The sequence below is a fragment of the Melanerpes formicivorus genome, unplaced genomic scaffold (assembly GCF_026170545.1).
Source record: "Melanerpes formicivorus ecotype bairdi unplaced genomic scaffold, bMelFor1.0.p_v2 SCAF_31, whole genome shotgun sequence".
In the NCBI taxonomy this organism is placed as follows: domain Eukaryota; kingdom Metazoa; phylum Chordata; class Aves; order Piciformes; family Picidae; genus Melanerpes; species Melanerpes formicivorus.
The window spans coordinates 7,811,338-7,955,516 of NW_027142383.1; the positions used below are offsets into that span (position 1 = coordinate 7,811,338).

At 47.5% G+C, this 144,179-nt stretch overlaps 2 protein-coding genes across 2 annotated transcripts; one reads left to right on the forward strand and one right to left on the reverse strand.

Moving 5' to 3' along the window:
- Positions 1 to 6,948: 6,948 nt before the first annotated feature.
- On the forward strand, positions 6,949 to 82,607 carry VCP (valosin containing protein). Its single transcript, XM_068155309.1, has 17 exons — positions 6,949 to 7,133; positions 16,801 to 16,912; positions 25,292 to 25,464; positions 28,560 to 28,702; positions 29,706 to 29,836; positions 42,050 to 42,181; positions 42,540 to 42,642; positions 48,728 to 48,861; positions 49,097 to 49,232; positions 67,735 to 67,847; positions 68,955 to 69,119; positions 69,230 to 69,352; positions 71,477 to 71,689; positions 76,038 to 76,346; positions 81,122 to 81,277; positions 81,582 to 81,736; positions 82,155 to 82,607. The coding sequence occupies exons 1-17, from the start codon at positions 7,117 to 7,119 to the stop codon at positions 82,258 to 82,260; spliced, it is 2,421 nt and encodes an 806-aa protein (XP_068011410.1). The 5' UTR covers positions 6,949 to 7,116; the 3' UTR covers positions 82,261 to 82,607.
- Positions 82,608 to 89,649: 7,042 nt separating this feature from the next.
- Positions 89,650 to 93,443, reverse strand: LOC137449643 (dnaJ homolog subfamily B member 5-like). The gene is given in 3 exon segments (XM_068155360.1): positions 89,650 to 89,721; positions 91,155 to 91,660; positions 93,233 to 93,443. Coding segments are annotated over 3 exon segments (789 nt in total).
- Positions 93,444 to 144,179: the final 50,736 nt, after the last annotated feature.

The following is a 144,179-nucleotide window of genomic DNA, read 5'->3' on the forward strand; positions in this document are numbered from 1 at the left end:
TACAATAATACCTAAGAACCTTAAAACTTACTACTATAATTAACAAACATATTTACATTAAGTCTGGGTATCCCTATCAGACACGTCTGAAAAAGTTTAATCAATTCATTATTACCTGTTATGTTGCACCTTTATTTTCTCTAGGATGGTCAAAAATCATAATTTGTTTAATGGTAGCAAGATTTCTTTAATCTGTAAAGGTAGATCTGGCCAGGCTCTAGCTTCACAGACAGAAAACTTGCAGGCAATCAGCAAGAGCAAAAGAGCTTTATTGCCTTGCCCAATATAAAAATTACCCACAATAATGTGTTTTTGCTCATCCTAGTAATACTGATCTCTTATTGGTACCATTTGTTGATGTTTTCAATCGAAAATGAAAATGCATGTTGTGTTGTTATGAATTTTGATTTTCCCTCTAGGTGTGTAAAATTATAGCGAACTGGTGAGATAACATATAAATCCCTTCTCCCTACATTCAGTGTGGTAAGGGTCAAAGCATCCACTTTCACACATGCTCAATTGTGCAGGCTTCTTATCTGAAGAAAACAAATTCCCAGTTCTGAATGTTTATCTTTAAGACAGCTCCTTCTCAGCCGAGATGTCTCCAATTAACCAGACAGTGTCCTTGCAAGTCTGCAAGATAGGTTTCTTTCTCTTTACCCTCTAAACAGGCCTCACAAGATCCTGACCCTTAATCCCAGTGCACTCTAAGTCTTACAATTTTAACACAAATCACCAGTATATTCATCACAATTCCCCCCTTTTTTTTTGTCACCATTGATTTGTGTTAAAATTTCCAGATATTTCAGAACCTTCTTAATTGGATCATAATTAGGTTCATCTGTTCTGATCACATTCTGATCATAATTCTCTACTTGTAACTCGTTGACATGAGCAATCTTACTTAAAGGTCTTAGTATTTTGTAACAACAATTGCAGAGTATTATGCATAGCAATATTACAATTATTCCAACAAGCATTGGAAACAAATGTTTAAGCCAATTTAGATTTGGTAACCAGAAAGTTAATTTATCCCATATTTCATTAAATCCACAAAAAGTATCATCTAAAGAAATCTGATGTAATATCTGATTGTGGTTTACAATCGCCTGTAAATCTGTTTTCACTCGTTTATCTAGATTAACATAACTATAACAACTTACATTTATGACTACACATACACCCCCTTCCTTAAGATATAAAAAATCCAAAGCTAATCTATTCTGAGTAGATATTTTCGAGAGACTATTGATTTCAATTTGCTGCGCTTTTATTGCATCTATGCTTGCATTCATCATGATTTCAACTGTAGCAGAAAAATTTACCATTGCTTTTTCAAGTTCAAGTCTTTTCTCTCCAGTCTGATCAAGATTCCACACATGGGAACGTGGTTTTTGATTTCGATTGGACTACTTATGTACAAATAGGGTTAGGATCAAAATTAGGCTCCACCAGTATATGTTAACTCTGCCTCCTCGGCCTGCTGGGGTGCAACCAGCAGCCGGGCGTATTTTCTTCTCGGCAGCAGTTACATTCTTCAGGAGCCCTACAGATTTTTTAACTCCTTAACCCACTTCAAAATTCCATTTGGAGTCTCTTCTCTACTTCCTTGGTTAGTTTGTTTACCATTTCCCATTGTGCTTTTGTTATTTCAATTCCTCTTCCTTCAAAATCTTATGTCTCTTACTTTTCCTTTTACTAATCCTTTTAATTATTCCTGATATCTCCCAACTACAATTTCTCTAGTCTTTATTTCCCACTTATGCCAATCCCTTTCAATAATTTTCCATGGGGATTTAAATCCTTTTTCTCACCACAAAATAGGTTTTCTGTATTTACCAGCCCAAACTGCCTATTTTCAAATTCATCATTCAGGACAAAATATTTTTTTGATTGATGCTTTTGACCCCAGATTATCATAACAGTTATTGTGATCGATGTTCAACTTCATGGGAAATGCTGTTTCCTCTCAGTCTTGGTTCTTCTGCACATTAGTGAAGGAATAGTTGTTAAAATTAATACCTATTTACTATTTGTAGTGGGTGGAAGGGTAAGGCCAAGAAGCCTCCTCCCTTCCCCCTTGCTAGGTAAAAGGGAAAAAAAAATTGAAGGGAAAGGAAAAAAAAAACCTCACAAGCTGAATTAGCAAAGCAGTAGAGCTATATTTACAAAGCAATGTAGGATTTGCAGGGGGAATATTTACAAATATACAGTATCTACAATATATACAAAGATATACAACAGAGCAACACAGAAATGAGAGTAAGCCCCCTCGTCAGAGGGGTCCCCCACCTCCGCTCTCCCCTCTCTTCCCCCCCTTTCCCCAGAATGGGATAGAAAGAGAAAGAAAAGAGAGAAAAAAAAAAGTTAGAAGCCGTTTGTGTTAATTGGAAAGGAGTTAATACCGGCTGTTATCTGGTCTTCAAGGCCGAGGCCTTGGCAGAAAGCCCAGCACAGAAAGCTGCTGCACGGAGAAGAGGCGGAAGCAAGACTGAAGATAAGGTGCTGGAAAAACCCAGTATAGTCCCAGCTCAGAAGGTGCTTCCTCCCACTCGTCCAATGAAATTAGTTTAGACTATTCCTTCCGTTTACCAACTTCCGTCCACCATATTCCCTTTCTTAAGGGGGCAACGTCAACCGGCCACAAAACCTTAACTTATGCTAATACCAAAAAATCCTTAAAACCTTAAAAAACTATGTTAAAATTAATCCATCAAATCAGTGTCTAAAAAGAAATAAAATTGTTACATTAACTAAAAAACACTTTCCAAAATAAAACCTGTTTATACATTCCTTAACTATATTACATGGAGCTCCTTTGAAGTGCCTAGGCAGACAACTAAGAAGGTTCGAACCAAAAGAAAATCTTACAATTTGAACTCTTAACTAAGTGCATACACCTTACTGCAATTACTATGTACTAAGTACTTACAAATACCAAATGCTTACTTATTCATTATGCTTATTAGAAAAACTTAACAAAACTCTAAATAACAAATCTCTGAAAGACGTTACAATCAGAAATGACAAAATGAGTACTGTTGCTTTAAATCAAAACAGAGTAGTGTGGCTAAAGCCGCTGCGGGGGAAAGGGGTGGGGGCTGCTGCCGTGGCAGCTGCTCCGCTGCTACTGTCGGTGCTGTCGGTGTCGGTGGTGCGTCAGCCGGTACCGCCTTGGTCGGAGCCGTCGGTATCCGCGGGGGCCGGCAGGGCTCGCGGGAGGAGTGCGGTGGCAGGAACGCTGTAACCGCGAGCCTCCAAGCGCTCCATTTTTTCTAAGAGGGGCCGTAAAGCAAAGTCGGCGCTGTTTGAATTCCTCGCTGCCGGCGTTGTCTTCTGAATCCGAGCCGTCGCTGGCGATGTCAGAGGAAGGTGTTGATAAAAAGGGGTCGAACACACTGAACTGCCTTTTTCCGGCTTTTTCCCCGCTGTGTGCAAACGGCAGTGGTGACGGCTGGTAAACGCGGTGTGGTCGCCGCAAGATGTATCGGGGGCGGCCCCGGTCGATCGGTCGACAGTTCTCAGACACATCTTTCAGCTGCAACTCAGATACACCTGGCGCTGCATCTCGTCCTGACAAAGTTGCTCTAACTGCAGCAGCCATTCGCTGTTTCAGTTCGTAGGTTTTAACACAGTTCATGCATTCTCGCCACGACTTTTGCAGCTTTATAGCAGTTTTATCACCATCTATAACCAAGTCCCACAACTTGTTCCTGTATTCTCCCCAACAAGCTTCATCAAAATAACTATCTCCGCTAGGGAAATGCCCTAAAGCGGATCTATGGGCCAAAAGTCCAGGCATTACTTTAGACGATATCTCCGCCTTACGCTTTTCGATGACACTGTATTTCACCTGATGACTGCTTATAGGGTCGGCCTTGCCCTTTCGAGTTTGTGCGCAAAGGTACTAAGGCTGCCATAACCTGTTGACTATGCTCAAGCTGTTTTGTCATTGTCATTGACAACACCTCAGCCTGTTTTTGTAATCCCTTATCAATCACCTCCGTCAACATGGCCATCGGATTGCTTGGCAAGTCCTGAGCCCTCTGCAACAATTCGGCTACTGTCCATCTAGGATCTGCTGATGTAATAAGCTGCTGCGTCTGCTGGTTCCCATTCTGCATTAAACACTGCCTTAAAATTGCCTCTCGGATACCTTCTCCTACGCTTGCTGCTCTAAGTGCGGCAAGCAACTTATCTACAAATTCACCAAGAGGTTCCTGTCTACCTTGCTTAATTCCCATATAGTGAGGATTTGCATTTCCATCCTTCTGCTTTTCAAAAGCCCTCCTCACTATCTGGGCTGATGCTTGCAAAACAGGCGGCTGTAAAAGCGCCTGTAACTCTGGTCTCTCATACTGTCCCGTTCCACACAACTGATCTACTGTTACATCAAATAATGGATCGTTTTGCTGTCTTTGTACTCCAGCTGATTGTCTAGCTAGGTGTTCCCACTCATTCAAAAATGTCATAAATTGAGATGCTGTTAGGATCAGCTTCATAACATTATAAGAATCTCTAGGCAACATATTATAGTTCATGTAAATAAAATCAATCATCTGTCTAGCTGGTTCAGATTGAACCCCAAACTGACTCGCAGTCTGTCTTAATTGAGATAACAATTTCCATGGCAATTGGGTTACATCAGCCTGAACAACATTTTGCTCCCCAGGGACCTGTGTATACATCACTGGAAAAGCTTGATGTGAAGCAGCCAGTCGGCTAAGCCCTTCCTGATCTCCTTCGGCGTTTAAGTGCTCTGCAACCTTTTGCCAATACTCTGCGTGCTTTCTTGCATGATCTTTAACACCACCTCCAGGATCTACCGCCCTGTTTGTCTCCTCTCCCTCACCTACTTTCTTCTCCTGTACAATTTGCTCAGCTAAAAGAGACGGGGAAGGCTCCTCAGCAGAGTCCTGTGTTACAGATTGTAATTCGACTCTGCCACCTAACCCTTTTACACACGCAGCCTTCTCCTTTCTTAAATAATCCTGAACCTCTTCTGACAAAGGCAACCCAGCATGTGTAACACTTGCTCCATTTGGGTCTGTATAATCTAAACGTACCCTGGCTTGATAAGCTGCCACTTGCTCAGCACGATGCTGATCCAATGCTGTCATAACCATCTTCCACCATTTTCCACACTCCTTTGCTCGTTTTTCATCATCTAACCCATGCAGCCACAAGTCTTGTCCAGACTTTTTCCACTGCAATCTTTCAAACACCTCATTTGGATCCTTAAAATATCCTAACTCTCCTGCATAGCTTAACAGCAGCACCAACTCCTTTGTAAAATTTAACTTACACTGTCGCTTTTCTAAAAAGCATATAAATAAATCATATGCTGCCTGCCTATCCATATCCGTATTTAAACGTTAATACCTGTGCGCACAGTCCTCGTTTAAGCAGTTCCCGGCTCTACAGCGTCTTCGGCTTCAAGGCTGTCTTCCCTTTTCTTGCAGCCTCCGGTACTGCTATCCCGGGCCGGCCGCCTTCTTGCCTCCCGGCTTACTGCGAATCTCCCACGTCCCGAAGAACTTCTTAAACCCTAACGTTTGTCTTCATTAGGGTCCCGTGTTCGAGCGCCACTTACTGCAAGAAGGGGGCCGCTTATTCGACCAATTTGATCAGCGGATTCCCACTTTATTGAGCATCAGACACATCTTATATACAGTTTGCTATAATTATGCCCACTTGGCAACATACTATTGGTTGCTCTCTAAAAGGTTACATCATTGTTTTCACAACTCTGTGGAATTCTTCTATCCGGCCTAATTGCTCTCTTTCCCAGATCTCGCCTCCTCCTTATCTTGCTTGCCTCCCATCTCAGGGGCAGCTGGACTTCAGCATACCAAGCAATCAGCACTTTCTCACATCTCCTACTCCGCCACTATATTATCAACAGAGAATTCTTCAAGGCCTGAATTGCACAGGTGTTCCTGGGACCCATGTCCCCTCTTGCTCAAAACAAACCCCAACAACACTCATAAGCATCTAGGAGAAAACAAGGGAGCATCTGCCACTTCTGGATGGTTGAGAACAGACATTGGAGACATCTGCTTCCCCCTGATATGAGCATGACTGGCTCCAGCAATGTTTCTGGCCCTAAGCAAATGCTACCCAGGTGGAGATGTAGGGATGTGAGTGCCCAAACGGACTGGGAAGTGGTGGTTGGAGGGCAGCCAGTCATGTTAGTGGAAGACCTGCAAGAAGACTGTTTGAGGTGATTCAAGGGGAGCTAGAGTTTCAAATCCCTGATGGGACAGGGTCTGTGATGGAACAAGTGACTAGGAGCATGAATCCTGCAGTAGGGCAGTCCAGCTCTGTCAAAAATAGAATGAGGGAAAGGGAAACCTGGGGCCAAATCCCATGCACACTTTCACCCGGGGGGAAATGAAACCTCTGGAGCGCGTCACCCCAAAGCCTCTCCGAGATTATTCCAGGACTCCCCCCGACAGGTCAAATCCGTCTTGCTGTCTGCACCCACGCACAAGGACCTACTAGCTCAGCCCGGCCACGTTTAGTGCACTGCGGCTAGCCCCGAGCACCTGCTTCCCGTCCCTCCTGATTGGCTGCTACCCTCCTCTCGCGTTTTCCTTTCCTCGAACGCTAGCCAATCGTCAGACGAGGCTAGCCCACATGACCGTCGTGGTGGGATTTTCCGCTTGGATTTTCCATTGGTGGATTTTTACTATTGGCTGCCCGACCCGGATTGATCTGTAGAACAGCCACGGCAGGAGCGGCGCTACGATTGACTGACGGGTGTTGAGCTTGGCTTGTGAAGACTGGGAAGCGAAAAGAGTGAGGCGGAGCGGAGGAGGTAGAGCACCCGTTCTTTTTTTTTCCCCCTCGTCCCCTCGCTTCCGCCTCCTCGATTGGTCGTGACGCCGGCCGGGAGGAGTTTCCGATTGGTCAGCGCACGCTGCTGTTGCTAGGCAGGTTAGAGAGCACGGGGCGGAGTTTCTCCTTCCGATGAGTCGGCTTTGAGGTTCAGCGTGAGGCGTCTCGACCTGTCGCTGCTACCCTGAGCGTGCTTGAAATTCGCCGTCGCTCGCTTTGAGGAGTCGTTGCTGGCCGCTTCCCATCGTACTTTCTACTCCAACTCCACCCGGCACCATGGCGTCAGGATCCGAGTAAGTGTGGGCCGCCCGCCAGTAGGCCGCGGCCTAGGCCCCCACCACGGTGGTGCTGGGCCCGACTCAGCCTACTTCTCCTTACCTTGCCCCCGCGCGGCGCTGCCCGGGCCAGGACGGGCGGCGGGACCGATCCGGCCATCGATCCAAATCCGGCCCCTGATTCCGCTGTGTCATACGGGCTCTGAGGAGATGGGGATGGGCCGCTCCTTGTGCACGCCTAGCCAGCCGCGCGCCCACAAGGGGACTCACGCACTGCTTCCCTTCTCCCCCTCCCCGTCCGGGCCTCCTGGGCCGATCCTCCCCGGGAAGCATTGAGTCATGGTGGGGGGGAGGCCTGGCTATGCCTCCGCCCGAGGCCGTTCCACCTGGGACAGGCTTTAGCCAGGTTGGGCTTTGTTTTCCAATCGTCGGCACGCCAGGGAAAGCGGCGGAGCGGCTGTTGGGGCAGCGAGGGGGGAGGGGCATATCCCTGTTTCCTCACCGTAGGCCCGCAGTGGCCCTCGAGTCGGGGCTAAAAGTGACTTGCATTAGAAGAAGGAAATATGTTGTGCCGTGGTGGCCCCTGTGGCAGTTGAGGTAATCGAATATATTTTTGTTTCCGGTATCTTGCCTCACTTTGTTTTCAGTTCCAAGCTAAAGGTAATCTTCTAAGCTCATAAAAAATGAGTTGAGTAATACTGGTCTCTCAGCTCCCAGTCCATGTGCACATGTCTCTTCAGTGTCTGGTTTATCTTCTTTTCTTTTGCAACTCATGCAATTTAGATCTAATTGGTCCTAAGTCAGTTCCAGCAAGGTATGCCAGTAACTTCGTGTCCATGATGGAGCTTGTGATGGAAATGATGATCTCAAATGCATATTTTGAGTCTGAGCAAGGCGAACAGTGTCTTTATAAAGAAATGTCTACTTTTGCAAAGTTTTTCCCATTACATAGGAATCAACAAAAGTTACTTTGCAACTGAAAGCCAATTAATTTTTAGTTGCAATTTTTGGGTTAGTGCTGTTGGCAGCCATCTTACTGGATTGAGCTTTAGCACAGGGAGTAGCATTGCAAGAGTGTGTTTTTTGAAGAAATTTTCATTTTTGAGTGCATACCTGTTTGAAACAGTATTTGGGAACTTGGCATCTTGAGTGTGGGTGTGAACTCACTGCTTGGTTGTCATGTGCTGTTTTAGTAAGTGGCTGCAATCATTGGATATTTCATTCATTTGCTTCAATGGATACAATCCTTTATGGGTGGTTATTTTTAATACTTACCTGGGGAAAGTAGTTCAATTTGTAACATGGATGGTCAGGTTCAGGGCAGTAAGAAAGCACTGACAGGTTTTATTTAAGAAGCAAGTTCATGAGGGTATGGATTAAAAGGCACACAAGCATACAGAAGGCATAACTGTTTTCACTTTAATTACTGAAACTGGAATAATTTTGTGTCAGTGAGTTTTCATTGTATATTTAGCACAGACTTGCAGGAACAACTTAATTCCCTACTTTATGTGGAGCTTTGGAGTTTGAATAGAATAGAATAAACCAGGTTGGAAGAGGCCTTCAAGATCATCGCGTCCAACCTATCATCCAACACCACCTAATCAACTAACCCATGCAACCAAGCACCCTGTCAAGTCTCCTTCTGAACACCTCCAGTGATGGCGATTCCACCGCCTCGCCGGGCAGCCCATTCCAATGGGCAATCGCTCTTTCTCTGTAAAACTTCCTCCTGACCTCCAGCCTGAACTTCCCCTGGCGCATTTTCAGAAGAATCAGTAATTACTGATTCAGTGATTACTGATTCAGAAGAATCAGTAATTTGGCCAAGGGATCAGGCTCAGCCAGCATGGATTTAGGAAGGGCAGGTCCTGCCTGACCAACCTGATCTCCTTCTACGAGCAGGTGACCCACCTGGTGGATGTGGGGAGGCCTGTGGATGTGGTCTACCTGGACTTCAGCAAGGCCTTTGACACCGTCCCCCATAGCAAACTGCTGGCCAAGCTGTCAGCCCATGGCTTGGACGGGAGCACTCTGTGCTGGGTTAGGAACTGGCTGGATGGCCGAGTCCAGAGAGTGGTGGTGAATGGTGTCACATCCAGCTGGCGGCCAGTCAGTAGTGGAGGCCCCCAGGGATCAGTGTTGGGCCCCATCCTCTTTAACATGTTTATTGATGATCTGGATGAGGGCATTGAGTCGATCATCAGTAAATTTGCTGATGACACCAAGCTGGGGACAGGAGTTGATCTGCTGGAGGGTAGAGAGGCTCTGCAGAGAGACCTCGACAGGCTGGACAGATGGGCAGAGTCCAACGGCATGAGATTTAACACATCCAAGTGCCGGGTTCTGCACATCGGCCACAACAACCCCTTGCAGAGCTACAGTCTGGGGTCAGAGTGGCTGGAGAGCAGCCAGGCAGAGAGGGACCTGGGGGTGCTGGTTGATGGTAGGCTGAACATGAGCCTGCAGTGTGCCCAGGCGGCCAGGAGGACCAATGGCATCCTGGCCTGCATTAAGAACAGTGTGGCCAGCAGGAGCAGGGGGGTCCTTCTGCCCCTGTACACTGCATTGGTTAGGCCACACCTCGTGTACTGTGTCCAGTTCTGGGCCCCTCAGTTTAGGAAGGATGTTGACTTGCTGGAACGAGTCCAGAGAAGGGCAACGAAGTTGGTGAGGGGCTTGGAACACAAGCCCTATGAGGAGAGGCTGAGGGATCTGGGGCTGGTTAGCCTGGAGAAGAGGAGACTCAGGGGTGACCTTATTGCTCTCTACAATTACCTGAAGGGGGGTTGTAAACAGGCAGAGGTTGGTCTCTTCTCCCAGGCAACCAGCACCAGAACAAGAGGACACAGTCTCAGGCTGCGCCAGGGGAAGTTCAGGCTGGAGGTCAGGAGGAAGTTTTACACAGAGAGAGTGATTGCCCATTGGAATGGACTGCCTGGGGAGGTGGTGGAATCGCCATCACTGGAGGTGTTCAGGAGGAGACTTGACAGGGTGCTTGGTTGCATGGGTTAGTTGATTAGGTTGTGTTGGATGATAGGTTGGACGCAATGATCTTGAAGGTCTCTTCCAACCTGGTCTGGTCTATTCTATTCTGTTCTATTCTATTCTACTTTCTGCTCTTATTCTTTGTATGATCCACCACAATTCTTAGCCTCTAGGCATTATCAGATGCTGAACAAGGGGAACTCTTAACAGAGAAAAATAGTGAAGTGCTGCAAGTTTTAAAATGTCCTTCCTTCCCTCTTCCCTGTGTCTAATGGGGCTATTGGACTGCTTTACTGTGAGAGAAAAGGGGGCTAAGGATGGAGACTGGGAACTGCAAATTAAAACAGCCCTAAAGATACATTTTGTGTTCAGTTTATATCATTGAGTCAGTGGAAAAAAAGGAGCAGGAGGGAAAGTGTGTGAAGAAGCTAACAAAGGGGTGAGTAAGGGAGATGATATTGAGGATTTGCAGCAGGCTCTCTCACACATCAAAGAGCTTTAAAAATTATCTAGATTAGCTGTCTGTCCTACCCTTTACTGAATTTTACCAGCATACATAGGAAGGTTTGCAGGTGAGAACCTCAACCCATGCCTTAAACTTTCCTGCTTAGTGTTTTCAGTTCACGCACTCCTTTCCTGATACATAGATGTCAGGGAAGTCAATTATTTCATGGTCACTGGACTGCAGACAGCCTCCAACCACCACATCTCCCACCAGCCCTTCTCTATTGGTAAAAAGAATGTCGAGCAAAGCCTTACCCCTGTGTGTGTGAGCCTACACACAGCAGCTTCGATAAGAAGCTGTCCTCCATACACTCTAAGAACCTTCTAGATGCCTCCTCTCTGCTGTGTTAAGTTCCCAGCAGATATCAGGCAGGTTAAAATCACCCATAAGAACAAGGTCTGGCAATCTTGAGACAGCCTCTAGCTGCCTACAGAATAATTCATCAACCTCTTCATCCTGGTTGGGTGGTCTATAACAGACTCCAACCAGGATGTCTGCCTTGTTGGCCTTCCCTCTAATTCTCACCCACAGGGACTCAACCCGATCATCCTTGATCTCTAGTTCCATGGCGTCTAGAGCCTCCTTGATGTACAGGGCCACCCCTCCACCCCTTCTCCATTACCTGTCTCTCCTGAAGAGCCTGTAGCCATCAATTACAGTGGTCCAGTCATGTGAGTCATCCCACCACATCTCTCTGATGGCAACTACATCATAACTTTCCTGCTGTAATAAGGCTTCCAGCTCCTCTTGTTTGTTACCCATGCTGTGTGCATTAGTGTACATGCACGTCAGCTAGGCTGCTGATTTCACCCCTGACTCCAGCTTACCACCCCCAGACTCCTGCCTGGGGGGACTGGTTTCAGCCCCTTCCCCCTTCAAATCTAGTTTAAAGCCCTGTCAAGGAGACCTGCCAACTCCCTCCCTAGAACCTTTTGAGTGTGGTTGAGGTACACAGGCATATTTTGCTCCATCATCTCATTTAAAGCATGAGGAACCCCCAGGAGAGATGCAATGGGGTCAGATGGTGATAATATTCTAAATTGCAACTGGAAGATGGGTAGTGCTTGTTTATCCAAGGAGTTATGACATCACTCTCCTATGTAGCTGTCATGTAACTTCTTAACACCTTTGTTTGTCTGCAGAACTGTCACATCACATAACTGAAGCTGACCCCGTACACTTGGATGTCTGTATGCTGTTTCTTGGAGATTTTTATTCCATTTTTAATGCCTCCAAGCTTAAAAGGTGCAGGAGCAGCTTGTGCCAATGTGTCATAAAATAAACTGGTGGGGAAGATGACTGGCCTGGCTGAAGAGGGAGCTTTTGTTGAGACTCAGGGGGGAAAAAAAGCAGTGTTTACCAATTTTGGAAGAAGGAGCAGGCAACTCGAGACAAGTACAAGGATCTTGTTAGGTCATGCATAGAGAAAATTAGAAAGGCAAAAGCCCAGCTAGAACTCAAATCTGGCCACTGTCATAAGAGATAACAAAAAATGGTTTTACAAATGTCTAAAAACCAAAAAAAGAGTCAAGGAAAAACCTTCATCCTTTATTTGGTGCAGGGGGGAACATTGCCACCGAGTATGAGGAAAAAGCTGAGGTACTTGATGCTACCTTTCTCTCAGTCTTTAATAGGCAGACCAAATATCCTTAGGGTATTCAGCCCCCTGAGCTGGAAGACAGGGATGGAGAACAGAATAAACCCCCATAATCAAGGAGGAAGCAGTTAAGAACCTGCTACAGCACCTGGACACTCACAAGTCTATGGGACCAGTTGAGATCCACCCAAGAATAGTGAAGGAGCTGGCAGAGTAGCTAGCCAAGACACCCTTCATCATTTATCAGGAGTCCTGGTTAACAGGGAAGGTCCCAGATGACTGGAGGCTTGCCAGTGTGACAGCTGTCTACAGGAAGGGACAGAAGGAAGATCCAGGGAACTACAGACTTATCAGTCTGACCTTGGTGCAAGGGAAGGTTATGGAGCAATTCATCTTGAGTGTACTCGCATGGCATGTGCAGGACAACCAGGGGATCAGGCCCAGTCAGCACGGGTTCATGAAAGACAAGTCCTGCTTGACCAACCTGATCTCCTTCTATGACCAGGTGACCCACCTATTGGATAAGGGGAAGGCTATGTGTTCCTCAGGGTTCAATTTTGGGGCCAGTCTTGTTTAATGTCATTATCAATGGTCTGGATGAGGAGATTGAGTGCTCCCTTGGGAAGTTTGCAGATGACACCAAATTGGGTGGGAGTGTTGATCTGCTCAAAGGTAGGAAGACTGTGAAAGGATCTGGACAGGCTGGATTGATGGGCCACAGCCAGTTCTATCAGATTCAAAGAGACTAAGTGCTGAGTCCTGCACCTGAGTGACAACAACCCCATGCAATGCTACAGGCTTGGGGAAAAGTGGCTGGAAAGCTGCCTGGCAGAAAAGGAGCTCGGAGTGCTGGTTGACAGCTGTCTGAACATGAACCAGCAGTGTGCCCAGGTGGCCAAGAAGGCCAACAGCATCCTGGCCTGTATCAGGAATAGTGTGTCCATCGGGAGTAGGGAGGTGATCATTCCCCTGTACTTGGCACTAGTGAGGCCGCACCTCAAATACCGTGTTGAGTTTTGGGCCCCTCACTACAAGGACATTGAGTTGCTGGAGCTGGTAAAGGGCCTGGAGAACAAGTCTTATGAGGAGCAGCTGGGGTTGTTTAGTCTGGAGAAAAGGAGGCTGAAGGGAGACATTATTGCTCTCTACAACTACCTGAATGGAGGTTGTAGTGAGGTGGGTGTTGGTCTCTTCTCCCAAGTATCAAGTGATAGAATGAGAGGAAGTGGCCTCATGTTGCACCAGGGGAAGTTTAAATTGGATATTACTAAAAAATTCTTTACTGAAAGAGTTGGCTGCCCAGGAAGGTGGTAGAGTCACCGTCCCTGGAGGTGTTAAAAAAATGAGTAGATGTGGTAGTTCAAGACATGGTCTAGTGGGCATGATAGTGTTGGGTTGACTGCTGGACTTAATCTTAGATGTCTTTTCCAGACAAAACAATTTTATGATTCAATTGCATTATGTGTAGTAATGTACTGACAACATTGATCCAGTTTCTTGGGAAGCTGCAGATTCAGTTCTATAGTATTAAAACTTTTTTTCTCACATTCTGCAGAACTATGTAGACTTAGAATCATAGAATCAACAAGGTTGGAAAAGACCTCAAAGATCATCAAGTCCAACCTCTCACTCAACACCGCATGACTAGAGACCGTGGCACCAAGTGCCACATCCAATCCCCTCTTGAACACCTCCAGGGACGGCAACTCCACCACCTCCCTGGGCAGCCCATTCCAACGGCTAACAACTCTCTCAGTGAAGAACTTTCTCCTCACCTCGAGCCTAAACTTCCCCTGGTGCAGCTTGAGACTGTTCTCTTGTTCTGGTGCTGGTTGCCTGGGAGAAGAGACCAACCTCTGCCTGTCTACAACCCCCCTTCAGGCAGTTGTAGAGAGCAAGAAGGTCACCCCTGAGTCTCCTCTTCTCCAGGCTAAGCAGCCCCAGATCCCTCAGCCTCTCCTCATAGGGCTTGTGTTCCAGGCCCCTCACCAACTTTGTTGCCCTTCTCTGGACACGTGCAAGTGTCTCAATGTTCTTCTTAAATTGAGGGGCCCAGAGCTGGACACAGTACTCGAGGTGTGGCGTAACCAGTGCCAAGTACAGGGGCACAATGTGACTTCCCTGCTCCTGCTGGCCACAGTATTCTTGATGCAGGCCAGGATACCATTGGCCTTCTTGGCCACCTGGGCACACTGCTGGCTCATGTTCTGCCAGCGCTCAATCAGCACCCCCAGGTCCCTTTCTGTTTGGCAGCTCTCCAGCCATTCCGACCCCAGCCTGTAGCGCTGCATGGGGTTGCTGTGGCCAATGTGCAGACCCCGGCACTTGGACTTGCTGAATGTCATCCCGTTGGACTCCGCCCATCTGTCCAGTCGGTCGAGGTCCCTCTGCAGAGCCCTTCTACCCTCTAACTGACCAACATCTGCTCCCAACTTGGTGTCACCTGCAAATTTGCTGATGACTGTCTCAATCCCCTCATCCAGATCATCAATGAAGATGTTAAAGAGGATGGGGCCCAGCACTGATCCCTGGGGGACGCCACTGGTGATTGGCCGCCAGCTGGATGTGGTACCATTCACCACCACTCTCTGGGCCCGGCCATCCAGCCAGTTCCTAACCCAGCACAGAGTGCTCCTGGCCAAGCCACAGGCTGACAGCTTGGCCAGGAGTTTGCTATGGGGGACGGTGTCAAAGGCCTTGCTGATGTCCAGGTAGACTACATCCACAGCCTTCCCCACATCCACCAGGCGGGTCACCTGATCATAGAAGGAGATCAGGTTGGAGAGGCAGGACCTGCCCTTCCTAAATCCATGTTGGCTGGACCTGCTCCTTTGGCCATCCTTCAGGTACGCAGCGATTGCCCTCAAGATGATCTACTCCATAATTTCCCCTGGCACTGAGGTCAGGCTGAAAGGCCTGTAGTTTCCAGGTTCCTCCATCCGACCCTTCTTGTGGATGGGCATCACATTGGCCAGTTTCCAGTCATCTGTGACCTCTCCGGTGAGCCAGGACTGGTTGATGGAGAGCGGCTTGGCCAGCTCATCTGGCAGCTCTCTCAGCACCCTAGGATGGATCCCATCTGGTCCCATGGACTTGTGAGTGCCCAAGTGGCTCATCAAGTCCCAAACTAATTTCTCGTGGATTTCCAGGGCAATACACTGCTCCCTGACCCCATCACCCAGCTCAGGAGGCCACTTGTCCTGAACTCCTCCTGCCTTACTGTTGAAGATGGAGGCAAAGAAGGTATTTAGAACCTCATCCTTTTCCTCATCAGACCTCCTGCTGTGCTGTTCAGCACTGCTGTGTGTTGAAAGGTATCTGAACTGTTTTCCCAGATTTATACAGGGTTTTTTGTTTATTGAAAGTTTTGGTCCAAAAGTTTCCAGTTGCCCAGTTCTCTTCCATTTATTTTTATCTTGTGTCCCAAACCATGTTTTAGTCTGCACAGCAGTCTCTGCATCCCGAGGGACATCTACTCGATTTCAGTGACAGCTTATGTAGCCAAAGTCTGGATGTAATTTCTTATCAAACGGCCTTATCAAAACCCCACATTTCATGTGCAGAGGGGTATGATTTACATTCATAGAATTATAGACTGGTCTGGGTTGGAAGGGACCTCTGAAGTTTATCGAGTCCAACCTCCTCTGCAGTAAGCAGGGTCATCCTCAACTAGATCAGGTTGCTCAGAGCCCTGTTGATCCTCACTTTGAATATCTCCAGGGATGGCTTGCAGCCCAGAAGGCTGTTCGCCTCACTGGCACACTACTTTGAGAGGAGTCAGATGCCCACCAAGGGAAGTTACAACAGTCTTCTGCTGTTGTGGCTGGCTAATGCACAGCTTCCAATAACTCCTCAGGAATCAATTGGTCCAAGTTCATATTTCTTTCATGAAGTGAATTATTTTCTCTATTAGATTTTGAAGCAAATCACTTAATCTGCTTTTCTTCCTTTTCCTTGCTGCTTCATGTGCCCCATTTTGTCAAGGCAGATTCATTATTTCTCATATTTCTTGTGGCATAGTGGGCTAAAGCTGCAGTGACTCCTGTATTATGGAAAGGTACTTATGTCCTAAAAAGAAAACCATTTTTAATGAGCACTAGCTCATTATTTCTACTGGTTTGCTGGGTTTAACTAATAGGCCTTGACAGGCTAAACTCTTGCAACTCTTCCTGTCAGGGAAGCTGCGGCATTGTTCTTTAATTCTCCTGTTTATTTGGGATTTGACACTGAATAGACGTGAACTTTTGTTTCAGTCGCAGGGGTTGGATGTGATTTCAGATGAGTCTGACTAATTCTTTTAAGTAAAACATCTTGCAATCAGCAACATTTCACTGATCGCTTCTTTTCATAGATAGCCTCATAGCTATTTCCATTTGAGGCTAGTAAAGTAGTTCTATTTAGTGACAAAAAACATTCTGCTTTGAACTGAAACTGGTGCCTAGGAATAACATTCTCCTTTGTCTTATAAACAAATGTAGTTTCTAAAAGACAAGGCAACAAAGAAACCTGTAGAAAATGGAGAACAAAATAGAGGGGTGGCTGGAAAGGAGGAAGCAATATCACATGGAGTCACTAATTTCTGTTTCCTTTGCCAGTTCCAAAGTGGATGACTTGTCAACTGCTATTCTGAAGCAGAAGAACAGACCCAATCGGTTAATTGTTGATGAAGCCATCAATGAAGATAACAGTGTTGTGTCATTGTCCCAGGTGTGTCATCTATAAAAGCAAAGCATTTAATCTGGTAATACGCAAGCTATTACTGTGTATTAAACTGAAATGTAGCTTTGCAACATGAATCGAAGTATTTGTGTCAGAAGCTGCAGCAGTTACAAGTGGGGGGCATGGATTATTTTGTTTTCTAACAGTCATCCATGATAAAATATATTTTGATTCTCAATTTCTACTGGTGACAGTTGGAGTTCATCTGTCCCATAAGGGGAAAAGAATCCTTGCACATGAGTTGGCTGGGTTTATTGACAAGGCTTTAAACTAGTTTCAAAAGGAGATGGGGATGTAGCTGGCCTTGCCACCAAGAACCCTGGATGTAATAGCCCAACACTTGTGGAGCAATGTGTTGCCATCTTAGATAATGAGAAGGTTTACCCCCCCCTCAAGTTGGAAAACTATGTACTCAGCTCCCTCCCTGAAATGTTTATACACCAATGCATGCAGCATGGGCTATAAACAGGAGGAGCTGGAGGTCATTGTGCTACAGAGAAACTATGATGTAGCAGCCATCATGGAAACCTGGTAGGATGACTCCCACAACTGGAGTGCTGCAATTGATGGGTACCAACTTTTCAGAAGGAATAGGATAGGAAAAAGAGGTGGTGGAGTGGCCCTCTGTATTAGGGAAACATATGAAACCATGCAAATTAATGAAGGTGATGATAGGGTTGAGTCCTTATGGGTAAGAATCAGAAGTAAGGCCAGCAAGAGTGATATCATGGTGGGAATCTGTAATAAACCACCCAACCAGGACGAAGAGTTAGATGAATTTTTTTATAAGCAGTTGAGAGAGGTTGCACAATTGCTACCTCTGGTGGTACAACTGGTGAGGGAGCCAACCAGGGAAGGTGCCCTTCTGGACCTGCTTCTTGTGAACAGGGAAGAACTTGTGGGAGAAGTAAAGGTTGGAGAGTGTCTAGGGCTCAGTGATCATGAGATGATTGAGTTCTCTATCCTTGGGGAAACAAGGAGAGGGGGTAGCAAAACTGCCACCTTGAACTTCCAGAGAGCAAACTTTGGCCTGTTCAGGAGACTGACTGACAAAGTCCCTTGAGAGGCCACCCTGAAGGATATAGGAGTCCAGGAAGGCTGGACATACTTCAAGAGGGAAGTCTTAAAGGCACACGAGCAGGCTGCCCCTGTGCTGAAAAACGAGTTGGCGGGGAAGGCGTCCGGCCTGGCTGAATAGGGACCTTTGGCTGGACCTCAAGAACAAAAGGAGAGTCTATGGCCTTTGGAAGGGGGAACAGGTCTCTCATGAGGACTATAAAGATGTAGTGAAGCTATGCAGGGAGAAAATTAGGAGAACCAAAGCACAGCTAGAGCTCAACCTAGCTACAGCCGTTAAGGATAATAAAAAATGTTTCTATAAATTCCTTTTTATTCCTTTTTCTCTTTGTGGGGGGGAGAAGGCTGGGCCTTCCTCTCAAACCCATGACATTCATTAACGACAAAAGGAGGACTGGGGAAAATCTCCATCCTTTAATAGATGCAGAGGGAAACATAGTGACTAAGGATGAGGAGAAGGCTGAGGTGCTCAACGCCTACTTTGCCTCGGTCTTTAGCGCTGGAACCAGCAGTTCCCTGGACGCCCAGCCTCATGAACCAGGAGTCAGGAAGGGGAATCAGAATTAGGCCATCACATTAAATGAAGAAGTGGTCAGTGATCTGCTATGCCACTTAGACACACACAAGTCTATGGGACTGGATGGGCTACACCCAAGGGTGCTGAAGGAGTTGGCAGATGTGCTCACCAAGCCACTTTCCATTATTTACCTGAAGTCCTGGCTAACTGGTGAGGTCCCAATGGACTGGAGAGTAGCAAATGCAACACCTTTCTACAAGAAAGGAAGAAGACCTGTCAGTCTGACCTTGGTACCAGGGAAGGTTACGGAACAGATCATCTCAAGCACCATTACACGACATATAGAGAACAACCAGGGGATCAGGCCCAGTCAGCATGGGTTTATGAAGGGCAGGTCCTGCCTGACCAACCTGTTCTCCTTCTATGACAAGATGACCCGACTGTTGGATGAGGGAAAGGCTGTGGATATTGTCTACCTAGACTTTTGAAAAGCCTTTGACACTGTTTCCCACAGGATTCTTGTGGACAAACTGGCTGCTCATGGCTTGGATGAGCACATAACTCTGCTGGATAAATAAATCGCTGTCTGGCTGAACAGGCCCAAAGAGTGGTGGCCAATGGAGTTAAATCCAGCTGGTGGCCGGTCACAAGTGGTGTTCCTCAGGTCTCAATGTTGGGACCACGTTTGTTTAACATCTTTATTGATGACCTTGAGGAAGACAGAGTGTGTCATCAATAAGTCCACAGATGACACCAAGTTAGGTGGGAGTGTTGATCTTCATGAGGGTAGGGAAGCTCTACAGGGGGACTTGGATAGATTGGATCAGTGAGCCAATGTTAATGGGATGAGCTTCAACAAGGTTAAATGCCAGGTCCTGCACTTGTCACAACAACCCCAAGCAATGCTACAGGCTTGGGGAAGTGTGGGTGGAAAGATGCCTGGAAGAAAGGGACCTGGGGGTTCTAATTGACAAGTAACTGAATATGAGCAAGCAGTGTGTCCAGGCGGCCAAGAAAACCTTCATTTAGAATAAACCAAACCAGGTTGGAAGAGACCTTCAAGATCATCGCGTCCAACCCATCAACCAATCCAACCCACCCAAACAGCTAACCCATGGCACCAAGTACCCCATCAAGTCTCCTCCTGAACACCTCCAATGACGGCGACTCCACCACCTCCACGGGCAGCCCATTCCAATGGGCAATCACTATCTCTGTATAGAACTTCTTCCTAATATCCAACCTGAACCTCCCCTGGCGCAGCCTGAGACTGTGTCCTCTTGTTCTGGTACTGGGTGCCTGGGAGAAGAGACCATCATCCGCCTGTCTACAACCTCCCTTCAGGTAGTTGTAGAGAGTGATAAGGTCACCCCTGAGTCTCCTCTTCTCTGGTTGAGCAACCCCAGCTCCCTCAGTCTTTCCTCATAGGGCTTGTGTTCCAAACCCCTCACCAACTTTGTTGCTCTTCTCTGGACTCGTTCCAGCAAGTCAACATCCTTCCTAAACTGAGGGGCCCAGAACTGGACACAGTACTCGAGGTGTGCCCTAACCAGTGCAGTGTACAGGGGCAGAATGACCTCCCTGCTCCTGCTGGCCACACCGTTCCTGATGCAGGCCAGGATGCCATTGGCAATCTTGGCTGCCTGGGCACACTGCAGGCTCATGTTCAGCCTGCCATCGCCCAGTACCCCCAGGTCCCTCTCTGCCTGGCTGCTCTCCAGCCACTCTGACCCCAGCCTGTAGCTCTGCATGGGGTTGTTGTGGCCAATGTGCAGACCCCGGCACTTGGATGTGTTCAATCTCATGCCCTTGGATTCTGCCCACCTGTCCAGCCTGTCGAGGTCCCTCTGCAGAGCCTCTCTACCCTCCAGCAGATCAACTCCTGCCCCCAGCTTGGTGTCGTCCGCAAATTTACTGATGATGGACTCAATGCCCTCATCCAGATCATCAATAAAGATGTTAAAGAGCACAGGGCCCAGCACTGATCCTTGGGGCACACCACTAGTGACTGGCTGCCAGCTGGATGTGGCACCATTCACCACCACTCTCTGGGCTCGGCCATCCAGCCAGTTCCTAACCCATCGCAGTGTGCTCCCGTCCAAGCCATGGGCTGACAGCTTGGCCAGCAGTTTGCTATGGGGGACGGTGTCAAAGGCCTTGCTGAGGTCCAGGTAGACTACATCCACAGGCCTCCCCACATCCACCAGGCGGGTCACCTGATCATAGAAGGAGATCAGGTTGGTCAGGCAGGACCTGCCCTTCGTAAATCCATGCTGGCTAGGCCTGATCCCTTGGCCATCCTGTAAGTGCTGTGTGATTGCACTCAGGATGACCTGTTCCATGATCTTGCCTGGCACTGAGGTCAGGCTGACAGGCCTGTAATTCCCTGGCTCATCCAACCGGCCCTTCTTATGGATGGGCACCACGTTGGCCAGCTTCCAGTCCTCTGGGACCTCTCCAGTGAGCCAGGACTGCTGGAAAATGATAGAGAGTGGCTTGGCCAGCTCATCTGCCAGCTCTCTCAGCACCCTAGGATGAATCCCATCTGGTCCCATGCACTTGTGGGGATCCAAGCTGCTAAGGAGAGTTCCAACCACCTCCTCATGGAACATAGGGAAACTGTGCAGCTCCCTGGCTCCTTCTGCCAGCTCTGCAGGCCAGCTGTCAGGAAGACGTTCTGTCCCTCTAGTAAAAATTGAGGAAAAGGAGGTGTTAAGTATCTCTGCCTTTTCCTCATCCCTTGATACAACATTTCCCTCCATGTCAATCAAGGAGTGGAGGTTGTCTTTTCCCTTCCTCTTGCTATGAATGTATTTATAGAAGGACTTTTTGTTGTCCTTCACAGTAGAGGCCAGTTTAAGCTCCAAGTGTGCTTTTGCCTCCCTAATTTTCTTCCTACAAGACCTAGCAACATCCTTAAACATTCCGTGGGTTGCCTCCCCTCTCTTCCAAAGGTGATACACCCTCTTTTTTTCCCTTAGTTCCATTAAAATTTCATTAACCATCCAGGCTGGCCGTCTTCCCCGGCGGCTCATCTTCCGGTACATTGGCGCAGCCTGTTCCTGAGCCTTCAACAATTCTTCCAATAGCATCTTGTCTTGTATTAGAAATGCTGTGTCCAGCAGGAGTAGGGAGGTGATTGTCTCCTTGTACTCAGCTCTGGTGAGGCCACATCTCCCATATTGTGTGCAGTTTTGGGCACCTCAATACAGGAGAGATGTTGAGGTGCTGGAGCGAGTGCAGAGGAGGGCAACAAAGCTGGGGAAGGGCTTGGAGAATAAATCTTATGAAGAATGACTGAAGGACCTGGGGCTGTTTAGTTTGAAAAAGAGGAGGCTGAGGGGAGACCTCATCACTCTCTACAACTACCTGAAAGGTCTGTGGAAAAGCTGGTGCTGGTCTCTTCTCACAGGTAATTAGTGATAGAACAAGAGGCAACAGCCTCAAGCTGCAACTGGGTAGGTTTAGACTGGAAATTAGGAAAAAGTTTTTCACGGTACGAGTGGTCAGGCATTGGAATGGGCTGCCCGGGCAGGTGGTTGAGTCACCAACCCTGGATGTATTTAAAGGTCATTTAGATGTGGTGCTTGGGGATATGGTTTAGAGGTGAACTTTGTAGAGTAGGGTTATCAGTTGGACTTGGTGATCCTGAGGGTCTTTTCGAACCTGAATGTTTCTGTGATTCTGTGAGAAGATCCTCTTGTTATTAAAACTACCAGTTTCTCAGATCTCAACATGCCTGTGCAAAAAGCAGCTTGCATAAAAGCGACGTTTGAGAGGACTCATTTAAGGTCTCTGAAGTCAACTCTTATTGACCCTGCATGGTTAACTCCCTTTATCTGTGGCCAACCAAACATCAGCCTTAAAATATATGTAGCTAACCCACAGGACAGCAGACAAACTGCCCATGCTATGAATGCTGCTGTGGCTCAAGCGCAGCCTCTACAGCAGTCAGTATACATATGTATTGGGTTTGGCTGAGATGTAGTTAATTCTCCTCAGCGCATCATTCTAGTGCTGCATCTGGGTGATAACACACCAGTGTTTTGGCTACTGCTGAACGAGCACCCAGGCTGTGCTTTTCCAACATTTCCCCACCCCAAGAGTATGTTAAGGGGTGGGCAAGATCTTGGGAGAGGACACAGCTGGGCCAGCTGACCCAAACTGGTCAAAGGGGTATTCCATGCCATATGATGTCAGCTCAGATACAAGAATTAAGTCAAAGAAGGAAGTGGGGGATATTTGTCCATGGCATCTGTCCTCCAGAGAAACCACTGCCCTGCTTCCCAGGAGTGACCGACCACCATCTGCCGATGGGAAGTAGAGAATAACATCTCTTGTTGCTTTTGCTTCTGCTTAGCATTATTAAAATTCTTCTACCTTGTAACCGTCCTTTTGTTATATTTTCCCCTCTCCCCTGTCCATCTAAGAAGGGGAGTAATAGAGCAGCTTTGGTGAGTATTTGGACCCCAGCCAGGGCTAAACCACCACAGTCCTTTTTGGTGTGTTGGCCGGGAAATATAACATAACTGCAGCTTTGCTTTAAGCCTGCTTTAGTTAAGATACAAGTTCCTGTGCTGGTCAAGGAGCTTGCTAACAGCATTAATTTGTTTTGGAATATTTCCGTTGTTTGGGAACATGCCTAGACAGATAAAGGCTGTGTGTTTTTTGCTAGTGTTGGAAGCCCTGTTGTTCTGAGGGAGCTATGTTGTGGGGTTACTACCTCTTTCTCCCCACTTGAGATGGATACAGAGTTTTATTATAAACACCCCTAAGGTTCTGGTTCATCCATGTGTGAGCTCTTCAATACTCTAATCAGTAGCACCAGCATTTTATGGGCTTTGTGGAACTTGGTGCCATCATGGCATGAAAGGAGACAGCTTTTGAGTGAAGAAATACTGAAATGTGCCCTGAGGCAGCTGGTCCCTGGGTGGCAGGGTGTGTGGAAGGATTTGGGCAGATTCCTAGGATGGTTATCTGATAGACTGAATTTAGGGAGTAGAACCTCAAGCAATGCTCAGCTGACAGAAGGAAATGTTTTAGCTCTTGTGGGCCATAAACCCTGGGAACAAACTGCAGCTGTGTAGAGAGAAAAAAGCATTTAGCTGATTACCAACGACCATTGTGACTCAGGGAAGCCACACAACGAGCTGAGAATAAGAGCTGATAAACATTGCAATAGAGTCTTTTGTCTTCTGTCTGAACTTAGATAAGAGATGTGTGATCATTTGTCTAACACCTGTCTGAGCCTTGCAAGGGCTGTGTGTTCCCTGGCATTTTCTCGGGAGCCAATCATGAATCTGTAATTGTTGCACGGACATATCTAATAACCAATCAGGAGTTGCTTTTGATTATGTTAGCCTATATAAAGAAAAGACTTTGTACAATAAAGTAGATACTTTGCTTGCATCAAGCTTTGTCCCATCTCTCAATCGCGGTAGTTATCACCTCCTATAGCCTAGGACTTTACCCCAAAAGAGGCAAGTAATCCTGGTAAATTAACTCACCACCTGATAGAAGGGTGCCTTGCCTACCCCAATGAAAACCAGCAACTTCTATCATGGTATTGGGGCCTGGCCTGTGCTTACCGAGCCACAGTTCAGTACTCTAAGAGAACTGTGGCTGAGGCAAACACCCAACTGTCACCTGAGGATACCATGGTTGAGATGGGGACCCAAACAGAAACCAGACTTATTGCCCCAGTAGTGAAGAAGGGGGGGAAAAAAAAAAAAAAAAAGTGGACAAGAAGGTCAACGGGTCCCTACCATCTATTACTAAGGGATCAAGGAGCTGGGGCTGTACAGTCTGCAGAAGAGAAGGCTCCGAGGTGACCTAATTGTCGCCTTCCAGTATCTGAAGGGGGCCTACAGGAAGGCTGGGGAAGGACTTCTCAGGATATCAGGTAGTGATAGGACTAGGGGGAATGGAATGAAGCTGGAGGTGGGGAGATTCAGGCTGGATGTGAGGAGGAGGTTCTTCACCATGAGAGTGGTGAAACCCTGGAATGGGTTGTCCAGGGAGGTGGTCGAGGCCCCGTCCCTGGGGGTGTTTAAGAGCAGGCTGGATGAGGCTCTGTCCAGCCTGATCTAGTGTGGGGTGTCCCTGCCCATGGCAGGGGGGTTGGAACTAGATGATCCTTGTGGTCCCTTCCAACCCTGAATGAAACTATGAAACTATGAAACTATGGTACATCAACTGGGAGATCAGAGGGAAGGAGTAAAATCAGGCAGGAAGTAGAGACTACCCAGTTCCTGACCTCAGCAGATCTTGCAGATTTTAGAGATGCAGAAGGATTACAGCCTCCAGCCAGGAGAGCGGATTGCTGCTTGGCTGCTCCACTGCTGGGATATGGGGGTTGCTAGAAAGGAAAGAGGCCCAACAACTGGGACCCATTGCCAGAAACTGAGGGATTGAGAAAGGAATTGGAAAAGAAACAGGTATTTGCAACCTCTGGAGAAGTCTCCTGTGAAGTGTGAGGGCAAGGTACACATGCAAGGAAGACCTTGTGAATTTTCCAGGGAAGTGGGGTTACTACCTCTTTGGTGATCCTGAGGCTCTTTTTCAACCTGAATAGTTCTCTGATTCTAAGATTTAGTTGAGCTTGTGCCTTCACCCTGGCTTCTGGATGTAGCTCCTGAACATTATTGTGGGAGTCTCTGTAGATCTGTTGTGTCACTTTCAAGATGTAATTATTGAAAGTCAAGTAACTGTCCTTCAAATGCTTGAATTCTTGTTTTTTCATGAGCTTGTTCTTATGCTGTTACTGTTTATAGGCAAAAATGGATGAATTGCAGTTGTTCAGAGGAGACACTGTTCTGCTAAAAGGAAAGAAGAGGAGAGAAGCAGTCTGCATTGTTCTGTCAGATGATACCTGCGCAGATGAGAAGATTCGCATGAATAGGGTTGTTCGCAACAATCTGAGAGTGCGCCTGGGTGATGTGATCAGGTGAGGACTAGTTTGCTAACGATTGTATATCTCTGCATTGCCTAATTTTTTGCGCTGGCTCGAGTTGTCTGGACTCGATTCAGTCTGTAGCAGACACAGCGCCTACAGGAAGTATTCTTATGTCTTCTAGATGAGATTACAGAAATGTTTTCAACTGTCTCTCTTACATCAGGGATCTCAGTTTACTTTTCATGTGTGTTTCTGACTCTGTATATTCAGATTAATAATAAAAAAATTATGCTAAGGACTCTTCAAGTCTCTTCAAGACCTTCACAAGCCCAGATACTGTCATTAAATGAAGTTGTTCAATTGCTCCACCGTTGTCTCAATCGTCTTTCCAATTTTACGTTGTCAAATGAATTCACAAGTTTTTCCAGTCTAAATTTTTAATGTTTACAAAGTTAACTTTGAAAAGCAGTAAGCAACTTTGTAACCAATCTCTTAGTATGGTTAGCTCAAGCACTGTGATGCCCTATGACAAAGAGACATTAAAGTTTCCTAGAAATGAATGCCAAAAACATGAAGCAGTCAAATAGCAAGATTAAAAATCCTTGGAGGTTGTTTATATTACGGTTTTCATTATAAAATATTTTTTAAAATAGGAATGCTTTAATAGTGTTACAGAAATTTTGTGCGGTATTTGCAGAAGCTGTCAGGAAAGCATTGAAGTATACATCTTGGCTTACAGGAGGCAGGTTCCATTCTATGATGAGAGTGAGGGGAGAAAATGTGTTTCTTAAACATAAAAATGCTAATTTTCAGGCTTAAATATGTGAGGGCTGACAGCTCTTCCTCCTGAATATCTTCTTAAACTGGAATATCGTGTATATGTTCTGGGAAAATTGGAGCCTGGTTTCTGACACTGGAGTTCCTGGGGTGATACCTGGAATAATGTTTAAATGCAAAACGTGTTTCATATGGACTCTGTAGAGGAGAGGAAAGAGTCTGTTCCACCCATCTCTCTACCAGTAGAAAATGCAAATTTTAAACACAACTGTAGTTGGAACAGAGCAGTGCTTTGGGTCAGTCTGTGGATTTAAAATAAAGATGAATCCTTATTTTAACCTGATGTTGGATTACTGTTGGAGTAATTTCTAGAGTGATAGTTCAGCCTACGCTCTTCCTTTCTCTGCTGGGATTGTGTATGTAGTGGTTCTCAGCCTTCTAGATGTGTTACTGATTGCTTTGTTGCAAGGGTCAGAGTCCTTCATAGAATTCTTAAATGCTTTGGATTGGAAGGGGACTTGAAAGGTCATCTAGTCCAACCCTAATTTTCACACCTCTTGTCCTCAAAGTTTTTCTTCTTGACACAACTGGGAGGAGTGGATGATACACCTGAAGGCTGTGCTGCCATTCAGGAAGAACTAGACAGGTTTGAGAGTTGGGCAGGGAGAAATTTAAGGAAATGCAACTAGGACAAGTGTAGAGTCTTGCATATAGGAAAGAACAACCCTGTGTACCAGTATAGGTTGGGGACTGACCTGTTGGAGAGCAGCATAGGGGAAAGGGACCTGGGGGTCCTGGTGGACAGAAAGATTACCATGAGCCACCAATGTGCCCTTGTGGCCAAGAAGGCCAGTGGCATCCTGGGGTGTATTAGAAAGGGTGTGGCTAGTAGGTCAAGAGGGGTTCTCCTCCCCGTCTACTCTGCCCTGGTGAGGCTGCATCTGGAATATTGTGTCCAGTTCTGGGCCCCTCAGTTCAAGAAGGACAGAGAATTGCTTGAAAGAGTCTAGCACAGAGTCACAAAGATGGTGGAGGGAGTGGAATGTCTCCCTTATAAGGAAAGGCTGAAGGAGATGGGTCTCTTTAGCTTGGAGAAGAGGAGACTGAGGGGTGACCTCATTAGCATTTATAAATATGGGAAGAGCAAGTGTTGGGAGGACAGAGCTAAGCTCTTATCAGTGATGTCCAATGATAGGACAAGGGGCAACAGGTGCAAGCTGGAGCATAAGAGGTTCCACATAAACATAAGGAAAAACTTTTTCACTGTGAGAGTGACAGAGCACTGGAACAGGCAGCCCAGAGATGTTGTGGAGTCTCCTCTGGAGACATTCAAAACCTGCCTGGATGCATTCCTGTGTGACCTATTCTAGGTGATCCTGTGATCCTGCTCTGCCAGGGGGTTTGGACTAGATGATCTTTCAAGTTCCCTTCCAACTCCTAACATTCTGTGATTCTCATTGTGTTACTTCTTGTGACCTGGTTTCTGCCAGAATCCAGATTCGTGTGCTAATTATTTCCTCCTTGTAGTCTATCAACTGTTTTTCCTTCTGGGGTAGTCTGTCTTTTCCTTTACCCTTCTGCTACATCCTCTCTGTAAAGCATGTGGTAAAAGAATCTATTAAGAGTCTCAAATGAAGTAGCACATGAAAAGTTGCATGCTAAGCTGCAGTCTTAGCTGAGAAAGCCAGTTTGAGTTTTCTGCCTCTGACACAGCTTGATACTCCAAGGTGTTGCTACATTAGGCTGTTTGCCTACACTGTAAAATAATAGCTGAAATGATTATTTAAAAAGGAGGAAAGGGTTTTTAGACTTTAACCTAAGTGTAAGTCTCCACAAAGGTGAATTGACAGACACTTGGCTACCTTTGCTTGGCACTGTGAGAGCCTTTGCTCAGAATCAGGGCAACAGGAACTCTATTCTCTGTAGTAAGTTATGAGAGAGAGGAAAGAACAGTTTTTCCCAGCCTACTTTCCTTTACAGTTGATTCAGCAGTAGCTTCTTATTGAAAAAAAATTTAGCTCATGATTCTTGAAGGTCTTTAGGCTGCATCAGTAATTTGTGAATATGCCTTTGGGATGGCAAGAGGGCGCTACAGAAGAGCAAAGGGTAGGAAGAAAGTATGGATCTCCCTAGCAGTTTTAGACAGGTCTGAGAAGAGCAAAGGAAAGTGTGTGTTGTAAAGACTTGCTCTCCAATGGCATATGTTTTTTTGCCTTGTCAGCATTCTCACACAGTTCAGAAGTCCCACCAAGGTTTTGGAGGGTCCTTTCTGGCATTTGTACTGGCCTGGGAAGGAACATCACTGCCTCCTCCAGACTAGAGAGTAAGTCTAGGATGATATGGCTAACCAAAGTTTTCTTGTGTTGTAGCATCCAGCCTTGCCCAGATGTGAAATATGGCAAACGTATCCATGTGCTGCCGATTGACGACACAGTAGAAGGGATCACAGGGAATCTGTTTGAGGTCTATCTCAAGCCATACTTCCTGGAAGCATACAGACCCATCAGAAAAGGTAAAAGCACCTGTTATTGAAGTCCTGATAGTAGTGAGCATGAGCTGAGCTAGTCCTGAAACTGAATAAAGTGAATTTCTAGAAGCTTGCAGAGATCTCTACAAAGCATTAGACTGACATCTGTAGAGTAAGACACTGCTAGTGCTGATTTAATTTTTTCATAATCTTCAGGAGAAAGGGTGATACCTGCTTGCTGACTGGCAGAGCAGCTTGATAGTTCTCCTGTGGTTCGTTTTGTTGGTTTTTTTGTGTTTTTTGGTTTTGCTATGTGGGATGGGAGAACATCAGAAAAGGCTTAGGTAGAACTTGGTTTCATGAAATTTTCTTCTGAGTTGCTACCATTTGATGAGATTGGGGAGTTGCCCACATATAAATCAATTGGTTGGATATACTAGCTGGCACTCTGACTCAATTCACTTTTTCAAAGTAATTTAATTAATAACTGGGAGAGTGCATAGAACTCAAATATACTTTTAGACTTGTGTTAGTAGCACTTCTGTTGGAACAAATAGGTCCTAATACAGTGTAAACAAATTGAAGTTATCCAGCTTCTGTAGCCCAATTTAGGCAGGAATCATAGTGCAGTATTATGTATTCTGCTTCTGAAGACAACCAATTCTACTTAGTAATAGCTAGTAATAATAACTTCAAAATGAATTTTTATTAAGTTTAGGCTTTTTGCCTGTTTTAGAAATGTTAAATTGAAACTGAATGGAAATGAAATACAAGTCATTGCCTTTGTGCTTTGTGTTTAGGCAATATTCTATTCTGTTGTTTGCTGGTTTTGTTTGCTGTTTTTCTGGATGAAATTTGAGAACTTCAGCTGCTGCTCGTCTAAATGGTGCTCTGGTAGTCACAATACATGCAGCTCTTGAGTTTAAAATGCTAGCAGTGTATGCCTATGTAACCTACTTCCTTGTCCTCTGGGCTGCTGGTATTGTACAAGAGTTGACATTTTGCAGATATCTGTTGCAGCAAGCTACTGAAATGTGGAGTTTTATAGGTGACATCTTCTTGGTTCGTGGAGGGATGCGTGCAGTGGAGTTCAAAGTAGTGGAGACAGATCCAAGTCCTTACTGCATAGTGGCTCCAGACACAGTGATCCATTGTGAAGGAGAGCCCATCAAACGAGAGGTGAGCAGAATTTTGCCATGCAGCTCTACTGAGTCCCCTCTGCCTGAAATCTGTTTTGTTGACAGTCCTTGAGAGCAGCAGTGTTTGCAGTTCCTGGTTTTGCATTTTATGTATTAAATGTCATTATTAAAACCTCTGGTTTCAGGAGATGAGCCGCTGCTGAAGGTAGTCAGATAAATGTGTTTCCAATATCCTTCCAGATGCTGAGATGGCACCAATGCTTAGATTTGCTGACAAGATGCCATACTTCAGCAGCAGCCATTTTTGCATTTGCTTCCAGATATCTCATGCTGGACCTAAATACATCTTTTAATTCCAAAATTCCTTTGATCTATAGCAGGGTGGACTTACAATATTACTAAATTTCATGCCATGTGAAAAGAAAATAATTAGTACTTTTCCAATGAGAAATTTGAAATCTCTGTTTTGTTTTATTTATTTACATTTTTTTCCCTAGTCCCTTAAGGTATCTAGTCTAGCATGGCATGTCCCAAGCTTGAGGCAGCCTGAGTGGGTTGTCTGTCAGGTCTTGGCCACCTTACTGTTACAGAGTAGGAAACCTCAGAGAGGTAAGCTAAGGTGGTTGTATACTTCATAAAGTAAATGCTTTTTTACTATTTGCAAATCAGTGAGTGTTTGTTCTGGTTTAGAACGGGGCAGATTCTCTCTTGCCCCAAGAGGGGCAGAAGAATGACGCTCATGCAAATGGATTGGATAGCGATGGAAAGTTTAAATGGAAAAGTAATTGATATTTTGATATTTTACAGAAACCACAAAGCATAGTGGTAGAGATATCCCAAAGCATACAGAGTTCCCTTGCACCACACCCCAAAAGCCTCCAACACTTCCCTTCTCCCCACCTCAGGGTACACCCAAAACCCCCAGGGCTTGCTCTTCTCACCCCCCCCCCCCCCCCACTGCTAGGCTAATTCCAGGATGGCCAGGCCTGAGACTGCCCCCCCCCCACTTATCCTGGCATTCGGCCTAAATAGGCCTAAGAGGCCTGAGATACTCTCCCACCGTTTACCCAATAGGGAAGCATCTCCCATGGGAGCAGAAAGGGAAGAAAGCGTGTGACTTTGCAGACAGATTTATAGGGTGCAGGGGTGGGGACACTGCACACCAAAGGTGTAACTTATGTGGCAGCCCAGGAAGCACCCAGCCTAAACTGCCCTAGTGTTGGTTTGTAGTTAGCTGCCTTCTGAAAAATTCACCTCTATTTGACACTTGTGGGACTATGTCTGGGCACTGGATGAGTCCAGTTTGGGCTCTTCAGGACATAACAGAGGCAGATTGAAGCAAGTCTAGCCAAGGCCATCAAAATTATGAGATTCTGAGGGCAAAATGAATGAGGAGCAGCTGGGAGAATGGGTTGATGGAGAAGGGAAGGCAAAGAGGCAAGTTTACTGGCAACTGCCTGATGGGAAGGGGTGGATTACCAGGCTCTTCCAAGAGAGGACTAGAGGAAATGGCACAAGCTGGATCAAGGGAAATTCCCAATAGATATTGAGAAAAAGGTTTCCCTAATTCTGGAGCAAGGCCTGGAGAGGGTAGGAATCTCCATACCTCAAGACCTTCAGTGCTTGATAAGGTCAGACCCTGAGCAACCTGCTTGAAGTAGTAGATCCTGTTTGTGGGGCTTGGACTGAGTGTTACATTTCAGGAAGGATACATTTGCTAAGAAATGAATCCCCTTGCATTCTAGACAGTCCTCAGAGATTAGAGGGGCTAGGGGCAGCTGGACTTATCTCTTAATAGATATGCCAATTGTAGGTACTATAAGCCTGACACCAGACACCCAAACAGCCTGTCTGCTGTAGGTCTGGCTGCATTCAAAAGAAGCAATTGGGTGCACAAATAATACAGTTTATTGACATGCAACATACACAGATTACTTTAGATTGCTGGTGATAAACACACTAAACTACAGAATCGCTGTATAGCTCCAAACTATGATTGCAATCACAAACGTGATCTCCTGGGGATGCACTCAGCATAGCTGAGGTCACAAATCTTACCCGAAGGCATCCCTTTGGGGATGGGGGGAGGCTAGGGGGGAGGCTGGGGGGGAAGGGGGACAAACCCATTGATCTGTCCCAGCCCTTTGGTGTCTAACTCCTGATCCCCTCCAAATGAGATATGAAATTTGGGCAATATTTATACCTCATTGTTTATAATTGTGCAGAGTGCAGGGATGGGATTGCTGTTAGTCATCACTCCTGGTGGTCAGCCAGTTGTTTCTTTATCAGTTGCATAAGACATTTCTTGTTTTCTTTTTGGTGTGACTCCTCTGGTCAGCATTGCTGCAGGTGGTAAGTGGAAAAATGGAATGATGGGCTTCCACCTTGCCCCCTCCATTCTGCCCAGCGCCATGGCAACACAGACCACCCAGTCTCCACCCAACCCTTGCGCTTGCTTTGGTCATCATGTGTTGTTTATCAGCAACATAGGGCTCAGTATTTTTTCCATTGTTTTATGCTTCCAACACTGAGCCCCTCTGAGATTCCAGACTGTGTTTTAATGTGGCCTAATGTGACAAATAACTAAGGTCAGTAGGGTTTTGGACAGCCAAGTGAATGGGTGTGGTAGAGCTATACTGAGTTGGTCACAGTTAGTCTTGCCTGCACCTCTGTAATGTTCTCTGTTAGTTCAAGTGAATCCTGTGAGAAACGAACTCACTGCTGAAAATTTATAACCAGTTTATTATAAAATAAAGGCAACACAGCGCTGGGCACATAGCGAGTTTGCTAGAGGCGCACCCTAACAACACGAGGTGAACTTATATAGACAGCAAACATACATATTAATATATTAAAATGTACATATTCATATATTCCCCAACACACTCCCACCTCTCTCCATCAAGACTGAGACAAAACCAGACTGAGACAAAACCTGCACTTTTGACCTGGCCAGTCTTCAGACATGTTGGCACCTCACCTTTCTTCCCCAATACCCCACACAATAACCAACCAGTCAGCCCAACGATCCAGCCCCACAGTCCCCAGTAATTCCCCTTGCAAAAGCCAAATATTATAACCAGTTTCTCACAATCCCTCCCCTTCTTTCTACTACATTTGGCTTGAGCCATAATAACCTAACTTGGCAACAATTCTACAGCAAGCAAAATAATTCCAATTTAAAGGGAATGGAATAACAACTGATGTTCCGTGCCTGAAAATATTTCCTCTTTTACTTTAATAGGCACCATACACAGGGAGTGGCTATGGTATAATCCTGGGAATTGGGAGTCCGGTTTGACTTGTAACTCCACTCACATGGCCTATGGGGTTGCTGCCCACAGCCATGGTTCTAGATCTTCTTCGTGGCAATTACAGAGGTCCACCTGGTCTTGCCTCCTTCAATCCCACCAATACTCTGCTTGGATTATATCCCCATGTCCAGGGAGGTTTTATGTTTTCAGGCAAGGACCATTACCACTCCTGCTCTGATACTGGAACTCGTCTGATGACCATCCTTAGGTCCTCCATTTGGGGTACCACAGTCCATTCGGTGGGTGGACACACAGGTCCTTTAACTCTAGTTGCGTGTGTCCATCCTCTCTCTGCTGTCCGCACTGCAGTCTCTGTAGTAAGTAAGGCCTGAAAGGGTCCTTCCCACTGAGGTGTAAGTGTTTGTTCTTTCCACATTTTTATCATAACCCAATCTCCTGGTTTAAATTCGTGGATTTGGAAATCCAAAGGAACTGACTGAGATAACATCCCTTGAGCCCATAAATGTTGTAATGTTCTCCCAATTACCATCACATAATTTCTAATGTTTTTGTCCCCCAATTCATAATTAGCCATTTCCCTCCCACCTTGTAAATAAGGTAGCCCAAACATCATTTCATAAGGTGATACACCAACATCAGATCTCGGCTGTGTCCTGATCCGGAGCAGGGCCAAGGGTAGGCACTTAACCCATGTCATCTGGGTCTCAATCATTAATTTGGTAAGGGTTTGTTTCAGTGTTTGGTTCATTCTTTCTACTCTTCCCGAGCTCTGTGGGTGCCAGGGGGTATGAAGTTCCCAATGTATGCCCAAACTATCCATTAATTGTTGGACCACCTTTGATGTAAAATGAGTGCCTCGATCAGAATCTATCCGGTGTACCAACCCATACCTGGGGATTATGTCTTCCAATATCACTTTAGTTACTACATTGGCAGTTGCTCTGGAGACCGGCACAGCTTCTACCCAATGTGTCAAATGATCCACTAGAACTAGGAGGTATTTCCATCTGTTTATCTGAGGTAGTTCAGTAAAATCTACTTGAATAGCTTGGAAGGGGCGTAAGGATATGGTACGTCCCCCAGATGGAACCTGCCTCATGACTTTCTTGTTTACTTTTTGACATACTAGGCATTTGGTGGTTACCTGCCTAGCTATCTCATAAACTCCAATACAGCCATAATCCCGTAGGAAATGATCACACAGAGCTCTTGTTCCCCAATGGGTGTTAAGGTGTAATCGCTCGAGGATTTTTCGGGCTAAGGCTTTTGAAATCAGTTGTCTCCCATCCTCTAATTTCCAGATCCTTTTTTATTCTTTCCTTCCCCCTATCTTTTCAAGTGCTTGTTCCTCTGTAGGAGTGAATACTGGTGATTCCTCCTGTTCATCTGATGCTGTTACTTGTATATGGAGGACACGCTCCTCTCCTTCTTCTGCTACTTGCTTAGCTTCATTGTCAGCTAAGTTGTCCCCTCTAATGATTAACGAAGTTCCCTTCTGATGTCCTTTTACATGAACCACTGATATTTCTTCTGGTAGTTTCAATGCCTCTAAGACTTCCCTGATTAGGGCTTCATGAATCAAATTTTTCCCTTTTGAATTTAACATCCCCCTTTCTTCCCAAATTTTTCCAAATGTATGAACTATTCCAAAAGCATACTTAGAGTCTGTATAAATGGTTCCCACTTTATTCATTAAAAGGTGCAAAGCCCGATTCAGTGCATATAACTCACAGGTCTGAGCTGACCAATGGGAGGGTAATTTCCCTTTTTCAATCGTTTCCAATCTTAGCCCATCAACCACTGCATATCCTGACAAGTGTTTCCCATTTACACACCGAGAGGACCCATCCACAAAATATTTCTCCCCTTCTGGTAATTCCTGTTCAAATAAATCTTCCCTTATTTTAGTCTGGTATTGAATAACCTCCAGACAGTCATGTACTAAAGCTTCAGCAGGCTCCCCGTATAAAAATTGAGCTGGATTTAGGCTTTGGCTAGTGGAGATTGTTAGATCTGGACCATCAATCAAGATTGCTTCATATTTTAAAATCCTAGAATCAGTTAGCCATTTTTCTGCTTTTTGGTTCAGTATATTTCTCACTGAATGGGGAGTATATACTTCCAATTTTCCTCCTAGTGTTAATTTTATACTTTCTTCTACCATGAGTGCTGTGGCTGCCACTGCTTGAATGCATGCCGGCCAACCTCGTCTTACAGGAGCTAATAACTTTGATAAGTATGCTACTGGTTTACGTGACCCTCCCCATTCTTGAGTCAGAACTCCATAGGCCACCCCTCCTTCCACATTAACAAAGAGTTGGAATGGCATATCCAGGGAAGGGAGGCTCAAAACTGGAGCAGTAGTCAAAGCCTTTTTAATTGTTTCAAATTTCTCCTCATCTTCCCCTGTCCAAACAAAGCTATCATGACTAACTGGCTATATCTCTCAATCCATAATCTACAATATCCTAGTAACCCTAATAATCTTCTGACTCGTTTCTTTGTTTTAGGGGAATGGAGAGATATAATCCCTTCTACTCTTTCAGGATCTATCTTCCTGGCTCCATTACTTAACCATAGTCCTAAATATTTAACTTCAGGTTCCACAAATTGTAATTTGCTTTTAGATACCCTTAATCCTGAATTTCCCAGGAAATTCAAGAGGTTTATGGTGGTCCTTCTAACTTCAACTGCCCCTTCTCCTGAAATTAATAAATCATCTACATATTGTGTGATTAAAACATCCTTTTCCTGTGGAAATGACAATAACAATTTTTCCAGGTTTTGACCAAATAGATTGGGAGATTCTGTAAAACCTTGGGGCAATCTGGTCCACCTCAATTGTTGCTTTCTCCTGGTGACTGGATCTTCCCATTCAAAGGCAAAGATATCTCTACTGTTTTCAGCTAATGGGCAGGCCCAGAAGGCATCTTTAAGATCTATTACACTATACCATTTATGATTTGGAGGTATGTGACTCAACAATGTGTAAGGATTAGAAACTACAGGAAACCGAGTCACAGTTCTCTTATTGACCTCCCGCAGGTCTTGCACCAACCTGTAAGTTCCATCCTCTTACACTCCTGATGTTATGGAAGTCAAAGCCAGGGACGGGGAGGAAGAACTGCCCATTGCCCACTTGACCTGCTTCCCTCATGCTGGCTACCATAATTTTGGCCTTAGCTTTTGCTTTTTCCTCATCTCTACGCACATACACCTTCTGTGCTTCCCTCAATAATTCTTGAAGTCCTCTATCTAGTTGTCTAGAAGACAACTTCCTCCTCCAGATGGTAGAGGAACCAACAAGAAATGGTGCTATGCTGGACCTTGTTCTCACCAACAGGGAAGGGCTGGTAAGCAATGTGAGGCTCAGAGACGGCCTTGGCTGCAGTGACCATGAAGCAGTTGAATTTAATATCCTCAGGGCAATCAGGAGGAAGTATTCCAAGCTCACGACCCTAGACTTTAGGCATGCAGATTTTGATCGCTTCAGGGATCTGCTAGCCAAAGTGTCGTGGGACAAAGCCCTGGAGGGAAGAGGGACCCAGGACAGCTGGTCAATATTCAAGGACCACCTCCTCTGTGTCCAGGAGCTCTGTATACCGACAAAGAGAAAAGCAGGTAAGAATGCTAGGAGGCCTGCCTGGATGAGCAAGGAGTTACTGGACACACTATTACTTAAAAGGAAACTCTACAGGAAGTGGAGAGAAGGACAGGTAGAACAGGGGGTTGTAGTAGGTTGGGGCAAACCCCCTCCCCACCACACGCAGAAATAACGACTCAGACAAATGGATTGCAAAAGTGATGAAAAGTTTAAATGGAACAGTGAGTGCGTGCAGAGAACTAGAAATACAGTGACAAGAGAGAGACCCAAAACAGACCCACAGAGATCCCATTCCCACCTGAGGGTGCACCCAAACCCCCAGGGCTCCTCCTTCCCCCCCCCCCACTGCTAGGCTAGTCTCAGCTGGCCAGATCTGAGACTGCCCCTCCCCCTGTGGCCTTGGGCCTAACCAGGCCCATGGCCGGGAGATCTCTTCCCCAGTTACCACGTGGCGAGGAGGAAGGAAAGAGGAAGTGCCAGACCCCGCCATGAGACTTATAGTGGTGCAAGGGATCATGGTAGGAAATAACCTAATTTCCTGTGTCCACCCACTGGGCTGGACTTCTGGACACAGGAAACACCCCTGTAGCAGAGGACACCCAGCCCAAACTACGACAGGGGTATATAAGGAAGCTGCCCGAGCAGCAAGAGTCCTGGTTAGGAAAGCCAAAGCAGAGTTTGAATTGAATCTAGCCAGGGAGATTAAAGGGAACACTAAGAACTTCTACAGGTATATTAATGGGAAGAAGAAGACTAGGGAAGGTGTGGGCCCCCTCAGAAAGGAAAATGGTGACATGGTCACAAGTGATGAGGAAAAGGCTGAGGTACTTAATAACTTTTTTACCTCAGTCTTCACTGCAAGGGCCTCTAGCCACACTCCTGATGTTATGGAAGACAATGCCAGGGATGGGGAGGAAGAACTGCCCATTGTAAGTGCAGATCAGGTTCGTGATCACCTGAAGAACCTGAAAGTGTTCAAGTCCATGGGACCCGACCGGATACGCCCACGGGTACTGAGAGAACTGGCAGATGAGGTTGCTAAGCCCCTCTCTATTATATTTCAAAAGTCATGGCAGTCTGGGGAAATCCCCACAGACTGGAAAAGGGGAAACATCGCCCCCATTTTCAAAAAGGGTAAGAAGGGGGAAGCAGGGAACTACAGGCCAGTCAGTCTCACCTCTGTGCCTGGAAAGATCATGGAGCAGATCCTCCTGGAGGCACTACTCGCTCAGAAGAATAGTGAAGAGGTGATTGGGAACAGTCAGCATGGCTTTGCCAAGGGCAAATCCTGCCTGACCAACCTGGTGGCCTTCTATGAGCAGGTGACGAAATTAATAGATGAGGGGCGAGCAACTGATGTCGTTTACCTGGACCTGAGCAAAGCCTTCGACACTGTCCCACACCACATCCTGGTCTCCAAACTGGTGACACATGGGTTTGATGGGTGGACCACTAGATGGATAAGGAACTGGCTTGATGGCCGCACCCAAAGAGTGGCTGTCAATGGCTCCATGTCCCAGTGGAGGCCAGTGACAAGCGGAGTCCCTCAGGGATCAGTCCTGGGACCTGTCTTGTTCAACATCTTTGTGGGTGACATGGACAGTGGCATTGAGTGCACCCTCAGCAAGTTTGCTGATGACACCAAGCTGTGTGGTGCAGCAGACACGCTGGAGGGAAGGGAGGCCATCCAGAGGGACCTTGACAGGCTGGAGAGGTGGGCACAAGCCAACCTCATGAAGTTCAATAAGAGCAAGTGCAGGGTCCTGCATCTGGGTCGAGGCAATCCCAGGCACAAATACAGGCTGGGCAGTAACTGGCTGGAAAGCAGCCCTGAGGAGAGAGACTTGGGGGTGCTGGTGGACAAGAAGCTCAACATGAGCTCTCAATGTGCACTTGCAGCCTGCAAAGCCAATCAGATCCTGGGCTGCATCAGGAGAAGTGTGGCTAGCAGGTCGAGGGAGGTGATCCTCCCCCTCTACTCAGCCCTGGTGAGACCCCACCTGGAGTACTGTGTCCAGTTCTGGAGCCCCTATTACAAGAGGGATGGGGAGGTGCGGGAACGTGTCCAGAGAAGGGCCACAAGGATGATCAGAGGGCTGGAGCACCTCTCCTATGAGGACAGACTGAAGGAGTTGGGGCTGTTCAGTCTGGAGAAGAGAAGGCTCCGAGGTGACCTAATTGTGGCCTTCCAGTATCTGAAGGGGGCCTACAGGAAGGCTGGGGAAGGACTTCTCAGGATCTCAGGTAGTGATAGGACTAGGGGGAATGGAATGAAGCTGGAGGTGGGGAGATTCAGGCTAGATGTGAGGAGGAGGTTCTTCACCATGAGAGTGGTGAAGCTCTGGAATGGGTTGTCCAGGGAGGTGATTGAGGCCCTGTCCCTGGAGGTGTTTAAGAGCAGGCTGGATGAGGCTCTGTCCAGCCTGATCTAGTGTGGGGTGTCCCTGCCCATGGCAGGGGGGTTGGAACTAGATGATCCTTGTGGTCCCTTCCAACCCTGAATGATACTATGATACTATGATCTTGCCAATCTTCTATTTTTTCCAATTTTTTTCATATATCTGTCCAGGAATGAATGACAAAATTTACCTTTAACAATATCTGGCCATCCGGACTGCTGGGATCTATTCTTGAATATTGCTGTGTATTTTTCCGTAACCTCTCAAGCCAATCAGTAGGGGTTTCCTCCCTTCCCTGTTGACTGTCAAATGCTTTTTTTGTATTTTGCTGCCTGGGTTTTGCTTCCTTTATGCCTCTAATAACCAAGGTTCGATATTCATTCATGTTTTGTCTGCCCCTATCATCATTATGGTTCCAATTAGGAGAAGCTAGGGGCATCTTTTGATCACCTGGAGGTCCCTGCTGATTTTCCCAAATTCCCTTTCCCAACTTCTCATTCCAGCTGTTCCAACCATCTGTGTTTCCTCTGAAGTAAAAAGGATTCCCATGATTGATCGCATTTCTTCCCATGTGTAAATATTTGGCCCCAAAAATTGATCAAATTGTTCTGCTACTCCAATTGGGTCTTCCAGGAGACCTTTTGATTCCTTCTTAAAGTTTCTCACCTCAGTGGAAGTGAGAGGGGCATTTACATATCCAATTCCCCCATTCACTCCCCCCAGGGGCACCTCTCTCAAAGGATATAATGGCACTCCTTCATGTGGATTGTCTGAGTCAGTAGACTCTTCCTCTAAAACCATGACATTTGCCTGTCTTCTAGTTTGCCTACCTCCTCTCCTTTGGCGGATGGATTTAGACGGGGGAGGACTAGGGGTTAGGATAGTGTGTCCCACTGCAGGGGGGGCGGGGGCTGTTGCTGCCGAGGGGAGGTTGGCTGCCGTGGGGAGGGGGGCTGCCGAGGGGACGGGGGCTGTAGGGAGGATGGGGGCTGCTGGTACTGCAGGGTTATAAGGTGGGGGTAAGTGATTCAGTGGTTCCCACTTTTCAGGTTCTGGCTCTTCCTCTTCCTCCACCTTAAAAACCGTTACTGCCGCTGCTGACCAGACGCTGCCTTTCCAGCAAGCGGCATATTCACTCTCCTCCTGATTAAAAGGCTCCTTACTGTTAACATAAAGGTTGAGAGCCTGACAGATCCATCCTTCCAAGGACCCATATTGGGGCCAAAATAAATTGTCTGATCTGATCTTCTCTCTAGCCCATTTCTCCATACAATAATATATCATTGTTCCCTGATCTTTATCCCGCGTATTAGGATTCTCTTCCCAATATGCTAATTGTAACCCCAGAGGGCTGTCCGGGGGTATATCCCTGGGTACCCTTTCGCTCCCATTTTTCCCGGGGCTGGTCTGTTTACCTGACCCCTGCCCCATTTCCCGAGGTCCACGCTTTCTGTCCCCAACCGCTTTGTCCCTTCACTGGCCAAGTCCCTCGCGGGAGCTTGGAAACGCAGTTATAAGGACTCCGCACTCACTTCATGGATCTGGACTGTCCAGCCCACGTCTCACGCACACACACACTCTCACTGACCTCAATACCCGCCCAAACGGACAATACTTACAGCCCTTTTCTTGCCCGGGTTTTTGTGCACTAGAATTATAGGCAGTTGCAAGAATTGGGAGCTCCTTCCCTTGCTTTTATCTTATAACTTTTGGCTGAATCTGCCCGTGTTCCAAGAGGCTTCCAGGATCCTTCTTCCGGGCCGCCGAAATATGCAGGGGTGCCCCCCCCTTCCAAAGGGTCCGTGAAGTCGTCTCAGGCAGGGTAATCACGTACGGGTCATCAAATTGTGAGAAACGAACTCACTGCTGAAAATTTATAACCAGTTTATTATAAAATAAAGGCAACACAACGCTGGGCGCATAGCGAGTTTGCTAGAGGTGCACCCTAACAACACGAGGTGAACTTATATAGACAGCAAACATACATATTAATATATTAAAATGTACATATTCATATATTCCCCAACACACTCCCACCTCTCTCTATCAAGACTGAGGTAAAACCAGACTGAGACAAAACCTGCACTTTTGACCTGGCCAGTCTTCAGACATGTTGGCACCTCACCTTTCTTCCACAATACCCCACACAATAACCAACCAATCAGCCCAACAATCCAGCCCCACAGTCCCCAGTAATTCCCCTTGCAAAAGCCAAATATTATAACCAGTTTCTCACAATTCCAAAAGAAAACACTGTGTCAGAGAACTGTATGGTAGCTAGTATATGTCACATAGTTAGAAATATCACAATTTATGGAATAAGTATATTTTAGACTGGGCTTCATTGTCTATTCTTTATTAGCCACATCAGAGGATCATAGAACTTGGTGTATACTAGAGTCTTTAGGGGTCTTGGCAGCAGAGGCCATCATTCATAAGGGTGGACTTCAGTGAGGTCTAGTTATGTGCAGGCATTTCCCTTTGTATGTCTGAGACGAGAGAACTGAGAAATAATTGTAGAAGACACCATGAAGACTTAAAATCTCAATTGCAAGACAGCAAAGAAATGACAATGAGTTTTGAGGGCACTCACTACAAGAAAGACATTGAGGTGCTTGGGCAGTCCCAGAGAAGAGCATCAAAGCTGGTGAAGGGTCTGGAGAACAGATCTGGAGAGGAGCAGGTGAGGGAACTGGAGTTGTTTAGTCTGGAAAAAAGGAGACTGAGGGAAGACTATCTCTCTCTACAACTAACTGAAAGAGGGTTGTAGCAGGTTGGGTGTTGATCTTTTCTCCTTAGTAACAAGTGATAGGATGAGAGGAAATGGCTTCAAATTGTGACAGGGGAGGAATCAAACACTGGAATAGGCTCCATTTAATTTTCTATGAAAATCCTGGATTTCCAGGTTCTGTAGACTAGGAGGAATTATTGAACTATTGTTTTCACTCATGTTTAATGTGTTTCCTACTGGGTAGGATGAAGAAGAGTCACTGAATGAAGTGGGCTATGATGACATTGGTGGCTGCCGGAAGCAGCTGGCTCAAATCAAAGAGATGGTGGAGCTTCCCCTCCGACACCCTGCGCTTTTCAAGGCCATAGGGGTGAAGGTAAGTACCCATGTGCACCAGGTGGATGAGTGAGTTTGTCCTTGTGGATGATGTCTGAGATAGTGGGAGAGGAATAAGTAATTTGGATGTTTTTTTTTAATGCTGGTGTTACGAAAGTATTTCCTTGTATGTTTTGGAGACATTAAAATACTGGCAACTTGCAAAGCAGAGGAATGCTTTAAATCAGCACTGTCAGTTACTGGCAAGGATTTTGTTTGTAAGGGTGTTGATAGCAATGTTTCATGAGTTTGCATCACAATTTCAGACTGGCTTTATCAAATGCTTACGGCTTCACTGTGAAAATACTTAGGCATTCAGATACTAGCTCAGCACCTAAGTCCCTTGCCTTTGCCCCTAGCCTCCACGTGGGATCCTGCTGTATGGTCCTCCTGGCACTGGTAAAACACTGATTGCCCGAGCGGTGGCCAATGAAACAGGGGCTTTCTTCTTTCTAATCAATGGTAAGTTTTATGGCTGCTTTGACCCCAGATATACTGTGTGTTCATTCATCCATCTCATGATAATAGATGGTATTAATAAAGCTTATAGAGCCATGTTGTCCCCATGAGATCCTTCCTTAGCTTTTTGAAGTGTGACTCTGGGGACACGTGTGGAAGCATCTGTAGTGGCATTTCCCTTAAGCTTGATTGTTTTGTAGCAGGCTGGAGAGTAGCTCCACAGAGAAGGACCTTGGAGTCCTGGTTGATAAAAAGTTATCCATGGGACAGCAATGTGCACTGGTGGCCAAGAAGGCAAATAGCATACTCAGGCGCATTAAGAAGAGTATGTCCATCAGGTCAAGGGAGGTTCTCCTCCTCCCTCTATTCAGCCCTGGTTAGACCACATATGGAATATTGTGTACAGTTCTGGGCTCTCCAGTGCAAGAGGGACAGGGAAGTACTGGAGAGAGTTCAGCAGAGGGCTGCAAGGATGAGTAAGGGACTGGAGCATCTATCTTATGAAGAAAGGCTGAGAGACCTGGGGCTATTTAGCCTGGAAAAGAGAAGGCTGAGAGGGGACCTTATCAAGGTCTACAAATACCTGAAGGGTGGCTGTCAGAAATATGAAGCCAGTCTCTTTTCAGTGATACCCAGTGATAGGATGAGGGACAGTGAACGTAAACTCAATCACAGGAAACTCCACCTAAACATGAGAAAAAACTTTTGTACTGAGTGTGTGATGGAGCACACACAGCTGCCTAGAGATGTGGTGTTGCCTTCTCTAGAGATCTTCTGGACGTGTTCCTGTGTGACCTGCCCTAAGTGGCCCTGCTTTGCAGGGGGGTTGGACTCAATGATCCCTGGAGGTCCCTTCCAAACCCTAGCATTCTATGATTCTATGAAAGACAGCTTTGTAATGCAGGGATTGTCTTTCCGAGTGTTCATTTAGAATAGAATAGAATTAACCAGGTTGGAAAAGACCTTTGAGATAGTCCAACCTATCATCCAACACCATCTAATCAACTAAACCATGGCACCAAGCAGCCCATCCAGTCTCTTCCTAAACATCTCCAGTGATGGTGACTCCACCACCTCCCTGGGCAGCCCATTCCAATGGCCAATCACTCTTTCTGTGAAGAACTTCTTCCTAACATCCAGCCTAAACCTCCCCTGGCACAGCCTGAGACTGTGTCCTCTTGTTCTGTCATAGGTTGCCTGGGAGAATAGACCAGCCCCCACCTGGCTACAATCTCCCTTCAGGTAGTTGTAGAGACCAATAAGGTCTCCCCTGAGCCTCCTCTTCTCCAGGCTAGGCAACCTCAGCTCCCTCAGCCTCTCCTCATAGGGCTTGTGCTCCAAACCCCTCACCAACTTTGTTGCCCTTCTCTGGACACATTCCAGCAAGTCAACATCTTTCCTAAACTGAGAAGCCCAGAACTGGACACAGTACTCAAGGTGTGGTCTAACCAGTGCTGAGTACAGGGGCAGAATGACTTCCCTGCTCCTGCTGGCCACACTATTCCTGATACAGGCCAAGATGCCCTTGGCCTTCTTAGCCACCTGGGCACACTGCTGGCTCATGTTCAGCCTACTACAGATCAGTACCCCCAGGTCCCTTTCTGCCTGGCCACTCTCCAGCCACTCTGACCCCAGCCTGGAGCACTACATGGGTTGTTGTGGCCAATGTGTAGAACCTAGCATTGGATGTGTTAAATCTCATGCCATTGGACTCCGCCCATCTGTCCAGCCTGACAAGGTCCCTCTGCAGAGTTCTTCTACTGTGGTGGGTTGAGAGAAGGCCTAGCTCTCCCTCCCCCACAAAGAGGAAAAAAAAAACAACACAGCTAACTCAGTCGGAGAAGCAAAAGGAATGCTATATTTACAAGCAAAAATGAAATTTAGGTTTTATATATATATATATAATATACAGTATTTACAATATATATACAGAAATATACAGCAAAGAAAAATACAGGAACAAAACTCCCTCCTCTGGACAGAGGAGGGTTCCCCTTCTGTACCCCCCTCTCTCCTCCTACCTCCCTTTTTTCCCAAAAGGGGCTAGAGAGAAAGAAAAGGTAATTAATAAGGATGAAATTTTGTTAGGCCTCAAAAAGCGCATGCAGTATTAGTGCTTATCTGGTATCCAAGGTCAGAACTCCGGCTGCTCAGAAGCAGACAGGCTGGAAAAGCAGGACAGAGAGAAACTGAGAAAAATTCCAACTGAACTCAAAGTTGCATTCTACCAATATACCAATGAAATTTATTTAGAATATCTGATTGTTTTCATTATTATTCCAAAACATTCAGCCAGAGTGTCCCAGCACTGTCCCTTTCTTAAAGGCACAGCCTCAAATGGTCACACCTACCCTGTAACAGATCAACACCTGCTCCCAGCTTGGTGTCATCTGCAAATTTGCTGATGATGAACTAAGTCCCCTCATGCAGATCATCAATAAAGATATTGAACAGGATGGGGCCCAGCACCACTAGTGACTGGCTGCCAGCTGGATGTGGCACCATTCACCACCACTCTCTGGGCTCAGCCCTCTAGCCAGTTCCTTACCCAGCGCGGAGTGATGCTGTCCAAGCCACAGCTTGACAGCTTGGTCAGGAGTTTGCTAAGGGGGACGGTATCAAAGGCCTTGCTGAAGTCCAGGTAGACTACATCCACAGCCTTCCCCATATCCACCAGGTGGGTCACCTGATCTTAGAAGGAGATCAGGTTGGTCTGCTGATGAGGGCAGAACTGGGAGTAAAGTGATAAGATAATTGTGTGTATATGGATGCAGGACACTTGTTTCTGTTGCTGCTGGCTTGTTCCATTCAGAGAAAAAGCTGATCTGATGTGGATTTCTATTTTCCCCTCAAGTAAAGCACAAGACCTGTTCTGTTTCACATAACATTAATCGTAGGAACTTCCCTGAAAGCTATAATGATGAGTACCTTGGGACTTAGCTATAAGTGACAGAACGTCCTATTGCTACTCCTGTAGCAGTTGAGATGGATACTGGCTTATGTCCAATAAGGGCCAGATTCTGAGTTTTCCTCAATGTTTTTCTGTCTCATTTTACAGTCAGAGCTGGAATAACTGAACGTTTGTACTTAAGGAGTGCTGGTTTGCTTTTCAGATTTCAATCACTTAGATCCATGAAGGTGAAAGGAAAGGAGTGTATAGCACAGCATAGCAGTGAGCAGTAGAGTAGGGAAGTGACTTGCTTTGTATTTCAAGATATCAGATGTAAATGGACTGGTTTTAACCGTATGTCACTCTTGTCATATACTTCCTCAGTGTATGGAAGGTGTCACTGTATGCTAATGAGCCAGATGTTTCTTTAGATACTTGTACATCTATTGAATAATAAAAAGGAGCCGCGGGGTCCTGCACCCGCGCTGGCGCCTGCGGCCCCGCTCGCGGGCCCCCAAAGATGGAGGAGGACTGGCGAGGAGGTGAGGCAGCGGTGGCGTGGCTGGGCACGGGACCGTTCCCAGTGCCTCGCTTGAGCTTTCCACCCTTCTCCTGGGGCTGAGTGGGAGGGCACAGGAAGGCCTGCCGTTCGCGCGTGGCGGTCCTTTCACGATCAGCTCCGCTCAGAGTATTGCCCCTGTGCCCTATTCCAGGTGTCAGCCACCCGGCCGTAGCGGGGTGGGGAGAGTTGGGGACCCTGCCCGCTACCTTGGAGGGGGCCTTGCCTGCTGCCCGGGGAAGGAGGGTGTTTTTTTTTTCACTCTCTACAACTACCTGAAGGGAGGTTGTAGACAGACTGATGATGGTCTCTTCTCCCAGGCACCCAGTACCAGAACAAGAGGGCACAGTCTCAGGCTGCACCAGGGGAGGTTCAGGTTGGATGTTAGGAAGAAGTTCTATACAGAAAGAGTGATTGCGCTATGGAATGGGTTGCCCGGGGAGGTGGTGGAGTCGCCGTCATTGAAGGTGTTCAGAAGGAGACTTGATGGGGTGCTTGGTGCCATGGGTTAGCTGTTTGGGTGGGTTGGATTGGTTGATGGGTTGGACACGATGATCTTGAAGGTCTCTTCCAACCTGGTTTGGTTTATTCTATTCTAATAAATTAGTGATGTGTTCTCTGTCTGATAGTCTCAAGCATGGAGCTGGTATGAATTGGTGAGTTACTTATAATGAAACATTCTTAGTACTTGTCTGCACCAATGGCTCTGCAGCTGGCACACTTCAGTTAGCAAGCAGCTTTGCACTCCTGACGGTCAGGTTTCTTTTTCTTGGATCTCTTAGAAGCATACTTTTCTCTTCATTATCACTCCCATCAGCATGATGGAAAAATCTTTAAAACCAGAATAAATCCATGAGCCTGCACTAGTATTCAGCAATTGTAGGAGATCTCGGGGTAATGTTGTCCTTCCTTCTGGGATTGATGTACTTACACTTTTTTTAAAATTATTATTTTTTTGGTTATTCTTTGAGAGGAAATGGGTTTGAGATTTCTTTAATTTTGGAATGTTGGTTTTTTGCTGGTGTTTTGTTGTGTTGGATTTTTTAAATTATTTTTTTAAAACTCATTTATAGGATCTTACAGAACTAAATGTATATCAACAGATGTCATCTCTCTGGACTATTGTAAAGCCTTTGACACAGTCCCCCCCAACATCTTTTTCTCTAAGCTGGAGAGATAGGGATTTGATGGGTGGACTGTCCAGTGGATAAGGAACTGGTTGGATGATCTCATACAAAGGTTAGCAGTCAATGGCTTGATCTCCAGGTGGAGATGGGTGACAAGTGCTGGTCATTACCTTCATCAATGATATAGACAGCGAGATTGAGTGCACATGCAGCAAGTTTGCAGATTATACCAAGCTGAGTGATATGGTTGATAAGACTGAAGGACAGGATGCCTGTGCTTCAGCCATGAGGAGCAGGTGCTCTCCTCTTTGGGGGAGAGAATCTGGGAGCTACACACCACAGCATACACTGTAGTTTTACTTGTGTGACCATGGGGAGGACATGAGGAAGTGGGATGGAAAACCCACTTCAGTCCTAGCTATACAAGTATGTGAATTACAAGGAAATTCTTCCTTGAAGGATGTTGCCTCAGTTTCCAGTGGAAAATCACCCAAAAAGAGCAGACAAGTTGATACTGCTTCTGATCCTCCTGAAGGGAGTCCCAAAGCATCTTCACAAGTTGGAAGTGATTCTAGTCAAAAATAGAGGGGTCCTGCCTCCAACCAGATGGAGGAGAGGGACAACTGTCTTTATTGGACTGTACAGAACCAATGGCTTGGCAAGTTGAACCCATAAGAGTATAAAACTTTAGTAGATACAGTTGCCTAGTGTAATCTGATGCCATCAAAGTATGAGGGGTGGAACCCATCTGTAATATCTCATTTATATAAAACTCTTTTTATCTGAACTCTTTATCTCAATCTGGAGTTGGTTTTGGTTGGGTTTTTTGGTGTGTTACTCTCCCTTACTTCTGTGTTGTAGGGAAGAAGGTTGTTTAACCCCATTACAGGAGGGGACCTACAGGAAGGCTGGGAAAGGATTGTTTAAAAGGGCTTGTAGCAATAGGTCAAGGGGCAATGGTTTTAAAATGGAGCAGGGTAGATTTAGGTTGTACATAAGGAAGAATGATCTAGTTGGAAGTGTCCCTGCTCACTGCAGGAAGGTTAGACAAAATGCCCTTTGAGGGTCCCTTCCAACTCAATGCAATCTGTGAATCTGTAATGCAAGCAAAAGACAGCTTACAGCTTCCCCCCCCCCCGGTGCAGTGATAGTTAATTGCCATATGATTTGATTGCTTCTCTTGCAAGCTAGGACTGGCATTAACTGTGTGTGGTGGCATATAACAGAAAAGCTTATCAAGTGTGAAATAGGCTAAGGAAAGAGGCAGCTAAAGATAGCTCACTGACTAGTGCTGCGTTATTAAAGTAAACTGAAAACACCAGAATAATGATAAAATGTAATTCTGCGTGTTCTTGCCAGTTCAGTTGCAAATTTAGTGAAGTTGCTTGGTAGTATTTGCTTTGGCTTGAAATCTAAACTACTTCCATGTGAATATTGTACTAAAAAAATCAGCTGCATGCCTTGGGCCTAGCTGCCTCTCTTCTGGGTGCCACAGTGCCATTATTTTTTCAGGTCCTGAAATTATGAGCAAGCTGGCTGGTGAGTCTGAGAGCAACCTGAGGAAAGCCTTTGAAGAAGCAGAGAAGAACGCTCCTGCTATCATCTTCATTGATGAACTGGATGCCATTGCTCCTAAGAGAGAGAAGGTAAAGAAAGCTTTTAGAAGACAAAGGAGTACATAATTTTTGGCAGCAGCTGGTGTGAATCTCTGCATTTGGCTACAGAGTAAAGCAGTATTTAACTTAATGCTTGAATTCAGTTGGATATTCACAATATTTCTTAACAGCTTGTGTCTGTTGTATCTGTCTGCTCTGGTGCAGTACTACCTCCTGTGCTATGTTTTGGAGCTTTTGGTCTGATCATTATTTTTTCTCTCCATAGACACATGGAGAGGTGGAACGTCGCATAGTTTCTCAGCTTTTGACTCTTATGGATGGACTGAAACAGAGAGCACACGTAATCGTTATGGCAGCCACCAACCGACCTAACAGCATTGACCCAGCACTCAGGCGATTTGGTAACCATAATTGCTATCTTTTTTGTGTGTATCACATACTTTGTTATGAGCAATGCTTCAGGGGCCTTGGAGCAGAAATGATTATTAAATGTATCTTGTGTGTTACATAATCTATTGACTTATCTCTAGCTACTTGTTTGAAATGAATTTCTAGATTTTCAGCCTTGGTATCATGTTAGGCTGGAACTTGTAGAAATAAAATACTTATAGGGTAGCATACTTTTTTACTTCATCAATTAGATGAGGCTATTTCAAGATGAAATGCTTAAAGGGTTGCCATGTTAAGGTTAAGATCCTGATGTTTGCCTGTCTCAGAGTCCAGGACTCTTGCTGGAATTATTTGACAAAATTAATGTTTGCCTCTCTTTTTCCAGTGCCCCAGTAAGGACATGCACTGACGCAGGTTCAGAAAATTTAAGCAATTAAATATTATAGTTGTTCAAAGCAGCAGATAGAACAGATTTGGGATTGCTGGTGATAAATGCACTGACTGTAAGATGATCTCAGGTTAACATATCCTGAGTATCACCTAACAAAGTCGGAGGCCTTTTCAATAGCTTTAATACAGAAGAGAAATGCAGCAAAGTTAAGCTGTACATCGAAGGTGCAATTCTTACCAAGAAAGGTTTCGGGTAGAGGAAAAGGAGCACAGCCTGTCAACCATCCTTGTCTTTTCCCCCCTTGCAGCTGCTGCAGCTGGTGGTGGTGCTGGTCCATGCTGTGCCCCCATTGTTGGCCCCTGGGTACTGGTGCCAATGGTGACGTGTGCTGGTGTTGGAGATGGCCCCCAGAGGTGTCTCTTTCATGGGTTTTATACCCCAACCCAACTTGTCCTTGCCTTATAGATGACATTTAGCATGATTTGGGAGGAAAGTTGAAGGGTGTCAACTTTAAAATTGCAGCTAATTAAGCAAAGGTCTTTGCTCAGGCACCCTGGCCGTCAGAATCTGCTTTGAAGTTGAGTGTTTGTTATTTGAGCCCTGCTTCATCAGTTTTAGTCAAAACCAGGGCCATTTTCTTTTCATAAGACTTCCTCTTGGTAGGCCAGTTTCATGGATCTTCATTTAACACAAACACCTGCTGATTGCAAATGACCTTGGTCTCAAAGCATGCTAAATCAACTTGGCTTCCTATTCCACAGTGAGCTAGGTTGTTTTACCACATCATCCATCCTGTGACTATGGTCACTCAACGTGGAATCCCAAATCATGGTCATATAACATCAATTTTGGGAGTATCCCTTATACTGTATTTCCTTTCCTTCTTATCCATATGTCTCCAATTCTGTCAAATTGGATGCTATATGCACCTGACAGATCAATATTTGGCTTAGCCTAGGCTTACTATAAGACAATGAAGCATAAAACATAAGTCACAATGACAATTATCAATACAGATTGCAACAAACTTTGTAATCAACACAGTAATGAAAAAATTGAACTAATTCAAAATCTAATCCAACCACCCCACTTCCATATTTTCCCTTAGATCTCTGCTGCCTTGGCAACATATTTCATATGATGTAGTTGTTAAGAACTCAGGTTACATCAGTTATGTGAACACAACAAGTATTGTTAGACTCAAATGTCCACATATTTCATTCATATGCAATAGTAATAGATATAAAATCACTTGGGTTTATAGTGTCACCTTCAATGTTTCTTGTAGTTGCTTATTTAATTCTTCAAACATAAGACCAAAAATTACTGTAGTCAGTAGTCCAAATGTATGCTGATGTCAATTTTCTGTGGAGGAGCTTTGGGTGTTCTGACATCTCTCTCCTATTCAGTGTATCATGTTGTCATATCCTGGGTTTTCCCAATTTACTAGAGTCTCAGCAGAGTCATGGAGGGATTAAGTATGTAGACATTTTATATTTGTGCAAAGATTAGATTAGTTGTAATATAAGATATCATTAACAAAATTAGCATTTTTCACACTATAACTAATTGTAGCAATATTGTAATCAAAAACATTAGCAGTCCTTGCAGATACTCTAGCTCCACATATGGCGATTCTTGCTCCCAGGTGTAATTCAAAGACATTGGGGCATCTGTAAAAGAAAAGAAAGGAAAACTGCTCAGTTTTATCTTAACCAGCATAATTTGGTTAAAGGTGGGTACTGTTGTTAGTACCATTTCCATTGTCCCAACCTGAGGCATTGTAACCAATACCAGCTGGCTCAAATACTTTAGTTGTCTGGGCAATGCCTGCAGGTAATACTGTACCCCTGTGAACTATATCTTATTCCCAGGAACTGAATTTCCTGTGCAGGTCCTTTGACTTTGTTTTTCTTTATGGCAAATCCGGCCTTCAGAAGAACCTGATTTCCATACACACACACACACCCCTTTTCAAACACTTATGCCTTGTCACCTCACACAGTGATGTCATTGATGTACTGTAGATCACAGTATCCCAGTATAACTAAGGTTGGAAGAGACCTCGAGGATCGAGTCCAACCTATAAACACAGACCCCATGACTAGACCATGGCACCAAGTGCCACATCCAATCTCCTCTTGAACGCCTCCAGGGAGGGTGACTCCGCCACCTCCCTGGGCAGCACATTCTAATGATGAACGACTCGCTCAGTGAAGAACTTTCTCCTCACCTTGAGTCTAAACCTCCCCTGGTGCAGCTTGAGACTGTGTCCTCTTGTTCTGGTGCTGGTTGCCTGGGAGAAGAGACCAACCCCCTCCCAGCTACAACCACCTTTCAGGTAGTTGTAGAGGGCAATGAGGTCACCCCTGAGCCTCCTCTTCTCCAGGCTAAACAATCCCAGCTCCCTCAGCCTCTCCTCATAGGGCTTGTGTTCAAGGCCTCTCACCAGCCTTGTTGCCCTTCTCTGGACACGTTCAAGTGTCTCGATGTCCTTCTTAAACTGAGGGGCCCAGAACTGGACACAGTTCAGGGACATCACCCTTTTCCAGTGCCATCTGGATTAGTCTGTGACAAATGGTGGAGCTATGCTTCCACCCTTGGGACTGTCGATTCCAGGTATATTGCACACCCCCCCATCCCTGGAGGTGTTTAAGACTGGATGAGGCACCTAGTGCCATGGTCTAGTTGATTAGATAGGGCTGGGTGATCAGTTGGACTTTCTGATCTTGGAGGTCTCTTCCAACCTGGTTGACTCTGTGAATGCAAACTGTGGCCTGCACTTTGCTGCCAAAGGAATTGAGAAGAACACATTTGTGATGTCAACTGTAGTGTACCACTTGGCTGCCTTAGACTCCAGCTCATACTGGAGCTCCAGTATGTTTGGGACAGCACCATTCAGTGGCGACGTCACTTCATTCATGCCACAATAGTCCACTGTTAATCTCCACCCTCCGTCAGGTTTCTGCACTGGCCAGATGGGACTATTAAAAGGCGAGTGTGTCTAGCTGGTCACTCCCTGGATCTCCAGCTGGTGAATCAGCTCATGGATAGGAGCCAGGGAGTCTTGGTTTGTGCAATATTGTCACTGATGCACCCTCCTGGTAGCAATTGGCACTTGTTGTTCCTCAACCTGCAGCAATCCCACAACAAAGGGATCTTCTGAAAGGCTGGGCAAGGTAGACAGCTGTCTGATCTTCTCTGTATTCACCATGGCCACACCAAAAGCTCATTGATAGCCCTTTGGGTCCTTGAAGTACCCTCTCTTGAGGTAATCTATGCCAAGAATACAAGGGGCCTCTGGGCCAGTCACAATGGGGTGGTTTTCCCACTTGTTCTCTGTTAGGCTCATGTCAGCTTCTAGTGCAGACAATTCTTGGAAGCCCCATGTCACTCCAGAAATCCAGATGGATCCAGCACCTTTATGCCCTGATGGTATCAATGTACATTGTGCACACGTGTCTATCAATGCCTTATACTTCTGTGGCTTTGATATGCCAGGCCATCGAATCCACACAGTCCCTGTTATCCCTTTCCTCCTCCTGGCTGAAGGCAGGGACCCTCTACTCCTGGTTTTCATCAGAGTATTCACTGTCTGATCTGGGTAGTGCCAGAGCAGAGGTCCCTTCATCAGGATCAAGGGATGTAACCTCAGTTCTTCTCTGCCTGGAAGAGCATTGATTACCTTCTTGACTCTCTACAGCAGCTACCATGACTGCCTTTTAGGTGATCCCTTCCTAACTACCACCTTCCCTCTCAGTTCATGTATGTGAGCTTCCAGTTTGGAAGTATGTTCACCATCCCACTTCCTCATGTCCTCCCCCTGGTCGCGCAGGAAAAAAGAGTGCTCCATTTGGCATGTGTGTGGGGTTCCCCTTCCCTCTGACTGGAGCAGGAGAGGACTGGTTTCTTGGGGTACTCCTGATAGATGAGGCACTGGTTCATGGGGATGAGGTGGTACAGAGATTATCCTCAAAACTCTGAAGCCAAGCTGACACTACCTCCACAGACTGTGTGGCCAGATCCAAATAATACATCATTGCTAACTTGTTACAGTATGACACTGCAGTACCCTGAATCACCTCTCTCCACATGGCCCATGTGCATGGGGCAACCTCTGGATCTGTGGGGACACTGATTGTCTAGGTCACTGTAGATAACTTCCAACACCGCTAGTTCTCTCAAGCACTGCATGCCTTCATCTGCAGTGTTCCACCTTCTTTGCCTCAATTTTTACTAGAGGGACAGAACGTCTTCCTGACAGCTGGCCTGCAGAGCTGGCAGAAGGAGCCAGGGAGCTGCACAGTTTCCCTATGTTCCATGAGGAGGTGGTTGGAACTCTCCTTAGCAGCTTGGATCCCCACAAGTGCATGGGACCAGATGGGATTCATCCTAGGGTGCTGAGAGAGCTGGCAGATGAGCTGGCCAAGCCACTCTCTATCATTTTCCAGCAGTCCTGGCTCACTGGAGAGGTCCCAGAGGACTGGAAGCTGGCCAACGTGGTGCCCATCCATAAGAAGGGCCGGTTGGATGAGCCAGGGAATTATAGGCCTGTCAGCCTGACCTCAGTGCCAGGCAAGATTATGGAACAGGTCATCCTGAGTGCAATCACACAGCACTTACAGGATGGCCAAGGGATCAGGCCTAGCCAGCATGGATTTAGGAAGGGCAGGTCCTGCCTGACCAACCTGATCTCCTTCTATGATCAGGTGACCCGCCTGGTGGATGTGGGGAGGCCTGTGGATGTAGTCTACCTGGACCTCAGCAAGGCCTTTGACACCGTCCCCCATAGCAAACTGCTGGCCAAGCTGTCAGCCCATGGCTTGGACGGGAGCACACTGCGATGGGTTAGGAACTGGCTGGATGGCCGAGCCCAGAGAGTGGTGGTGAATGGTGCCACATCCAGCTGGCAGCCAGTCACTAGTGGTGTGCCCCAAGGATCAGTGCTGGGCCCTGTGCTCTTTAACATCTTTATTGATGATCTGGATGAGGGCATTGAGTCCATCATCAGTAAATTTGCGGACGACACCAAGCTGGGGGCAGGAGTTGATCTGCTGGAGGGTAGAGAGGCTCTGCAGAGGGACCTCGACAGGCTGGACAGGTGGGCAGAATCCAAGGGCATGAGATTGAACACATCCAAGTGCCGGGGTCTGCACATTGGCCACAACAACCCCATGCAGAGCTACAGGCTGGGGTCAGAGTGGCTGGAGAGCAGCCAGGCAGAGAGGGACCTGGGGGTACTGGGCGATGGCAGGCTGAACATGAGCCTGCAGTGTGCCCAGGCAGCCAAGATTGCCAATGGCATCCTGGCCTGCATCAGGAACGGTGTGGCCAGCAGGAGCAGGGAGGTCATTCTGCCCCTGCACACTGCACTGGTTAGGGCACACCTCGAGTACTGTGTCCAGTTCTGGGCCCCTCAGTTTAGGAAGGATGTTGACTTGCTGGAACGAGTCCAGAGAAGAGCAACAAAGTTGGTGAGGGGTTTGGAACACAAGCCCTATGAGGAAAGACTGAGGGAGCTGGGGTTGCTCAACCAGAGAAGAGGAGACTCAGGGGTGACCTTATCACTCTCTACAACTACCTGAAGGGAGGTTGTAGACAGGCGGATGATGGTCTCTTCTCCCAGGCACCCAGTACCAGAACAAGAGGACACAGTCTCAGGCTGCGCCAGGGGAGGTTCAGGTTGGATATTAGGAAGAAGTTCTATACAGAGATAGTGATTGCCCATTGGAATGGGCTGCCCGTGGAGGTGGTGGAGTCGCCGTCATTGGAGGTGTTCAGGAGGAGACTTGATGGGGTACTTGGTGCCATGGGTTAGCTGTTTGGGTGGGTTGGATTGGTTGATGGGTTGGACGCGATGATCTTGAAGGTCTCTTCCAACCTGGTTTGGTTTATTCTAAATGAAGGTTTTCTTGGCCGCCTGGACACACTGCTTGCTCATATTCAGTTACTTGTCAATTAGAACCCCCAGGTCCCTTTCTTCCAGGCATCTTTCCACCCACACTTCCCCAAGCCTGTAGCATTGCTTGGGGTTGTTGTGACAAGTGCAGGACCTGGCATTTAACCTTGTTGAAGCTCATCCCATTAACATTGGCTCACTGATCCAATCTATCCAAGTCCCCCTGTAGAGCTTCCCTACCCTCATGAAGATCAACACTCCCACCTAACTTGGTGTCATCTGTGGACTTATTGATGACACACTCTGTCTTCCTCAAGGTCATCAATAAAGATGTTAAACAAACGTGGTCCCAACATTGAGACCTGAGGAACACCACTTGTGACCGGCCACCAGCTGGATTTAACTCCATTGGCCACCACTCTTTGGGCCTGTTCAGCCAGACAGCGATTTATTTATCCAGCAGAGTTATGTGCTCATCCAAGCCATGAGCAGCCAGTTTGTCCACAAGAATCCTGTGGGAAACAGTGTCAAAGGCTTTTCAAAAGTCTAGGTAGACAATATCCACAGCCTTTCCCTCATCCAACAGTCGGGTCATCTTGTCATAGAAGGAGAACAGGTTGGTCAGGCAGGACCTGCCCTTCATAAACCCATGCTGACTGGGCCTGATCCCCTGGTTGTTCTCTATATGTCGTGTAATGGTGCTTGAGATGATCTGTTCCGTAACCTTCCCTGGTACCAAGGTCAGACTGACAGGTCTTCTTCCTTTCTTGTAGAAAGGTGTTGCATTTGCTACTCTCCAGTCCATTGGGACCTCACCAGTTAGCCAGGACTTCAGGTAAATAATGGAAAGTGGCTTGGTGAGCACATCTGCCAACTCCTTCAGCACCCTTGGGTGTAGCCCATCCAGTCCCATAGACTTGTGTGTGTCTAAGTGGCATAGCAGATCACTGACCACTTCTTCATTTAATGTGATGGCCTAATTCTGATTCCCCTTCCTGACTCCTGGTTCATGAGGCTGGGCGTCCAGGGAACTGCTGGTTCCAGCGCTAAAGACCGAGGCAAAGTAGGCGTTGAGCACCTCAGCCTTCTCCTCATCCTTAGTCACTATGTTTCCCTCTGCATCTATTAAAGGATGGAGATTTTCCCCAGTCCTCCTTTTGTCGTTAATGAATGTCATGGGTTTGAGAGGAAGGCCCAGCCTTCTCCCCCCCACAAAGAGAAAAAGGAATAAAAAGGAATTTATAGAAACATTTTTTATTATCCTTAACGGCTGTAGCTAGGTTGAGCTCTAGCTGTGCTTTGGTTCTCCTAATTTTCTCCCTGCATAGCTTCACTACATCTTTATAGTCCTCATGAGAGACCTGTTCCCCCTTCCAAAGGCCATAGACTCTCCTTTTGTTCTTGAGGTCCAGCCAAAGGTCCCTATTCAGCCAGGCCGGACGCCTTCCCCGCCAACTCGTTTTTCAGCACAGGGGCAGCCTGCTCGTGTGCCTTTAAGACTTCCCTCTTGAAGTATGTCCAGCCTTCCTGGACTCCTATATCCTTCAGGGTGGCCTCTCAAGGGACTTTGTCAGTCAGTCTCCTGAACAGGCCAAAGTTTGCTCTCTGGAAGTTCAAGGTGGCAGTTTTGCTACCCCCTCTCCTTGTTTCCCCAAGGATAGAGAACTCAATCATCTCATGATCACTGAGCCCTAGACACTCTCCAACCTTTACTTCTCCCACAAGTTCTTCCCTGTTCACAAGAAGCAGGTCCAGAAGGGCACCTTCCCTGGTTGGCTCCCTCACCAGTTGTACCACCAGAGGTAGCAATTGTGCAACCTCTCTCAACTGCTTATAAAAAAATTCATCTAACTCTTCGTCCTGGTTGGGTGGTTTATTACAGATTCCCACCATGATATCACTCTTGCTGGCCTTACTTCTGATTCTTACCCATAAGGACTCAACCCTATCATCACCTTCATTAATTTGCATGGTTTCATATGTTTCCCTAATACAGAGGGCCACTCCACCACCTCTTTTTCCTATCCTATTCCTTCTGAAAAGTTGGTACCCATCAATTGCAGCACTCCAGTTGTGGGAGTCATCCCACCAGGTTTCCATGATGGCTGCTACATCATAGTTTCTCTGTAGCACAATGACCTCCAGCTCCTCCTGTTTATAGCCCATGCTGCATGCATTGGTGTATAAACATTTCAGGGAGGGAGCTGAGTACATAGTTTTCCAACTTGAGGGGGGGGTAAACCTTCTCATTATCTAAGATGGCAACACATTGCTCCACAAGTGTTGGGCTATTACATCCAGGGTTCTTGGTGGCAAGGCCAGCTACATCCCCATCTCCTTTTGAAACTAGTTTAAAGCCTTGTCAATAAACCCAGCCAACTCATGTGCAAGGATTCTTTTCCCCTTATGGGACAGATGAACTCCAACTGTCACCAGTAGAAATTGAGAATCAAAATATATTTTATCATGGATGACTGTTAGAAAACAAAATAATCCATGCCCCCCACTTGTAACTGCTGCAGCTTCTGACACAAATACTTCGATTCATGTTGCAAAGCTACATTTCAGTTTAATACACAGTAATAGCTTGCGTATTACCAGATTAAATGCTTTGCTTTTATAGATGACACACCTGGGACAATGACACAACACTGTTATCTTCATTGATGGCTTCATCAACAATTAACCGATTGGGTCTGTTCTTCTGCTTCAGAATAGCAGTTGACAAGTCATCCACTTTGGAACTGGCAAAGGAAACAGAAATTAGTGACTCCATGTGATATTGCTTCCTCCTTTCCAGCCACCCCTCTATTTTGTTCTCCATTTTCTACAGGTTTCTTTGTTGCCTTGTCTTTTAGAAACTACATTTGTTTATAAGACAAAGGAGAATGTTATTCCTAGGCACCAGTTTCAGTTCAAAGCAGAATGTTTTTTGTCACTAAATAGAACTACTTTACTAGCCTCAAATGGAAATAGCTATGAGGCTATCTATGAAAAGAAGCGATCAGTGAAATGTTGCTGATTGCAAGATGTTTTACTTAAAAGAATTAGTCAGACTCATCTGAAATCACATCCAACCCCTGCGACTGAAACAAAAGTTCACGTCTATTCAGTGTCAAATCCCAAATAAACAGGAGAATTAAAGAACAATGCCGCAGCTTCCCTGACAGGAAGAGTTGCAAGAGTTTAGCCTGTCAAGGCCTATTAGTTAAACCCAGCAAACCAGTAGAAATAATGAGCTAGTGCTCATTAAAAATGGTTTTCTTTTTAGGACATAAGTACCTTTCCATAATACAGGAGTCACTGCAGCTTTAGCCCACTATGCCACAAGAAATATGAGAAATAATGAATCTGCCTTGACAAAATGGGGCACATGAAGCAGCAAGGAAAAGGAAGAAAAGCAGATTAAGTGATTTGCTTCAAAATCTAATAGAGAAAATAATTCACTTCATGAAAGAAATATGAACTTGGACCAATTGATTCCTGAGGAGTTATTGGAAGCTGTGCATTAGCCAGCCACAACAGCAGAAGACTGTTGTAACTTCCCTTGGTGGGCATCTGACTCCTCTCAAAGTAGTGTGCCAGTGAGGCGAACAGCCTTCTGGGCTGCAAGCCATCCCTGGAGATATTCAAAGTGAGGATCAACAGGGCTCTGAGCAACCTGATCTAGTTGAGGATGACCCTGCTTACTGCAGAGGAGGTTGGACTCGATAAACTTCAGAGGTCCCTTCCAACCCAGACCAGTCTATAATTCTATGAATGTAAATCATACCCCTCTGCACATGAAATGTGGGGTTTTGATAAGGCCGTTTGATAAGAAATTACATCCAGACTTTGGCTACATAAGCTGTCACTGAAATCGAGTAGATGTCCCTCGGGATGCAGAGACTGCTGTGCAGACTAAAACATGGTTTGGGACACAAGATAAAAATAAATGGAAGAGAACTGGGCAACTGGAAACTTTTGGACCAAAACTTTCAATAAACAAAAAACCCTGTATAAATCTGGGAAAACAGTTCAGATACCTTTCAACACACAGCAGTGCTGAACAGCACAGCAGGAGGTCTGATGAGGAAAAGGATGAGGTTCTAAATACCTTCTTTGCCTCCATCTTCAACAGTAAGGCAGGAGGAGTTCAGGACAAGTGGCCTCCTGAGCTGGGTGATGGGGTCAGGGAGCAGTGTATTGCCCTGGAAATCCACGAGAAATTAGTTTGGGACTTGATGAGCCACTTGGGCACTCACAAGTCCATGGGACCAGATGGGATCCATCCTAGGGTGCTGAGAGAGCTGCCAGATGAGCTGGCCAAGCCGCTCTCCATCAACCAGTCCTGGCTCACCGGAGAGGTCACAGATGACTGGAAACTGGCCAATGTGATGCCCATCCACAAGAAGGGTCGGATGGAGGAACCTGGAAACTACAGGCCTTTCAGCCTGACCTCAGTGCCAGGGGAAATTATGGAGTAGATCATCTTGAGGGCAATCGCTGCGTACCTGAAGGATGGCCAAAGGAGCAGGTCCAGCCAACATGGATTTAGGAAGGGCAGGTCCTGCCTCTCCAACCTGATCTCCTTCTATGATCAGGTGACCCGCCTGGTGGATGTGGGGAAGGCTGTGGATGTAGTCTACCTGGACATCAGCAAGGCCTTTGACACCGTCCCCCATAGCAAACTCCTGGCCAAGCTGTCAGCCTGTGGCTTGGCCAGGAGCACTCTGTGCTGGGTTAGGAACTGGCTGGATGGCCGGGCCCAGAGAGTGGTGGTGAATGGTACCACATCCAGCTGGCGGCCAATCACCAGTGGCGTCCCCCAGGGATCAGTGCTGGGCCCCATCCTCTTTAACATCTTCATTGATGATCTGGATGAGGGGATTGAGACAGTCATCAGCAAATTTGCAGGTGACACCAAGTTGGGAGCAGATGTTGGTCAGTTAGAGGGTAGAAGGGCTCTGCAGAGGGACCTCGACCGACTGGACAGATGGGCGGAGTCCAACGGGATGACATTCAGCAAGTCCAAGTGCCGGGGTCTGCACATTGGCCACAGCAACCCCATGCAGCGCTACAGGCTGGGGTCGGAATGGCTGGAGAGCTGCCAAACAGAAAGGGACCTGGGGGTGCTGATTGAGCGCTGGCAGAACATGAGCCAGCAGTGTGCCCAGGTGGCCAAGAAGGCCAATGGTATCCTGGCCTGCATCAAGAATACTGTGGCCAGCAGGAGCAGGGAAGTCACATTGTGCCCCTGTACTTGGCACTGGTTACGCCACACCTCGAGTACTGTGTCCAGCTCTGGGCCCCTCAATTTAAGAAGAACATTGAGACACTTGCACGTGTCCAGAGAAGGGCAACAAAGTTGGTGAGGGGCCTGGAACACAAGCCCTATGAGGAGAGGCTGAGGGATCTGGGGCTGCTTAGCCTGGAGAAGAGGAGACTCAGGGGTGACCTTCTTGCTCTCTACAACTGCCTGAAGGGGGGTTGTAGACAGGCAGAGGTTGGTCTCTTCTCCCAGGCAACCAGCACCAGAACAAGAGAACAGTCTCAAGCTGCACCAGGGGAAGTTTAGGCTCGAGGTGAGGAGAAAGTTCTTCACTGAGAGAGTTGTTAGCCGTTGGAATGGGCTGCCCAGGGAGGTGGTGGAGTTGCCGTCCCTGGAGGTGTTCAAGAGGGGATTGGATGTGGCACTTGGTGCCACGGTCTCTAGTCATGCGGTGTTGAGTGAGAGGTTGGACTTGATGATCTTTGAGGTCTTTTCCAACCTTGTTGATTCTATGATTCTAAGTCTACATAGTTCTGCAGAATGTGAGAAAAAAAGTTTTAATACTATAGAACTGAATCTGCAGCTTCCCAAGAAACTGGATCAATGTTGTCAGTACATTACTACACATAATGCAATTGAATCATAAAATTGTTTTGTCTGGAAAAGACATCTAAGATTAAGTCCAGCAGTCAACCCAACACTATCATGCCCACTAGACCATGTCTTGAACTACCACATCTACTCATTTTTTTAACACCTCCAGGGACGGTGACTCTACCACCTTCCTGGGCAGCCAACTCTTTCAGTAAAGAATTTTTTAGTAATATCCAATTTAAACTTCCCCTGGTGCAACATGAGGCCACTTCCTCTCATTCTATCACTTGATACTTGGGAGAAGAGACCAACACCCACCTCACTACAACCTCCATTCAGGTAGTTGTAGAGAGCAATAATGTCTCCCTTCAGCCTCCTTTTCTCCAGACTAAACAACCCCAGCTGCTCCTCATAAGACTTGTTCTCCAGGCCCTTTACCAGCTCCAGCAACTCAATGTCCTTGTAGTGAGGGGCCCAAAACTCAACACGGTATTTGAGGTGCGGCCTCACTAGTGCCAAGTACAGGGGAATGATCACCTCCCTACTCCCGATGGACACACTATTCCTGATACAGGCCAGGATGCTGTTGGCCTTCTTGGCCACCTGGGCACACTGCTGGTTCATGTTCAGACAGCTGTCAACCAGCACTCCGAGCTCCTTTTCTGCCAGGCAGCTTTCCAGCCACTTTTCCCCAAGCCTGTAGCATTGCATGGGGTTGTTGTCACTCAGGTGCAGGACTCAGCACTTAGTCTCTTTGAATCTGATAGAACTGGCTGTGGCCCATCAATCCAGCCTGTCCAGATCCTTTCACAGTCTTCCTACCTTTGAGCAGATCAACACTCCCACCCAATTTGGTGTCATCTGCAAACTTCCCAAGGGAGCACTCAATCTCCTCATCCAGACCATTGATAATGACATTAAACAAGACTGGCCCCAAAATTGAACCCTGAGGAACACATAGCCTTCCCCTTATCCAATAGGTGGGTCACCTGGTCATAGAAGGAGATCAGGTTGGTCAAGCAGGACTTGTCTTTCATGAACCCGTGCTGACTGGGCCTGATCCCCTGGTTGTCCTGCACATGCCATGCGAGTACACTCAAGATGAATTGCTCCATAACCTTCCCTTGCACCAAGGTCAGACTGATAAGTCTGTAGTTCCCTGGATCTTCCTTCTGTCCCTTCCTGTAGACAGCTGTCACACTGGCAAGCCTCCAGTCATCTGGGACCTTCCCTGTTAACCAGGACTCCTGATAAATGATGAAGGGTGTCTTGGCTAGCTACTCTGCCAGCTCCTTCACTATTCTTGGGTGGATCTCAACTGGTCCCATAGACTTGTGAGTGTCCAGGTGCTGTAGCAGGTTCTTAACTGCTTCCTCCTTGATTATGGGGGTTTATTCTGTTCTCCATCCCTGTCTTCCAGCTCAGGGGGCTGAATACCCTAAGGATATTTGGTCTGCCTATTAAAGACTGAGAGAAAGGTAGCATCAAGTACCTCAGCTTTTTCCTCATACTCGGTGGCAATGTTCCCCCCTGCACCAAATAAAGGATGAAGGTTTTTCCTTGACTCTTTTTTTGGTTTTTAGACATTTGTAAAACCATTTTTTGTTATCTCTTATGACAGTGGCCAGATTTGAGTTCTAGCTGGGCTTTTGCCTTTCTAATTTTCTCTATGCATGACCTAACAAGATCCTTGTACTTGTCTCGAGTTGCCTGCTCCTTCTTCCAAAATTGGTAAACACTGCTTTTTTTCCCCCCTGAGTCTCAACAAAAGCTCCCTCTTCAGCCAGGCCAGTCATCTTCCCCACCAGTTTATTTTATGACACATTGGCACAAGCTGCTCCTGCACCTTTTAAGCTTGGAGGCATTAAAAATGGAATAAAAATCTCCAAGAAACAGCATACAGACATCCAAGTGTACGGGGTCAGCTTCAGTTATGTGATGCGACAGTTCTGCAGACAAACAAAGGTGTTAAGAAGTTACATGACAGCTACATAGGAGAGTGATGTCATAACTCCTTGGATAAACAAGCACTACCCATCTTCCAGTTGCAATTTAGAATATTATCACCATCTGACCCCATTGCATCTCTCCTGGGGGTTCCTCATGCTTTAAATGAGATGATGGAGCAAAATATGCCTGTGTACCTCAACCACACTCAAAAGGTTCTAGGGAGGGAGTTGGCAGGTCTCCTTGACAGGGCTTTAAACTAGATTTGAAGGGGGAAGGGGCTGAAACCAGTCCCCCCAGGCAGGAGTCTGGGGGTGGTAAGCTGGAGTCAGGGGTGAAATCAGCAGCCTAGCTGACGTGCATGTACACTAATGCACACAGCATGGGTAACAAACAAGAGGAGCTGGAAGCCTTATTACAGCAGGAAAGTTATGATGTAGTTGCCATCAGAGAGATGTGGTGGGATGACTCACATGACTGGACCACTGTAATTGATGGCTACAGGCTCTTCAGGAGAGACAGGTAATGGAGAAGGGGTGGAGGGGTGGCCCTGTACATCAAGGAGGCTCTAGACGCCATGGAACTAGAGATCAAGGATGATCGGGTTGAGTCCCTGTGGGTGAGAATTAGAGGGAAGGCCAACAAGGCAGACATCCTGGTTGGAGTCTGTTATAGACCACCCAACCAGGATGAAGAGGTTGATGAATTATTCTGTAGGCAGCTAGAGGCTGTCTCAAGATTGCCAGACCTTGTTCTTATGGGTGATTTTAACCTGCCTGATATCTGCTGGGAACTTAACACAGCAGAGAGGAGGCATCTAGAAGGTTCTTAGAGTGTATGGAGGACAGCTTCTTATCGAAGCTGCTGTGTGTAGGCTCACACACACAGGGGTAAGGCTTTGCTCGACATTCTTTTTACCAATAGAGAAGGGCTGGTGGGAGATGTGGTGGTTGGAGGCTGTCTGCGGTCCAGTGACCATGAAATAATTGAGTTTTCAATAGACAGTTTTGATGGGTTAACATCCATCCTGAAAACAGGGGATGGAGGGCTTGAGTGCTCTGCCCTCCCTGCAGGGCGTTTTCCTCCTGGGGCACTGAGTCTGTTCCACTCCCCCCTCCTTGCCCAAGTAGGGTATAAAAGGGAGGACACTACTGCCCACTGCAAGCTTGAACCCACGAGCTTGCCATTAAGAGTCTCATGCTCTACCAACTGAGCCACATGGTCCCCCCCCCAGTTTATACCCCAGCTAGGCAGGGAGGGGGGAGTGGAACAGACTCAGTTTCCCCAGGGGGGAAACGCCCTGCAGGGAGGGCAAAGCACTCACAAGCCCTCCCCGCCCTGTGTTCAGGATGGGAGTTAACCCATCTCAACAGTCAAGCTAAGAGGGGCAGCAAGAAAACCTCCACTCTGGACTTCTGGAGGGCAGACTTCAGGTTATTCAAGGAAGTAACTCAGGAGATACCTTTGAAAACAGCCCTTAAAAACAAAAAGGTCCAGGAGGGCTGGACCTACTTGAAGAAAGAATTCTTGAAGGCACAGGAACAGGCTGTGCCAATGTGCCGGAAGAGGAGCCGCCAGGGCAGATGGCCAGCTTGTTTGGGCAATGAACTTCTGGGCGAATTAAGGGAAAAAAAAGAGGGTGTATCCTCATTGGAAGGAAGATGAAATGAAATGTTTAAGGATGTTGCTAGGTCATGCAGCGAAAAAAATTAGGGAGGCAAAAGCCCATTTAGAGCTTAGACTGCCCTCTGCTGTGAAGAACAACAAAAAATCCTTCTACAAATATATTAATGGCAAGAGGAGGGGCAAGGACAACCTCTACTCCTTAGTGGACATGGAGGGGAACATAGTAACTAAAGATGAGAAAAAGGCAGAGGTAGTTAACACCTTCTTTGCCTCAAATTTTAATAGCTGGACAGAATGTGTTCCTGACAACTGGCCTCCTGAGCTGGCAGATGGAGTCAGGGAGCAGTATAGTTCCCCTGTGATCCAGAAGGAAGTAGTTAATAACCTGCTTAATCCGCTTGGATCCCCACAAGTCCATGGGACCGGATGGGATCCATCCTAGGGTGCTGAGAGAGCTGGCAGATGAGCTGGCCAAGCCACTCTCTATCATTTTTCAACAGTGCTGGCTCACTGGAGAGGTCCCTGATGACTGGAAGCTGGCCATCGTGATCCCCATCCACAAGAAGGGCTGGAAGGAGGGAACCAGGGAATTACAGGCCTGTCAGACTGACCTCAGTGCCAGGCAAGATTATGGAACAGATCATCTTGAGTGCAATCACACAGCACTTACAGGACGGCAGGGTTAGGAACTGGCTGGAGGGCCTAGCCCAGAGAGTGGTGGTGAATGGTGCCACATCCAGCTGGCAGCCAGTCACTAGTGGTGTCCCCCTGGGATCAGTGCTGGGCCCCATTCTGTTCAGTATCTTTATTGATGATCTGGATAAGGGTATTGAGTCCATCATCAGTAAGTTTGCAAATGACACCAAGCTGGGGGCAGGTGTTGATCTGTTACAGGGTAGGAGAGCTCTGCAGAGGGACCTTGACAGGCTGGACAGATGGGCGGAGTCCAATGGCATGAGATTTAACACGTCTAAGTGCCAGGTTCTACACATTGGCCACAACAACCCCATGAAGTGCTCCAGGCTGGGGTCAGAGTGGCTGGAGAGTGGCCAGGCAGAAAGGGACCTGGTGGTACTGATCTGTAGTAGGCTGAACATGAGCCAGCAGTGTGCCCAGGTGGCTAAGAAGGCCAAGGGCATCTTGGCCTGTATCAGGAATAGTGTGGCCAGCAGGAGCAGGGAAGTCATTCTGCCCCTGTACTCAGCACTGGTTAGACCACACCTTGAGTACTGTGTCCAGTTCTGGGCTTCTCAGTTTAGGAAAGATGTTGACTTGCTGGAATGTGTCCAGAGAAGGGCAACAAAGTTGGTGAGGGGTTTGGAGCACAAGCCCTATGAGGAGAGGCTGAGGGAGCTGGGGTTGCCTAGCCTGGAGAAGAGGAGACTCAGGGGTGACCTTATTGCTCTCTACAACTACCTGAAGGAAGATTGTAGCCAGGTGGGGGCTGGTCTCTTCTCCCAGGCAGCCAGTACCAGAACAAGAGGACACAGTCTCAAGCTGTGCCAGGGGAGGTTTAGGCTGGATGTTAGGAAGAAGTTCTTCACAGAAAGAGTGATTGGCCATTGGAATGGGCTGCCCAGGCAGGTGGTAGAGTCACCATCACTGGAGGTGTTTAGGAAGTGACTGGATGGGCTGCTTGGTGCCATGGTTTAGTTGATTAGATGGTGTTGGATGATAGGTTGGACTTGATGATCTCAAAGTTCTCTTCCAACCTGGTTAATTCTATCCTATTCTGTCCTGTCTTCTCCTGTCCTGTCCTGTAAAAGATCTGTGATTTTCTTTCTGGCTTTTCAGCTGAGTCCAGTAGTGTTTTAAGTTCCCTGTTCTCCCTATTTAAGGCATGGGTTTCATCAATGAGGATATCTACTCTAGCTTCCATTTTCCCTCTTTCAGAAACCAGCACTGTTATTAACTTTTTCTAGCTCGCTCTTTCAAAAGCCAGTAACTCACCTAATTTGTACTTCTCAGATGCCAGTGATGCTTCTAATTTCTCCTGACTCTCCCTCTCAAAAGCCACTGATGCCTCTAACTTCTCCTGACTCTGTCTTTCAGATGCAAATCATTCTTCCAATTTCTCCTTTTCAGAAATCAATGCAGTTACTAGTTGTCAGTGTTCATGCCTCAGGTTGCAGAAGGCTCTGAATTGTCCCATTTCTCTTTTATTGATGAGAAGTCTGATGGTTTCTGTGATTTAGGTTCTTGAAACTTTGCAGTGTGAATCAATGTCTGATGTATGACCAGTTGACAAGGCCAAGTTTGCAGGAAAAAAATGGACTCTTAAACGTGTAGCTATGGCTAGAGGAAAATCATAGGTGTATGTACCTTAGTTAATATCGCAGTAATGCATAAATTTCTTGCCTCCCCAGATATTGGGGCAATTCATGTTTTTCACCACTTGGGTACTGCTATGAAAGTTCCAAAAAATTAATTACCAGTATTTGTGGACTCCTGTGCTGAGGTAACAAAGGTAGCAATAAGCAAAAATGTCTTATGTGTTGGTTAGGGGAAACATCTTTTCCTATAAATGAGGCTTGGAAAAAAACAGGAATTCCCTGTGTTTATATAATCTTGAACTCCTGTTAATACAATAGTCTCATGTTGCCTAAACGGCTAAACCCTTTACTCCTCTGATCTGATTCTGCTACTCTGCTGATAGATGCTGCAGAGAAACTCAAAGTTCTGGTGTTTTCTGAAATTGTTTGTGTTTGCAGCTCCTCATCGCGTTCCTCTGTTGGAGGAAGGCAGCAACTGCATCTCCTTCAGTTCACAGAATCAGCAGCTCAACATATGTTTTATATTCCCCAGGTCGTTTTGACAGAGAGGTAGATATTGGTATCCCAGATGCCACTGGGCGCCTGGAGATCCTGCAGATCCACACAAAAAATATGAAACTAGCTGATGATGTGGATCTGGAACAGGTGAGTAACATGCTATTATGAAAGCTTGTCTATGATCACTTAGGATAACATGAAACTGAGCAAATGTGTGACCTCTGGGATTCCTACAAACTAGTTTACCAGTGACCAAAAATCCTCACTAGTGAAGAATGGCATGGCTAAGTGAAATGAACTTCTATCAGTTCAGTCTGGAAGTGCCCTGCCACTGTCCTCCTAGGTTTGTCTGCTGTGGTATTGTCTTTAAAAATAAAGTGAGCTTGAAACAGTGTTCAAAGAGCTGGATTAACATTCTGATTATACTGGATGGTTACTGTAATCTCTGTCCTGAATGAAGAACTGCAGTCCTCAGGGTTATCCTTCTGCACACCTGTCGCCATTTGAGTTTCCAAGGCTCAAACCCACAGACAGAAAGTAGGTTACCCCCCTCTTCCCCCTCCCACTGCCCCTGTAGGGAAAAGGTAGGCAGGGGAAGTAGAAGGGGTGAACAAAAGACTTTAACAGAAATTGTATGTTAAAAAAGTATTTTTTACAAAAAATGAAAGGTATTCAGAGAAAAGCAATGTACAGGGATATAGGGGAAAGGGATAAATACTGATATATACAGAACCAAATCACAGATGGCAATGGATTCTCTGGATGTAGGCCCCGACAAGTGGAGGTAGGCCAGGACCATGTGGCAGGCTTGACCACATGGTCAGCAGCTCGCAGGCAGGAAGGTAAAGGGCCAGAGAGAGCTAGCTGGAAGTTCCTGCCCCTTAAATAGAGGCAGGAAAATGGGAGGGAATAACCTGATCCGGTGACACCCCCAGGATTATGGTGACTCCCCCCAGAGTCAGATTCCACCTAGGGGTCAGATTTCTACCCACCTAGGGGGTTTGGGTTTCCACCTGCCCACCTGGTAGCTCTTAAACCACACCACCACCATCTGAATTTCAGTTGCAGCTTTGATCTCAAGTAGGAGATGGAGCAGCAGCGTCTTTGCCTGTTAAATATGTGATAGCACTTGTTTTGAATTTGCATCAGAACACTGTCTTCCAGAGTTTTGTTGCACCTCTGAGTGAGTGACCAGAGCCCTTGTAGAGCGCTTGCTTGTATCCTTATGAGTCACTATCAATGCTCTGCTTTCAGGTGGCAAATGAGACCCATGGCCATGTTGGTGCTGACTTGGCTGCTCTTTGCTCAGAAGCTGCTCTTCAGGCTATCAGAAAGAAGATGGATCTCATAGACCTAGAAGATGAAACCATTGATGCTGAAGTCATGAACTCACTGGCTGTGACCATGGATGACTTCAGGGTAATGCAAGAGTGCCCCTCTTTCTTTTGGGTGCAATGTCCAATTGCTCATCTGGAGCATGTGAACATAACATGTTGGAACTCACATAATGCTGTTTCTTCTAATAATAGTGGGCTCTGAGCCAGAGCAACCCTTCTGCTCTCCGTGAGACTGTGGTGGAGGTGCCACAAGTCACCTGGGAAGATATTGGTGGTCTAGAAGATGTAAAGAGAGAACTTCAGGAACTTGTACAGGTAAGGGTCTCCAACAGTGTTTTGCCTAGTCAGTTTGAAAAATAATTATAATAATAAAATCTAGAACCTCTTCACATTCTTATGCAGAATTTTAATGATATTTTCTTGTAATGGACTGAAAATACCATGCTAATCCATCTTAGTGTGAAGACAGGGGGAGGAAGGTGCTCAGAAGCAGCATCAGGCTTTCTTTACCTGAGTCTACAGTGACAGCTTTGGTGGGTGTTTTGCTACATGCAGAAACAGCAGCAGTCCTGCTTCTCTTTTAAGTGGAGACCAGCAGTGTGACCACTGCTAAAAATCTTGTTATGTGGTAGCTTTATATGACAGAAAGTGGATGAAGATTTTCATATAGAGAGCCTCTGAAGGGCTTTCCATTAGCCATAGGAACAGGTGAGAAGTAGTTGTGAAGCTTGCTATGAAAGGAGAGGCTGGAACAAAGTCATGAATGGTCTGTGGAAACTTCTGGTGCCTGCCTGTGTTGGGGTGATTTGGATTTGATATGTCCCTGCTTTCAGTTAGTACTGTAGAAACAGCCTGTGTATGAATAAAAGAATGTACTTTTCCGTATAATTTTCTGGCATTAAAATCATTGCCTATCTCTGAACTTCTTGTGGAGGATAAATGCTCACATCAGATATTTTGCCTGTCTGTGGAGGACATAGCAAATAGGTTAGATAATGAGTTGTTCTCTTTTTGCTTCTGCAGGGCAGAGTGAAGCTGGGGTTAAGTGTGCTGGAAAGCTACCTGAACTGGTAGTTGGTTCATGAGTGGAAATAGACTGTTTAAGGCAGCTTTACAATTTAGCTGTGGTGCTTTTTCAAACCAGTGCCATTTTTAAAACTCCAGTGACACCAAGCAGGCAAAATCTTGTGTTCAACCCACCAGAAATCTCATATAGTATTTCTGGTAGCGTCTCTGGTCGAGCCCAGAGAGTGGTGGTGAATGGTGCCACATCCAGCTGGTGGCTGGTCACTAGTGGTGTGCCTCAAGGATCAGTGTTGGGCCCCATGCTCTTTAATATCTTTGTTGATGATCTGGATGAGGGCATTATCACTAAATTTGCAGACGACACCAAGCTGGGGGCAGGTGTTGATCTGCTGGAGGGTAGAGGTGCTTTGCAGAGGGACCTTGACAGGCTGGACAGATGGGCAGAATCCAATGGTATGAGATTTAACACATCCAAGTGCCAGGTTCTGCACATTGGCCACAGCAACCCCATGCAGTGCTACAGGCTGCGGTCAGAGTGGCTGGAGAGCGGCCAGGCAGAGTGGGACCAGAGGGACCTGGGGGTACTGGTCGATGGTAGGCTGAACACGAGCCTGCAGTGTGCCCAGGTGGCCAAGAGGGCCAATGGCATCCTGGCCTCCATCAGGAACAGTGTGGCCAGCAGGAGCAGGGAGATCATTCTGCCCCTGTACACTGCGCTGGTTAGGCCACACCTTGAGTACTGTGTCCAGTTCTGGGCCCCTCAGGTTAGGAAATATGTTGACTTGCTGGAACATGTCCAGAGAAGGGCATCAAAGCTTGTGAGGGGTTTGGAGCACAAGCCCTATGAGGAGAGGCTGAGGGAGCTGGGGTTGCCTAGCCTGGAGAAGAGGAGGCTCAGGGGAGACCTTATTGGTCTCTACAACTACCTGAAGGGAGATTGTAGCCAGGTGGGAGCTGGTCTCCCAGCAACCAGCACCAGAACAAGAGGACACAGTCTCAAGCTGCACCAGGGGAGGTTTAGGTTGGATGTTAGGAAGAAATTCTACACAGAGAGGGTGATTGCCCATTGGAATGGGCTGCCTGGGGAGGTGGTGGAGTCACGATCATTGGAGGTGTTTAGAAGGAGACTTGATAGGGTGTTTGTTTGAATGGTTTACTTGATTAGGTGGTGTTGGATGATGGGTTGGACGCCATGATCTTGAAGGTCTCTTCCAACCTGTTTTACTCTATTCTATTCCATTGGTAGGAACAGAAACAAAACTGATCTAGTGAAAGATGTCCTTGCCCATGGCAGGGAAGGTTAGAACTAGATGATCTTTGAAGGTCTCTTGCAACCCAAACCATTTTGTTATTCTGAAGTGCAGACCTGTTCTGGCTCATCAAAAGAGGGTTTTGGGTTTTTTTGTTTTCCAGTATCCTGTGGAGCATCCAGACAAGTTCCTCAAATTTGGCATGACCCCATCGAAAGGGGTTCTGTTCTATGGGCCACCTGGTTGTGGTAAGACACTGCTTGCTAAAGCCATTGCCAATGAATGCCAGGCAAACTTCATTTCCATCAAGGGGCCAGAATTGCTCACCATGTGGTTTGGCGAGTCTGAGGCTAATGTGCGCGAGATCTTTGACAAGGTAAGTGTATCTTCTACTCCTTGTGCTATGTTTGTGCTGACATACCCACAAAACATTGTGTCCACCGCACCTGTCTCAACCTGCTTCTTGTTTGTGTTTTCCTCACTTGCACTGAGAGCAGAGGCTGCTTTCCTGATGTTTATGAATTCTCTTTGGCTACACAGCTAAATGGTTTTCTCCTGTTGCAATTTATATCTGTTGTTACAAGATGATAAATGCTTCAGTGTCTTAGCAGTGAGGCTAGCGTTAGAATGGCATGCCTGAAAACTGTATACCTTATTAACCATCACCTTCTACAGATTTTCTAAACATGTTACAAGTTCTTCTGCAGTTGGACTAGATGATCATTGTAGGTCCCTTCCAAAGGAGCTATTCTATTCTTGTGCTGCAATACATGGCTAGAAAGGAGCCCACTCCCACTGCCCGGTTCCCCCATAGACAGTGTGACCTCCTGTCCCAGGAGGTATCTTGGGAATTCTCACTCCTGTGGTCAGGGAAGGTGCTGAAAGAGCAAAGTTGGAAGGAGAGTGAGAGAAAAATTTAGGTTGAGAGGGAACCTCAGAGGCTATCTGGTCCAGCTGTTTGTCCAGAGCAGGGAGATAACTTGGAAATTCAATCAGATTGCTCAGGACCTGTTGTTTGGAGCATGTATGAAGGATGGAGAATCTCTGACATCTCTGGGCTTTGTGCTAGTGTTTGAGTTCACCTTGTGAAGAATTATTTTTTCCCTTATTTCTAACTGGAATTTTCTTTATAGCCATTTGTGCCTATGGTCTTTCATCCTTCCACTGCATGTCTCAAAGAAGAATCTGTCTCCCTTTTCCCTATAATTACCCATTAGTTAGCTGAAGACAATAATTGGATTTCTTTCTTCCATTTGATACACCTCACCTACTGATACCTGAGTGATCCTGGGGCAGGAATTGGCAGGGCTCATTGATAGGGCTTTAAACTAGATTTGAAGGGGGAAGGGGTTAATAGTCTCCTGCTGGCTGGTGACAAACAGAGGGGCAGCTCACCAGCAGGAGAGAGATGGAAAGCTGGTAAGGGCTCTCAACTTGCTGCCCTGAGGCAAGCCACGAATGATCCACCAGGACATTCTGTGGAAACCGAGGGGATTTGGCACAAGAGGAGGACAGGGCCAGCCCAGCTGAAGTGCTTCTATGTGAATGCGTGCAGCTTGGGCAACAAACAGGATGAGTTAAGGGCCACTGTGCTGCTGGGATGCCACGACATAGTGGCTATTACTGAAACTTGGTGGGATGATTCCCATGACTAGAATGTAGGGATAGATGGGTATAAACTCTTTAGGAAGGATAGGCAGGGAAGGAGAGGAGGAGGTGTTGCCCTCTATGTCAATAACCAGCTGGAATCAGTGGAGCTCCACCTGGGGAGGGATGATGAGCTGGTTGAGAGTGTATGGGTAAAAATTAAAGGCAGGACAGGGGAAGGAGATATTACTGTGGGGGTCTCCTACAGGCCACCTGACCAGCAGATCCAAGCAGATGAGGCCCTCCACAGGCAAAGAGAAGCAGCTTCCAGGTCACAAGCCCTGGTCCTCATGGGTGATTTCAACCACCCGGACATCTGCTGGAGGGACAGCACAGCAAGGCACCAGCAATCCAGGATGTTCCTGGACTGCATAGAAGACAACTTCCTCCTCCAAATGGTAGAGGAACCAGCAAGAAATGGTGCTATGCTGGACCTTGTTCTCACCAACAGGGAAGGGCTGGTAAGCAATGTGAGGCTCACAGACAGCCCTGGCTGCAGAGACCATGAAGCAGTTGAATTTAATATCCTTGGGGCAATCAGGAGGAAGTATTCCAAGCTTATGACCCTAGACTTTAGGCGTCCAGACTTTGATAGCTTCAGGGATCTGATAGACGAAGTGTCGTGGGACAAAGCCCTGGAGGGAAGAGGGACCCAGGACAGCTGGTCAGTATTCAAGGACCACCTCCTCTGTGTCCAGGAGCTCTGTATACCAACAAAGAGAAAAGCAGGTAAGAATGCTAGGAGGCCTGCCTGGATGAGCAAGGAGCTACTGGACACACTATTACTTAAAAGGAAACTCTACAGGAAGTGGAGGGAAGGACAGGTAGAACAGGGGGTATATAAGGAAGCTGCCCGAGCAGCAAGAGTCCTGGTTAGGAAAGCCAATGCAGAGTTCGAATTGAACCTGGCCAGGGAGGTTAAAGGGAACACTAAGAACTTCTACAGGTATATTAATGGGAAGAAGAAGACTAGGGAAGGTGTGGGCCCCCTCAGAAAGGAAAATGGTGACATGGTCACAAGTGATGAGGAAAAGGCTGAGGTACTTAATAACTTTTTTACCTCAGTCTTCACTGCAAGGGCCTCTAGCCACACTCCTGATGTTATGGAAGACAATGCCAGGGATGGGGAGGAAGAACTGCCCATTGTAAGTGCAGATCAGGTTCGTGATCACCTGAAGAACCTGAAAGTGTTCAAGACCATGGGACCCGACAGGATACACCCACGGGTCCTGAGAGAACTGGCAGATGAGGTTGCTAAACCCCTCTCTATTATATTTCAAAAGTCATGGCAATCTGGTGAAGTCCCCACAGACTGGAAAAGGGGAAACATCACCCCCATTTTCAAAAAGGGTAATAAGGGGGAACCAGGGAACTACAGGCCAGTCAGTCTCACCTCTGTGCCTGGAAAGATCATGGAGCAGATCCTCCTGGAGTCACTACTCGCTCAGAAGAATAGTGAAGAGGTGATTTGGAACAGTCAGCATGGCTTTGCCAAGGGCAAATCCTGCCTGACCAACCTGGTGGCCTTCTATGAGCAGGTGACGAAATTAATAGATGAGGGGCGAGCAACTGATGTCGTTTACCTGGACCTGAGCAAAGCCTTTGACACTGTCCCACACCACATCCTGGTCTCCAAACTGGCGACACATGGGTTTGATGGGTGGACCACTAGATGGATAAGGAACTGGCTTGATGGCCGCACCCAAAGAGTGGCTGTCAATAGGTCCATGTCCCAGTGGAGGCCAGTGACAAGCGGAGTCCCTCAGGGATCAGTCCTGGGACCTGTCTTGTTCAACATCTTTGTGGGTGACATGGACAGTGGCATTGAGTGCACCCTCAGCAAGTTTGCTCGTGACACCAAGCTGTGTGGTGCAGCAGACACGCTGGAGGGAAGGGAGGCCATCCAGAGGGACCTTGACAGGCTGGAGAGGTGGGCACAAGCCAACCTCATGAGGTTCAATAAGAGCAAGTGCAGGGTCCTGCATCTGGGTTGAGGCAATCCCAGGCACAAATCCAGGCTGGGCAGTGACTGGCTGGAAAGCAGCCCTGAGGAGAGAGACTTGGGGGTGCTGGTGGACAAGAAGCGCAACATAAGCTCTCAGTGTGCGCTTGCAGCCCGCAAAGCCAATCAGATCCTGGGCTGCATCAGGAGAAGTGTGGCCAGCAGGTCAAGGGAGGTGATCCTTCCCCTCTACTCAGCTCTGGTGAGACCCCACCTGGAGTACTGCGTCCAGTTCTGGAGCCCCTATTACAAGAGGGATATGGAGGTGCTGGAACGTGTCCAGAGAAGGGCCACAAGGATGATCAGAGGGCTGGAGCACCTCTCCTATGAGGACAGACTGAAGGAGTTGGGGCTGTTCAGTCTGCAGAAGAGAAGGCTCCGAGGTGACCTAATTGTGGCCTTCCAGTATCTGAAGGGGGCCTACAGGAAGGCTGGGGAAGGACTTCTCAGGATCTCAGGTAATGATAGGACTAGGGGGAATGGAATGAAGCTGGAGGTGGGGAGATTCAGGCTGGATGTGAGGAGGAGGTTCTTCACCATGAGAGTGGTGAAACCCTGGAATGGGTTGTCCAGGGAGGTGGTTGAGGCCCTGTCCCTGGAGGTGTTTAAGACCAGGCTGGATGAGGCTCTGGCCAGCCTGATCTAGTGTGGGGTGTCCCTGCCCATGGCAGGGGGGTTGGAACTAGATGATCCTTGTGGTCCCTTCCAACCCTGACTGATTCTATGATACTATGATTAAATAACCAATTGACTTCCGCAGATCTTTCAGGGAAAGTTCTGGCCCAGGCGAATTGGCTCCAGCTTTTTCCTCTAGGAATTGGAATTACTACTCTTCTGCTTGGTTCACAATGCTCTTAGCTTTGGGGAAATACAGCTTTTTGTTCAGGAGAATTTAACTGAAGGTTTGTGTGGCAGGAGACTGTTCTGGAACTGCTCATCCAAACTCTTTTGTGGCAGTAGCATTCTGGTACTCTTCTGAGCTGTTTTAATTGTACAGTGGGCTTAGTGTGAAATCAGCATACTCCTCACCTGATGGTATTAACATGGACTAATCATTCCCATTTGCTTTTTTCAGGCCCGCCAAGCAGCCCCTTGTGTACTCTTCTTTGATGAGCTGGACTCCATTGCAAAGGCTCGAGGTGGGAATATTGGAGATGGTGGTGGTGCTGCAGATCGTGTCATCAACCAGATCCTGACAGAGATGGATGGCATGTCCACCAAGAAAAACGTCTTCATTATTGGTGCCACCAACAGGCCAGACATCATTGACCCAGCCATCTTGCGCCCTGGCCGCCTGGATCAACTCATCTACATCCCTCTGCCTGACGAAAAGTCCCGAGTTGCTATTCTTAAGGCCAACCTGAGGAAATCACCAGTTGCCAAGGTAGGATCTGGACCCTGACTGTGTCTGACTTGGGTTTGCTGTGTGTTTCTCACAAACTGGGGATAGAGCAGAGGGCTAGCAGCTGCTCCAAATGAATAAACTTTATTTAGAATAAAACAAACCAGGTTGGAAGAGACCTTCAAGATCATCGCGTCCAACCCATCAACCAATCCAACCCACCAAAACAGCTAACCCATGGCACCAAGTACCCCATCAACTCTCCTCCTGAACACCTCCAATGACGGCGACTCCACCACCTCCTTGGGCAGCCCATTCCAGTGGGCAATCACTCTTTCTGTATAGAATTTCTTCCTAATATCCAACCTGAACCTCCCCTGGCGCAGCCTGAGACTGTGTCCTCTTGTTCTGGTACTGGGTGCCTGGGAGAAGAGACCATCATCCGCCTGTCTACAACCTCCCTTCAGGTAGTTGTAGAGAGTGATAAGGTCACCCCTGAGTCTCTTCTTCTCCAGACTGAGCAATCCCGACTCGTTCAGTCTTTCCTCATAGGGCTTGTGTTCCAAACCCCTCACCAACTTTGTTGCTCTTCTCTGGACTTGTTCCAGCAAGTCAACATCCTTCCTAAACTGAGGGGCGTAGAACTGGACACAGTACTCAAGGTGTGGCCTAACCAGTGCAGTATACAGGGGCAGAATGACCTCCCTGCTCCTGCTGGCCACACTGTTCCTGATGCAGGCCAGGATGCCATTGGCCCTCTTGGCTGCCAGGGCACATTGCTGGCTCATGTTCAGCCTGCCATCGACCAGTACCCCCAGGTCCCTCTCTGCCTGGCTGCTCTCCAGCCACTCTGACCCCAGCCTGTAGCACTGCATGGGGTTGTTGTGGCCAATGTGCAGACCCTGGCACTTGGATGTGTTCAATCTCATGCCCTTGGATTCTGCCCATCTGTCCAGCCTGTCGAGGTCCCTCTGCAGAGCCTCTCCTACCCTCCAGCAGATCAACTCCTGCCCCCAGCTTGGTGTCGTCAGCAAATTTACTGATGATGGACTCAATGCCCTCATCCAGATCATCAACAAAGATGTTAAAGAGCACAGGGCCCAGCACTGATCCTTGAGGCACACCACTAGTGACTGGCCGCGAGCTGGATGTGGCACCATTCACCACCACTCTCTGGGCTCAGCCCTCCAGCCAGTTCCTAACCCATCGCAGTGTGCTCCCGTCCAAGCCATGGGCTGACAGCTTGGCCAGCAGTTTGCTGTGGGGGACGGTGTCAAAGGCCTTGCTGAGGTCCAGGTAGACTACATCCACCAGGCGGGTCACCTGCTTGTAGAAGGAGATCAGGTTGGTCAGGCAGGACCTGCCCTTCGTAAATCCATGCTGGCTAGGCCTGATCCCGTGGCCATCCTGTAAGTGCTGTGTTATTGCACTCAGGATGACCTGTTCCATGATCTTGCCTGGCACTGAGGTCAGGCTGACAGGCCTATAATTCCCTGGCTCATCCAACCGGCCCTTCTTATGGATGGGCACCATGTTGGCCAGCTTCCAGTCCTCTGGGACCTCTCCAGTGAGCCAGGACTGCTGGAAAATGATGGAGAGTGGCTTGGCCAGCTCATCTGCCAGCTCTCTCAGCACCCTAGGATGAATCCCATCTGGTCCCATGGACTTGTGGGGATCCAAGCTGCTAAGGAGAGTTCCAACCACCACCTCATGGAACATAGGGAAACTGTGCAGCTCCCTGGCTCCTTCTGCCAGCTCTGCAGGCCAGCTGTCAGGAAGACGTTCTGTCCTTCTAGTAAAAATTGAGGCAAAGAAGGTGTTAAGTATCTCTGCCTTTTCCTCATCCTTTGTTACAATGTTCCCCTCCGTATCCACCAAGGAGTGGAGGTTGTCCTTTCCCTTCCCCTTTCTATTAATGTATTTATAGAAGGACTTTTTGTTGTCCTTCACAGTAGAGGCCAGTTTAAGCTCCAAGTGTGCTTTTGCCTCCCTAATTTTCTTCCTACAAGACCTAGCAACATCCTTAAACATTCCGTGGGTTGCCTCCCCTCTCTTCCAAAGGTGATACACCCTCTTTTTTTCCCTTAGTTCCATTAAAAGTTCATTAAACATCCAGGCTGGCCATCTGCCCTGGCGGCTCATCTTCCGGCACATTGGCACAGCCTGTCCCTGAGCCTTCAACAATTCTTCCTTGAAGTAGGACCAGCTCTCCTGGACCCCTTTATTATTAAGGGCTTTATCCCAAGGAACCCTCTGAATTAGTTCCTTGAGTAACCCGAAGTCTGCCCTCCGGAAGTCCAGAGTGGAGGTTTTCTTGCTGCCCCTCTTAGCTTGACCAAAAATCGAGAATTCAATTATCTCGTGATCACTGGACCCCAAACACCCTCCAACCACCACATCACCCACCAGTCCTTCCCTGTTGGTGAAGAGGAGGTCAAGCATAGCCTTACCCCTGGTAGGCTCTCGCAGCACCTGGGATAAGAAGCTGCCCTCCATGCATTCTAAGAACCTCCTAGACTGTCTCCTCTCTGCTGTGTTGAGATCCCAGCACATGTCGGGGAGGTTGAAGTCGCCCATGAGAACAAGGTCCGGAGATCTTGAGACAGCCCTAAGCTGCCTATAGAATGCTTCATCAACATCTTCCTCCTGGTTGGGTGGTCTATAACAGACTCCAACCAGGGTGTCTGCCCTGCTGGTCTTCCCTCTAATTCTTATCCACAAGCATTCAACCCGATCGTCCCTAATCTCCATCTCAATGGCATCTAGTGCCTTCCTGATGTACAGGGCCACCCCTCCACCCCTTCTTCCTTGCCTGTCTCTCCTGAAGAGCTTGTAACCGTCAATTGCAGCGCTCCAGTCATGTGAGTCGTCCCACCACGTCTCTGTGATGGCAACTACATCATAACTTTCCAGCTGCAACAAGGCTTCCAGGTCCTCTTGTTTGTTACCCATGCTTCGTGCATTAGTGTACATGCACTTCAGCTGGGCTGCTGGTTTCACCTCCGACTCTAGCTTGTCGCCCCCAGACTCTTGTCTGAGGGGACTAGCTTCTGCCCCTTCCCCCTTCGAAACTAGTTTAAAGCAGAGCTGGGAAGCCTTTAGTCTCTGAAGGATGGAAATGAAAAGGGGGAAAACTGAGCTCTGAGACTAGGTATCAACAAAGATAGGTGTTGGTGTGTAAGCACAGCAGGTTTTCATCACATAGTAGGGTTCTGCTCATAGTGTGGGAACTGGAAAGCCAGTTATGGCAAGATGGAAAATATTCTTGTACTCTGAAAGAAAAACAGAGGTGGGGAAAATTGAACCATTGCAGTTAATTGTTGATAACTGTATCATAGGGAAGAGCTATGTCCATTGCCTGGGGAGGAGACAATAATGCAACTGATAGTTAATCACAGAAAAACAGATGTCAAGTGCTGTTGAGAAGGAAACCTGCAAAAGAGGTTGCAGTACTACTCCCTCAATTAAGGGGAAGGAAGAAGAGGTTGTTTGTCTTGGTCTGCCTGTGCCCCGTAATCCATTTCCAGTCTGATAGTGTTTCATTTGACTCCTAATGCTGAGATCTGAGCAAATCATATCCTAAATCCAGAAGTCAACCTGCCTCTTCTTGAGGGTGAACAGTGCAGAGGCATTCTTCCCTTCTACTCTGGTGAGACCCCACCTGGAGTACTGTATCCATCTCTGGAGTCCTCAGTACAAGAAAGACATGGACCTGTGTATTAGTTTGAGCCAAATCATATATATCCTACACCATTCTGTGCAATGCTTGCTGTATGACAGAAGTGGGTGTTGCCAGGATTTGTGAGGCTTGTGGGATCTTTATAAAGTTCCTTGTTCTGGGATGGGGGGGGGTGCTGGATTTTTTCTTTCTGGTTTCAATTTTGTGTGGGGGCTTGGCATGGGTACCTGTACAAATTTGATTGGGTATTATCCTTTTATTTTTCCCCTGTCTCTTTTGGTATAATGTGATATCCCTGCAATAGAGTAGTAAAACATTGTATATCTCAACTAAAACTCTACCTCCTTTCTGTTATTTCCCATCAGTGGGGGGGGGGGGGGGGGGGGGGGGGGCGAAGATTATATTAACCCCTTACAACCTGTTGGAGTAGGTCCAGAGGAGAGCTACCATAGGTGATGAGAGGGCTGGAACACCTCTGCCATGAGAAAGGCTGAGAGAGTTGGGGTTGTTCAGCCTGGAGGAGACACTGGGGGGAGACCCTATAGCAGCCTTCCAGTACTTAAAGAGGGCCTACAGGAAAGATGGGGAGGGACTCTTTATCAGGGAATGTAGTAATAGGATGAGGGGCAATGATTTTAAACTGAGAAGAGGATAGATTTAGATTAGATGTACCACAGAATCACAGAATGTAAGGAAGAAATTCTTTGCTGTGAGGATGGCAAGACACTGGAACAGGTTGCCCAGAGATTTTGTGGATGCTCCCTCCCTGGAAGTGTTTAAAGCCAGGTTGGATGGAGCTGTGAGCATTCTGGTCTAGTGGAAGGTGTCCCTGCCCATGGCAGGGGGAGTGGAACTGGATGATCTTTAAAGTCCCTTCCAACCCAAACCATTCTCTGATTTTACAGCTGTATTACAGGGTCTTACTGGGTGTGCAGGGAGTGTGGCCTGCCTTTTTATGTGGCTAACTTTTCCCCAAAGCAAGAACCTTAACAGCTCATCTTTTCAAAATCTGCCAAAGTTAAGACAGCACCTTGATACCATGGGATCTAAAGATACCTCTTTGTCACCTGAGGGTGTAAGGTGTAAAAGGACAGGCCTCTGGTTGGTTGGTTTTGTTGTTTGTTTGTTTTTCCACTAGGATGTTGACCTGGATTTCCTAGCTAAGATGACCAACGGCTTTTCAGGGGCCGACCTAACAGAAATTTGCCAGCGCGCTTGCAAACTGGCCATCCGTGAGTCCATTGAGAGTGAGATCAGGCGAGAACGTGAGAGGCAGACCAACCCTTCTGCCATGGTGAGTGGAGCATTCTGAGCTTTCCTTGCTCACCTCTCCATAATCCTTGGATGAGGATGAGTGGGCTCTCAACACAGAGTGTGGAGCCGAAGCACTTTGTTCTCAGATTGTGGGAGGGTGAGGCCCTTCTTGGGTGCCTCATTGTCAGCATTGTTTGGAAGGCCCACGCTGCAGCCCTGACTCAGTTTGCCACAGTGTCCCTCTCCAGCCTTTACTTTGGCTGGCATTGGAGCATCCTGGCCTAGAGGAAAACTGTGAGTGGCTGTTGGGTTGCAGCTCACCTGGGCCCTCTGTCCCACTGCAGGAAGTGGAAGAGGATGACCCAGTTCCTGAGATACGCAGGGATCACTTTGAAGAGGCCATGCGCTTTGCTCGACGCTCTGTCAGTGACAATGACATCAGAAAATATGAGATGTTTGCACAGACTCTACAGCAGAGCCGTGGCTTTGGCAGCTTCAGGTAACCATGGGGAAGTGAGAGGAGGGCAAGTGTAGCTCAGCCAGCCTCAGAGCAGAGCATCAAGGCAGCTTTCTGCTGGATTCTGGGCAACAAATTTCCTCTTCCACTAATTTTTTCCATTCTCCCCAGTGTGTACAGCAGCCATCTAAGCATGTAGCATGTGTAGGCTGTGCTGCAGTTCACTTGTAGCTGCTCTGTTGTTAGTGCTTCTGAAGTCTATCAACCCTTTTTTCCTTTAACACGAGTGACATCCAGCAGCTATATAAGCCTTTTGCATGACCTGCTGCAAGGCTTTGTCTCATTTTTCCTGCCTGCCCTACTTGGCACCAGGGCATTGGTGTGGAGGGAGGGGATTGTGCTGAGCTGTGAGGCTTTTGAACAGCATCTCTTCTCTTCCCTTCTGCACCACTGCACACAGGTTCCCTTCAGGTAACCAGGGTGGCGCCGGTCCGAGCCAAGGCACAGGAGGTGGCAGTGGGGGCAATGTGTACAGTGAAGACAATGACGATGATCTCTACGGTTAACTTGCTGTCTTCTGTGGACCAAACTCCACATCAGGCCACGTTGTATAGGAAAAAATCCAATGTTCAATGGATTCTCAGCTTCTTCATTCCTCAGTCAGAACAGTGTAGCTGGACATCAGACTTTATATAGGGAATGCTTTCTGCAAACACAAATCCAGACCAGTATTCAGTTGGGAGACAGTGAATTAACAAGGAGGGGAACTGACTTAATTTCTGAGAAATTTCTGTTTTAGTTTATGTGGCAGAATCAGCAGCTTTAGCAAAGAATACAATACTAGCCTGTATAAAAAAAATAAATCCCACAAAAAATAATTAAAAACAATAAAAATCCCACAAAATTCTAGCTAGACCTTGGCAATTCCTTTGTGTGGGAATGTAGCTTGTACTGTCTCTGTAAACCCTGTGTCTTGTGCTATCTGAGCACTCCTCAGTCTAGTGGAGCCCATATGTATGCATGCTTCCCTGGTGTGTTTGAGGTTGCTCTTCATTCTTAGCTCAAGTTAACAGAAGAAATTGGTTTGTCAGTCACTCCCTCCTAATTTGGCAGGAAGCACCAAGTAAAGAGAGCTTGGTAGCAGATACCTCTTGTTTCTGTGATGCTGGCCCTGAGCTGTCTCCTGCTGCTTTGGCTCCTCTGTAGCAAGGGACTTCTCCAGCAATCCCTGTTTTATCTGCCCTGCTTGAAGGCAGGCACATGGATGCTCTTGGGCTGACTCTGGAGTTTGTGGTGCAGCACAACCCTGCTGTGATTAGGGAAGAAGGGAGCTTCCTCTTCTGATGCTGCAGCAGCACTGTTCATCAGGCTCTGTAGAGAGATTTCCCCCTTCCCCTGTGGTATTTTATGTATCCCTTTGGGTTTCTGATGACAGGCATAACTCTCTGCTGCCAGCTTGTCCCTTGTGCTTCATACTCAGTCTGGTTCTGATCATGGTTGTTATCTTTCCTTTCCACTTATAGATTGCTGCCTTCCTCCTTGGTTTATTTTCCCTTCTCTGAACTGAAAAATGTGCTACTGCTGTACTTCAGTGTTTTATATGAGAGAAGCCCTGGGTCCCATTATGCATACAGGAGCAGTGTGGCAGACTGGATACAGCCCAGTCCTGAACTGAGAGGAGAGCCCATTTGAGGCAATGGCTGTAGGATGCACAGTGGCTATGTGCTATTGGCTTTTGTCAGGTGAGAGTACAGGAACTGAGAATTTCTGCAGAGGCTTAAATGTAATGTGTGGCAGAAGGGTACCCTAGGCCTTTGAGACTGAGCCATGCTGGAAAGGGTAACCTCCCCTGTGGCAGGAGTTGTGTGGGGCCTGGATAGTGGGAATTTCAGCCCCAAAGCTTAGCTACATTTAAGGGGAGAGGTAAGACAGGTAAGGCAAGTCTCATCTCAAAATGGTGGAAGGATGGGACTATCCATGAGAGGGGGACATGTGCACAGCAATGGGGAGAAAGACACTGAAATTTGGAATAGTGTTTAAATAGCACAATCTCCTGCTGTGGTAGGAGGCCATATAAGCCCCTGAGGAGGGTGGGTAGCCCCTGCTCAGGTGCTCTGTCTTACTTCAGAGCTGACTGCCTCTTGACTAGCCCCAGGGCCCCTCCAAGAAAAGCCAGGCACTGGTGTCTCTCCAGACCCCTCCCAGGCAGCTTCTGCCAGCAAGGAGCCCCTACTCCTCCTCTTCACAATCCCATCCCAAACTGTACCACCCTACCAATCACAGACCCTCCTCAACTGGCTCCTGCTTCTGCTGCCTGTATCAACTACATCCTAAGAGAGCCTCAAGGGGATGCAGAACCTGATGAGGTTCCCCTGGTGCAAGTGGGGGGCCAAGCCCTTTTCCTGACCGTGCTGCCTGCATCTTCCCATCACAACACACCCCCAAGGCGGTATATTTTTAAAAATATTTTGTTTTTCAGTACTGACATTAAAAAAAGCAACAAACCACCAAGAAAATACAAACCCAAGACACTAAAATATTCAAGTCTCATTGAAACTTGAGAAAAACAAAGCAGCTTGCATTTGCATGCTGATTTGTCATCTTGCTCCAGCAGTATCCACCAGGTTTCTCTAGTCAAACTCCACAGGGACCAGTGGAGGGAACCAGAGGCATATCCTTGCCAGTTAAAATGGGCAATAAATTAAGCAGTGCCTAATGGGTCTCCTTGCCCTGTGCCAGAACCATGGCACCAGCTGGCCTTGTTGTCATGTATGATACAATGTGCAACTGTACACCTAGTCTTGATGGATGCCCTATGTGTATCCCCTCTGCTCCAAAGGATCTCTTCTTTCAAGTCAATGATTCCTCTTAAAAAAAGGATTCCTGACTGGGGGAAATATTTTGGCAGAGGTTTTCTCAGCAGTGCTGTAGTGGAAGAGGATCCATGTAAAGCCAAGTCAAGTGCCCCTCCCACTCTGTAGGAGCCCTTCCCAGAAAAAAAAAGAAAATGGCTTGAGGCAAAGTGGGCCGGGACCTGAGGTGTGGATACTTCAAGGAAGGTGACACCTAATAAATGATGCAAAGTGAGTGGCTGCTGAGGACAGGCATTAGGCTGGTAGCTGGGCAGGTGCAAGCCCCTGCTGGCAGTGCTGGGTGAAGATCTGCCTCCCAGGAGAAGCAGCTGATGGTGGAGCTATGTCACTCCTCCCTCTCTTGACTTCCCACTGCAACATGCACCTGTAATTTTAGGAAGGGACACTATCTTGAAGCCCATAAGTCTTTGGAGAAACCCTCTTACACCTCTGGTTTCTGCAGCAGCCAAGCAGCCGCACCTACCAGGCAGCAATCACACCTTGCTGCCACAGCTGGGGTGATGTGACAGAGTCACAGAATTATTGAGGCTAGAATAGACTTCTGAGATCAAGTCCAGCCTATGACCTAACACCACCACATCAACTAGACCATGTCACTAAGTGCCACATCCAATCTTTCCTTAAACACCTCCAGGGTTGGCAACTCTACCACCTCCCTGGGTAGTCCATTCTAGTGTTTAATCACCCTTTCCATGAGGAAGTGCTTCCTAACATCCAGTCTAAACCTCCCCTGGTGCAGCTTCAGACCATGCCCTTCCATCACAAGTTGCCTGGGAGAAGAGCCCAACCCCCACCTTATTACAACTTCCCTTCAGGTAGTTGTAGAGTGTGATAAGGTCCCCCCAAGTCTTCTCCAGGCTAAACAACCCCAGGTTCCTCAGCCTCTCCTCATAAGACTTTCCCTCCAGTACCTTCAACAGTCTCGTCGCTCTCCTCTGAACCTGTTCCAGCACCTCAATATTTTTCTTGAAGTGAGGGGCCAACAATTGCACACGCTACTTGAGGTGAGGCCTCATCAGGGCCGAGTACAGGGGCAGAATTACATCCCTAGTCCTGCTGGCCACACTACTCCTGAGACAAACCAAGATGCCATTAGCCTTCTGTGCTACCTGGGCACACTGCTGACTGATGTTCAGCCGGTTGTCCACCAGCACTCCCAGGTCCCTCTCTGCCTCTCCAGCCACTCATCCCCCAGTCTGTTGTGCTTCATGGGGTTATTGTGGCTAAAGTGTAGGACCCTGCACTTGGCCTTGTTAAACCTCATACCATTGGCCTCAGCCCATCGACTCAGACTGTCCAGATCTCTCTGGAGTGTCTTCCTACCTTCCAGCAGATGGACACTCCCCCCCCAACTTTGTGTCATCTGCAAATTTACTACCCAGTAGGGTGAGGATATGAGCACTGGGAGAGCACTGCCTCCCTCGGTTGCTCTGTGGAGGGGTCTGTGGGATGGAGGAGGATGCTCTCGTGACTGCTCTCAGCCTGAGCACTGGGTGGCAGCAGGGTGCTAGCAAAACGGTTTCCAGCATTGTATCACAGTATCACAGTATAACTTAGGTTGGATCCTCGAGGATCATTGAGTCCAACCTGTCAACACAGACCCAATGACTAGACCATGGCACCAAGTGCCACGTCCAATCTCCTCTTGAACGCCTCCAGTGGCGATGACTCAACCACCTCCCTGGGCAACCCGTTCCAATGACGAATGACTCGCTCGGTGAAGAATTTCCTCCTCACCTCGAGTCTAAACCTCCCCTGGTGCAGCTTGTTCTGGTGCTGGTTGCCTGGGAGAAGAGGCCAACCCCTTCCGGGCTACAACTACCTTTCAGGTAGTTGTACCTTTCAGGTAGTTGTAGAGGGCAATGAGGTCACCCCTGAGTCTCCTCTTCTCCAGGCTAAACAATCCCAGCTCCCTCAGCCTCTCCTCATAGGGCTTGTGTTCAAGGCCTCTCACCAGCCTTGTTGCCCTTCTCTGGACACGTTCAAGTGTTTCGATGTCCTCCTTAAACTGAGGGGCCCAGAACTGGACACAGTACTCAAGGTGCGGCCTAACCAAAGCAGAGTACAGGGGCACAATGACCTCCCTGCTCCTGCTGGCCACACTATTCCTAATACAGGCCAGGATGCCATTGGCCCTCCTGGCCACCTGGGCACACTGCTGGCTCATATTCAGGTGGCTGTCGATCAGCACCCCCAGGTCCCTCTCTGTTTGGGAGCTCTCCAGCCACTCCGACCCCAGCCTGTAGCTCTGCATGGGATTGCCGTAGCCAAAGTGCAGCACTCAGCACTTGGACTTGTTGAATGCCATCCCATTGGACTCTGCCCATCTGTCCAGTTGGTCGAGGTCCCTCTGCAGAGCCTTTCTACCCTCTAACTGACTAACTTCTGCCCCTAACTTGGTGTCATCTGCAAACTTGCTGATGACTGACTCTACCCCCTCATTCAGATCATCTATGAAGATGTTGAAGAGGACAGGGCCCAGCACTGATCCCTGGGGGACACCACTGGTGACTGGCCGCCAGCTGGATGTGGCACCATTCACCACCACTCTCTGGGCCCGGCCCTCCAGCCAGTTCCTAACCCAGCACAGAGTGTAGTGGTCCAAGCCACGAGCTGACAGTTTAGCCAGCAGTTTGCTGTGGGGGATGGTGTCAAAGGCCCTGCTGAAGTCCAGGTAGACCACATCCACAGGCCTCCCCATGTCCACCATACGGGTCACCTGATCATAGAAGGAGATCAGGTTGGAGAGGCAGGACCTGCCCCTCCTAAATCCATGCTGGCTGGACCTGAGCCCTTGGCCATCCTTCAGGTGCGCAGTTATTGCTGCCAGGATAATCTGCTCCATCACTTTCCCTGGCACTGAGGTCAGGCTGACCGGCCTGTAGTTTCCAGGTTTCTCCATCCGACCCTTCTTGTGGATGGGGATCACATTGGCCAATTTCCAGTCATCTGGGCCCTCACCTTTGAGCCAGGACTGGAGGAAAATGGAGAGTGGCCTAGCTAGCACATCTGCCAGCTCTCTCAGCACCCTAGGATGGATCCCATCCGGTCCCATGGACTTGTGAGTATCCAAGTGGCTCAGCAGGAACCATGAGTTGTCATGAGTTAGGTCACAGCACCCACTGCCTGCTCTGTGCTATGCTGCTCTTGTGGCAGTGGAAGACTAAAGCTTAAGCTAAAAAAGGCAGACTTGCAAAGAGGAAGGGTACAAGGAAAGCGCCCAGGGCTATGGCCATAGGCTCAGTTGATGAAGAAGTTGTACTGTGAGGTGCTCATCACGTACCAAGATTGTGGCATATGGAATTGTGGATCTCCCAGCATCTGCTTGTGCTCCAGTGTTTAAACTACTTCTTGTGGAAGATAAAAGCAACAAAGTATCACCCTGCCCTGGCAAGGAACAGGCTAGGGGTGGCAGCCAGGTCAGCAGCAACCCGAGGACACCCAACATGTTTGGTTTGCAGTGGGGGAGGACAGAGACCAGACAGTCCAGCTTGAGAGGTGAGGAATTTGCCCAGACCAGCAGTTTCCACCAATCTCCTTGCGACTGCATTGTGCAAACCAAATGCCAGCACATGTACCTTGCTCTCAGGCAGCTCACAGGTGCCCTGTGAGTGTGAAGTGTTTGGAAAACTGCTTGGTATGGCAGAGCCAGTGCTTCCCAGGGCCCAGCACCAGTGCTTCTGGTGCAATAGCTCACAGGGCCAGAGCAGTTTTCTTTGCTTGCTGCTCAAAGAACAACTCTGGGCAAGAGTCCTTCCAGCCTGAGCAGTGAATGAACCTGGGCTAACATGGTCTGGACATCAGCATATCCATCTTGAGGTCAATTTTACAGATGGAGGAATACACAGAAGGAAATATCCAAGATATGGCATACATGACTCCATAAATAAGGCAGCCACTCTGAGTATTTTTTATTTCCACAGAAATAAACCTCTGCATTTTGCACCATGAAGGACACCCAACTACCGAGTCTGCAGATTAACTTAACTTGAGATGTGTTTGGTTGAGGAGCACCCAGATCTGCCTGACCCACATGGCTGCCCCTTGCTCCTAGTAATAGCCACAGCTGAGCTGTAAGCCATCACAAAACTCTCCTGACTTGCTGGCACACTTAACAAGCTCATGTTTCCCTACCACAGATGTGGCACATTGAGCTTATTTCTATTAAATGCATTTGAGAACATAAATCTGTCTTCATAAAAAAAAATGAACAAAAAACAAAAAAAAAACCAAACACAATAAACCAGGTCATTAAGAAGACAGACAGCATCTACAGTCTGAAAGGAACAACAAATGGCAGCTGCCAGCTGGGATTTATTAAAAGGCAGTTGTAAGGCAGTGGCAGTGAATGGCACATCTTGTACTGGGGCAATCTCCCTTTCCTCTCCCAACTTTGTGCAGCTTGCTGGCTCTGATGCATCCAGCCCTGCTGTGACCTCCAGGTTGGATAGCCTGGATGTGTTGGGTTTTGCTCACTGCCTAAATATATTTTATTTGGTTCCTTATCTAGGGAAACCAGAACCAAAGAAAATAGCTGGTTTGGCTAAATAAAGCATTGCTCAGTAAGGGCAAAGTACTACCTTTCTCTGCATGACTCTGCTCTCTGTGGGGAGAGATACCCAGTGTTACCCCAGACAGTACCTAAGCCACAGCAGGCTCGTCTTTGAGAGAAAGCAGGGACCAGACTCATGCCAGCAAACGGGTTTTCTCTTGTTCCTATAGAGGATCTGGGTTTTCTCCCACATGTGAATACACTAAAATAGAAGGACAAGACAAATGGGAAAGGGAGAAAATGGGTAAATACCACCTGTGTTGACTCAAGAAGCAAGGCACCTTTAGCAGGGACTGCAGCACCCTTGTCCTACACACAGCACAGAGGTTGAGCATCTCCAAAACCAAGCACAAGCTGATCTCTGCATCTTCTCTCTGCAGAGGTCTTTGCTTGTGTTTCTCATGACCTACTTGATTCTTCCTGTCCTTCCTCATCAGCACAGGACAAGGACTGACTCCCTTCTTGGCTTGACATGCCATGACCCAGCACCATCTCCCACTCCACAGGATTCCCCACCAATACTCACCTCTTTAAGACTGTTTGCAATGTAGACTGTTTGTCCCATCACTCTTGAACTGTGAGTGAGGTTTCTCTTTATTTATTTAGAATAAACCTTTATTTAGAATAAACCAAACCAGGTTGGAAGAGACCTTCAAGATCATCGTGTCCAACCCATCAACCAATCCAACCCACCCAAACAGCTAACCCATGGCACCAAGTACCCCATCAACTCTCCTCCTGAACACCTCCAGTGACGGCGACTCCACCACCTCCTTGGGCAGCCCATTCCAATGGGCAATCACTCTTTCTGTATAGAACTTCTTCCTAATATCCAACCTGAACCTCCCCTGGTGCAGCCTGAGACTGTGTCCTCTTGTTCTGGTACTGGGTGCCTGGGAGAAGAGACCATCATCCGCCTGTCTACAACCTCCCTTCAGGTAGTTGTAGAGAGTGATAAGGCCACCCCTGAGTCTCCTCTTCTCCAGGCTGAGCAATCCCAGCTCCCTCAGTCTTTCCTCATAGGGCTTGTGTTCCAAACCCCTCACCAACTTTGTTGCCCTTCTCTGGACTCGTTCCAGCAATTCAACATCCTTCCTAAACTGAGGGGCCCAGAACTGGACACTGTACTCGAGGTGTGGCCTAACCAGTGCAGTGTACAGGGGCAGAATGATCTCCCTGCTCCTGCTGGCCACACTGTTCCTGATGCAGACCAGGATGCCATTGGCCCTCTTGGCTGCCAGGGCACATTGCTGGCTCATGTTCAGCCTGCCATCGACCAGTACCCCCAGGTCCCTCTCTGCCTGGCTGCTCTCCAGCCACTCTGACCTCAGCCTGTAGCACTGCATGGGGTTGTTGTGGCCAATGTGCAGAACCCGGCACTTGGATGTGTTAAATCTCATGCTGTTGGACTCTGCCCATCTGTCCAGCCTGTCGAGGTCCCTCTGGAGAGCCTCTCTACCCTCCAGCAGATCAACTCCTGCCCCCAGCTTGGTGTCGTCCACAAATTTACTGGTGAAGGACTCAATGCCCTCATCCAGATCATCAACAAAGATGTTAAAGAGCATGGGGCCCAGCACTGATCCTTGAGGCACACCACTAGTGACTGGCCGCGAGCTGGATGTGGCACCATTCACCACCACTCTCTGGGCTCGGCCATCCAGCCAGTTCCTAACCCAGCTCAGAGTGCTGCTGTCCAAGCCATGGGCTGATGGCTTGGCCAGGAGTTTGCTATGGGGGACGGTGTCAAAGGTCTTGCTGAGTTCCAGGTAGACTACATCCACAGCCTTCCCCACATCTACCAGGCGGGTCACCTGATCATAGAAGGAGATCAGGTTGGTCAGGCAGGACCTGCCCTTCGTAAATCCATGCTGGCTCGGCCTGATCCCTTGGCCATCCTGTAAGTGCTGTGTGATTGCACTCAGGATGACCTGTTCCATGATCTTGCCTGGCACTGCAGTCAGGCTGACAGGCCTATAATTCCCGGGCTCATCCAACCGGCCCTTCTTGTGGATGGGCACATCCTTCTCCTTGAGAAGAAGATGATGTCAGCAGGGATGTTATCTGGAGTGGCATCCCCTTCTTTAGGGAACATGATTTTGATTCCCTCCTTCCAACCCAGTTTGATGACAATGTTTAGTATCTTATTCTTAGTCCACATGGTCTAGCCATCAGCATTGAGCCTTCTGCAAGTGATCTTCATCCTCTTGGTGGAGCTATAATGGATCTCTTCCAGGGACACCTTGAGCTCATGGATGACAGGTGAGTCTTGGACCTTTCTCCACATGTGCAGGTACTCCTGATGCTGCTGGTGTACACCATTAATGCTGTTGAAGCCAAACTGGCTGAAGGCACTGAAATAGTCATCATTGTCATTAATATCCATATCTTCCTGGTCAAAGCTATTGAACACTTGGGAATGGCTGCTAGCAAGGAAGCTGGAGCCTTCAAAGAAGGATGCAAAGGTGGCATGGGGGGCTCTATGGAAGGTGTAGTGGAAAATGTTCCCTGAGCCGCCTGAAGAGCCACCTCCAGTTTTGAGACTGGAAGAGAAGGGAGAAGATGAGACATTAATGCTCCCTGCAGGCAGACACCATGCTGAGACCATGCTTTCTGCATGGGAGCATGGTCTCTGCTGGCTCCAGGCAGACCTTCCAGCAATTCCTGGGGGTGCAGGTCACTCCCTCCAGCCCAGCCATCTGTGGAGACACTGGGCCGGGAAGGCACCATCCCAACCCACAACACACAGTCCTCTCCCTACATGCAGCAAGCTCAAAAGCCATCCATGATTTGTCCCCACTACCCTTGCTTGGTTCTCTCCACCCAATTAATGACCTTTTCATTTAAAACATTTCCTGACCAACCCATCTCCATTTCTCCCCATGGGCAGGCTCCCTTCTGCTCAAATAGCTCTGTCTTGTTGGGTGCACCAATCACTGTGGTCCAGGAGCATCATATCCAGCATGTGAAAAAAGTCTATGAGCTCAGCAAGCAACCACGACTCTTGGTGTCAGATCAGGTGGAAGTTGGCTGACCTCCATCCAGGTCAGCACACAGCAGGAGGGATACAGCTCTCTGCTTATAGGTTGTATAAAATGTAAGGTAAGTTTAAGGTTTGGATCTTTTGTCAACCATTCCTATGGGAAATGCCCCCACCAGACCTCAAGCAGAGCCTTATGTCACTGCAACACCCTCCTCTCCCAAAATGCCAATCAGCCAAAGCCAAAACACATAACAAGTGGCCTCCAAAGAGGTCACACATATTCTGCTATTTTTGACCAGGAGGGCCCAGGAAGGGATAAGATCAAGGACTATTTTCAGAGCTTGCAGGCTATTTCTAACAAGTTGTCCCTTGTGCCAGCCCTCCACAGTGGGAGATAGGAGGTGGACAAGCACAGAGCAGGCATGTTTGGAGATCTTTTCTGATTGATAAAGTTTCTATCCTGGGGTGGGGGACCTTTCACTTTGCCTTGCCCACCCCAGTATGTGGGACCCAGAAGCCCCTCAAAATGCCAATCCCCAGATCATATTGCTCAATGGACCATGACTGCTGCCTGCATTGGAGTGGCTCTCCTGCCAGTCTCCACACAACAGCAGCCCCTTGGTTTGAAAACAAGGACCTATTACTTGAATTTGGAACAGCATTGAATCCTGCAGGTCAGCCTATATCAGGGAGGACAACAGGACCAGTACTCAAATGCAGGGGTAAATGCAGGCAAAAGCAATGCTTCTCCACTAGGAAATTCAGGTTAATTAAAAAGTTGCTATTGAATTGCTCCAGGTATGACCCAGGAGGTGAGCTCCTTCCACTTTGGTTGTCCAACTGGCTTCCAGGCTTTGAGGCAGGGGGTATGGAGAGCTCAGCAATCCCAGGAAGCAAGGTGGCAGGTTAGAAAAATTGAGCAGCCTCAGAAGGAATTTGATGAGAAGGGATTTCTGGTTTTGACAGAGTCTTTGCTCTTCCTGATTCTGTGGCTATCAACCTCATTTCAGAGGAAGGCATGAATCATGAGGGCAACTCCAGCTGTGCCAAGGGTATGAAAACACTCCCTCACCTACAAAAGCCTATTTGGACCAAGCACCCCTGCCTTTGAGCAGCAGTGTTCATCCTCTTACCTTCTTCCTCATACTTGTCATAAGTGGCTCATTTATCAGGGTCACTCAGGACATCATAAGACTCTGCGATCTCCTTGAACTTCTCCTCAGCACTGGGGTCTTTATTCTTATCAGGGTGATACTTCATTGCCATTTTCCAGTAGGCTTTCTTGATTTCATCCTCATTGGCACTGGACCGGATGCCCAAAATTTTATAATAGTCCTTCCCCATGATGGTGACACTACTGGGAGATGAATACTTATTCCTGAAAGCAGAAAGATAGCTCTTTATAAGGTAAAGATTGAACTTGGGCTGCTGGTATCAGACTGGTATGCACTTATCACAGAGCCATCACTTCCTCTGTCTCACCAGCCAGAAGCTGGCTGGAGTCCACACTTTCTGCCAGAGGTCAGCACCCTGTTCCTCAGCTCTGTTTTTATCCCCTGAGCCCCACAATGGGGACAGGGACACTAATCTTTCAGACTGATGAGGAGACTCCAAGCCAGGGCATGGCATGATTATACAGACCACACCACTGATAATGTTAGGTGAGGACCGCATCACCCCATCCAGTCCCATCCCATCTCCCATTCCCCTTCCCCCTCTCCCTCCAAGCCAGGAGGGCTGAGCAGTGTAGAAATGTAGCTACCAGCCCATCTTCCCCTGCTCTCCCAGCTGGGGACCTGGGATTTGAGGCAGGGTGATGACAGCAGGTTTTTGGATGCTAAAAGCAGTGGCAGGAACCGAACTGCCACTTTCACCTTAAAGGAACTTCAAACATTTTATTCCTGAAAGCAATTGGAGATAAACGCCTCTGGCATGTCAGAGCCATAATATGTATTTAGCAAAGAGAACAAAGCCATTGGACAGAAACATCTTGTGATGGTGGAAAGCATTATTTTTTGTTTGCTTGCACTGACTTGCACTCCCTGAGAGTCTTCAACTATATATTGCAGTAAGCCAAAAAGATGAAGTGGGAGAAGAGGCAGTGAAGCACCATAGCTTGGCATGAAGCTCAGAGGTTAGCACAGGCAACTGACTCGCAGGGCTTGCTCTGTCCATTGCACAAGGGGCCAAGGCCAGAGCCATGCTTATACTAAGGCATGGAAAATCCAGTGGTTGTAACCCGAGGAAAGAAAATGACAGGCAATTAATTAATTTCCTAGGCACACAGCTGGAGCAGCAAACACCAGTGGGGTTGCATAAACCCAAGGAGCAGCTGATGGAGACAAGAGAGCAGCTCAGGCTGAACAAGCCCCACTCTTCCAATAATGTTTCCTGCTGCTTCTTGCCCTTTAGTTTTCTGATGGCAAATTCCCATCCTTGACCTTCTGTCCCTTGCCTCACATGGCACAGTTCTGTGCTTGCTCATGGCCTGCTCTTCTCCAGGTGTTGCCCCTAGCAGACCCACTGCTCTCTGCTCCTGGTGGAGGCCATGGAGAGATCATCCCCCAATCACAGCAGCTCAGATCATGGTGACAGGGCACCCCCAGGGGTGCACATCTGCAGTGCTTCATTGAGCCTCTGGCATCCATCCCAAGCATACAAGGCTTGCCTTAGGTCATTCACAATACAGAATTAACCAGGTTGGAAAAGACCTTTGAGATCATCAAGTCCAACCTATCACCCAATACCATCTAATCAACTAAACCATTAGAATAAACCTTTATTAGAATAAACCAAACCAGGTTGGAAGAGACCTTCAAGATCATTGTGTCCAACCCATCAAACAAATCCAACCCACCCAAACAGCTAACCCATGGCACCAAGCACCCCATCAAGTCACCTTCTGAACACCTTCAATGACGGCGACTCCACCACCTCCCCGGGCAGCCCATTCCATAGCGCAATCACTCTTTCTGTATAGAACTTCTTCCTAACATCCAGCCTGAACCTCCCCTGGTGCATCTTGAGACTGTGTCCTCTTGTTCTGTCATAGGTTGCCTGGGAGAAGAGACCAAACCCACCTGGCTACAACCTCCCTTTGAGTAGTTGTAGAGAGCAATAAGGTCATCCCTGAGCCTCCTCCAGGCTAGGCAACCCCAGCTCCCTCAGCCTCTCCTCATAGGGCTTGTGCTCCAAACCCCTCACCAACTTTGTGGCCCTTCTCTGGACTCGTTCCAGCAATTCAATATCCTTCCTAAACTGAGGGGCCCAGAACTGGACACAGTACTCGAGGTGTGGCCTAGCCAGTGCTGAGTACAGGGACAGAATGCCTTCCCTGCCCCTGCTGGCCACACTGTTCCTGATACAGGCCAAAATGCCATTGGCCCTCTTGGCCACCTGGGCACACAGCTGACTCATGTTCAGGCAACTATTGACCAGTACCTTTAGGTCACTTTCTGTCTGGCTGCTCTCCAGCCACTCTGACCCCAGCCTGGAGCACTTCATGGGGTTGTTCTGGCCAATGTGTAGAACCTGGCACTTAGATGTGTTAAATCTCATGCTGGGTAGCTGCTATAGGAGCTTGGAAATTTATCCCCTTGATCCAAACAACCAACCTAAGCTCTTTTTCGTCCCAGATGTGGAGTGTGTACTTTGCTGAGGATGATGGCTAAGGTACACAATGCAGAAGAGTTGACAGGTGCAGGGATCTCTGCAAGACATGCTAGCCAGCATGGATTTAGGAAGGGCAGGTCCTGCCTGACCAACCTGATCTCCTTCTATGATCAGGTGACCCGCCTGGTGGATGTGGGGAGGCCTGTGGATGTAGTCTACCTGGACTTCAGCAAGGCCTTTGACACCGTCCCCCACAGCAAACCCATGGACAAGCTGTCAGCCCATGGCTTGGACGGGAGCACACTGCATTGGGTTAGGAACTGGATGGATGGCCGAGCCCAGAGAGTGGTGGTGAATGGTGCCACATCCAGCTGGCGGCCAGTCACTAGTGGTGTGCCCCAAGGATCAGTGCTGGGCCCTGTGCTCTTTAACATCTTTATTGATGATCTGGATGAGGGCATTGAGTCCATCATCAGTAAATTTGTGGACGACACCAATCTGGGGGCAGGAGTTGATCTGCTGGAGGGTAGGAGAGGCTCTGCAGAGGGACCTGGACAGGCTGGACAGATGGGCAGAATCCAACAGCATGAGATTTAACACATCCAAGTGCCGGGTTCTGCACATAGGCCACAACCACCCCATGCAGTGCTACAGGCTGAGGTCAGAGTGGCTGGAGAGCGGCCAGGTAGAGAGGGACCTGGGGGTACTGGTCGATGGTAGGCTGAACATGAGCCTGCAGTGTGCCCAGGCAGCCAAGAGGGCCAATGGCATCCTGGCCTGCATCAAGAACAGTGTGGCCAGCAGGAGCAGGGAGATCATCCTGCCCCTGTACACTGCACTGGTTAGGCTGCACCTCGAGTACTGTGTCCAGTTCTGGGCCCCTCAGTTTAGGAAGGATGTTGACTTGCTGGAACGAGTCCAGAGAAGGGCCACAAAGTTGGTGAGGGGTTTGGAGCACAAGCCCTATGAGGAGAGGCTGAGGGAGCTGGGGTTGCTCAGCCTGGAGAGGAGGAGACTCAGGGGTGACCTTATCACTCTCTACAACTACCTGAAGGGAGATTGTAGACAGGCGGATGATGGTCTCTTCTCCCAGTCAGCCAGCACCAGAACAAGAGGACACAGTCTCAGGCTGCACCAGGGGAGGTTTAGGTTGGATGTTAGGAAGAAATTCTATACAGAGAGTGATTGCCCATTGGAATGGACTGCCTGGGGAGGTGGTGGAGTCACCATCACTGGAGGTCTTCCGGAGGAGACTTGATGGGGTGCTTGGTGCCATGGTTTAGTTGTTTAGGTGGATTGGATTGGTTGATGGGTTGGACGCGATGATCTTGAAGGTCTCTTCCAACCTGGTCTATTCTATTCTATTCTATTCTATTCTATTCTATTCTATTCTATTCTATTCTATTCTTTTCTTTTCTATGACACATCATGGTGAGATGGAGGCACCTGCAGATGTGTGAGGCAGCCCAGACACATTCATCTTCCGGGCAGGAATCTGCCAGCTCCTGTGCACAGAGCTGCCATCACCACCCAGCCTCCCCAGGCACTAGGGGATGCTTTACCCTCTGCTTGCCTACCCCCATCTGCCTTTCTAATGGGATCAGGACTGGGCGGGGGGGATAGAGCTAACCTGCCGATCCCCCTGCCAAAGATCACCGCAGCACTTCCCTGTCCTGCAGCAGCCTCTGGTGTGGGTCAGGGGCTTCCCAGGACCAGAATTTGGCCTGTCTAGATGATACCAACTCTGCAGAAAGCGCAAGTGAAGCAGCTCTGAAGACAACCTCGTTGCACCCTGGCTCAAGACACAGAGGTCACAAACCATCAATTTTTCCCCTTGGGCATTGCAGCATATGGCTCCAACACTGTGTAGCCCAATCTAGGACTACACCTGTGCATCCAAAACACCATGGTGCTTCCCACAAAAGTACGTCTAGCTCTGGAAAAACACTGGTGCCTTCCTCAAGCTCTTCAGCCTTGACTTTGAAGGGGTCTTTGGCTGAGGTGGGGATGCCCACTGGGGGATACTTTCCCCACCTTTGTCTGGCTGGGCTCAGGGAATTCCTCTGCTGAAACACAGCCCTGCCCCACAGTTTACTCTGCTGGTGAGGATCATATGTGGAGGATGTGGCTCAGTTGGTAGGACATAAGACCCTTAATGGGAAGGTCGTGAGTTCAAGCCTGCAGTGGGCAGTAGTGTCCTCCCTACTCTACTCATGAGGTCTGTGGTGACAGGTTGGACTCGATGATCTTTGAGGTCTCTTCCAACCTTAGTGATACTGATACTGTTTTCAGATGACCTGGTGAGTTAAGGCATGTGATGCAGAGAAATAAAACTCAACAGCTAAGACTTAAATCGGTCTTTAATAATTTATATACTCAGCACTGGACACATGGGGGTTTCCCCTCCAAACTTGTGCATCTGAATGCAAGCTTTGACAGGGTGCTTGGTTGCATGGTTTAGTTGGTTGGGTGGTGTTGGATGATAGGTTGGACGTGATGATCTTGAAGGTCTCTTCCAACCTGGTCTATTCTATTCTATTCTATTCTATTCTATTCTATTCTATTCTATTCTATTCTATTCTATTCTATTCTATTCTTTACAGAGTTAATATACAGTTAGCTACTACATATCCATGCTATTTCCTATTCATTTGCATTAGTTTCTGCTTATCCATACATGGCATTGTCTTTTGGTAGTGAGTTTGGGACCCCATATAAGGTCTCCCACTTCCAGTCCCACTGGGGTGTTCATACTGGTGTGAGGATGGTCAGTTCCACCCTCTCCCCTATATGGTGCTCCATTTAGGGGCTCTGTGAGAAGCTGTCACCTTTGTGGGGAGAGGTTCACACACAAACTTTTTCCTGGTTCCAGCTTAACCTGGATTAGCCTGACCTCGAGGTTAACCCCTGCCTTGCTGGCCCCTCTGACTCCATTACTGTTACCTGGGGAGGGGTTATTAATTTCCTCACCACCGGATTCCACCCAACTAGGATAGGCTGGTGCTTCCAACAGGGATGGGGGGTGGTGTTAACTCCTTCCTGACCACACCACACAGCTCTGACAGGGCACATTATTCCCTCCAAAGCAGGAGGGAAGAGAGGGGTTAACCCTCACCTCACCACCCTCTCCAGCCTCATAGGGATATATTACAGCCTCATGGAGGGGGAGAGTTAACCTCTTCTTCCCAGCCCCACTTGGATGCAGCATTACTGTTATGGGGCAAGGGAATTAACCCCTTCCTCTCACCCCCTTCAGACACCTTGTTACGAGGTAAGGCAGAGCAGTTAACCCTGCCCCCCACCATGAAACCCTGTCACCCCACAGAGGCAGAGTTGCCAATCCCTTCCTCCCCTTCCTTCAGCCTCACAGGCATGCCCTGTCATCCCATGGGGACAATGGGGCTAGCCTCTGTTCCACACCCACAAAAGGGCAGAGGGGTTAACCTCCACTTCCCAGCCCTATGAATAAACCCTATCCCATAGGGACATTCCATCACTCGATAAGGCAGAGGTTTAATTCCCCCATTGGGACATCCTGTCACCCCATGGATACAGAATAGCTAACCTCCTTTCTCAGCCCTATAGGGACACCCTATTACCCTGTAGGGCAGAAGGACTAATCCTCCCAGCCTCATAGTGACCCTGTAAGGCAGAGGGACAGCCCCATAGTGGCACCTTGTCTATCCCCCCCCAGGGCAGAGGGACTGACTCTCTCAGCCCCATAGGGACACTGTCACTCTATAAGTTGCAGGGGGCAAAGCCCCTGTGTGACAGTGCATTTTTGTTCATCGTCATGACCCTTATCTCCTGTAATCTTCTTTGGTGATAAAAGATGCTTAACAATGAATCTCAGTGTGATGATCCCACCCTACTTAGTGTGAATTCAGGGGAAAATACAACAATACAATAGCCCAGGGCTAACTTGAGCAATACTCAGATGTAAGGTCAGTATGAAAATATGACTGAGTCAGTCATCTTACCCCCTGTGGTGAGATGAAGGTCCTGGTCACACTTACTGGGTAATGCAAGACAATGATGAAATTCCATGTATTCCACAAAGAAATCTAACTAGCTGAGAGAGTTTAGATTCAGAGTGTTGTACAGATATAACATTGCGCCCAAAGGAAGAATCCATGAGGAATCTATGGTGCACAAACCTTAAGAACCCTGAGAGCCCTGAGTCACCTAAGAGTCCCTGTTCCTTTTCTTTGCCTCATCTGTGGAGAAACAAAGTGTTTTCTGTTTTCTTGTTTCCTGGTTTTTGGACTTCTGATCATCTACATCTGAGATAACCAGAATGGACTATGAACTTTATTTACTCATTATTGTAGATATTGTTTTAGATTAGGTGGATGGTATTAGCAGCCAATGAAATTGTTTAGAAAGGCTGGATTGTGGTGGTTTTAGGCTATGCCTTTAAAATTTAGTTACAGATTTTGAGCAGAAAAGTAGAAACATATAAATAAATCACTATTGGGAGTAAAAAGGAAAACAAAAGATTATTCTAAACAAATTAATTGGATAAATATCTACAATAAGATGGGCTGTACCTAAACAATACAGCTTCATTTGCTTCTAACTGAGTTGGTCTGGCAAAGGTAATGCTGGGGGGAAACTTCAACCCACCACACCCCCATAAATACTAGGCAGCCCAAGAGCCCTTTGAGCTTTCTTGCATGGCAGTTGGCTGCACCCCAGGATCTCCCTGTACAGAAAACTCATCGTTAGAGGTTAACAGCCTATAGAAAGAGTGAAGCTAGAATTATGCCCATACTTGGTGACAGCACGAGCACTGCATGCGCTGGGTGCATGCTGGCCTGGCCAATGCCTTGGCTTTTGTCTTCCACCTGGAGGAGGCGGAACTTGTCCACATGCTGGGACAAGATTCAGTATCTGGGCATAATGTGCCTTCACCACAGAGGGTAATGAGACAATCCTTTGTAGTCTTTGAAGAGCTACCTGGTGTGTGCTGTGAGCACTGTGAGCTTTGTGTAAACACAAAGAAGGAGGGGGCTCAGCCCCAGGCACAAGGGCTTGCCCCACCACCAGCAGTTCCATACTTAACCCCTGATAGAATAGAATAGAATAGAATAGAATAGAATAGAATAGAATAGAATAGAATAGAATAGAATAGAATAGAATAGAATAGAATACAATAGATCAGGTTGGAAGAGACCTTCGCGATCATCACGTCCAACCTATCATCCAACACCACCTAATCAACTAAAGCATGAAACCAAGCACCCTATCAAGTCTCCTCAAAAACACCTCCAATGATGGTGACTCCATCACCTCCCCAGGCAGCACATTCCAATGGGCAATCACTCATTCCAATGGGCAATCACTCTCTCTGTGTAGAACTTCTTCCTAACCTCCAGCCTAAACCTTCCCTGGCACAGCTTGAGACTGTGTCTTCTTCTTCTGGTGCTGGTTGCCTGGGAGAAGAAACCAACCTCCGCCTGTCTACAGCCTCCCTTCAGGTAGTTGTAGAGAGCAATAAAGTCTCCCCTGAGCCTTCTCCAGGCTAAGCAACTTCAGCTCACCTGATCATAGAAGGAGATCAGGTTGGTCAGGCAGGATCTGCCCTTCCTAAATCCATGCTGGCTGAGCCTGATCCCTTGGTCTTCCTGCAAGTGCTGTGTGATTGCACACAAGATGACCTGTTCCATAATCTTGCCTGGCACTGAGGTCAGGCTGACAGGCCTATAATTCCCGGGCTCATAGAACCGGCTCTTCTTGTGGATGGGCACCACCTTGGCCAGCTTCCAGTCTTCTGGGACCTCTCCAGTGAGCCGGGACTGCTGAAAAATGATGGAGAGCGGCTTGGCCAGCCCATCTGTCAGCACCCTAGGATGGATCCCGTCTGGTCTCATGGACTTGTGGGCATCCAAGCGGCTAAGGAAATCTCTAAGTACCTCCTCCTGGAATACTGGGAAACTATACTGCTCCCTGGCTCCATCTGCCAGCTCTGCAGGCCAGCTGTCTGGAAGACATTCTGTCCTGCTATTAAAAATTGAGGCAAAGAAGGTGTTAAGTACCTCTGCCTTTTCCTCATCTTTTCTTACTACATTCCCCTCCATGTCCACCAAGGAGTGGAGGTTGTCCTTGCCCTTCCTCTTGCTATTAACATATTTATAGAAGGATTTTTTGTTGTCCTTCACAGCAGAGGCCAGTCTAAGCTCTAAATGGGCTTCTGCCTCCCTAATTTTCTTCCTACAAACCTAACAACATCCTTAAACATTCTATGGGCTGCCTCACCTTTCTTCCAAAAATGGTACACCTTTTTTTTTCCCCTTAGGTCTTTTAGAAGTTCATTGCCCATCCAGGCTGGCCATCTGCCCCGGCGGCTCATCTTCCATCACATTGGCAAAGCCTGTTCCTGCGCCTTCAAGAGTTCCTTCTTACAGTAGGTCCAGCTCTCCTGGACCCCTTTGTTTTTAAGTGCTATTTCCCAAGGAATCTTCGGAGTTAGTTCCTTGAGTAACCTGAAGTCTGCCCTCTCGAAGTCCAGAGTGGAGGTTTTCTTGCTGCCCCTCTTAGCTTGACTGAGTACTGAAAATTCAATTATTTCATGGTCGCTGGACCCTAGACACCCTCCAACCACCACAAAACCCACCAGCCCTTTCCTATTAGTGAAGAGGTGGTCAAGCATAGCCTTACCCCTGGTAGGCTCATGCAGCACCTGGGAGAATAGAATAGAATAGAATAGAATAGAATAGAATAGAATAGAATAGAATAGAATGGAATGGAATGGAATGGAATGGAATGGAATGGAATGGAATGGAATGGAATGGAATGGAATAGACCAGGTTGGGAGAGACCTTCAAGATCATCATGTCCAACCTATCATCCAACACCACCTAATCAACTAAACCATCCAACCAAGCACACTGTCAAGTCTCCTCCTGAACACCTCCAGTGATGGCGACTCCACCACCTCCCCGGGCAGCCCATTCCAATGGGCAATCACTCTCTCTGTGTAAAACTTCCTCCTGACCTCCAGCCTGAACTTCCCCTGGTGCAGCCTGAGACTGTGTCCTCTTGTTCTGGTGCTGGCTGCCTGGGAGAAGAGACCAACCTCTGCCTGTCTACAACTCCCCTTCAGGTAGTTGTAGAGAGCAATAAGGTCACCCCTGAGTCTCCTCCTCTCCAGGCTAAGCAGCCCCAGCTCCCTCAGCCTCTCCTCATAGGGCTTGTGTTCCAAACCCCTCACCAACTTTGTTGCCCTTCTCTGGACACGCTCCAGCAAGTCAACATCCTTCCTAAACTGAGGAGCCCACAACTGGACACAGTACTCGAGGTGTGGCCTAACCAGTGCAGTGTACAGGGGCAGAATGACCTCCCTGCTCCTGCTGGCCACACTGCTCCTGATGCAGGCCAGGATGCCATTGGCCCTCTTGGCTGCCTGGGCACACTGCAGGCTCACGTTTAGCCTGCCATCAACCAGCACCCCCAGGTCCCTCTCTGCCTGGCCGCTCTCCAGCCACTCTGACCCTAGCCTGTAGCACTGCATGGGGTTGTTGTGGCCGATGTGCAGAACCCGGCACTTGGATGTGTTAAATCTCATGCCGTTGGATTCTGCCCATCTGTCCAGCCTGATGAAGCTATCCTCCATACACTCTAAGAACCTCCTAGACTGACTCCTCTCTGGTGTGTTGAGATCCAAGCAGATATCTGACAGGTTGAAGTCGCCCATGAGAACAAGGTCAGGCGATCCTGAGACAGCCTTAAGTTGCCTATAGAATGCTTCATCCACATCTTCATCCTGATTGGGTGGTCTATAACAGATTCCAACCAGGATGTCTGCCCTGTTGGTTCTCCCTCTAATTTTCACCCACAAGCACTCAACCCCATCGTCCCTAATCTCCAGCTCAACGGCATCTAGTGCCTCCCTGATGAACAGGGCCATACCTCCAACCCTTCTCCCTTGCCTGTCTCTCTTGAAGAGCCTGTAGTGCTCCAGTAATGTGAGTCGTCCCACCATGTCTCTGTGATGGCAACTACATCATAACTTTCCTGCTGTAACAAGGCTACCAGCTCCACTTGTTTGTTGCCCATACTTTGTGCATTAGTGTACATGCACTTCATCTGGGCTTCTGGTTTCACCCCTGACTCCAGCTTATCACCCCCAGACTCCTGCCTAGGGGGACTGGTTTCAGCCCCTTCCACCTTCGAATCTGGTTTAAAGCCCTGTCAGTGAGACCTGCCAACTCCCTTCCTAGAAACATTTTCCCTTCGAGGTATAGGCCATTCTTATATGCTATAATCTTTCCTCTCCTCTGGGACAGATGTAATCCATTTGTTGCCAGCTGATGTGGTGCCTTAGAAAGTTCCCCAAGATCAAAAAACCCAAAATTCTTTTGGTTGCACCAGCCTATAAGCCACGTGTTGATTATAGCTGCCGACCTGTTCCTTCTGGTATTCCCTCCTGGAACTAAGGGTATTGAGGAGAAAATTATTTGTGCCCCTGCCCCCTCAACCAGTTCTCCCAGGGCCTTGAAATCATTTTTGATAGCCCTGGGAGTTCTGGTTGCAACATCATCATTCCCTAACTGCATAACTATTAAGGGATATTAATCAGAGGGCTGCACCGGACTAGGCAGCCTTCTGGTAACATCCCTAACTTGAACTCCTGGGAGGCAGTAAACTTCCCTGTGAGAAGGATCTGGCTAACATATAGGGCCCTCTGTTCCACTCAGGAGGGAGTCACCAATAACAATTACCCTCCTCCATTTTTGAGGGAATAAGTCCTGATGCCATGGAAAAGCTGTTTAACCTTAGGCTGATGTGCCTTAGACGGAGTCTGGAGTCAATACAGATGATCAATATGATCTTGTATTGTTCCTTTATTGTTCCAGTATTGTAGGACTATAGTGCAAGCATAGTGAGTGTAGTATAGCAAAGTGCGTATTAAGGGAACTTCTACAACTTATATGGACTCAGAGAGCATGGTTGGCATAGCTTCACTGGTTCCCCACGAGTGACCACACATCATACTATTATAGATTTTTGGTCAAACTACTAATAACATGCGAGGTTGTTGATGCAGGTGAGTGTCCTGTTATTCCAAGATAACTCTCTATGTTTATAGCTACCAGTGCCCTGCTTTAGTTACATGCTGCAGGCACAGCACTGTTTTGCTACACTGCTAGCCACTTCTGCATTTATGCGGAGCATGGACTACCACCATGTCAGGCTTTAGGCCTACACTGCCAGGTTGCTCACACTGCTCATCACTTGCATTGCCACAAATCCTGTTTTTGTGAGCAATCTGGTCATGGGAGTTGTTCTCATCCCATAGAAGATACTACTTGCATACACAGATGCAAGCGAGTTAAAGCTAAGCTGTATAGCAAAAGCAAAAGTCCTGTAGCACAGCATGTCTAACAGACCGATGTAACCCATACAAGGCAAAATGCTTAAGTTGAGCTAGTTAGAATGTTCTAACAGAGCTGGCATAATACATGGTCAAAGATAACAGACATTGTAAAGAAGAACTTAGATATTAATAGTTACGATCTTTACATTTCAATCCTCTTATTGACAGAGAAGGCTTGATTATGCCTGAACACATAGCACAAAGATTAAGACACAAATGCAATCCTTAGCACTGTCTTTTACAATCTGCTTTGGGGTATTTTGCATCTTTATTTTCTCTAGGATGGTCAAAAATCATGAATTGATAATGGTAGCAAGATTTCTTTAATCTGTAAAGGTAGATCTGGCAAGGCTCTAGCTACACAGTGGGAAATAACCACAACTAACTCAACCAGAGAAGCAAAAGGGAAATGCTATATATTACAAGCAATGTGGAAAATGCAGGGTATGTACACAATTTACAGTATTTACAACATATATACAGAAATATAAAGCAAAGTAAAAAAAAACCAATAATACAGGAATGAAAATTCCCTCTGCTGTGGCAGAGGAGGGTTCCCTCCCGTACCCCCTTCTCTCCCCCTACCTCCCTTTTTTCCCAAAGAGGGATAGAAAGAGAGAAAAGCTAATTAATAATAAAGCGAAATATTATTAGGCCTTAGATGCTTATCAGTGCAGGGTTGCTCTGGCAGGGAGCCCAGAAGCAGATGAGCTGGAAAGGGAGAAGGAAAGGAGCAAACTGAGAAAAGTTCCAACTGAACTCAAAACTTAAACTTGCATTCTACCAATCTACTAATGACATTTGTATAGAATATCTGATTGATTTTGTTAATATTCCAAAACATTCAGCCAGAGTGTACCAGCACGGTCCCTCAATTTTCACTAGAAGGATAGAACGTCTTCCAGACAGCTGGCCTGCAGAGCTGGCAGAAGGAGCCAGGGAGCTGCACAGTTTCCCTATGTTCCATGAGGAGGTGGTTGGAACTCTCCTCAGCAGCTTGGATCCCCACAAGTCCATGGGACCAGATGGGATCCATTCTAGGGTGCTGAGAGAGCTGGCAGATGAGCTGGCCAAGCCACTCTCCATCATTTTCCAGCAGTCCTGGCTCACTGGAGAGGTCCCAGAGGACTGGAGGCTGGCCAAAGTTGTGCCCAACCACAAGAAGAGCCAGATTGATGAGCCCAGGAATTATAGGCCTGTCAGCCTGACCTCAGTGCCAGGCAAGATTATGGAACAGGTCATCTTGAGTGCAATCACACAGCACCTACAGGATGGCCAAGGGATCAGGCCTAGCCAGCATGGATTTAGGAAGGGCAGGTCCTGCCTGACCAACCTGATCTCCTTCTACGATCAGGTGACCCACCTGGTGGATGTGGGGAGGCTTGTGGATGTGGTCTACCTGGACTTCAGCAAGGCCTTTGACACCGTCCCCCAAACTCCTGGCCAAGCTGTCAGCCCATGGCTTTGACAGGAGCACAGTGCACTGGGTTAGGAACTGGCTGGATGGCCGAGCCCAGAGAGTGGTGGTGAATGGTGCCACATGCAGCTGATGAACAGTCACTAGTGGTGTGCCCCAAGGATCAGTGCTGGGCCCTGTGCTTTTTAACATCTTTATTGATGATCTGGATGAGGGCATTGAGTCCATCATCAGTAAATTTTCAGACGACACCAAGCTGGGGGCAGGAGTTAATCTGCTGGAGAGTAGAGAGGCTCTGCAGAGAGGCCTCGACAGGCTGGACAGATGGGCAGAGTCCAACAGCATGAGATTTAACACATCCAAGTGCCGGGTTCTGCACATCGGCCACAACCCCATGCAGTGCTACAGGCTGGGGTCAGAGTGGCTGGAGAGCAGCCAGGCAGAGAGGGACTTGGGGGTGCTGGTCGATGGCAGGCTGAACATGAGCCTGCAGTGTGCCCAGGCAGCCAAGAGGGCCAATGGCATCCTGGCCTGCATCAGGAGCAGTGTGGACAGCAGGAGCAGGGAGGTCATTCTGCCCTTGTACACTGCACTGGTTAGGCTGCACCTCGAGTACTGTGTCCAGTTCTGGGCCCCTCATTTTTGGAAGGATGTTGACTTGTTGTGTCCAGAGAAGGGCAACGAAGTTGGTGAGGGGTTTGGAAAACAAGCCCTATGAGGAAAGACTGAGGGAGCTGGAGTTGCTTAGCCTGGAGAAGAGGAGACTCAGGGGTGACCTTATTACTCTCTAAAACTACCTGAAGGGAGGTTGTAGACAGGCGGATGATGGTCTCTTCTCCCAGGCAGACAGTACCAGAACAAGAGGACACAGTCTCAGGCTGCGCCAGGGGAGGTTTAGGTTGGATGTTAGGAAGAAGTTCTATACAGAGAGAGTGATTGCCCACTGGAATGGGCTGCCCGTGGAGGTGGTGGAGTCGCCGTCATTGGAGGTTTTCAGGAGGAGACTTGATGGGGTGCTTAGTGCCATGGGTTAGTTGTTTAGGGGGGTTGGATTGGTTGATGGGTTGGACGCAATGATCTTGAAGGTCTCTTCCAACCTGGCTTGGTTTACTTTTTTTTTTTATTATTCTTTTCTTAAAGGAACAGCCTAAACTGGTCACAATCCACCCCTTCTAAACAATTTAATTGGCTATTCATTCTGTACATCCAATCCAAAACTATACTCAGCATCTCAGATGTAGATGATTCAAAAGTCCAAGAAAATCAGGAAATGAGAAAAAAAAGAAAACAGTTTATCTCTTCGCCGACGAAGCTAAGAAATGGAAAACAGGGATTCACAGGGTCTCTTAGTTGATTCAGGGCTCTCACGGTTCGTGCACCATAGATTCCTTGTAAAGTCTTCCTTTGGACGCGATGTAGCTGTACAACTGTTTGAAATTAATCTCTCTCAGCTAAAGTTAAATTTCTTTGTGGAATACACTGAATTTCACCATTCTCTTGCATTACCCAATAAGTGTGACCCAGACCTTCAGCTGAAACCACCCCTCAGACAGGTTTAGCCTCTCCTGAGGGAGAAAACACCCAAAACAGATTTACCTAACAGATTCTTTTCTCTAACAACAGGAACTCTATCACCTTTAACTTTCTCAAGCAAATCTGAATGTGCAGGTCCTGCTCGATTCACTGAACCTCTGCTATTTACCAGCCAGGTTGCTTGTGCTAAATGTTTTTCCCAGTTTTTCAAAGATCCACCCTCCATGGCTTTAAGAGTGGTCTTCAACAACCATTGTTGCGTTCAATCTTCCCTGAAGCTGGTCCGCAGTCAGGAATGTGGAATATCCACTCAATACCGTGCTTTTTTGCCCAGCTCTTTACAAGGTTGCTTTTGAAATGAGTTTCGTTGTCTGACTCAATCCTCTCTGGAATTCCGTGTCTCCACAGGATTTGTCTCTCCAGACCAAGTATGGTGTTGCGTGCAGTTGCATGTGGAACTGGATAAGTTTCCAACCATCCAGTGTTTCCCTCTACCATAGTAAGCACGTATTGCTTACCAGAACGAGACAGTGGTAGAGTGATGTAGTCAATCTGCCAAGCTTCACCATACTTGCACTTGGACCATCTGTCACCATACCACAAGGGCTTAATAGCAGCACAAATGTCGCAGTCATGGATGACTTGTGTGATAGCATCCATGGAAATGTCTATGGATCTGTCACGAGCCCATTGGTATGTTGCATCTCTGCCTTGATGTCCTGACGAATCATGAGCCCACCGAGCTAAGAATATCTCACCTCGGTGTTTCCAGTCGAGATCAAGATTACAGTCCATGCCTACTTGAGAAACCCTTGCAGCTAGATCTGCCTGATGGTTGTGTTGCTGTTCCTCAGTAGCTTTGCTCTTAGGAATGTGAGCATCAATGTGTCTCACTTTCACTGGAATTCTCTCGACTCGATCAGCAATGTCCTGCCACAGCTAGGCTGCCCAAATGGGTTTTCCTTTCCTCTGCCAACCATTCTGCTTCCAGTTCCTTAACCAACCCCATAGAGCATTGTCTGCCATCCATGAGCCAGTGAAGAGATAAAGCTTTGGCCATCTCTCACATTCAGCTACGTCGAGAGCTAGCTGGACAGCTTTTACTTCTGCGAACTGACTGGATTCTCCTTCTCCATCCTTCGCCTCTGCAACTTGGCATGTTGGACTCCACACTGCAGACTTCCATCTTCGCTTGTTCCCAACAAGATGACAGGAACCGTCTGTGAACAAAGCATATTTCTTTTCATCATCAGAAAGGTCATTGTAAGGAGGAGCCTCCTCAGCATGAGTTACTTTCTCCTCTGGAGGTTTAGCACAGTTTGTACCTTCAGGCCAACTTGAGATCACCTCCACTAGACCAGGTCTTTCAAGATTTCCCATTCGAGCTCTCTGTGTTATCAGAGCCATCCACTTGGACCAGGTTGAGTCTGAGGTAAAATGTGGTGTGGAGCCTTTGCCTTTGAACATCCAATTCAAAACTGGTAATCTGGGAGCTAAGAGAAGTTGTGATTCAGTTCCAATTACTTCAGAAGATGCTTTTACTCCTTCATAGGCAGCTAGAACCTCTTTTTCTGTTGGAGTATAATTTGCCTCTGTAACCTCTGTAACCTCAACTCCAGAAACCAAGAGGTCCTCCACGTGTCTCACCTGGAGGTTTTCGCCACAAGCACCAGTTTCGACCATTGTCACTTGCAGCCGTGCGCAAAATGTTCTTCATGTCTAGGACCATCTCGGACAGGTCCCAGACCCACTGCTTGTACTACCTCTTGCTGTATCTGGTCAAAGGCTGCTTGTTGTTCAGGTCCCCAGTGGAAAATGTTTTTCTTTCAAGTCACATCATACAGAGGTTTCACAATCTGACTGTATCCAGGAAGGTGCAGTCTCCAAAATCCCACTATCCCCAAGAAACGTAGGGTTTCTTGCTTGTTTGTGGGATTTGCCATGGTAGAGACTCTATTTACCGCATCCACTGGAATGTGTTGGCGTCCATCCTGCCACCGCACTCCCAGAAACTGAATCTCTGTGGTAGGTCCTTTCACCTTGTCTTGCTTGATGGCAAAACCTGCATTCAGAAGAATGTCAATGATTTTGTTACCTTTCTCGAAGACTTCCTCAGCAATTTTACCCCAGACGATGATATCATCGATGAACTGGATGTGTTCTGGAGCACCGCCTTTCTCCAGAGCATTGTGGATCACTGCATGACAGATGCTTGAGCTGTGGATCCAGCCCATTGGCAATCTGTTGAAAGTGTACTGGATTCCTCTCCAGGTGAAAGCAAACTGAGGCCTGCATTCCTCTGCTATGGGAATAGAGAAAAATGCATTAGCAATGTCTATGGTAGCATACCATTTGGCCTCTTTGGATTCCAGCTCATACTGGAGTTCCATCATGTCTGGTACTGCTGCACTCATAGGTGGTATCACTTCATTTAGGGCTCGGCAGTCAACCGTCAGACGCCAGTCTCCATTCTGCTTTCGCACAGGGCACACTGGACTGTTGAAAGGTGAATGAGTTTTGCTGATGACTTTCTGACTCTCCAACTGACGAATCAGATTCTGAATGGGCAACAAAGAGTCACGGTTGGTTCTGTATTGTCTGTGATGCACAGTCTGAGAAGCAACCGGCAATTTAATGTCCTGTATCTTGTGTTGTCCCACAACTGCAGATTCATCAGAAAGTTCAGGTCTAGTAGACAGCTTCAATTTTTGTCCATCAATTTCTACAGAAGCTACTCCAAAAGCCCATTTATAACCTCTAGGGTCTTTGAAACGCCCTTCTGTCATAAAATCAATTCCCAAAATACAAGGTGCATCAGGTCCGGTCACAACTGTATGCTTCCTCCCTTGTTTACCAGTTAAACTTTCATTAACCTCTACCTTACTTAACTCTTGAGATCCACCAGTGACTCCCAGAATAGTTAAAGACTCTGATCCCTGATAATTTGATGGTATTATGGTGCACTGAGCTCCTGTGTCAACCAAGGCCCTGTACTTCCGAAATTGTGAAGTGCCAGGCCACTGGATGTACACATCCCAATAGATTCTATAATCTCTGTTATCCCTCCCCTCCCCCTGGTGGGAGGCAGGGCACCCCTAATTATGGGGAACATGCCCACATGTGCATTGTGCACAGTGTGCAGTGTTATAGCTTTGCATGTTATTGCTGGAGCCACTGTTGGAGCTAGTAGAGTTGTTCTGGGGAACTGTGGAAGTACCATCTACCCTTCTGGTATTGCTACCTCAGGTTCTGCCACTTTGTAGTTCCCTCAGTCTCCTGAAAAGATTAGAAGTTGGTTGGCCATCCCACCGGTTCATGTTCTCACCAAACTGATCACACAGAGTTATCCAAATGGTCCTACGTGATTGCCTTGGTGGTCTGTTTTGATTTTATCTGTTTTGGAATGACCTCCTTGGATGATGTCTATTCCTCACAGGTGAAACCTGTATCCAGCTGGAGGAAGAATTAAAATTATCCCTTTGTGCCAATTGGGTTATGGAATTTTTAAATTCATATTTTAACTCTCTTATGCAATTCTGTATATCACCAGAAATAGTTTTAATGGCTGAAACCAAAGAAACACGTGTCATGCTATCCTCCAATTGTCTCATTTGATCAGTGAATTGGCCAACTGTAGGAGAAGCTCCACCATAATTTCTTGACACAATTCTGCTTGCCACAATGTTTGCATAATTAGAAGGAGTAAGTTTGATGAGCTTTTTAGCAAGACCAATACCCACAGGAATGTCATCAGCATTCAGATTTCATGTTCACCATAGAGTCTCTCTCTAACAGCAAATTCTCTCAAGCACGAAATTCCCTCATCTATGGTACTCCAGGGTTTAGGATTCCATGGAAGATCATCTCGGGAAGGGTATCTCAGGGCAACCGCCATTAAAAGGCGTATCCACAGATTAACCTTACCAAGAACCCTTCCTAGATGTCTATCTATGCCGTTGTCCTTCGAGAGAGTTCCTAACTGAGCTGCTGACTTGTCTCCAACTGTTAGAGCTGGAGCACCAATATCATAACACCTACAAAGCCAAGCTAGAACTGGCTCCTTATCTGCCCTGGTGTAATCTTTATGGACATTTCATAACTCTTCACGTGGTGGGGAACATTCGGTAATATCATCCTCTTCTTCCTTAACTTGTTGTCCTAATAATCCTGTTGCCATTTTCTCAAGGATCTCTTTAAGCTGAGAACCACCTTTGCCAGCTCCTGTCCTAGCTGCATCTCTATCCTGTTTTGCTCTCACTAAGTCAGCTAGATCTTTAAAACAAAACTTCTCTTACTCCTCAGCAGGATCTTTTCTAGTAGAGGGTCCCTCACCAGGATCAGTCTCCTGCTCTTCTCCTCCCTTAGCTCCTGGATCAGCTTTGGTCTTTCCACTTCTAGTCTTTAAAACAGCCACCTTAACTGGAGCTGTGTTTCAATTTACAGCCACCTTAACAGAAGCTGACAGGTCCTGAGATAAATCAGCTGCTGGGGCAGTGGCTTCTGGTGCCACCGAGAGAGTGGGCAGAACTGACGTTGCCCTGTTAATGGCCGACAGAGAAGCAGGAGGAGGAGAAGGAGTAGACGCCATGTTGATATCTTCCGCCACCCCTGGCAGCTTGCCAAAATCTGCAGGAAAACCATTCAGAGCTGCTTTTCCAATTAACTTTTTACCCTTCTTTTGAACTGACATAGATTTTCCACATTCCTCATCACTAGATGTCTCTGGGACTGACCCAGAGCCACGGCGTTTTCTCTTTGATCTAGTTTTAATAACAAAACCCGCTCTGGATATCTTCCTCTCCCGTCACAGAGAAAACAGTAAATATGCAATCACCATCACCAGCAGCAGATTTATACACATCACATAAATCACCTTTGGATTTTAATCACCTTTTAATAGATGAGGGGCGAGCAACTGATGTCTTTTACCTGGACCTGAGCAAAGCCTTTGACACTGTCCCACACCACATCCTGGTCTCCAAACTGGTGACACATGGGTTTGATGGGTGGACCACTAGATGGATAAGGAACTGGCTTGATGGCCGCACCCAAAGAGTGGCTGTCAATGGCTCCATGTCCCAGTGGAGGCCAGTGACAAGTGGAGTCCCTCAGGGATCAGTCCTGGGACCTGTCTTATTCAACATCTTTGTGGGGGACATGGACAGTGGCATTGAGTGCACCCTCAGCAAGTTTGCTGATGACACCAAGCTGTGTGGTGCAGCAGACACACTGGAGGGAAGGGAGGCCATCCAGAGGGACCTTGACAGGCTGGAGAGGTGGGCACAGGCCAACCTCATGAAGTTCAATAAGAGCAAGTGCAGGGTCCTGCATCTGGGTCGAGGCAATCCCAGGCACAAATACAGGCTGGGCAGTGACTGGCTGGAGGGTAGCCCTGAGGAGAGAGACTTGGGGGTGCTGGTGGACAAAAAGCTCAACATGAGCTCTCAGTGTGCACTTGCAGACCGCAAAGCCAATCAGATCCTGGGCTGCATCAGGAGAAGTGTGGCTAGCAGGTCGAGGGAGGTGATCCTCCCCCTCTACTCAGCCCTGGTGAGACCCCACCTGGAGTACTGTGTCCAGTTCTGGAGCCCCTATTACAAGAGGGATGTGGAGGTGCTGGAACGTGTCCAGAGAAGGGCCACGAGGATGATCAGAGGGCTGGAGCACCTCTCCTATGAGGACAGACTGAAGGAGTTGGGGCTGTTCAGTCTGCAGAAGAGAAGGCTCCGAGGAGACCTAATTGTCGCCTTCCAGTATCTGAAGGGGGCCTACAGGAAGGCTGGGGAAGGACTTCTCAGTATATCAGGTAGTGATAGGACTAGGGGGAATGGAATGAAGCTGGAGGTGGGGAGATTCAGGCTGGATGTGAGGAGGAGGTTCTTCACCATGAGAGTGGTGAAACCCTGGAATGGGTTGTCCAGGGAGGTGGTCGAGGCCCCGTCCCTGGGGGTGTTTAAGAGCAGGCTGGATGAGGCTCTGTCCAGCCTGATCTAGTGTGGGGTGTCCCTGCCCATGGCAGGGGGGTTGGAACTGGATGATCCTTGTGGTCCCTTCCAACCCTGAATGAAACTATGAAACTATGAAACTATCCCAGCCATCACTTAAAGTTACTCTCTCCTCCGCTGGGATCTTTAACCCTTTTATCTCAATCGCGAGAGTGCTAGAGGTTAAATTCCTGTATCTCGCTGGCCATAAGAAATCTACACATTTTCCATACCATAGTCTAACTCTATACATAAACCACAAATAAATTGTCCGCACCAAATATTTACCCAAGTAATCCAGAATCAAACCCAAAGAATATCTGTAAACCAGAGCCCCAAATATTGAAAAAAATAACCGCTCTAAAATCCACAGCACCTTCATGTCTGCTAATCCGGCTATAAAGCAATAAAGCAATAAATCAAGCTAATTATCGGCCGCACGTTGGGAAGCCAAGAAAAAAATGTCTAGGGTTGAAGGGGAAGGCCGCAAAGCCTTCTTCCCCCCCCTGTAAGTAAAGGGAAGAAAATTGAAAGGGAAAAAAAACGCAGCCCGATTATCAAGGGGATTGTGTGCTATATTTACAAAGCAGTTTAGGAGATGCAGGGAAATATATACAGAATTTACAGTATTTACAATATATATACAGAAAATATACAATAAAATGACATAGGAATGAGATTCCCTCCTCTGCTGAGGAGGGTTCCCCACCTTTGTACCCCCTACTCTCCCCTATTTCCCCAAAGAGGGTTAGAGAGAGACAAAAAAAGAGCAATTGTTAATTAAAATCAGTTATATGGTTAGAGCAAGTGTGTTAGCAGAGGCGTTATCTTTTTCCAAGGTCAGTCTGGCCGAAAGCCCAGAAGCTGCGAGCTGCGCAAGGAAGTGGAGAAAATGCAAGACTGCGACTAGTCTCACTGGGAATCAAAGTTCCTTTCTACCAATCCACCAATGAAATTAATTTTGACCAGTCTTGTTTACAAAACATCAGGCCATGGTGTCCCTTTGTTAACGGCACCGCCTCAAACGGTCACGATATAGCATCTTTCCTTGCTTCTCCGGCTGGCTAGCTGTGTTTTTTTTTTCTTCCTCTTTGTGGGGGAGAGAAGGCTAGGCCCTTCTCTCAAACCCACCACATTTCTTTTTTTGGCTTCCCAACATGCAGCAGATAATTAGCTTGATTTATTGCTTGCTTGACTCGGAGAAGCAAACATGAAGATAGCAATTGCTATTCTCAATATGTTCGGTTCTGATCTACAAGTATTGTCTGGGCCTCCTTACCTAGGTAAATATTTATTGCAGAAGTTATATTTGTGGTTTATGTAGAAAATCCGGCTTCTATATGATCGCTGTCTGGGATTCTTTTGACTTACCAGATACAGGAATGTGACTTCTAGCACTCTCCTGATTGAGATAAGGGAGTTTAAGATTCCAGTATGTGAAAGAGTAGTTTTAAGTGATGGCTGGGATCCAAAGTTGATTTATTTTATGTGTGTAATCCTGCAGCTGGTGATAACGAATGTGTATTCGCTATATTGTTGGTGTCAGGAGAAAAAGGTGTCTAAAGCATGTTTCATTATTAAACATAGATCAAAAAGGAGGAGGCGTACCTCTGGGTCAGCCCCAGAGACGTCCAGTGATGAGGAGAATGGAGAATCTGTGTCAGTTAAAGATAAAGCTAAAAAGTCTGTTGGAAAAGCTGCTTTGAACGGTTCTGTTGCTGATTCTGGCAAGCAGCCAGGGGTGGCGGCAGCTCCCAACATGGCGGCTCCCTCGGCTGCAGCCACCATTAACGAGGTAAAGTCATTTCCGCCCTCCTTCTCAGCAGGACCTGAAGCCCCCTCCACAGCAGCTGATTTGTCTCAAAACCTGTCAGCTTCTGTCAAGGTGGCTGTAAATTCAACACAGCTGCAATTAAGCAAGTAGCAGTTTTAAAGATTAGAAGTGTAAAGGCCAAAGCTGATCCAGGAGCTAATGGAGAAGAAGAGCAGGAGACTGATCCTGGTGAGGGACCCTCTACTAGAAAAGATCCTGCTGAGGAGGAAGAGAAGATTTGTTTTAAAGATCTAGCTGAATTATTGAGATCAACACCAGATAGAGATGCAGCTCGGACAGCAGCTAGTGGTGCTTCTCAGCTTAGAGAGATCCTTAAGAGAGTGACAGCAGGATTATGGGGACAACATGTTCAGGAAGATGTGATAGATGGAAAAGAAGATGACCTTTCTGGATGTTCTTCACCCCGTGAAGAATTGAGAAACATCCGTAAAGATTACACCAGAGCAGATAAGGAGCCAATTCTAGCTTGGCTTAGTAGGTGTTATGATACAGGTGCTCCAGCTCTAATGGTTGGAGACAAGTCAGCAGCTCAGTTAGAAACTCTCTCAAGGGACAATGGAATAGATAGACATCTAGCCAAGATTCTCGGCAAGGTTAATCTGTGGGTATGCCTTTTATTTGCAGTTGCCCTGAGATACCCTTCCCGAGATGATCTTCCATGGAATCCTAAACCCTGGCCTACCATAGATGAGGGAATTAAGCGCCTGAGAGAATTTGCTGTTAGAGAGAGACTCTATGGTGAACATGAAACTCTGAATGCTGATGACATTCCTGTAGGAACAGGTCTTGCTAAAAAGATCATCAAACTTGCTCCTTCTAATTATGCAAACATTCTGGCAAGCAGGATTGTGTCAAGAAATTATGGTGGAGCTCCTCCTATGGTTGGCCAATTCACTGATCAAATGAGACAATTGGAGGACAACATGACACATGTTTCTTTGCTTTCAGCCATTGAAACTCTGTCTGGTGAAATGAAGAACTGCATGAAAGAGTTGAAGGATGAATTTAAAAATTCCATATCCCAATTGGCACAAAGAGATAATTCCAATTATTCCTCCAGGTGGATACAAGTTTCATCTGTGAGGAATAGACGTCCTCCAAGGAGGTCATTCCAAAACAGATCAAACCAAAACAGACAACCAAGGCAGTCACGTAGGAACATTTGGATAACTCTGCGTGATCAGTTTGGCAAGAACATGAACAGGTGGGATGGCCAACCAACTTCTAATCTTTTCAGGAGACTGAGGAAACTGCAAAGCGGCAGAACCCGAGGTAGCAATGCCAGAATGGTAGGTGTTACTTCCACAGTTCCCCAGAACAACTCTAGTAGCTCCAACAGTGGCTCATGTTATCAGAGTATCACAGTATAACTAAGGTTGGAAAAGACCTCGAGGATCATCAAGTCCAACCTATAAACACAGACCCCATGACTAGACCATGGCACCAAGCGTCACGTCCAATCCCCTCTTGAACACCTCCAAGTATGGTGACTCCACCACCTCCCTGGGCAGCCAGTTCCAATGACGAATTACTCGCTCGGTGAAGAACTTTCTCCCCACCTCGAGTCTAAACCTCCCCTGGCGCAGCTTGAGACTGTGTCCCCTTGTGCTGGTGCTGGTTGCCTGGGAGGAGAGACCAACCCCCTCCCGGCTACAACCACCTTTCAGGTAGTTGTAGAGGGCAATGAGGCTTCTCCAGGCTAAACAATCCCAGCTCCCTCAGCCTCTCCTCATAGGGCTTGTGCTCAAGGCCTCTCACCAGCCTTGTTGCCCTTCTCTGGACACCTTCAATTGTTTCGATGTCCTTCTTAATCTGAGGGGCCCAGAACTGGACACAGGACTCAAGGTGCGGCCAAACCAATGCAGAGTACAGGGGCACAATGACTTCCCTGCTCCTGCTGGCCACACTATTCCTAATAAAGGCCAGGATGCCATTGGCCCTCTTGGTCATCTGGGCACACTGATGGCTCATGTTTAGGTGGCTGTCAATCAGCACACCCAGGTCCCTCTCTGTTTGGGAGCTCTCCAGCCACTCCGACCCCAGCCTGTAGCTCTGCATGGGATTGCCGTAGCCAAAGTGCAGCACCCGGCACTTGGACTTGTTGAATGCCATCCCATTGGACTCCGCCCATCTGTCCAGTCGGTCGAGGTTCCTCTGCAGAGCCTTTCTACCCTCTAACTGACTAACATCTGCCCCTAACTTTGTGTCATCTGCAAACTTGCTGATGACTGACCCAACCCCCTCATCCAGATCATCAATGAAGATGTTAAAGTGGATGGGGCCCAGCACTGATCCCTGGGGGATGCCACTGGTGACTGGCCGCCAGCTGGATGTGGCACCATTCACCATCACTCTCTGGGCTCAGCCCTCCAGCCAATTCCTAACCCAGCACAGAGTGTAGTGGTCCAAGCCACGACCTGACAGCTTAGCCAGCAGTTTACTGTGGGGGGCAGTGTCAAAGGCCTTGCTGAAGTCCAGGTAGACCACATCCACAGCCTTCCCCACATCCACCAGACGGGTCACCTGATCATAGAAGGAGATCAGGTTGGAGAGGCAGGACCTGCCCTTCCTAAATCCATGTTGGCTGGACCTGAGCCCTTGGCCGTCCTTCAGGTGCCCGCCAGGATAATCTGCTCCATCACTTTCCCTGGCACTGAGGTCAGGCTGACCGGCCTGTAGTTTCCAGGTTCCTCCATCTGACCTTTCTTATGGATGGGGACTACATTGGCCAGTTTCCAGTCGTCTGGGACCTCAGCGGTGAGCCAGGACTGGAGGAAAATGATGGAGAGTGGCTTGGCCAGCTCATCTGCCAGCTCTCTCAGCACCCTAGGATGGATCCCATCCGGTCCCATGGACTTGTGAGTGTCCAAGTGGCTCAGCAGGTCCCAAACTAATTCCTCATGGATTACCGGGGCACTACACTGCTCCCCGACCCCATCGCCCAGCTCAGGAGGCCACTCGTCCTGTACTCCTGCCTTGCTGTTAAAAATTGAGGCAAAGAAGGTGTTCAGGACCTCAGCCTTTACCTCGTCTTCAGTCACCGTGTTCCCCTCCAGGTCCAATAAGGAGTGGAGGTTCTTCCTGCCCTTCTTCTTATTGTTAATATATTTGTAAAAATGTTTTTTCTTGTCTTTGACTGACGTGGCCAGCTTCAGTTCCAGCTGGGCCTTTGCCTTCCTAATTTTATTCCTATATAATCTAACAACTTCCTTGAACATACCTCGAGAAGCCTTCCCCTCCTTCCAAAGGTGATACAGTCCAAGGTCCAAGGTGATGGTTCTGTTGGTGCTCCTCCCTATCTCCCTGCATATTGAAAACTTCACTATCTTGTGGTCACTGCACCCTAGGCAGCCTCCCACGATCATGTCTCCCACCAGCCCTTCTCTATCGGAGAACAGCAGGTCAAGCAGAGCCTGTCCCCTGGTAGGCTCACTTAACAGCTGCATCAGGAAGCAGTCCTCCATTTGCTCCAGGAATCTTCTGGACTGACTCCTCCCTGCTGAATTAAGTTCCCAGCAGATATCTGGCAGGTTGAAGTCACCCACAAGGACAAGATCTGATGATCTTGAGACGGCCTCCAGCTGCTTGTAGAACAATTCATCAACCTCCTCATCCTGGTTGGGTGGTCTGTAACAGATTCCAACCAGGATGTCAGATTTGTTAGGCTGCCCTCCGATTTTAACCCACAGGCTCTCAATTCCCTCATCTTCCACCTCAAGTTCTGTGGCAGAAAGTGACTCCCTAATATACAGAGCCACCCCTTCTCCTCTTCTCCCTCGCCTGTCTCTCCTAAAGAGCCTGTAGCCCCCCAGTGTAGCACTCCAATCGTGCGTGTTGTCCCACCAAGTTTCTGAGATGGCGACTAAATCATAGTCGCCCTGATGGATCAGGACCTCCAGCTCCTCTTGCTTATTGCCCAGGCTGCGTGCATTGGTGTACATGCACTGCAGCTGGGCTCCCGACTTCTCAATTGACCCTACCTTGTGGCCTACTCTTTCCTCTGCAGAGGGACTGATATCCTCACCCACCCCCTTCAGACCTAGTTTAATGCCCTCCTAATGAGCCCTGCCTAATCTAGTGCTAGGACTCTCTTACCCCGTCTAGATAAATGCACCCCATCAGGACCCAGCAAGTCAGGTGCAGTGAAAGTTGTCCTATGCTCAAAGAACCCCAAGTTCTGCTGCTGGCACCATCCCCTGAGCCAATTGTTGATGGTGTGGGTTCTCCCATTCCTCTCAGTGTACACCCCTGCCACTGAGGGAACTGAGCAGAACACCACTTGAGCTCCTGCCCCATCAATCAATTGTCCAAGGGCCCTGAACTCCTTAATCGCCCTGGTGCCCTTCTTGTCAATGTCATCACTCCCAGCCTGTAATACCAGCAGAGGGTAATAGTCAGTGGGCTGGATTAATTCAGGGAGTCTCCTTGCGATGTCCCTTACCCGCGCCCCGGGTAGGGAGCAGACCTCCCTGTGGGATGGGTCGGGACGACATATGGGTCCCTCAGTACCCCCCAGGAGGGAGTCTCCAGCAACTATAACCCTTCTCCTTTTCTTTGTGGAGCTTTGGTGGGGACCGCTTGGGCTTAGGCTCCTCCCCGGAGCTGGTCGTGATAGCTGGTGTGGACCGCTTGGCCTTAGGCTTCCCTCTGGATGGCTGCTCCTCAGCCTCAGCCCTCTCATCCCCACTGTCCTCAGCCTGCAGGGCCTCATACTTATTATGCAAGGGCAGCAGAGGAGGAGGAGAGGGTCAGGGTGGATTTCTCTTGCCACCCCTGGCAGGGACCTGTAGCCATCCCTCTCCGTTTCCAGGGACCCTTCCCTCAGCAGGGGAGATCTGCAGAGCCTTCTCCCACAAATCTAACTCCCTTTCACTTTCCCTTATTGTCCTTAGCCTAGATACCTCCTCCTTCAGCTCGGCCACTTCGTCCTTCAGCTCTGCCACCAGGCTGAGGAGAAAGTTCACCTGGTCAGACCTGACACAGATGTCCTCTCCCTCCCCTTCTATTCCAAGTGCCAGGATGAAGCACTCTCTGCAGCTGGCAGCCTGGACTCCAGCATGCTGGTGAAACAACTCTGCCGGGGTAGATGCTGCTTTTCTACCCTTCATCCGAGTGACAACCATGGTGCAACGTTTGAGTGAAAAAATATTTTTTTTGCTTTTTTTTCAGCCAGCCGATAGGCTAGCTAGCGAACCAAAATAGTGCCGCGTGCACAGCCCGGGCGATATTTAAAACTGCCGCGGCTGACGTCAGGCTCCCGTTCCTGTTCAGGGTCGCGAGAGCATGATCCTGCCGGCTCCCCCCTACCAGGAGTCCTCCCGACCCACGAAACCCCGAAAGAAAGGAAAAAAACCCCGAGCAGAAACTCACAGTTCAAGCAGAGAGCGGTCCCGAAGCAGCGGTCCCGATCGGCTAGCGAACCAAAATGCACTGCACACTGTGCTCAATGCACATGTGGGCATGTTCCCCATAACTAGGGGTGCCCTGCCTCCCGCCAGGAGGAGGAGAGGGATAATAGAGATAACAGAATCTATTGGGATGTGTACATCCAGTGGCCTGGCACTTCACAATTTGGAAGTACAGGGCTGTGGTGGGGTGGAAGGGTAAGGCCAAGAAGCCTCCTCCCTTCCCCCTTGTAAGGTAAAAGGGAAAAAAAAAATTGAAGGGAAAGGAAAAAAAAGCTCACAAGCTGAATTAGCAAAGCAGTGGAGCTATATTTACAAAGCAGTGTAGGATTTGCAGGGGAATATTTACAAATTTACAATATCTACAATATATACAAAGATATACAACAGAGTAACACAGAAATGAGAGTAACCCCCCTCGGCAGAGGGGGGTTCCCCACCTCCGCTCTCCCCTCTCTCCCCCCCTTTCCCCAGAGTGGGATAGAAAGAGAGAGAAAAGAGAGGAAAAAAAAATGTTAGAAGCAGTTCATGTTAATTGGAAGGGAGTTAATACCGGCCTTTATCTGTCTTCAAGGCTGAGGCCTTGGCAGAAAGCCGAGCAGAGATAGAGCTGCTGCACCGTGGAGAGGCGGAAGCAAGACTGACTAGAAAAGTCCTGGAAATGCTCAGTTCACTCCCAGTTCACTCCCAGTTCAGAAGGTGCTTCCTCCCACTTCACCAATGAAATAGTTTAGATTATTCTTTCCGTTTACCAACTTCCGTCCACCATATTCCCTTTCTTAAGGGGGCAACGTCAACCGGCCACAAGGGCCTTGGTTGATACAGGAGCTCAGTGCACCATAATGCCATCAAATTATAAGGGATCAGAATCTATAAGTATTTTGGGAGTCACTGGTGGATCTCAAGAGTTAAGTAAGGTGGAGGTTAATATAAGTTTAACTGGTAAACTATGGAGGAAGCATACAGTTGTGACCGGACCTGACGCACCTTGTATTTTGGGAATTGATTTTCTGAGAGAAGGGCGTTTCAAAGACCCTAGCGGGTACCAACGGGCTTTTCGAGTAGCTTCTATAGAAATTGATGGACTAAAACTGAGGCTGTCTGTTATACCTGAACTTTCTGATGAATTCGCAGTTGTGGGACGACACAAGATACAGGACATTAAATTGCCAGTTGCTTCTCAGACTGTGCATCACAGACAATACAGAACCAACCGTGACTCTTTGTTGCCCATTCAGAATCTGATTCGTCAGTTGGAGAGTCAGTTGGATGTTCAAAGGCAAAGGCTCCACACCACATCATGCCACAGACTCAACATGGTCTAAGTGGATGGCTCTGATAACACAGAGAGCTCGAATGGGAAATCTTGAAAGACCTGGTCTAGTGGAGGTGATCTCAACTTGGCCTGAAAGTACCAACTGTGCTAAACCTCCAGAGGAGAAAGTAACTCATGCTGAGGAGGCTCCTCCTTACAATGACCTTTCTGATGATGAAAAGAAATATGCTTTTTTTCACAGAGGGTTCCTGTAGCCTTGTTGGAAACAAGCGAAGGTGGAAGTCTGCAGTGTGGAGTCCAACACGCCGAGTTGCAGAGGCGAAAGATGGAGAAGGAGAATCCAGTCAGTTTGCAGAGGTAAAAGCTGTCCAGCTAGCTCTCGACGAAGCTGAACGTGAGAGATGGCCAAAGCTTTATCACTACACCGACTCATGGATGGTAGCCAATGCTCTATGGGATTGGTTAAAGAACTGGAAGAAGAGTGGTTGGCAGAGGAAGGGAAAACCCATTTGGGCAGCCGACCTGTGGCAGGACATTGCTGATCGAGTCGAGAGAATTCCAGTGAAGGTGAGACACATTGATGCTCACATTCCTAAGAGCAAAGCTACTGAGGAACAGCAACACAACCATCAGGCAGATCTAGCTGCAAGGGTTTCTCAAGTAGGCATGGACTGTAATCTTGATCTCAACTGGAAACACCGAGGTGAGATATTCTTAGCTCGGTGGGCTCATGATCCGTCAGGACATCAAGGCAGAGATGCAACATACCAATGGGCTCGTGACAGATCCATAGACATTTCCATGGATGCTATCACACAAGTCATCCATGACTGCGTCATTTGTGCTGCTATTAAGCAGGCAAAACGACTTAAGCCCTTGTGGTATGGTGACAGATGGTCCAAGTGCAAGTATGGTGAAGCTTGGCAGATTGACTACATCACTCTACCACTGTCTCGTTCTGGTAAGCAATACGTGCTTACTATGGTAGAGGCAAACACTGGATGGTTGGAAACTTATCCAGTTCCACATGCAACTGCACGCAACACCATTCTCGGTCTGGAGAGACAAATCCTGTGGAGACACGGAACTCCAGAGAGGATTGAGTCAGACAACAGAACTCATTTCAAAAGCAACCTTGTAAAGAGCTGGGCAAAAGAGCATGGTATTGAGTGGATATTCCACATTCCTTACTGCGGACCAGCTTCAGGGAAGATTGAACGCTACAATGGTTGTTGAAGACCACTCTTAAAGCCATGGGGGCTGGATCTTTGAAAAACTGGGAAAAACATTTAGCACAAGCAACCTGGCTGCTAAATAGTAGAGGTTCAGTGAACCGAGATGGACCTGCACATTCAGATCTGCTACAGAAAGTAGACGGTGATAAAGTTCCTGTTGTTAGAGAAAAGAATCTGTTAGGTAAATCTGTTTTGGGTATTTTCACCCTCAGGAGGGGCTAAACCTGTCTGAGGGGTGGTTTCAGCTGAAGGTCCGGGTCACACTTGTTGGGTAATGCAAGAGAATGGTGAAATTCAGTGTATTCCACAAAGAAATTTAACTTTAGCTGAGAGAGTTTAATTTCAAACTGTTGTACAGATACATCGCGTCCAAAGGAAGAATCTACAAGGAATCTACAGTGCACGAAGCCTGAGAGCCCTGAATCAACTATGAGACCCTGAGAATCCCTGTTTTCCTTTTCTTCACTTTGTCGGCAAAGAGATAAACTGTTTTCCTTTTTTTCTCATCTCCTGATTTTCTTGAACTTTTGAATCATCTACATCTGAGTATAACCAGAATGGACAATGAACTTTACTTACAAACGGTCACGCACAGATAGAAAGCTTGCAGGCTAACAGCAAGAGCAAAGAAGCTTCATTGCTTTGCCCAATATAAAATTACCCATAATAATGTGTTTTTGCTCATCCTAGTAATACTGGTCTCTTAATGTTCACCCAACAGTTTAGCAGTCATGACACTCGGTTTTATGTTAGATGCTTTCTGTTGACATAGTATCATAGTATCATAGTATCATAGTATCAGTCAGGGTTGGAAGGGACCACAAGGATCATCTAGTTCCAACCCCCCTGCCATGGGCAGGGACACCCCACACTAGATCAGGCTGGCCAGAGCCTCGTCCAGCCTGGTCTTAAACACCTCCAGGGATGGGGCCTCAACCACCTCCCTGGACAACCCATTCCAGGGCTTCAGCACTCTCATGGTGAAGAACGTCCTCCCACCTCCAGCTTCATTCCATTCCCCCTAGTCCTATCACTACCTGAGATCCTGAGAAGTCCTTCCCCAGCCTTCCTGTAGGCCCCCTTCAGATACTGGAAGGCCACCTCGGAGCCTTCTCTTCTGCAGACTGAACAGCCCCAACTCCTTCAGTCTGTCCTCACAGGAGAGGTGCTCCAGCCCTCTGATCATCCTTGTGGCCCTTCTCTGGACACGTTCCAGCACCTCCATATCCCTCTTGTAATAGGGGCTCCAGAACTGGATGCAATACTCCAGGTGGGGTCTCACCAGAGCTGAGTAGAGGGGGAGAATCACCTCCCTTGACCTGCTGGCCTCATGTCTCCTGATGCAGCCCAGGATCTGATTGGCTTTGCGGTCTGCAAGTGCACACTGAGAGCTCATGTTGAGCTTTTTGTCCACCAGCACCCCCAAGTCTCTCTCCTCAGGGCTGCTTTCAAGCCAGTCACTGCCCAGCCTGTATTTGTGCCTCGGATTGCCTCGACCCAGATGCAGTACCCGTGGGTGTATCCCGTTGGGTCCCATGGACTTGAACACTTTCAGGTTCTTCAGGTGATCACGAACCTGATCTGCACTTACAATGGGCAGTTCTTCCTCCCCATCCCTGGCATTGTCTTCCATAACATCAGGAGTGTGGCTAGAGGCCCTTGCAGTGAAGACTGAGGTAAAGAAGTTATTAAGTACCTCAGCCTTTTCCTCATCACTTGTGACCATGTCACCATTTTCCTTTCTGAGGGGGCCCACACCTTCCCTAGTCTTCTTCTTCCCATTAATATACCTGTAGAAGTTCTTAGTGTTCCCTTTAACCTCCCTGGCTAGATTCAATTCAAACTCTGCTTTGGCTTTCCTAACCAGGACTCTTTCTGCTCGGGCAGCTTCCTTATATACCCCCTGTTCTACCTGTCCTTCCCTCCACTGCCTGTAGAGTTTATATTTATGTAATAGTGTGTCCAGTAACTCCTTGCCCATCCAGGCAGGCCTCCTAGCATTCTTACCTGCTTTTCTCTTTGTTGGTATACAGAGCTCCTGGATACAGAGGAGGTGGTCCTTGAATACTGACCAGCTGTCCTGGGTCCCTCTTCCCTCCAGGGCTTTGTCCCACGACATGTCGTCTATCAGATCCCTGAAGCTATCAAAGTCTGCACGCCTAAAGTCTAGGGTCATAAGCTTGGAATACTTCCTCCTGATTGCCCCAAGGATATTAGATTCAACTGCTTCATGGTCTCTGCAGCCAGGGCTGTCTGTGAGCCTCACATTGCTTACCAGCCCTTCCCTGTTGGTGAGAACAAGGTCCAGCATAGCACCATTTCTTGTTGGTTCCTCTACCATTTGGAGGAGGAAGTTGTCTTCTATGCAGTCCAGGAACATCCTGGATTGCTGGTGCCTTGCTGTGCTGTCCCTCCAGCAGATGTCCGGGTGGTTGAAATCACCCATGAGGACCAGGGCTTGTGACCTGGAAGCCGCTTCTCTTTGCCTGTGGAGGGCCTCATCTGCTTGGATCTGCTGGTCAGGTGGCCTGTAGGAGACCCCCACAGTAATATCTCCTTCCCCTGTCCTGCCTTTAATTTTTACCCATACACTCTCAACCAGCTCATCATCCCTCCCCAGGTGGAGCTCCACTGATTCCAGCTGGTTATTGACATAGAGGGCAACACCTCCTCCTCTCCTTCCCTGCCTATCCTTCCTAACGAGTTTATATCCATCTATCCCTACATTCCAGTCATAGGAATCATCCCACCAAGTTTCAGTAACAGCCACTATGTCGTGGCATCCCAGCAGCACGGTGGCCCTTATGGAAGTCAAAGCCAGGGACGGGGAGGAAGAACTGCCCATTGTAAGTGCAGATCAGGCTCGTGATCATCTGAAGAACCTCAAAGTGTTCAAGTCCATGGGACCCGACGGGTTACACCCACGGATACTGAGAGAACTGGCAGATGAGGTTGCTAAACCCCTCTCTATTATATTTCAAAAGTCCTGGCAGTCTAGTGCGGTCCCCACAGACTGGAAAAGGGGAAACATTGCCCCCATCTTCAAAAAGGGCAAGAAGGAGGAACCAGGGAACTACAGGCCAGTCAGTCTCACCTCTGTGCCTGGAAAGATCATGGAACAGATCCTCCTGGAGTCACTACTCGCTCAAAAGAATAGTGAAGAGGTGATTGGGAACAGTCCGCATGGCTTTGCCAAGGGCAAATCCTGCCTGACCAACCTGGTGGCCTTCTATGAGCAGGTGACAAAATTAATAGATGAGGGGCGAGCAACTGATGTCGTTTACCTGGACCTGAGCAAAGCCTTCGACACTGTCCCACACCACATCCTGGTCTCCAAACTGGTGACACATGGGTTTGATGGGTGGACCACTAGATGGATAAGGAACTGGCTTGATGGCCGCACCCAAAGAGTGGCTGTCAATGGCTCCATGTCCCAGTGGAGGCCAGTGACAAGTGGAGTCCCTCAGGGATCAGTCCTGGGACCTGTCTTGTTCAACATCTTTGTGGGGGACATGGACAGTGGCATTGAGTGCACCCTCAGCAAGTTTGCTGATGACACCAAGCTGTGTGGTGCAGCAGACACGCTGGAGGGAAGGAAGGCCATCCAGAGGGACCTTGACAGGCTGGAGAGTTGGGCACAGGCCAACCTCATGAAGTTCAATAAGAGCAAGTGCAGGGTCCTGCATCTGGGTCGAGGCAACCCCAGGCACAAATACAGGCTGGGCAGTGACTGGCTGGAAAGTAGCCCTGAGGAGAGAGACTTGGGGGTGCTGGTGGACAAAAAGCTCAACATGAGCTCTCAATGTGCACTTGCAGCCCGCAAAGCCAATCAGATCCTGGGCTGCATGAGGAGAATTGTGGCCAGCAGGTTGAGGGAGGTGATCCTTCCCCTCTACTCAGCTCTGGTGAGACCCCACCTGGAGTACTGTGTCCAGTTCTGGAGCCCCTATTACAAGAGGGATGTGGAGGTGCTGGAACGTGTCCAGAGAAGGGCCACGAGGATGATCAGAGGGCTGGAGCACCTCTCCTATGAGGACAGACTGAAGGAGTTGGGGCTGTACAGTCTGCAGAAGAGAAGGCTCCGAGGAGACCTAATTGTCGCCTTCCAGTATCTGAAGGGGGCCTACAGGAAGGCTGGGGAAGGACTTCTCAGGATATCAGGTAGTGATAGGACTAGGGGGAATGGAATGAAGCTGGAGGTGGGGAGATTCAGGCTGGATGTGAGGAGGAGGTTCTTCACCATGAGAGTGGTGAAACCCTGGAATGGGTTGTCCAGGGAGGTGGTCGAGGCTCCGTCCCTGGGGGTGTTTAAGAGCAGGCTGGATGAGGCTCTGTCCAGCCTGATCTAGTGTGGGGTGTCCCTGCCCATGGCAGGGGGGTTGGAACTAGATGATCCTTGTGGTCCCTTCCAACCCTGAATGAAACTATGAAACTATGAAACTCATCATACGCATTCGTATAGAAGCACTCCAGCTGGGCTGGCCCTGTCCTCCTCTTGTGCCAATTCCCCTCGGTTTCCACGGAATGTCCTGGTGGATCATTCGTGGCTTGCCTCAGGGCAGCAAGTTGACATCTTTTATTAACGTGACGGTTGTTGAGGTCAGTGCTAGGCAGGTTTGCTGACTGACATTTTCATGACAGTTGTGCCATGTTCATGTGTCTTGTGGTGAGAGGGCTGCAGCACTTTGCAAAGTTGATGTTACTCGATGTTGACATGAGCTAATTACCATTAAAAAGCTTTTTTTGCTATGGGGTATTCTCTCTTTCCCTCTTTTTTTTTTTTTAATTTTTTTGGTTGTTGCCGTTTTCAGCCTAAAATGAAAATGCATTTTGTCTTATAATGAATTTTGATTTTTCCTCTAGGTGTGTAAAATTATAGCAAACTGGTGAGATAAGTCCATATGAACATTTTCTCTAATCACACAACAATCAAACAACCATAATATTCAATCCTAATTCGCATGGTGCTGTGATTCATTCTCCTGATTGATGCTTTTGATCTCAGATTATCATAACAGTTGCTGTGATCGATGTTCAACTTCATGGGAAATGCTGTTTCCTCATAGTCTTGATTCTTCTGCCATTGTTTATTGCGATGATTGCAGTTGACAGAAAAGGCCATGCTGTATCTGAAGAGAGCTTACAAGAATGCTGGGGAGGGACTTTCTAGGGTGTCAGGAAGTATCATAGTAGTATCATAGTATCAGTCAGGGTTGGAAGGGACCACAAGGATCATCTAGTTCCAACCCCGCTGCCATGGGCAGGGACACCTCACACCAGATCAGGCTGGCCAGAGCCTCATCCAGCCTGGTCTTAAACACCTCCAGGGATGGGGCCTCAATCACCTCCCTCGACAACCCATTCCAGGGCTTCAGCACTCTCATGGTGTAGAACCTCCTCCTCACATCCAGCCTGATGTGATTAGGACTACAGAAAATGGAATGAAGCTGTCAGCGGGGAGATTCAGGCTGGATGTGAGGAATAGTGTGGCCAGCAGGAGCAGGGAAGTCATTGTGCCCCTGTACTCTGCATTGGTTAGGCCACACCTTGAGTACTGTGTCCAGTTCTGGGCCCCTCAGTTTAAGAAGGACATCGAAACACTTGAACGTGTCCAGAGAAGGTGGTGGTGAGAGGCCTTGAGCACAAGCCCTATGAGGAGAGGCTGAGGGAGCTGGGATTGTTTAGCCTGGAGAAGAGAAGGCTCAGGGATGACCTCATTGCTCTCTACAATTACCTGAAAGGTGGTTGTAGCCGGGAAGGGGTTGGCCTCTTCTCCCAGGCACCCAGCACCAGAACAAGGGGAGACAGTCTCAAGGTGCACCAGGGGAGGTTTAGACTCGAGGTGGGGAGAAAGTTCTTCACCGAGCGAGTCGTTCGTCATTGGAACTGGCTGCCCAGGGAGGTGGTGGAGTCACCATCCCTGGAGGTGTTCAAGAGGGGATTGGACGTGGCACTTGGTGCCATGGTCTAGTCATCGGGTCTGTGTTGATAGGTTGGACTCAATGATCCTTGAGGTCTCTTCCAACCTTAGTTATACTGTGATACTGTGAAGATACCATAGATTTTTTAAATAATTATATTTTTAATTTTTTTAATGTAATCTATTTTTTAATTTGTAATATTTATTTCATTTTTTATCTTTTTTTCAATCTATTTTTAATAAATTTATTTTGTTTTGTTTTGATTTCATTATATTTTTTTACGTTTAATTTTAATAATTTTTTACTTCCCATTACTACATTTTTTAATTATTTTTAATTTATTTTTATTTTAATTGTTTTTTGCAATTTTTTCTAATTTTTTAATTTATTTTTTATCTTTTTGTTATTTTATTTTATTCTTTGTAATCTATTTTTTCATTTTTTCATAATTTCTAATTTTTTTAATTATTTTTTTAACTTGTAATATGTGTTGTTTTATTTTTTATTTTATTTTGAATTTATTAATTATTTGTTATGTTTTTAATATTTTTATTTTTTATTTTAATCTAGTTTTATTTTAATTTGTTTGTTTTGCTTTAATTAATTTTTATTTATGTTTTTAAATTATTTTTATGCCATTTAAATGTATTTTTAATGTATTTTTTGATCCATACTTTTAAATTTTTTTTGTTAATTTTTTTTGTCAATTTTAATCTAACTTTTAATATATTTTTTAAATTAATTTTTGTTATTTTTTTAGGATTTTTAAAAGTTTTAAAATTTTTTTTCTTTTTTATTTAGTGGGGGTTTTGTCAGTTTTTTAAATTAATTTTTTCTTAAACCTTTTTTAAAATTTATTTTCTTATTTTTATTTTGTTATTGTAATTTTTTATTTTTATATTATTTTTTATTCTTATTAATTTTCTTTACTTTTTAAATTTATTTTTTATCTAATTTTCTTTTTTTTATTTGTGGATCTTATATTTTTAATTAATTTTTTATTGCATGTTTGTTTTATTTAATCTATTTTCTACTTGTGACCATTTGAGGCTGTGCCTTTAAGAAAGGGACAGTGCTAGGACGAGGTGGCTGAATGTTTTATAAACAAAAGACAGGTCAAAACAAATTTCATTGGTAGATTGGTAGAATGCAATTTTAAGTTTAGTGCAGCTGGAATTTTTTTCTCAGTTGGCTCCTTTCCCTCTCCCTTCCAGCTTGGCTGCTTCTGGGCTCCTTGCCAGAACGACCTTGAACAGATAAGCAACTAATTTGCATGAGGCCTACAAAAATTCTGCTTTCTTAATAACTGCCTTTTTCTCTCTTTCTAACCCATTTTGGGAAAAAGGGAGGTACAGGGGGGGAATCCTCCTCTGCCACATTCTACTTCTAGTTTTCCCTTTCGGATTTCTAGGGCCAATGAGATATTAGGAATACTGGTGGAACCAAAGCCTTCTTGCCCTCGAATCCTGTTAGAAGTTTTAGGCACTCAGGACTCAAATGGTATTAGCTGAGCAATTTCTGTCCCAACAGGAGTGCTAACAGGAGGGGTAATGGTATAGAGCATAATTTTCATATCCCAGTCATAATCAGAATGTATTGAACCAGGAATTATAAAGATACCCTGTCTAGAGGTAGACAATCTGCCAATTAAGAGAGCACAGGGTCTGCGACCCAGAGGACCATGCTGTTTGGACTCGACAGCAACATTTTGTGGACTCAAGAGCAATATCCACTGCTGCTGCCAGAGGGGGGGGTCCAAGCACCCTGGTTTGATGTCGTCGCGCGGGGTGTACTCGCGCTGCAGGAACAGTTTTCCTGCCTATGACAGTGTCTGTGACAGTGAGCACAGCACTTTCGAGTCTGTCCAGCAGTCGGGCAATTTGATTTAAGGTACCTAGGTTTCCCAGAAGTATGATGTTTTCCACACAGGTTGTTTCCCTTTTTCAGTGGTCATACTGGTGGTTTCATGACTGCTTCTATAGCCGTGGCTAGATACGTTGCTGTTTGTCGGTGCTTCATTTGTTGTGCCGCATCCAGCAGTCGTGAGACAGTGGCACCTGTTGGTAAAATGCTAAGAACCTGTTTAGTTTTTTCATTAGCATTGTCAAATGCCAGAATATCCAGCATTTTTACCTGTATATCGTGAGTCAAATCTGGATTAGTATTCATGCCGCATGTAAGGTATTGACAAAGGAACTAAATGGCCCTGTTAGATTCTGACTAGTAGTGAGAAGTGCAGGATCAGATTTATTGTCCTGGATTCTCTACCACTCTTCGATCACTAAATCCTGACTTAATTATAAAGCCTTATCAGGAAGTTGCATTTGCTGATATGATCTAGTAAAAGTCTCCCCCCAACGAGGTGGTTAGCAGTGACACCTTGTAAAGAGCCTGCTGTCTGCCGGGGCGTAGTTTCTGCAGCACTGCAAACGAATTGCCACTTACTGAGAAGTTGCAAGGTCTGATGTGGTGTTATTTCTAACCCTCTGCTTGCTAACATGGGTTGAAGCTCAGATAGTATTCTCTTAGGATCTAACTTTGTTTTTTGCAATTAGAATATCATCCATATAATTATCATAGTATCACAGTATCACAGTATCGCCAAGGTTGGAAGAGACCTCGAGAATCATCGAGTCCAACCTGTCACCACAGACCCATGACTAGACCATGGCACCAAGTACCACATCCAATCTCCTCTTGAACACCTCGAGGGATGGTGAACCCACCACCTCCCCGAGCAGCCCATTCCAATGACTAATGACTCTCTCGGTGAAGAACTTTCTCCTCACCTCGAGCCTAAAGTTCTCCTGGTGCAGCTTGAGACTGTGTCCCCTTGTTATCATAGTATCATAGTATCAGTCAGGGTTGGAAGGGACCACAAGGATCATCTAGTTCCAAATCCCCTGCCATGGGCAGGGACACCCCACACTAGATCAGGCTGGCCAGAGCCTCGTCCAGCCTGGTCTTAAACACCTCCAGGGATGGGGCCTCAACCACCTCCCTGGACAACCCATTCCAGGGCATCACCACTGTCATGGTGAAGAACTTCCTCCTCACATCCAGCCTGAATCTCCCCACCTCCAGCTTCATTCCATTCCCCCTAGTCCTATCACTACCTGAGATCCTGAGAAGTTGTGACCGTTTGAGGGTGTCCCCTTAAGAAAGGGAATATGGTGGACGGAAGTTGGTAAATGAAAAGAAGGATCTAAACTAATTTCATTGGTAGAGTGGGAGGAAGCACCTTCTGAACTGGGAGTGCAGGAGGGTATCCTGGGCATTCCAGTACTTTTATCTTCAGTCTTGCTTCCGCTCATCCTTAGGGCAGCAGCTCTCTGTGCTGGGCTTTCGGCCAAGGCTTCGACCTTGAAAATTGGTAAAACTGCAAGGCCTGTATTAACTCCTTTCCAATTAACACAAAACTGCTTCTAACTTTTTTCCTCTTTCTCTCTCTTTCTAACCCGCTTCTGGGGAAAGGGGGGAGAGAGGGGGGAGCGGAGGTGGGGAACCCCCTCAGCAGAGGGGGGAACTCTCATTTCTGTGCTACTCTGTTGTATATCTTTGTATATATTGTAAATATTGTAAATTTGTATATATTCCCCTGCATATCCTACATTGCTTTGTAAATATACAGCACCCATTGCTTTGCTAATTCAGCTGTGAGGTTTTTTTTTTCCCTTTCCCTTCAATTTTCTTTACCTTTACTTCACAGGGGGGAGGGAGGAGGCTTTTTGGCCTCACCCTTTCCAACCCTACGACAGAAGTCCTTCCCCAGCCTTCCTGTAGGCCCCCTTCAGATACTGGAAGGCCACAATTAGGTCACCTCGGAGCCTTCTCTTCTCCAGACTGAACAGCCCCAACTCCTTCAGTCTGTCATCATAGGAGAGGTGCTCCAGCCCTCTGATCATCCTTGTGGCCCTTCTCTGGACACGTTCCAGCACCTCCACATCCCTCTTGTAATAGGGGCTCCAGAACTGGACACAGTACTCCAGGTGGGGTCTCACCAGAGCTGAGTAGAGGGGAAGGATCACCTCCCTCAACCTGCTGGCCACAATTCTCCTCATGCAGCCCAGGATCTGATTGGCTTTGCGGGCTGCAAGTGCACATTGAGAGCTCATGTTGAGCTTTTTGTCCACCAGCACCCCCAAGTCTCTCTCCTCAGGGCTACTTTCCAGCCAGTCACTGCCCAGCCTGTATTTGTGCCTGGGATTGCCTCGACCCAGATGCAGGACCCTGCACTTGCTCTTATTGAACTTCATGAGGTTGGCTTGTGCCCACCTCTCCAGCCTGTCAAGGTCCCTCTGGATGGCCTCCCTTCCCTCCAGCGTGTCTGCTGCACCACACAGCTTGGTGTCATCAGCAAACTTGCTGAGGGTGCACTCAATGCCACTGTCCATGTCACCCACAAAGATGTTGAACAAGACAGGTGCCAGGACTGATCCCTGAGGGACTCCACTTGTCACTGGCCTCCACTGGGACATGGACCCATTGACAGCCACTCTTTGGGTGCGGCCATCAAGCCAGTTCCTTATCCATCTAGTGGTTCACCCATCAAACCCATGTGTCACCAGTCTGGAGACCAGGATGTGGTGTGGGACAGTGTCGAAGGCTTTGCTCAGGTCGAGGTAAATGACATCAGTTGCTCGCCCCTCATCTATTAATTTTGTCACCTGCTCATAGAAGGCCACCAGGTTGGTCAGGCAGGATTTGCCCTTGGCAAAGCCATGCGGACTGTTCCCAATCACCTCTTCACTATTCTTTTGAGCGAGTAGTGACTCCAGGAGGATCTGCTCCATGATCTTTCCAGGCACAGAGGTGAGACTGACTGGCCTGTAGTTCCCTGGTTCCTCCTTCTTACCCTTTTTGAAGATGGGGGCAATGTTTCCCCTTTTCCAGGCTGTGGGGACTTCACCAGATTGCCATGACTTTTGAAATATAATAGAGAGGGGTTTAGCAACCTCATCTGCCAGTTCTCTCAGCACCCGTGGGTGTATCCTGTCGGGTCCCATGGACTTGAACACTTTCAGGTTCTTCAGGTGATCACGAACCTGATCTGCACTTACCATGGGCAGTTCTTCCTCCCCCTCCCTGGCTTTGACTTCCATAACATCAGGTGTGTAAGCATCCTTCACTACACACCTTTCCTCCACAGACTCAAACTGTCTTGGGGACGTGAGAGGTGTAGTAATATAATTCCTTTCCTCTTTTCTCTCTCTTCTCTCTTCTCTCTCTCCCTCTCTATTTTCTCCCTCTCCCCTTCTTATGTCCACTTTATTTATGTAATAAATAGTCTAGCTGTTGATATTTTGGCCTTGTTTGTGCCTCTAATTTCACATCACGGGAATATTCTAAAAGAACTGAGTCTCTTTCCCTCTCCGGACCGAGACATTACTTTGGCGTAGTCAGCAGGATTCCCGTGCAGTGAAAGTATCACAGCAAGACTGTTGCATTTCTGAGTACCCCGAAATGTGTGTGTGTGTCTGAGACGTACTCTGAGTACGAAGTGAGTGCGGAGTCCAAATTCATGTTTTCATTCTCCCGAGAGGGAAGTGGCCTGAGAAGGACGAAGCAAAATTTTCAGAGAGACTGTATGGGAGTTCTCAAAAGCTTTCAATGTGTGTGCTTTCTCGAGGAAGATTATCTGGAGTACAAATGTTGATTTTATAGTGTGACCTCCTCGAGAATCCTCTGTACCCTGCTTTAAATGTGCATGCTTTCCCAGGGAAGATTATCTGGGGTACAAATGTTGAATAGTGTGACCTCCCTGAGAATCCTCAGTACCCTGTTTTGGGAAACCCAGTTTTTTGTGATATTTGTAAAGTGTGTATTCTCTCGGGGAAAGTGTGGCTTTCCCAAGAATCCCAGTATTGAAGCAAAAGTTGAGAAAATACTGCCGGTGTGTGTTCTCTCAGGGAAACAGAGTGACTCTTCCCTAAGAATCACAGGGTTCGTGTCCTGGTGTAACAGAACATTTGAGGTACAAAAGCTGGGAAGCTTTTGCAAATGTGGGTTCTCTCAGGGAAATAGTGTGACTTCCTTGAGAAGCCCAGGTTTTGTTGGTTTTTTTCTTGTGTGTGACCTCTCCTGAAAAATCCATTGTTCATTTTTCCTGGAGAAGATTATTTTGGAGTAAGCCTTTTAATAGTGTATGTTTTTCCAGGGAAGATTTTGTTGGTATAAACAGTGTTTTGGTCTGACTCCCTCGTGAAACTTAGTGCCCTATTAAGAAATGCTTTGTGAAACAAAAGAGATGGTGCGGAGTGAGAGCCTTTTTAACCTTTTAGAACTTCACGGTGCCCGCCCATCTGTACAGGTACTTGACTGGGCCCGTGAAAATTGGCATAATTTCCAGAGTGTGGCTGATAGAATTGTGGCCCTGCAGAAAGATGCAAGAGCAAAAGCCGGAAAAGGCAAAGGTTATATTTTTAGGTGCCTGTTTAGCCGCCTCAGTGAAGGAGAAAGAGGTATGGCATGAGCAGGAGACTAAAACTATTTCCTCTTTGCAGGACTTAGTTTCGTCACTACAAAGTCATGTTGCCACTTTGAAAGACGTAGTGGCAGATCTTAAAATTCAATTGGAAAAGGAGAGGAGGTAAAATTCGTATATGGACTCAAAAGAGGGTGTGAATTACCTGGAGTCTGCCCCTATGTACCCTCGGGCAGAATTGACAACAGCTAAGGAAACTGCTGTGCATGTTAGACCTCTCATTAAAACTGAAGTTTTATATGAGGATGGGGAAACTACCCCCACTGTCACAACTAAAGACAGACCTTTCTCCTACACTGTGCTGGCCAAAATTCGTAAAGAATTTGCACACTCTGCTGGGGAATCTGAGGTGGAATGTGTCTGGCGAGTTTCAAAAACTAGAGGTGATCAGATTATGTTAACAGAAGGTGAAACCATGGGCTATTGGGGTGATAATGTTTTTCTAACCTGTTGCAGTTTGAGCTGGGTGCCCCCCTGCAGTGTTTACTTCCTGTGTCCAGAAGTCCAGCCCAGAGAGGTGGACACAGGAAATTATGTAGTATTTCATACCACAATTCTTTGCACCACTATAAGATGCAGTGCGGAGTCTAGCATTTCCTCTTTTCTTCCTCCTCCGTCAGCTGGTGACTGGGGGAGATTTCTCCTGGCTTTGGGCCTGGCTAGGCCCGAGGCCATGGGGGGATGGGCAGACTCAGATCTGGCCAGCTGAGACTAGCCTAGCAGCGGGAGGGGGAAGAAGGAGCCCTGGGGGTCTTGGGTGTACCCTCAGGTGGGGATGGGATCTCTCTGGGTCTGTTTTGGGATCTTTCTTTGACACTGTGCTTTTGGCTTTCTGTAAAAGTTCACTGCTTTCTATTTAAACTTTCCATCACTTTTGCAATCCGTTTGTCTGAGTGTTTATTGTTGCCAGTTGTGACCGGTTGACACTGTCCCCTTAAGAAAGGGAATATGGTGGACGGAAGTTGATAAACTAAAAGAAGGATCTAAACTAATTTCATTGGTAGAGTGGGAGGAAGCACCTTCTGAACTGGGAGTGCAGGAGGGTATCCTGGGCACTCCGGCACTTTTATCTTCAGTCTTTCTTCCGCTTCTCATTCGGGCAGCAGCTCTCTGTGCTGGGCTTTTGGCCAAGGCTTTGGCCTTGAAACTGATAAGGCCTGTATTAACTGCTTTCCAATTAACACAACTGCCTCTAACCTTTTTTCTCTTTCTCTCTCTTTCTAACCCGCTCTGGGGAAAAGGGGGAGAGAGGGGGAGAGCGGAGGTGGGGAACCCCCTCAGAAGAGGAGGGAACTCTCATTTCTGTGCTACTCTGTTGTATATCTTTGTATATATTGTAAATATTGTAAATTTGTATATATTCCCCTGCATGTCCTACATTGTTTTGTAAATATACAGCATCCCATTGCTTTGCTAATTCAGCTGTGAGTTTTTTTTTCCTTTCCCTTCAATTTCTCCTTCCCTTTACTTTACAGGGGGGAGGGAGAAGGCATTTTGGCCTTACCCTTCCAACCCTACGACATTTTTTTTTTTTCTTAGCTTACCCAACGTGCGGCAGATAATTAGTTTAATTTATTACTTGATTGATTTAGTGTTTTCTAGCTGAATTAGCAAACATGAAGGTGTTGTGGTTTGTAGAGCGATTATTCTTTTCAATTTTTGGGGCTCTGGTTTACAGATATTGTTTGGGTTTGAATTTGGATTACCTGGGCAAATATTTGGTGCGGACAATTTATATGTGGGTTATGTATAGAGTTAGACTACGGTATGGAAAATGTATTGATTTATTATGGCCAGCGAGATACAGAAATGTTACCTCCACCACTCTCCCAATTGAGATAAAGGGTTTTAGGATTCTGCCGGAGGAGAGAGTAACTTTAGGTGACGGCTGGGATCCAAAGGTGATTTATTTGGTGTCTGTAATTCTGCTGCTGGTGATAACTAATGTGTATTCTCTGTATTCTTTACGGCGAGAGAGAAAGGTGTCCAGAGCTTGTTTTGTTATAAAAACTAGATCAAAAAGAAAACGCCGTGGCTCTGGATCAGCCCCAGAGTCATCTAGTGATGAGGAATGTGGGGAACCTCTGTCAGTTAAAAAGAGAGCTAAGAAGTTAATTGGAAAGGCTGCTCTAAACGACTTTGCTGACTCTGGCAAGCTGCCAAGGGGGGCGGCTGGAATCAACATGGCGCCTACTCCTTCTCCTCCTTCTTCTTCTTTGTCGGCCATTAACGGAGCAACGTCATTTCCGCCCACTCCCTCGGTGGGACCGGAAGTCACTGCCCCAGCAGCTGATTTATCTCAGGACCTGTCAGCTTCTATTAAGGTGGCTGTAAATTCAAACACAGCTCCAGTTAAGGTGGCTGTTTTAAAGACTAAAGGTGGAAAGGCCAAAGATGATGGAGAAGAAGAGCTGGAGACTGATCCTGGTGAGGGGCCCTCTACTCTAAGAAATCCTGCTGAGGAGGAAGAGAAGATTTGTTTTAAAGATCTAGCTAACCTAGTGAGATCAAAGCAGGATAGAGATGAAGTTAGGAAAGGAGCTGGCATAGGTGGTTCTCAGCTTAAAGAGATCCTTGAGAAAATGACAGCAGGATTATTTGGACAAAAAGTTCAGGGAGAGGAAGAAGAAAATGATATTTTAGAATGTTCATCACCCCGCGAGGAATTGCGAAACATCCGTAAAGATTTCACCAGGGCAGACAAGGAGCCAGTTCTAGCTTGGCTTAGTAGGTGTTATGATACCGGTGCTCCAGCTCTAACAGTTGGAAACAAGTCAGCAGACCAGTTAGGAACTCTCTCAAGGGATAATGGAATAGAAAGACATCTAGGCAGAGCCCTACGTAAGGTTAATCTGTGGATACGCCTTTTGATGGCGGTTGCCCTGAGATACCCTTCCCGAGAAGGCTTCTATGTGAATGCGCGGAGCTTGGGCACCAAACAGGATGAGTTAAGGGCCACTGTACTGCTGGGATGCCACGACATAGTGGCTGTTACTGAAACTTGGTGGGATGATTCCCATGACTGGAATGTAGGCATAGATGGGTATAAACTCTTTAGGAAGGATATGGAGGGATGGAGAGGAGGAGGTGTTGCCGTCTATGTCAATAGCCAGTTGGAATCAGTGGAGCTCCAACTGGGGAGGGATGATGAGCTAGTTGAGAGTGTATGGGTAAAAATTAAAGGCAGTACAGGGGAAGGAGATATTACTGTGGGGGTCTCCTACAGGCCACCTGACCAGCAGATCCAAGCAGATGAGGCCCTCCATAGGCAAATAGAAGCAGCTTCCAGGTCACAAGCCCTGGTCCTCATGGGTGATTTCAACCACCCGGACATCTGCTGGAGGGACAACACAGCAAGGCACCAGCAATCCAAGATGTTCCTGGACTGCATAGAAGACAACTTCCTCCTCCAAATGGTAGAGGAACCAACAAGAAATGGTGCTATGCTGGACCTTGTTCTCACCAACAGGGAAGGGCTGGTAAGCAATGTGAGGCTCAGAGACGGCCTTGGCTGCAGTGACCATGAAGCAGTTGAATTTAATATCCTTGGGGCAATCAGGAGGAAGTATTCCAAGCTCACGACCCTCGACTTTAGGCGTGCAGATTTTTATCACTTCAGGGATCTGCTAGCCAAAGTGTCGTGGGACAAAGCCCTGGAGGGAAGAGGGACCTAGGACAGCTGGTCAGTACTCAAGGACCACCTCCTCTGTGTCCAGGAGCTCTGTATACCAACAAAGAGAAAAGCAGGTAAGAATGCTAGGAGGCCTGCCTGGATGGGCAAGGAGCTACTGGACACACTATTACTTAAAAGGAAACTCTACAGGAAGTGGAGAGAAGGACAGGTAGAACAGGGGGTATATAAGGAAGCTGCCCGAGGAGCAAGAGTCCTGGTTAGGAAAGCCAAAGCAGAGTTTGAATTGAATCTAGCCATGGAGATTAAAGGGAACACTAAGAACTTCTACAGGTATATTAATGGGAAGAAGAAGACTAGGGAAGGTGTGGGCCCCCTCAGAAAGGAAAATGGTGACATGGTCACAAGTGATGAGGAAAAGGCTGAGGTACTTAATAAACTCTTTACCTCAGTCTTCACTGCAAGGGCCTCTAGCCACACTCCTGATGTTACAGAAGACAATGCCAGGGACGGGGAGGAAGAACTGCCCATTGTAAGTGCAGATCAGGTTCGTGATCACCTGAAGAACCTGAAAGTGTTCAAGTCCATGGGACCCGACAGGATACACCCACGGGTGCTGAGAGAACTGGCAGATGAGGTTGCTAAACCCCTCTCTATTATATTTCAAAAGTCATGGCAATCTGGTGAAGTCCCCACAGCCTGTAAAAGGGGAAACATTGCCCCCATCTTCAAAAAGGGTAAGAAGGAGGAACCAGGGAACTACAGGCCAGTCAGTCTCACCTCTGTGCCTGGAAAGATCATGGAGCAGATCCTCCTGGAGTCACTACTCGCTCAAAAGAATAGTGAAGAGGTGATTGGGAACAGTCAGCATGGCTTCACCAAGGGCAAATCCTGCCTGAGTGTTGTGGTTTGAGCCTTAACTGAGAGTTAAAAGCTCAAATGGGGAAAAGGCTGAGAATCTCTTCCCCACTTCCCCCCCACCTCCTCCCTCCAAACAGGGAGAGGAGGGAAAAAAAAGGTAAGGAGCAAATCCACTAAGCAACAATCTGGAGTCAGCTTGGAAGTAGAGAGGCAAGTAATTTTTTTTTCTTCAAAATATATATATATATAGCAATAACAGGGAAAAAGGGTTCACAAGGGCAAGGAACAAGAATGGATGGGAGGGGGATAGAAAAAGAATAATACAAAACCAGTCTGTCTCTGAGGAGGCGCAGAGGCAGCAGGGAGAAGGATCAGGTCCGGCCACGTGGCTGAGGATCAGGAGAGCAGCTGCAGTAGCTCTCATCCAGCAGAGGCAGGAGCCAAAAAGGAGATCCCACAGCTATGAGGTCCTGCTTTTTTTATACCCTTGCTGGGCAGGGAGGGGGGAGTGGAACAGACTCAGCTTTCCCAGGGGGGAGACGCCCTTCAGGGAGTGTAAAGTACCCGCAAGCCCTCCACCCTGCTTTCTTCTTTTGTTTTCAGAAAAAGGTGTTAACCCACCACAATCCACCCCTCTGTTCCACTTCCTCTCTCCTGCCACAGCCCCTTCATGTGATTTTGACACATGGTATTTGAATCCTTGGTGCAAGTCTCTTGCTATCCTGGCTTGCTCTCTCCCAGGGCAGTCTCTCTCTCTGCTGATGGTCACTGTAGGTGGTGCTTGAACTGGGCAGGCATGTGGAGAAGAATCAGGAATCAGTCTGTCTTTGAAAGGGAAAGGAAAAAGTCAGGAACAGTCTGTTGCTGTATGGACATAGGGAACAGTCTGTTGCTGTAGGGACATCAGGAACGGGTACAGGTGAGATGATGCTCTTTGGGTTGGTGTGCAGTAGGTACATTGGGTCCTGGATGCTGGGCTGGTATTAAACTAGGATGGAGAAACTTAGAACAACTTATAACTATTCACATAATTACATTGATGAGTGTTGCCTCCTCTGAGTTCATCCTCTCTCAGCCAGAGTCACGTTCTGCTGTGGGATACACTGAATGTCCCCAGTTTCTAACATAATCCAGTACGTGTGACCAGGACCCTCAGCTGAGACCACCCCTCGGGTTGGTTTGCCCCCACCAGCAGCAGGGAAAACCCACACTGACTTCCCCAGCAGGTTCTTCTCAGCAATCACAGGAACTCCATCTCCATCCACTGTTTGCAGCAGGTCGGACTGGGCAGGACCAGCTCGGTTCACAGATCCTCTGCTGTTCACTAACCAAGTGGCTTGAGCTAGGTGCTTTTCCCAGTTCCTGAAGGTTCCACCCCCCATGGCTTTTAGGGTGGTCTTTAGCAAGCCATTGTAGCGCTCGACCTTCCCTGCAGCTGGTGCATGGTATGGGATGTGGTAAATCCACTCAATCCCATGTTCCTTTGCCCAGTCCCTTATGAGATGGTTCCTGAAGTGGGTTCCATTGTCTGATTCAATCCTCCCGGGGGTGCCGTGTCTCCACAGGATATGTCTCTCTAGGCCCAGGATGGTGTTGCGAGCAGTGGCATGAGGAACTGGATAGGTCTCCAGCCACCCTGTACTTGCCTCCACCATGGTCAGTACGTACTGCTTGCCACTGTGAGACCGAGGAAGGGTGATGTAGTCGATCTGCCAGGCCTCTCCATATTTATATTTCGACCATCTCCCCCCATACCACAGAGGCTTCATGCGCTTGGCCTGCTTGATGGCAGCACAGATGTCACACTCATGGATGACCTGTGAGATGGCCTCCATAGAGATGTCCACAGCTCTGTCCCGAGCCCACCGGTATGTGGCATCTCTCCCTTGGTGGCCAGAAGTGTCATGGGCCCAGCGAGCTAAGAACAGCTCACCCTTGTGTTCCCAGTCCAAGTCTATTTGGGAGATCTTAGCAGCCAGGTCTGCTTGGTGGTTGTGCTTGTGCTCCTCTGTGGCTCTGCTCTTGGGGATGTGTGCATCGATGTGCCGTACCTTGGTTGGCAGCCTGTCCAGGCGGGCAGCGATGTCTTGCCACAGGTCAGCGGCCCAAACAGGCTTCCCTTTTCTCTGCCACCCGTTCCTCCTCCATTCCTTCAGCCACCCCCACAAGGCGTTGGCTACCATCCAGGAGTCAGTGTAGAGGTACAGCACTGGCCAGTTCTCTCGTTCTGCTATATCCAGGGCCAGCTGGACAGCTTTTACCTCTGCGTACTGACTGGATTCACCTTCTCCATCCCTTGCTTCTGCCACTTGCCTTGTTGGGCTCCAGACAGCTGCCTTCCATCTCCACTTGCTTCCTACAAGCCGGCAGGACCCATGTGTAAATAGAGCATAGCCCTTCTCGTTGTCAGGGAGATTGTTATATGGGGGAGCCTCCTCAGCACGCGTCACTGTCTGCTCTGCTGGCATTCCAAAGTCAGCACCCTCTGGCCAGTTGGTGATCACTTCCACTATGCCAGGGTGTTCGAAGTTCCCCATCCGAGCTCGCTGAGTTATCAGGGCCATCCACTTACTCCAGGTAGCATCTGTGGCATGATGTGGGGTTGAGCATCTCCCTTTGAACATCCAGGTCAGGACTGGAAGTCTCGGAGCTAGAAATAGAGGTGACTCAGTCCCAATTACCTCAGAGGCAGCTCGGACGCCCTCATAGGCAGCTAGGATTTCCTTCTCTGTCGCGGTGTAGTTGGCCTCAGAGCCTTTGTACCCCTTACTCCAGAAACCTAGGGGCCTGCCCCTGGTTTCACCAGGAGCCTTCTGCCACAAGCTCCATGTAGGACCATTCTCACCAGCCGCAGTGTACAGCACATTCTTGATCTCTGGCCCAGTTCGAACAGGTCCCAGAGCCATAGCATGGACCACCTCTCGTTTGATCTGGTCAAACGCCACCTGCTGCTCAGGTCCCCACACAAAATCATTTTTCTTCCTTGTTACATGGAAGAGAGGCTTCACAATTTGACTGTACCCGGGAATGTGCATTTTCCAGAAGCCCACAAGCCCCAAAAACGACTGTCTCTCTTTCTTGTTCGTGGGCTGCACCATAGTGGCTACCCTGTTCACCACCTCCTGAGGGATGTGGCGACGGCCATCCTGCCATTGAACACCCAGGAACTGGATCTCCCTGTCAGGCCCTTTCACCTTGCTTCTCTTGATGGCAAAGCCAGCCTCCAGCAGGATGTCAATTATCCTCTTACCCTTCTGGTAAACTTCCTCTGCTGTCTCACCCCATACAATGATGTCATTGATGAACTGCAGATGCTCAGGAGCTCCACCTTTCTCCAAGGCAGTCTGGATCACCTCATGGCAGATGGTTGAGCTATGGACCCAGCCCTGAGGTAACCGATTCCATTGATACTGTACTCCCCTCCAGGTGAAAGCAAACTGTGGCCGGCATTCTTCTGCAATGGGAATGGAGAAAAAGGCATTAGCAATGTCAATTGTGGCATACCACT

What these genes read in the sequence shown, in the direction of transcription:
- VCP (XM_068155309.1), top strand. An exon ending in TTTCTTCTTTCTAATCAATG is followed by an intron (nt 42,643 to 48,727) that starts GTAAGTTTTATG and finishes TTATTTTTTCAG; the next exon opens with GTCCTGAAATTATGAGCAAG. An exon ending in AGACCAACCCTTCTGCCATG is followed by an intron (nt 81,278 to 81,581) that starts GTGAGTGGAGCA and finishes GTCCCACTGCAG; the next exon opens with GAAGTGGAAGAGGATGACCC.